General features: G+C 60.5%; 4 protein-coding genes across 7 annotated transcripts; 2 read left to right on the forward strand and 2 right to left on the reverse strand.

The window, feature by feature from the left end:
- Positions 1-22,433: 22,433 nt before the first annotated feature.
- Positions 22,434-59,384, reverse strand: EFTUD2 (elongation factor Tu GTP binding domain containing 2). 2 transcript variants are annotated; one of them, XM_075911718.1, is made up of 28 exons: positions 59,226-59,384; positions 58,239-58,347; positions 55,658-55,823; positions 55,126-55,204; positions 44,794-44,869; positions 43,932-43,997; positions 43,635-43,670; positions 42,069-42,159; positions 40,592-40,674; positions 39,958-40,124; positions 39,054-39,178; positions 37,704-37,767; positions 37,098-37,188; positions 36,043-36,178; positions 35,383-35,510; positions 33,681-33,874; positions 32,130-32,241; positions 31,752-31,892; positions 31,154-31,255; positions 29,817-29,899; positions 29,176-29,262; positions 28,108-28,234; positions 27,069-27,156; positions 25,310-25,428; positions 24,950-25,044; positions 24,595-24,748; positions 23,371-23,478; positions 22,434-22,923 (listed from the first exon to the last, which is right to left on the reverse strand). In XM_075911718.1, exons 2-28 carry the CDS (start codon positions 58,341-58,343, stop codon positions 22,828-22,830), a joined length of 2,919 nt encoding a protein of 972 aa, XP_075767833.1. In that variant the 5' UTR covers positions 58,344-58,347; positions 59,226-59,384; the 3' UTR covers positions 22,434-22,827. The 2 variants fall into 2 exon arrangements, with proteins under 2 accessions (XP_075767833.1, XP_075767834.1); XM_075911719.1 differs by having other exon boundaries at positions 59,259-59,294.
- Positions 59,385-59,628: 244 nt separating this feature from the next.
- On the forward strand, positions 59,629-84,024 carry DNAAF19 (dynein axonemal assembly factor 19). Of its 3 annotated transcripts, XM_075911721.1 has the most exons (6): positions 60,792-61,032; positions 62,462-62,615; positions 75,485-75,617; positions 77,265-77,367; positions 82,007-82,030; positions 82,264-84,024. In XM_075911721.1, exons 1-6 carry the CDS (start codon positions 60,864-60,866, stop codon positions 83,559-83,561), a joined length of 1,881 nt encoding a protein of 626 aa, XP_075767836.1. In that variant the 5' UTR covers positions 60,792-60,863; the 3' UTR covers positions 83,562-84,024. The 3 variants fall into 3 exon arrangements, with proteins under 3 accessions (XP_075767835.1, XP_075767836.1, XP_006110607.2); XM_075911720.1 differs by lacking the exons at positions 60,792-61,032; positions 82,007-82,030; positions 82,264-84,024 and adding an exon at positions 59,629-59,647 and having other exon boundaries at positions 62,464-62,615; positions 77,265-77,863; XM_006110545.4 differs by lacking the exons at positions 82,007-82,030; positions 82,264-84,024 and having other exon boundaries at positions 60,830-61,029; positions 62,464-62,615; positions 77,265-77,863.
- A 1,351-nt stretch (positions 84,025-85,375) lies between these two features.
- Positions 85,376-87,046, forward strand: LOC142820984 (uncharacterized). The gene is made up of 2 exons (XM_075911366.1): positions 85,376-86,184; positions 86,380-87,046. Exons 1-2 carry the CDS (start codon positions 85,635-85,637, stop codon positions 86,850-86,852), a joined length of 1,023 nt encoding a protein of 340 aa, XP_075767481.1. The 5' UTR covers positions 85,376-85,634; the 3' UTR covers positions 86,853-87,046.
- A 4,684-nt stretch (positions 87,047-91,730) lies between these two features.
- Positions 91,731-111,926, reverse strand: GFAP (glial fibrillary acidic protein). The gene is made up of 9 exons (XM_075911319.1): positions 111,360-111,926; positions 107,246-107,306; positions 102,548-102,643; positions 101,776-101,937; positions 101,167-101,292; positions 99,648-99,868; positions 99,248-99,291; positions 98,146-98,231; positions 91,731-94,527 (listed from the first exon to the last, which is right to left on the reverse strand). The coding sequence occupies exons 1-9, from the start codon at positions 111,872-111,874 to the stop codon at positions 94,492-94,494; spliced, it is 1,347 nt and encodes a 448-aa protein (XP_075767434.1). The 5' UTR covers positions 111,875-111,926; the 3' UTR covers positions 91,731-94,491.
- Between the last annotated feature and the right edge of the window lie 18,617 nt (positions 111,927-130,543).

Genomic DNA, 130,543 nt, shown 5'->3' on the forward strand with positions numbered 1-130,543 from the left:
CACCCACCCCAGACCTGAGAACAGGTCCGGAGGAAAGTGAAGGAGCCCGCCAGGGCTATGCGAGAGCCAGAGAGCGCACCAGATCCTGGGGGTGGGGAAGCCCTTTCCCCAGCCGTGGTGGTTGTCGCCTGGCCAGAGGTCGCGGGGGAGGAGAAGGACGAGGGACAGCGGGGCAGGAGGAGGAGGACGACACAGTGACAAGTCACGCTGTCCCTGCAGCCGCCAGCCTGGGCGTGTCTCAGGCATCGCCGGACGCCGGGGAGGGATCCTCAGGGGCGTGCGCTCGGTTTTCCAACCCACAGGGCAGGACAGGCGGGCGCAGAGGAGGAGGGGTGCGATCGTCGTACGGGCTGGACATCGTGCTGCAGTCTGTGCACGTGGCACCACATGCAGCGTCGTGCGCCACGTGGCCTCAGCAGGCAGCCCCTGAGCACGCCCAGGATCCAGCTCACAGGCTCAGGGGAGGCCACACACTCTGGCCCCGGGGGTGAGAGGACGGCCCCCCACCACCCGCCACGGCTGGCTGCAGGCTGGCTGCAAGGGTGCAGGCGCGACCCCAGACACACCGAGGCGTGCCGCACACAGCACACGGGCACGCCTGCCCGCGCGAGGCCCCACCCACTCTGCAGGTGTGTGTGCGGGCCCCAGGGAGGGCTAGGCATCTCCGGGCCCCAGGGAGGGCTAGGCGTCTCCGGGCCCCAGGGAGGGCAAGGTGGCTCCGGGCCCCAGGGAGGGCTAGGCATCTCCGGGCTCCAGGGAGGGCTAGGCGTCTCCGGGCTCCAGGGAGGGCTAGGCGTCTCCGGGCTCCAGGGAGGGCTAGGCATCTCCGGGCCCCAGGGAGGGCAAGGTGGCTCCGGGCCCCAGGGAGGGCTAGGCGTCTCCGGGCTCCAGGGAGGGCTAGGCGTCTCCGGGCCCCAGGGAGGGCAAGGTGGCTCCGGGCCCCAGGGAGGGCTAGGCGTCTCCGGGCTCCAGGGAGGGCTAGGCGTCTCCGGGCTCCAGGGAGGGCAAGGTGGCTCCGGGCCCCAGGGAGGGCTAGGCGTCTCCGGGCCCCAGGGAGGGCTAGGCGTCTCCGGGCCCCAGGGAGGGCTAGGCGTCTCCGGGCCCCAGGGAGGGCTAGGTGGCTCCGGGCCCCAGGGAGGGCTAGGTGTCTCTGGGCCCCAGGGAGGGCTAGGCGTCTCCGGGCCCCAGGGAGGGCTAGGCGTCTCCGGGCCCCAGGGAGGGCTAGGCGTCTCTGGGCCCCAGGGAGGGCTAGGCGTCTCCGGGCCCCAGTGAGGGCTAGACGGCTCCGGGCCCCAGGGAGGGCTAGGCGTCTCCGGGCCCCAGGGAGGGCAAGGTGGCTCCGGGCCCCAGGGAGGGCTAGGCGTCTCCGGGCCCCAGGGAGGGCTAGGCGTCTCCGGGCCCCAGTGAGGGCTAGACGGCTCCGGGCCCCAGGGAGGGCTAGGCGTCTCCGGGCCCCAGGGAGGGCTAGGCGTCTCCGGGCCCCAGTGAGGGCTAGGTGGCTCCGGGCCCCAGGGAGGGCTAGGCGTCTCCGGGCCCCAGGGAGGGCTCTCGCTGTGACCAGACACATCCCTTGCCTGCTTGTCCATGGGGGGGGGAGGGGGAGTGGGCAGCATGGCCCCCAGGGCCGCTGTTAGGCAGGGCCTGCTGTGCGGGCCACACATGCTCCCGGGACATCCCTCCTCTGGCCCAGGGACTGTTGCTCGCTGCTCACAGAGGGGGGCACGGCCTCAGGGACAGCGTCTGCATGGGTGACTGACTATTCTCCACAGCCGGACCAGCCGTGAGAGGGGCGAGCCACGCCACCCGCCCGACCCTGGGGGGCCGGAAAGCGCCCCAGGGTCCAGGAGGACCCGATGAGGCAGCATGTGGGCACCCTGCAGCACATGCAGAAGACCCTGGCGCAGAAGGTCCGAGAGGACACTGAGTGATGGACCCACACGTGGGACCAACTTGTGCAGCAGGTGACACCGTGGGCACCCAGCTACCGTCTCTGCTCCTGCCTCCCACCCTCCCCCATTCCCCTCCCCTGCTCCCCAAGCAATGCTTCTGCTCCCTCCCTAAGTGATGCTCATGCCCCTGCCCCATCTCCCACCAACTGTGACCCCTCTCCAGCTCCTCCTCCACCCACCCGCCTGTGGTCCCAGGACCCACCCAACCCCAAGTTCGCTGAGGTCCCTGCACCCAAGGTGGCACTTCCAGCCGCCCCCCACGCCACTCCCAGCCCTGAGTCCCCTTCCCCCTCCCCCTCCCCCTCCAGGTTATGAGCCCCCCTCCTCCCCAGCTTTTGTTATTGAATGATAAATACAAAGTTCGTTCAAATGAAATCAAACAGATGTGTTTATTGGCTAGACAGGGAAGGGGGAAGGGAGGGCCTGTGGTGGGAAAGGGTATTGGAGCAAGCCAGAGGCCCCTGTATCCCTGGGGAGAGTTACTGGGGTCCCTGTGAGAAACTCTCTCTCAGGACCTCCCAGATGTGCACCCACAACTGGTGCGTCTGGCGGATGGCAGCTGTCCGCGGCTGCTTGAAGGGTCTCCCTTCGTGGCCGGCCTCTCCCCCTCCCCCCCCCCCCAGGAAGGAAGGTCTCCCCCTTCCTCTCCACAATGTTGTGGAGGACACAACACACCGAGACGACCTCGGGGATGTTGTGCTCCCCCATGTCGAGGCAGATCAGGAGGCACCTGAACCGCGCCTTGAGGCGGTTGAAGGCTCCCTCCACCTGCATCCCACCCGGCTGAGGTGGGAATGACATTGGTCCCTGCTGGGGTCCAGGTGGCCGGTATATGGTTTCATCAGCCACGGCACCTGCACATCCCCAACCGCAAAGTCACAGCAGGGGAAGCACGTGCCCACTTCCTGCTTTCTGTAGAGGCTGGAGTTGCGACATACACAGGCCCGACCACCCGACACAAGTGTCTGTAAACTGTCCACAGTGGGCAGCCAGGGCCGGCGGCACCACTGAGAAGTAGCCCTTCCTGTGAATATTCTGAGCCGCTCCATGCTGTGGTGCACGGATTGGAATATCGGTTCCATCGATCATTGCTCCGCAGTTCGGGAACCCCAGGGCGGCAAATCCTGCGACAATCGGGTCCAGGTCTCCCAGGCGGATGACCCTGCGCTGCAGGATGGAGCTGATGGCCCTCACCACCTGCAGAAGGAGACAAACGAACACACAAAGCGGAGACGGAGAGGGAGTGCCTGAGCCCTTGGGAGGTCCCCGAGCCCCCCCCCAAACACCCCAGAAGCCCTCCCCCCTTCAAACACCCCTATGAGGCTGCCCCCCAGCAGCAGGGCTGTGTGAGGGTGGGATGGCACAACCCCTCGGGGATGGGGCTTCACCTAACCCCCAAACCCCTTTCCCTAGGATCCCCCTTTTCCAGGACTCCCCCGCAGGGACTGCAGCTTGAGAGTGGCTTACCTCCATGAGGAGGGCCCCAACGGTAGATTTCCCCACGCCGAACTGGTTGCCCACCAACCGGTAGCTGTCTGGGGTGTCCGGCAATTGCGACTCGCCTCTCCAGGGGAATGGCGGCCACAGGTGGGTGTCGCATCATTGGAGGACAGGAGCGAGCCAGGCACACAGCTCCATGAAGGTGGCCTTCTGCATGCGGGAGTTTTGGAGCCACTGCTGGTCGTCCCACTGCTCCATGACCAGCCGGTCCCACCAGCCGGAACTGGTGTCCAGCCTCCAAGAGCGTCTCTCCAGCATGGGGTGGGGTTGCCAGGGTCTTGCTCCCATACGCAGGGAGAGGGTCTCAGGAATGAACCCTGTGTCCAGCAGCCTGCACGAACTGCAGCATGGTCGTGTGAAGCCATCGCATGCCCAGGGACAGCTCTGGCTCCATGGCAAGGAATATGCTGGACAACCAGAGCGCGCACTGAGAGCTGTGCTGTCCCTCAGAGAGGTAGGCAAGCACGCAGCGGAAGTAGCAAATCGGCTGTCTGGGTTCCTTTCAGCCGGTGTCTCAGATAGCCGTAGGCAACAGCACTCGAAGCAACTGGTGATCTAATGCCCTGCCTGCACTGGTTCCAGGTGGCCTTACATGCGAGATAGCGTCCATTCTGCATGGACACTTCCTTTCGAAATAGCAGATCGCTTGTTCGATGCGCTTTTGCTGTGGAGACGCTCTCTTCCGAAAGAAGTTTTTCCGGAAAAGCTTCTTTTGAAACAAGCTTGCCCTCTAGACGTAGCCATAATGGCCAAAGACGCTGCAATGACATTTGCCAACTCCCGCAGGACCCTCGGATGCATTCAGTCCGGACCCATGGATTTGTGTACGTCCAGCTTTTCTGAATAGTTCCTAACCCGTTCTTTCTCCACCGAGGGCTGCCCACCTCCTTCCCATACTGTGTCACTTAGCGCATTAGTCTGGGAGCTGACCTTGTCTGTGAAGACAGAGGCAAAAAAAGCCTTGAGTATTTCAGCTTTTCCCACATCACCTGTCACTAGGTTACCTCCCCCATCCAGTAAGGGCCCCACCCCCTCCTAATCACCTTCTTATTGCTAACATGCCTGTAGAAACCTTTCTTGTTACCCCGCACATCCCTTGCTAGCTGCAATTCCAATTGTACATTGGCTTTCCTGATTACACTCCTGCATTCTGGAGCAATGTATTTATACTCCTCCCTAGTCATCTGTCCAAGTTTTCCAGGTGCCTAGAACTTGTCTCTCTCACCAACAGACGTTGGCCTGATACAGATATTATCTCACTCTCCTTGGCTTTCCAATATCCTGGGGCTACACTGCATCTCTCTGTTTATGAGATTTTGAAAACTAAATATAAAACATCAAGGACTAGGACCTTATTTATAGATCCTTACATCTGGAAGTTGATGTCAACTCAGAACTACAGCCCTTTCTGCCAGAGATGAGAACAGCTGCTTAGCAGAGATTACACTTTCAGGCAGGAAATGCAGACTGCTGGAATAACGCTGCTACTTTTTTCCAAATGCTTATTACATCTGTCTGAGATACCCATCTCAATTGTAAATCAGACTCATTCATTGCAAATTAATGCCAAGGCAATTTTTAAAATAAACGCCCTTACTTCAATTGGTGCTATGAAACATTCTGCATCTAGAAAACCCCCATCTTAGTGAAGAGCCTTCCATCACTTTACAAAGTTAAGGAAGTGGTATTAATCCCCTTTCACAGAGTCATCTCACAAGGAGTCGGAATCTGAGGCTCTCTCTAGACTATGGAGTTTTTCCGGAATACCTCCGCTGCATCCAGGGAATGCGTCTGCTCTTCCGACATTTTTTGTGGATGGGGGAAAGTGGGAGATGTGATACGCACTGACTTTAGTAAGGCTATTGATACTATCTTGCATGACCTTCTCATAAACTAACTAGGGAAATACAACCTAGATGGAGCTACTATATGAGGGGTGCATGACTGATGGGAAAACTGTTCCCAGAGAGGAGCTGTCAGTGGATCCTGGGTCAGATGGAAGGGAGTATTGACTGGGGTCACACAGGAATGGGTCTTGCATCCCACTCTGTTCCGTATCTTTGTAAATGATATAGCTAATGGCCTTGGGAGCACTCTTAAGGTGCATCTAGACAGCACCTTTCTGTCGGAATAAGCTACACAATTTGCACTACAGAAATTGCGTAGTTTATTCCAAGTCGAAGTTGAAAGAGCTTATTTTGGAATTTGGCGCTGTCTACACAATGCCAAGTTTCAAAATAAGGCACTATTCTGACAAATCCCTTAACCCTCATGGCACGAGGGTTACAGGGACTCCTGAATGGCACACTGGCTATTTTGGAAAATAGCGGGCACTTTTAAAGATGCAACGTTGCTATTTCGGAATACTTACAGTATCCCAAAAGAGCAACACAGTCTAGACGTGTCCTTACAAAGTCTGCAGATGATACCAGCTGGGAGGGGTTGCAGGTGCTTTGGACGGTAGGGTCGTCATTCAAAATGGTCTGGACAAACTGGAGAAATGGTCTGAGGTCAATAGGATGTAGATTAATAAGGACAAATGCAAAGTGCTCCACTTCGGAAGGAAGGATCAGTTTCACACACACAGAATGGGAAGCGACTGTCTAGGAAGGAAAAACTTAGAATCATAGAACCATAGAGCTGGAAAAGACCTCAGGAGCCATCAAGTCCAGCCCCCTGCTCTAGGCAGGACCAATCCCAACTAAATCAACCCAGCCAGGGCTTTGTCAAGCCAAGACTTAAACACCTCTAGGGATGGAGACTCCACTACTTCCCTAGGGAACCCAGCCCAGTGCTTCACCACCCTCCTAGTGAAATAGTTTTTACTAATGTCCGACCTGGACCTCTCCCACCACAACTTGAGCCCATTGCTCCTTGTTCCACCATCTGTCACTACTGAGAACAGCCTCTCTCCATCCTCTTTGGAACCTCCCTTCAGGAAGTTGAAGGCTGCTCTCAAATCCCCCCTCGCTCTTCGCTTCTGCAGACTAAACAGACCCAAGTCCCTCAGCCTCTCCTCATAAGTCATATGCTCCAGCCCCCGAATCATTTTGGTTGCCCTCCGCTGGACCCTCTCCAAAACTTAAAAAACAATGAATAGTCTTGCAGTGCCTTAGGGACTAACAAAACATTTTGGCTGTGTCTAGACCGGCCAGTTTTTCTGGAAAGTCAGCCACTTTTCCGGAAAAACTTGCCAGCTGTCTACACTGGCCGCTTGAATTTCCGGAAAAGCACTGACGATCTCATGTAAGATTGTCAGTGCTTTTGTGGAAATACTCTGCTGCTCCCGTTCGGGCAAAAGTCCCTTTTGCGCAATCTTTTGTGCAAAAGGGCCAGTGTAGACAGCTGAGATTTGTTTTCTGCAAAAAAGCCCTGATCGCGAAAATTAAAAGCATTTCTGGAAAATTATGCCAGTCTAGACGTAGCCATAGATGGTATCATGACTTTTCGTGAGCACAACCGGCTTCTTCAGACGAATGGAGTTATTAAAGTCCAGTTTCTAAATAAATAGGTGATGGGGGGGGGGGGAAGACAGAAGAAAAAAGTAGGAAAAGAAATTAAAAAAGGGGATAGAAATAGTCAATAAGAGTGTTCCTGCTACATGAAGCTGACAGAGAAGGTACTAACTGTTCTTAAGTACCCATCCTTTGGGTTTTTTCTGTCATTAAGATGTGGAATGTAGCAGGCCATCTAGTCAATGTCTTTATTCATATGCTGCAGGGGGTAGCCGAGTTAGTCTGTACAGGATAAACTTAAAAAACAACCAATGGTCTGGTAGCACTTTATAGACTAACATCCCTCTGTGACAGGAATCAGACTTGTAAATGAAGTTAAATTCTAAGGCTTCCCTGTGGAGTTGGCTTGTGAAATTGGCCTGAAACAATGCAGTGACTATGAGATCCATTAATGTCTAGGAAGGAGGACTGCAGAAAGGGATCCAGGAGTCAGAGTGGACCACAAGCTAAAAGTGAGTCAACAGTGTGACACTGCTGCAAAAAAAAGCAAACCTCATTCAGATGTATTAGCAGGAGTGCTATAAGCAAGATACAAGAAGTCATTCTTCGGCTCTACTCCATGCTGATTAGGTCTCAGCTGGGTTACGTCTACACTGGTATGATTTTCCGGAAATGCTTTTCACGGAAAAGTTTTCCGTTAAAAGCATTTTCGGAAAAGCACGTCTAGATTGGCAGGATGCTTTTCCGCAAAAAAGCCCCGATCGCCATTTTCGCAATTGGGGCTTTTATGCAGAAAACAAATCTCTGCTGTCTACACTGGCCCTTTTGCCCGAACGGGAGCAGCATCGTATTTCCGGAAAAGCACTGACCATCTTACCTGAGCGGGTGTTCCAGTGGTCAGTTACCTCCCTGCTGCATTGTGCCTGGGTCTGTCTAGCTCCAGGTCTCAGCCCCCGGCATAGGTACAGTCTGACCCAGTCTCCCCGTAACCCTCTGCTTGTGCAGCCAGGCAGCTGCGCTCCGTGTCCAGGGTCTGGCTTGATCCTTCCCAGTTCAACACCCTTGAAGAACTGACTCCAGAGCCAGACGCCGGCTCGGCCACGCCAGCCCCAGTGCTGAGTGCAGAGGGAGAACAAGCTCGCTAGGCCGGCGCGATTCCCCTCTGGGCACCCGGCACCGCGTCTGCACGTCCAGCCGCCGCGCCACGCGGGACCTGCGAATCCTCGGTACTCGGGGCCCACGTGGACACTGTCCTGGGCAAGGTTTTCTCTCCTTTCCCCGGCTCTTTCCCTCCCCCTGTCTCTGCGTTGTCGGGCGCTGGACCCCTGAGCCCCAGGCACCGGGGCTGTGCCGCCGGACCCCGCTCCCGAGATGCTCTTGGCACGTCTAAGGCGCTGCAGGCCGGGTCGCTGGTTTTAAGTGTGTCCAGGTCCAGACTCCCCCGGCTGGTCTGAGCGCGGGGAGCTCATTAGCCAGCAGGACTCCCACCTCTTGTCCAGCGTCACTGGGCACCAGAGAGCACTGCAGCCAGGCAGGGAGACAGCCCAGACGGGCACCTTTCCAGCGGGCTTCTCCGAGCACCTGCGCAGCAGCGACCTGTCCTCTTCCTCACCGGCCGTCCCCCGTTCGCATCACCGGCCGTCCCCCGTTCCCGTCACCGACACGTCTCCCGTTCGCGTCACCGGCGCATCCCCCATTCACGTCACCGGCGCGTCCCCCGTTCGCATCACCGGTGCGTCCCCTGTTCGCGTCACCGGCCGTCCCCCGTTCGCGTCACCGGCGCGTCCCCTGTTCGCGTCACCGGCCGTCCCCCGTTCGCGTCACTGGCACATCCCCCGTTCGCGTCACCGGCCATCCCCCGTTCGCGTCACCGGCGCGTCCCCCGTTCGTGTCACCAGCGCGTCCCCCTGTTCGCGTCACCGGCCGTCCCCCGTTCGTGTCACCGACGTGTCCCCCGTTCGCGTCACCGACGTGTCCCCCGTTCGCGTCACCGGCGCGTCCCCTGTTCGCGTCACCGGCCGTCCCCCGTTTGCGTCACCAGCGCGTCCCCCATTCGCGTCACCGGCACATCCCCCGTTCACATCACTGGCTCGTCCCCCGTTCGCATCACTGGCTTGTCCCCCGTTCGTGTCACCGGCCGTCCCCCGTTCGTGTCACCGGCACATCCCCCGTTCGCATCACTGGCTCGTCCCCCGTTCACGTCACCGGCCGTCCCCCGTTCGCATCACCGGCACATCCCCCGTTCGCATCACTGGCTCGTCCCCCGTTCGTGTCACCGGCACGTCCCCCGTTCACATCACTGGCTCGTCCCCCGTTCGCGTCACCGGCGCGTCCCCCGTTCGTGTCACCGACACGTCCCCTGTTCGCGTCACCGGCCATCCCCCGTTCGCGTCACCGGCGCGTCCCCCATTCGTGTCACCGGCGCATCCCCCAGCCAATGACAAAAACGCGAAATAGCCTTCCCGAGATCCCCGCCCACGGCTGCAGGGTTTCTGCACATAAAAGCCAGGGCTAGATAGGGGAGCAGGCAGGGCATTGCCTGGGGCCCCCACCATAGGGGCCCCCACAAGGCTTTGGCAAACAGGCCCAAGGTTGCAGGCCCGACCCCACATGGTGGGGCTTCGCCTTTCTGCCCTGAGCCCCAGCATGTCTAACGTGGCCCTACTTGGAGGCCCCTGAAACCTGCCCCCAGACATCTGGCTAGAGCCAAGAGCTGATCGTGTGGGACCCCATTAGAAATACACCTGCTCAGGGATAACACCCTATGCACAGTTACCGCTTGAGACCTGTCAGCCAGTGTCGACTCCATGAGCCATGTTGTTCTAGCTTCTCTGGGCAGTGCCTGGTCCAATGCTGCCCCTGCGCCCGAGTGTGTGACGCCGGCCGTCACCTTCGTCAGCCCAACTGTAATGTCACCACGAGAAGAGCCAGGTTGTCAGACAGGAGCCTGGTTGGCATTAATTATATTCCTTGGCCGAGACCTGTAATTATCTGGGTCGTCCCCTCTTATTTTGTGTCCCGCGTTGGCACATTCACCTTCCGGTCTTCCCGAGCATCTCTTGGGGTATGTCTACACTACCACCCTAGTTCGAACTAGGAGGGTAATGTATGCATACCGCACTTGCAAATGAAGCCCGGGATTTGAATTTCCCGGGTTTCATTTGCATAAGCCGGCCGGCGCCATTTTTAAATGCCGGCTTGTTCGAACCCCGTGCCGTGCGGCTACACGCGGCATGGGCTAGATAGTTCGAACTAGCAAGCCATTCCGCACTATCTCTACACCTCATTCCACAAGGCATACAGTGCAGAATGGCTTGCTAGTTTGAACTATCTAGCCCGTGCCGCGTGTAGCCGCGCGGCACGGGGTTCGAACAAGCCGGCATTTAAAAATGGCGGCTCCCCGCTTATGCAAATGAAGCCCGGGAAATTCAAATCCCGGGCTTCATTTGCAAGTGCGGTATGCATACATTACCCCGCTAGTTGGAACTAGGGTGGTAGTGTAGACATACCCTTGGGTTCTAAGAGCGACAGGAATGGTCGAGAGCTCCCCGGCCAGCTCTTTACGACGTCCTGGTGCCAAGGCAGCCAAACCTGCTGATTTTCAAATGTTGAACGTAGTAGCTGCTGTGTAACGACGTCCTCAGTTACCGCTGGGGCGGGAAGATTCCCTCATCGCCCTGCGACGTGTCTGTCTCCGCGCAGACCAGGAAATGGACGCTTGCGTGCTCCCTGGCGAAGGCCTGTCCAGTGTCTCCTCGCGGGGCCGCCGGGCAGCAGGCTGCGCGGCGGGGGCGGCTCATCACACCGCGTGGGTGCGAGAACGCGACTGCCGAGCGCGCTCCCAGCGACGCCGCTGCAGCCCCACAACGAGACGAGGATGCGGCGTCGATGGGAGACGTCAGCCATCGACTCACCACCGCGCGGATCCCGCCGCAAGCAGAGCTCAGCGCGTGGATTTCAGCCCTGCTAGCCGTGACGTGGGCCGACAGCCTCGGAATACACCGTGTGTCTTCCACACTTCCCAGAACCAGCAACAGAGCCCAGGGGCCCTGCGACCAGTGAGCGCCAGCCTAGACCAGACCCTGTGCCCCAGCAATAGAACCCGGGAACCCGGGGCCCTGGCCCGGCTGTAACCAGTAGATTACACAGCCTCCCGTTCGCCACCCTGGGACCTAACAGAGCCCTGACGTCCCTGCCTCTGCAGAATGTGACCAGCACCCCACGGGCAGGCCCAGCCTAGCGGGTGAGTCTCCGCAGGGAGTGCGGCTGACGAGGGGCGTGAGGAGCGGGGCTGCGGGGCACGGGAAAGCGCCACGCGGCCGCCATGACAGACTGAGCAGGCACTTGCCTTTCATGCTGCCTCCGCCGTGCGCCCAAGCCGTCTATATATAGCTCGCCCCCAGGCTGCCATCAGATCTGCTTCCATGGCTGCAGCCAGGCGGGGACGCAGGGTCAGCCATGAACACGCCGGCTGCCAGCAGGCCGGGGAGACAATTGCTAAAGACAAAAGCACAAGGAATCAATCCAGTCGCGGAACGGGGAGGGAGACGGGGAAGCTGGCAGGCAGGTTTGGGGAGGGGATACGGGCCGTGCTCCTCACCGGAGCGTCTGCACCCGGGTGCGGCTGTGACACGGGCCGTGTGTCTGTGCCCGGGTGCGGCTGCGACACGGGCCGTGTGTCTGTACCCGGGTGCGGCTGTCACACGGGCCGTGTGTCTGTACCCGGGTGCAGCTGCGACACGGGCCGTGTGTCTGTGCCCGGGTGCGGCTGCGACACGGGCCGTGTGTCTGTACCCGGGTGCGGCTGTCACACGGGCCGTGTGTCTGTGCCCGGGTGCGGCTGCGACACGGGCCGTGTGTCTGTGCCCGGGTGCGGCTGTCACACGGGCCGTGTGTCTGTGCCCGGGTGCGGCTGCGACACGGGCCGTGTGTCTGTGCCCGGGTGCGGCTGCGACACGGGCAGTGTGTCTGTGCCCGGGTGCGGCTGTGACACGGGCCGTGTGTCTGTACCCGGGTGCGGCTGCGACACTGGCCGTGTGTCTGTGCCCGGGTGCGGCTGTGACACGGGCCGTGTGTCTGTACCCGGGTGCGGCTGTGACACTGGCCGTGTGTCTGTGCCCGGGTGCGGCTGTGACACGGGCCGTGTGTCTGTACCCGGGTGCGGCTGTGACACTGGCCGTGTGTCTGTGCCCGGGTGCGGCTGCGACACGGGCCGTGTGTCTGTACCCGGGTGCGGCTGTGACACGGGCCGTGTGTCTGTGCCCGGGTGCGGCTGCGACACGGGCCGTGTGTCTGTACCCGGGTGCGGCTGTGACACTGGCCGTGTGTCTGTGCCCGGGTGCGGCTGCGACACGGGCCGTGTGTCTGTACCCGGGTGCGGCTGTGACACGGGCCGTGTGTCTGTGCCCGGGTGCGGCTGCGACACGGGCCGTGTGTCTGTACCCGGGTGCGGCTGTGACACTGGCCGTGTGTCTGTGCCCGGGTGCGGCTGCGACACGGGCCGTGTGTCTGTGCCCGGGTGCGGCTGTGACACGGGCCGTGTGTCTGTACCCGGGTGCGGCTGTGACACGGGCCGTGCTCCTCACCGGAGCGTCTGTGCCCGGGTGGGTTCTCAGCAGCAATGAAGGCAGCCTGCGGGCCGCGGGACACAACGCTCGTTGGCCCTCGTTAGTGACACGCCACCAGCCTGGGCTCCTCTGAGCCTAACACTGGCTCCACGTCCTCGGCCGTGCCCTTCGCCCCCCCCCCCCCCCCCGCCGCTGGACTCGCGCCCCCTTTGCATTTCCCAGCAGGCTCAGCACAGGGGGGCTGGGAAGGGGCAGAGAGTCCAGGGCCAGGTGTAAAATCCCAGCAGTGGGGGGGGTGGGGGGGGGAGCACCGCAGGCAGCTGCATTGTCAGAGGGGCCCTGGGTTTGCCACTGACCCTCTGGCAGATCTGCCAAGGCGCCTTCACGCCCTGCGCCTACACAAGCCCGCTGGGCCTCAGAGTCAGAGGCAGATCCCAGGAGGGCTGGGGCAGGCCGGGGGTGGCGGATCCTGGGGGGGGGGGGGGGAGTCAGGGCAGGCCATGGGCTGGCAGAGACCAGTGCAGGTCAGGTGACCATGGGCGAGGCAGACTGAGCCTCAGTTTCCCCTGTGAGGAGAAAGAGGGTCCTGTTCTCCCAGCCGGTGGGAGCTGGGTGTGGGTGGGGCTAGGGCCAGTTCTCACCCAGTGTCCGGGCAGTGCCCGGCTCTGCCACGCCCTGCCCTGGGCCCCGGAAGGCTCATGCGCGGGAAGCCAGCTGGGAGCTGCCCACCGCGTGTACTGAGGGCGCAGGTCAGAGCCACCCACCAGCCAGAGACCCAGCGGCGCCTGCAGACCGAGGAGCCGGCCCCCCCGGCACTGCCAGCTGCCACGGGGCTGCGCCAGCGCTCGCCAGACGGCTTGGCCACGCTCCCCAGGGAGCGCCACGGCCCCCCGGCCAAACTGCCTGGTCCCAAGAGCACGAGAAGCCAATTAGCCTAACGAAGTGAAACCTGACGAGCTCGCGCAGCCGCGCCCCACGCTGGCCCTGTCCCCTGCCCAGGCCGATCCGCGGGGCCCCCCTTGCAGGGCTCAGCCTCGGCCGGCCAAGGACTCCCCCCGCAATGACCCCCAACTGGCAGGCACAAGGGGGTCCCAGAGCCGGCTCCCAAGGGGGTCCCATTTCCTGCCTGGAAAAGCCCCAGCCCGCCCCGGCCGGGTCCTGCTGGGGAGCCCCGGGCTGCCCTGCCACAGGGCCCTGGGTCCCACTGCCTGGGGAGAGCCAGGCCCTGGCCTGCCTGCGACCCCGCCACGGGGCAGGGTGAGATCAGCCCGTTTGCCCCGGCTCCTCTGTGCTCCGGGCTGTGGGCCCGTGGGGGCGCCCCGGGGCTCGTGAAGGGGACAGCGAGCGTGGCCAGCCTGGCACAGCACCCCCCCCCCCCCCCCCCGGCTTCCAGCCAGGCGAGGCAGAGGAAACGTGGGCCCGGCTGCCCTGCCTGGGGCGCAGCACAAGGGAGGAAGCAGCTGGGTGACAGCGGACGTGTGGCCAGGGAGGGGTCGGCTGCAGGGTTGGCCTGGCGGGTCCCGGCTCAGGCAGAGCCCCCGGGGGCGGATAGGAAGCGGCAGGGCTGTGCCGCCCTCGCTCCTGACCCCGAGCACGTGGGATCTGGCTGGGAACGGGCTGTTTGTCTCGCTCCCGGGCGCCCTGGGAGCCTCTGTTCTAGGCCGGGGTCAGCGTTTTCCACTCGCGCTCCCGCAGCCGGGGGAACAGGGCGTCAGCGGCTGCAGCTGGGCCCCCGTCCCTCCACAAACATCCCTCGTGAGAAACAGCCCAGCCCCGCCTGGCGGGACCAGCAGCAACGGGCGGGGGGGGGGGGCTGTGTCTCTCCCAGCCGCCCCGGCCCATGCGCTTCGCTTTCCCCCCCCGCGAGGCTGGCGGGCACCGTGGCTTGCTGGCCGAGCTCAAGGGCCACCCCCCGCCAAGAGGTGCTCAGGTATTCCAGCAACAGGGGCCAGCGCACGACTCGAGAGGCAGCGTGGCCCAGTGGGTGGCGCACAGACCTGGGAGGCAGGAGACAGGGGCGGGTATTCCTAGCTCTAGCCTCCGGAGTGACCCTGAACAGGCCATTCCCTGCCTCAGTTTCCCCCAGTTAAAATGGGGACACTGGCCTTCGCTGGGCTCTTGGAGACCCTCAGGGCAGTGCGAAGGGACCTGCCCGATCTCGCTCAGGCTGCCAGCTCCTAAGGACCCGCGGACTCAGCAGCACAGACCAGAGCTGCTGCCCGGGCAAGGGGAGTATTGCACACGTCTCCGGGCACAGCGCCCCAGCACGCCACCGGCAGGTCCGCACCCCCGTCAGCACTGCGTCCCCTCTGCCAGCCAGGTGCCCAGGCGGGCCCAGCCAACATGGGGGCTCGCCCCGGGACATCCCCTCACGTTTCCTCCCCCCCACGCCGCTGCCTGGCTCTCGCAGGGCCGCCGGGCGGCACATGGAGCCTTGGCCCTGGGCGAGCGGCGGTTCCGCGAGAAACTCGGCTGCTCCTGGGCGCAGACGGAGCGGGAGGCAGAGAGGAAAATGGGGCAGCGGAGCAGGGGAAGCCGCCCGGCTCCAAGCGCCCCCAGGACAGACTCTCTCCCCCGGCAGGCGGGGCCCTCGAACGCCCTCCAGGCCCCGGCGCGTCCGGCAGGACAGGGCCTGGCAGCTTTGCCCACTGGTCAGGGTGCGCCCAGGACCCCCCGCGGGGCTGGTGACGGCCGAGCACCCCTGTAACCGCTGCGGGCGTTCGCTCAGGAAGAATCGCTCAAACTCGGGCTCCGTACAGCCCCGGACGGGAGACCCTGTTCACAGCCTGTCCGTGGGTTGAGCATCCTCGCCTGTAGCTCAGCCACAAACAGACGTGTCCAGTGTTGACAGAGGACGTATTTATAACCCCCCAGGTATTGCACAAGCACATGGACAGCACACACAGAACCAGTGGAAGGGCCCCTCACATGGCCCCTTCGTACTGCTGCACCCAGGGGGCAAACACCCCTCCACGGGGGCAGCAGCAATTTGGCTGCTTCCCTCAAAATCCAGCAACACGACAACCTGCTCTCGGGGCTCAGAGCAGTCCCTGCCACCGTCCTGGCCGAGGCGGGAGCTCCCCGTGGCCCTGGCGGGTGGGCAGCGAGGGGCCAGGCTCAGCCCTGGGGCGTCCTCTGAGCCCCCGTGTCCCACCAGAGCTTGGCTGCCGCATGCAAAGGGCAGGCCGGTGTCACGTTACTGGATTTTAAGGGGAGCAGCCAAGGTCACTGCTGCACCCACGGGGGGGGGGGGTTGCCCCAAAAGTGTGTACAAAGGGGGCCATGTGGGGTGTCAAACCAAAGCTCACCCTCCCCTGACTCTGCATGTGCTGTTCATGTGATTGTGCCATGTCTGTGTGTGGAGTTAGAAACACGGACTCTGTGCGGAGGCTGGAACCTTCTCTGTCTGTGGCGGAGCAATGGGCCAGGAATGCTCAGCCAATGGATCTGTAATGAGCGAGGCTCCAGGGACAATGGATCTCCCAATGCCAGAGACTCGCCTGCCTGGCACCATGTGACCTTCTCTGGCCAAGAAGCTAGCTGGACGGATAGAAAATGCCCCTTTCGTCATCAGCTCAGCTCTTGATCCCAGAGGCACCTTGCAGGGAACACGAGCCGGAAAGAACTGTGGCCCCGTCCTGACGTAGGGTGTTCACCAGAGACTGTTAACCCAGCAGTTCTAACATCTCTGCTGGAGCCTGCGCCGAGAGCCGGGAGATTCGGTGCATGTAACGTACGATACTGGAACAACCTCACGCTCCTGCTTTTCTCTCCTTTAGTAAGAAACCTTTAGCTGGTAGATTCTAAGGGATCGGCTCAGCCTGGGTGGTGGGTGAGACCCAGAGTGTACGCTGGTCGGGACCAGTGGCTGGTTTCTTGGGACCGGAAGAACCCGTTCGGGGTAGGTGAGGTTGGGTTCTAGACCCCTCACCTGTGTGAGGCCCGGGGCTGTTTGGGGCCCGGATATTGCTGGGGTGTCGGGGGAGGGTTTGCACGTGAGGCTTCTGGCTGGCCAGGCAGGCAGCTGTAGCGCTCGGTGGGACTGGTTTGTGGCCTATTTGGGAAGGTCTCCAGTCCAGGGCTGTACGGAGCCCCGAGTTTGAGCATTTTGCCCTGAGCAGACGCCCTCGGCGGTGCCCAGACCCGGCCCGGTCCGTCCCCATGAGCTTGGCTGCCGCGTGCGCAGGGAAGGCCGGTCCTTGGTCCACAGAGGCCCACGAGCGGCTCCCTTCACGGCAGCGCCCGCTTTGCCCAGTGAGCGAGGGAGTCCCCCGGCCGCCTCCTCGCTGGTCGAGTGACTGAGCCCCACTTGGGACCATGTGAGGCTAAGTCCGGTCGCTGCAGGGCCCCGGGGGCCTGCTCATTCCCTGCTCCCAGCTCAGCCAGGCTGGGACCAGGCCCCTTGTGATCCAGTCAACCCTTCCCTGCAGGGACCCCAACGGCGCGCAGACGGCGAATTCGGTTTCACCTTCGTCAGCCGCTCGCGGCAGCTCGTTAGCGAGATCCCAGGTCGGCTGGCTGACCCATGAGTGACGCTACAGCCCTTGAATTCATTCACGAGGGGCTCAGTTCCATTATTTTGCCGAGACCGATTTCAGGCTGACAAGCCGGTACCAGCGGCCCTGTAAGGTGCTGGGCAGCCCAGCCCCGTCCAGTCAGAGGCTGAGGGCTCCATGCACGGAGCTGATGGACTGGGCAGGGCTGAGTACTCACCTGTGAAGCTGGGCTGCCCTACAGCTTAGAGGGACACTGGCCGGTACCTACCTGCATGGTCCCATCTCCCTTCTTAAATATTGGTGCATCCTCCAGGCCTCTCAAACTTCTCTGGTGCGCCAGGAGTTCAGGAGCAGTCACCGTTCCCAGGCCGGAGCCCCTCGGCCAGCTCTTTTCAAACTCTCCCTGCGAGTTCTCCCAGCCTGCTGATTGAAAAATCTTTCCACTTTCATAGCTGCAGTTTAACGCCCCGCGCGCCCCTGGCCATGGAGAGACGCACACCGGCAGCCACAGCACAGGAATTTACTGCACTCCGCTTTGTCGCGGGGTCTCTGATTGTTCTGCCCTTTCCGGCCCCGTTCCCAGGGCCTGTGCTGATGTTACGGGACTAGGCCAGTGGGCAGCGTCTGCGGCTCATCCCACGCCACGGGCACGGCTGGGCACCTCCGCACTAGGCGCTCCAAGCCCTCTCCCCGAGTCTCTTCACTTGGCCGCACAGCCCCGAGGTCGGCAAAGCCCCGGATCCTTCCTCCGCACTCGTGCAAACTGAGGCCCTGGGAGGGGAACTGACTTGCCCAATGAGTCTGGGCCAGACCTGGGCTCAGAATCCCGAAATCCTGACTCCCAGCCCCTAAGCGGGGGAGGGGGGAGACTGTGTGTGTGCGTGTGCGCTGGGTGCTTTCCTCTGTCTGACACTGGCCAAGGGGCTAATTCCCCACCAGCCACCGCCCAGCACCGCCAGAGATTCTTCTAGCCCCATCAGCTCCCACAGCGCCCTGCTCTGAGGGGCCGGCCTGGCCGGGTGTCACTGCCTACCTGGAGGGGGGCAGGGCCCAGGGGATGGGAGCCCCACAGTTAAAGGGGGCAGGAAGCTCAAGGCTTGGGAGTGGAGGAAGGCTGGGGCCGTCGGGGGCTGGGGGGAGTCCTAGGGAGCTGTGTGCTAGGAGCAGGGGCTGGCAGGAGCCAGGGAAGGACGGGAGATGGGGGACACCCCGAGGTCCCAGCTGGAACTTCCGGCATCTCCTTGTGCCTTGGGGAATCCCGGGCAAAGCCGGGGCCTGGCTGCTCTGCCAGCAGGCGGGAGCCGATCAGAGGAAGGATCACGGCCCCCAGAACTGGAGCCAAGTTACCAGCCCCCGTCCCGCCGGCGACTGAGCGTGCAGGGCTGGGAAACGCCCTGGGGCAGATGGGGAGAGCTCGGCCCGGGCAGCCTCCGGCCCCAGCGCCGAGAGCAGGTAAAAGCCGCCCCGGGCTCCGGGTGCTTTGGGTGGGGCCCGGTGGGTGCTGGAGCCGCCTGCCGGGCAGATGCTCTGGGCACCCCGGCCGCCTGCGCAAGGAGGGAGGTCCAGGTCTCAGGCCACGGTGCCGCACTTGGCTCCTGGGCTGGGCCAGCAGCCTCCTGGGCAGAGCTGCTGGCCCTGGGGAAGCAGCGCAGGGGCCGGGGGTCTGGTGAGATGCCCCCGGCAGCCTGGCGGGGGCTGTGCGGGCTGCCAGGGCCTGCGGCATGTTAGCAGCCTGGAGCCTGCTCCTGGCCCCGTCCCCTGCACAGCTGGGCAGAGCAGGGACAGCAGCAGGTTCTCCGGCGGGAGGGAAGGCAGGACCCCCCAGGACACTCCAGCTGGGGGATTTGAACGCCCGCGCCCCACCCGAGCCCCCCGCCTGCCCTGCTTTGGGCTCCCCACCAGACAGGCCTGTGGCCGTGGTGCTACCCAGAGCGACGGCGAATGAGCCTCGGGAGCCAGGCCTTGTGCCGCGGGCTCGGGGCTGACGAGGGCTCAGGCCGGGGCTGGCTGGGGCGTGGGACAGAGCCCAGCGGGCGGCAGGCGACTGGGGCCCTCTGGCTATAGGGACAAGGCCAGCACTTGCCCAGCCCCTCCTGTGCTTAAGCAGGGCAGCCCCTTGCTGGGCCCAGGGGTCGTGGGCTCTGCCACCGAATCTCTCTGTGGCCATGGGCGACACCCCCAGCCCCCGGCAGTGCCGTGGGGGAGGGAAGGGGCTGGGCAGGGCCCACAGGGGCGCTGCGGGGAGCTGGCTCATGGGGCGTGTGGCAGCAGGGGCAGGACAAAGGCCAGCGGGGCCCGAGCGTGACAGCACCGTGTCCACCCAACTCCTGCAGGAGGCGCAGGCGGCCCCATTTCTGCCTGCCGGTGAGTGGGGCGGGGGGGCAGGCCCGGTTGGGCCGTGGGAGCTGTCCCAGCAGCTGCCCCGTGCGTGCCCCACGAGGGCCAGGTGCAGCCGCCGGCCTCACCCCGGAGCCCAGCGCAGGGCAGCGAGGCCCGTCGGGTGGGGGGCCGAGGGGAACATGGCAGGGCAGGAGCCAGGAGAGAATCCCAGGCCAGCAGGGAGGCCTTTGGGCAGCTCATCCCCCCCCCTCCCGGGTACAAAACGTAGCCGCAACGTGAGCCGTAGCCACTGCACCCCGTGTGCAGAGCCCCTGGCTTGGCCGGGCTCCCCCTGGACCCCAGCGCCCCCTCTCCTGCCAGCTGCGCCCTGGGGGCTGCTACGGCCTCTTCCGCCTCCTGGCCGGGGGAAGGTGAAGATGTCGCTGCCCCAGATCCACACGTCACTGGGTCCGCGAGGCTGCTCGGGGCGGGATGCGGGCAGGGCAGGCGCCTCGGCGAGCTGGGAGCAGCTCAGGGCCCCACTGCTGGTGCACGGTCGCTGGCCCCTCTTCCCGGGGTTGCAGCACAAGCCAAGGGGGCTGCTCGCTCCCTCAGCTGGGCTAGCCTGAAACTGGCGAAGCGACTCCTGTCACCCCAGAACTGGCTGGAAGTCCCAGGGCCCTGCCACGGCTACAAGATGTCACGTTACTGGATTTTAGGAGCAGCCAGATCACTCTGCCCCCCGGGGGGTGTTTGCCCCAGAAGGTGGTACAAAGGGGGCCATGTGAGGTGTCAAATGAAAGCTTATTGTCGTCTGATTCTGTGTCTGCTCTTCACATGCCTGTATAGTGTCTGGGTGTGGAGTTCGGAACCTGTACTGTGTGGAGACGGGAAGTTTGGCTCTACGTGCGTGAGCCATGGGCGAGAAAAGCTCAGCCTATGGCCATGCAAATTAGCAAGGCACCAGGAACGCTAGGTCTCTTAAGTACCAGAGAAGGAATCTAGGTGCCTGGCCACTGACCACGTGACTGTCTCCAGCCTGGAAGAGACCAGCAAGGGATAGAAATATGCCAAGTGGCCGACTCCATCTTGGTGCTCAGCTCAGCTCTAAAGGGAAGAGTGCAGGGAACACGAGCGGGAAAGAACCGTGCACCCGTCCCCACACGGAATGGTCACCAAGCACTGTTAACCCAGCAGTTCTAACATCTCTGCTGGAGCCTGCGCCGAGAGCCGGGAGATTCGGTGCATGTAACGTACGATACTGGAACAACCTCTCTCCTGCTTTTCTCTCCTTTAGTGATAAACCTGTAGCTGGTGGATTCTAAGGGATCGGCTCAGCGTGGGTTGTGGGTGAGGTCCAGAGTGTAAATTGACCAGGGACCTGTGGCTGGTTTCTTGGGACCAGAAGCCGCTCGGGGTGGTGAGGTTGGGCTCTATAACCCCCCCCCGTGTGAGGCCCGGGGCTGTTTGGGGCACGGTATTACTGGGGTGTCGGAGGGTTTTCTCGTGAGGCTCTGGCTGGCCAGGTGGCGGCTGAAGCGCTCGGTGCGACTGGTTTGCGGCCTGTTCGGGATGGGCTCCAGTCTGGGGCTGCAGGGAGCCCTGAATCGGAGCAATTCGCCCTGAGCAGACGCCCTCGGCTGTGCCCAGCCCAGCCCGTCACACAAGGGGATTTGTTCTGTCCCCGCCCAAGGCTGCTGCCCCCAGTGCCCCTGCGGCAACGGGGCCTGGAGCTACGAGCGGGCTCCCGTTTCCTCCACCCTGCTGGCGAGCCCGGCTTCAGGCCCGGTCCCGCTCAGAGCTGAGCCCCCTTGACACAAGCCCTCGTGGCCAAAGGCGGGGGGGGGGGGGGAGGGAGGAGCCGCTGCTGGCAGCTTCCAGCCGGCCCAGCACCAGAACCAGCTCTCCCGGCGCAGTCAAGCCCGTTTAGCCCCCAGGCCGGGCGGCGAGACGGGCACTTGCATTTGGGGCTGGCAAGGGGGCCCCCAGCCTGCGGGCCCCAGGCAGAGCCAGGCCAGGGGGCAGCAGAGGCCTGGCCCAAGCTCCTGGCTAGGGGCTCGCGCTGCCCACCCGGGGCAGGCTCCTGTGCAGCTGCCCCCCCTCGCGGCTGGAGTCAGGGATTGGGTGCAGCCGTGGACCCTCGGCCTGGGGCCTGGGCCCTGTCCCGTCTGGGCAGGGTGGGAACTTGTTTGGGGGAGGAGCTGCTGCCCCCGAGAAAAATCAGTGGGGAGCCGCACCCATGTGCAAGGCAACTCCCCCCCCCCAACACAGCCCTGCCGGAGAAGCAGAAAGGCGCTCCCCACATCCCCTCCCACAGCACAGCCTGGGGCCTGCACTAGTATCTGGTGGCCCCCCAGGCTCTGGTGGGGGAGGGGATGTGGGGCTGAAATTGAGAGGTTCGGTGTGTGGGAGGGGAGTGCCAGGCAGCGGGCTTGGGGGGTGGGGCCTGGGTGGTAGGGTACAGCAGGCTGGGGATGGGGATATGGGCAGCAGATAGGAGCAGGCTGGGAGGGAGGCAGGGTGCAGGGCAGGAGCAGGCTGGGGGACCTAGGCAGGAGGCAGGCGACCTGCCCGCCCCATGCCGCAGGGCATGAGGGGGAGGAACGTACCCCACAGCCCAGCCCCGTCCTGGGCCCTGGCCTCCGTGCAGATGGGGACAGGCCCCGCAAAGCCCAGCCCAGGCCGCCATGAGACAGGGGCCTGCCCCTGCGGCTGGACCGGGGCCACGTGCTGCTGCCGGCGGCGTCCCCCCTCGGCCAGCTCAGGCCAGCCAGCCCCACCAGCGAGAGGCCTGGAGACGCAGGCAGCGCTGGGGATGGGACCCGGAAGGGCCAGCCGGGCAGGAGGGGCTGGACAGAGCCTGAGACCAGCCCAGCAGCGGGAGGTTAACAGGGACAGCGCCAGCTCCCACCAGCGGCCTAGAGGGGCAGCCCGGGGGGAGCAGCGCCCAGCACGGGCCATTCGGTTGCTGGGCCCTGCGGACTGACAGGCGCTGGGCCCATCGCGGACGGGGCGGGTGGCAGCAGCCGGCGAGCCAGCCTGGTTGGGGGAGGCCCGTGAGGGAAGGGGGCCGGAGCGGGGTTATGGGGCAGGCTACGGGGCTGTGAGCAGGCCGCGCCCCCCGGAAGGAAAGCCCAGGCCACAGGCTGCGGGAGGGGGGTTTATTCCAGCCCAACAAGGCTCAAACACAAACCTTCCCACAGAGAAATAAAAACCCGGACGGGCAGCAGGGCTGGGCTCTGCCCCCCCCGGCTCTACCCTGCCCGTGTCGCTGGCGCGGGAGCCCCCAGCTCCACGGAGGCACACGCAGGCGGATGAGGCCACAGGGCCTGGCCCGCAGCGCCCGGCAGGGGAAGCGCCAGGCCCACAGCGACGCCGTCGACCCGGAGCGGCGCCGCGCACGGGAGCCTAAGCGCTGGAGGCCCGCGGCCCAGGCGGCCGGTGTGCGCGGGGGAGCCGGTGTGCGCGGGGGAGCCGGTGTGCGCGGGGGAGCCGCCGGGCCGGCAGCCAGGAGCAGTCTCTGGGCGGCCTGGCGCAGCGCTCACATGGGGTAGTTCAGAACCACGTCCTGCTTGGCCAGCTCCAGCAACATGGGGTCGTCGAAGAACTTGCTGATGCTCACGTCCTCGCTCAGGCCCTGGGAAGGAGAGGGGGGGTGAGCGGAGCGGGAAGAGCCCGCAGAGCTGGAGTCGAGCAGCCCACCTGGGCGCACACAGCCTGGGAACCGGGTCCCGCAGCAGCCGGGCAGGGGGCGTCACCGTGCGAGGTGCCAGGCAGTGCACCCAGCGCACGGCACAGCAGGGGAGGGGAGTCACCGTGCGAGGCGCCAGGCAGCGCACGGCACGGCAGGGGAGGGGAGTCACCGTGCGAGGCGCCAGGCAGCGCACGGCACGGCAGGGGAGGGGAGTCACCGTGCGAGGCGCCAGGCAGCGCACGGCACGGCAGGGGAGGGGAGTCACCGTGCGAGGCGCCAGGCAGCGCACCCAGCCCACGGCACAGCGGGCACCAGGGTACACAGGCCGAGTGACCCGTGCACGGGGGGGGGGGGGAGGCTGCACTGTGGCGCGGCGGCTGCTGGCCTTACCTTCCTGCGCCTGGTCTTGATCATGAACTCCCTGGCCAGGTGCGGTGCCGGCTGGGGCTCCAAGGGCCGGATGACGATGCTCTTGTCCAAGGGGTCTCCAGGCACGATCTGAAACGGGCATGGAGTCAGCAGGGGAGAGTGGAGCCGCTGGGAGCCTCAACTGGAGCAACTTGGGCTGAGCCCTCAAAGTGCCCCAGGCAGCCAGTCTGCCCGGTCCCGTGTGGGGCAGGCACCCGGCCCCTGCTGGCCTGCCCCACTCCTGCCCCTGGCTGTCCCCCGCCAGGGTAGCCTGGCTGCACGGGCCAGGCCCGGCTTGGGCGCTACAGCAGAGGGGCTGGGAGACGCACTGGGCCGAGCTCGGGCGCCCACGCAGCGTGGAAGGGCCCCACAGGCCAGTGCACAGTGCCCATCAGACCCGGGAGGGTTTTGTTTTCTGACACACGGTGCCGCCCGTCGCCAAGCCCAGGGCCCAGCCCCCAGCCCCTTCCGGAGCGCGCATGGACCCGTCGGTGCAGACACGGCTGCCTCAGGAATGGCAGTCGAGCCTCGCAGGGCAGCGTCCGAGGTGCCCGGAGCCAGCAGGGTCCGACGCCCCAGCTCAGCCGGCCCTGTCAGCGAGCACCGACATGGACTCTGCAGCAGTTAGCGGCGGAGCTGGACCGGCGCCCGCCCTGCTGAACCCCGGATCCCAGCTCCTGCTTTTCTTGCTCCCTGAGTAGAAGGGCTGGAGGTGCCACTGAGGCAGCTTCCTGTCAGGGCGGCAGGCCCCCGAGGCTAGGTCCTCACTGCAGAGTTTTTGGGGGAAAACCTGCAGAACGTCCACACCTCAAGTGCGTTTTTGCGCAAGTGAAGCGGCGGAAGAGGGGTTCCCGGCGTAGGATCCCCCGCCGAGGAGGAAAAACTCCTCTTGGCGCAAGAGCTCTTGTGCCGAAAGCTGTGCGGGGACGGGCAACGGGGGAAGGAGACAGAGCGCAGGTGCCCGGTGGCCATTCTACAGACGGCTCTCAGCTTCCTTTCCAGCGCGCCCGCCGCCCACGCAGTCTGGACACTCTCCTGCGCGCAAACGGAGCCCGTGGCCAGCAGCAGTCATGTGCCACTAGCACACAGGAAGGAAGCAGAGGCCCCTCCCCAACCCCAGTCCTGTGGCTCCGGGGACACAGCACGGCCACCGGGACAAGGGCCTTAAAGACAACCCCCCCCACCTCCCGTGGCTGCAGAACTCACCTGCCAGTGGTGGAAGACAGACAGGGAGAACGCCTGGCCCTGCGTGTGAGTCCTCAGGTCGGTCTCGAACCCAAACGAGTCGATGGCCGGGATAAAGGCTTTGATGGTGTAAAGGGGGGAGCCTGGGATTGGCGCATCCTGAGTCACATGACCCCTGTGGAAGCGGCACAAAGAATTAGTGCTCCCCCGTGCGCCGGAGGCACAATCCGTGGAGCGTCCCCTCTGCGGCCGTGCACGAGCGCCACGGGGACAGGGCTGAGTTCGATCAGCAGCGCCCCCAGGGCTGGAGCGGGGGCTCCCCGGGACACCCTGCCCCAGACCCGCCAGAGGTTCCAGGCAATCCCGCTGCGCTCACCTCCGCCGGGCCAGCACGGTGTACACGGCAGACACGCAATCCGCAGGCGCCTGCACCTCCACAAAGTAGTACGGCTCCATCAGCCGCGGCGTGGCCTGCAGGAGGAAGGGAAATAAGAGCCCAGGCCCCGGGTGCTCCCGCAGGCCTGGAGGCAGCACACAGGACCCTGCGGGCGCGCAAGGGAAGGCCCAGACTCGGCAGCGGGTCAACGGAGCCTTGTGGGGCTGCGGGGCTGTTCTGCCGCAGAGGGAGCCCCCTCCCCGAGCGATGGGCCCGGAGACGCAGCTCCCGCCACTTCCCACGCACACTGGGCGCAGCCCGGACCCCGGGGCTCAGGACAGGAATTCACAGGCCACGTACCATGAGGAAGGCGGAGTACACGACCCTGCGGGCGGTGGGGATAATCTGCCCCCCGCCCCGGTGCAGCGGCTCCTGCGCAATCACAGCATCCAGGATCTTGAACTTCACGTTGCGGATCACTGCGGGGGAGAGCCGGCGAGAACAGGAAGCCCCGTGAAATCCTTTCAGAGACCAGCCCCAGCCGCGCCCGGCAGAGCTCGCCCAGCCACCCAGCCCGGGGGGGGGACACCCCTCAGCATCGCGGGAGAGTCCCACAGACTGAAGGCCAGAAGGGACCTCTGCGATCCCCGAGTTCCTGCGACACGGCCACAGGGTGGCTCTGCAGTGAGTCCTGTTGGCACGTCTCAGGCAAACAGCCCGTCTACACGGACAAGCAGCCAGTGAGGAAGAACCCACTTTCTAGTGTACCCTGGTCTCGCTTCAACTTCAGTCGGACCCTGTTCTGTCTGCTAGACCAGGGCTACTCAACACCCCGCCCGTCTGTGTGCGGCCCGCGGCGCCGTTTGGGGTTACAGGGGGCTCAACACCCCGCCCGTCTGTGTGCGGCCCGCGGCGCCGTTTGGGGTTACAGGGGGCTCAACACCCCGCCCGTCTGTGTGCGGCCCGCGGCGCCGTTTGGGGTTACAGGGGGCTCAACACCCCGCCCGTCTGTGTGCGGCCCGCGGCGCCGTTTGGGGTTACAGGGGGCTCAACACCCCGCCCGTCTGTGTGCGGCCCGCGGCGCCGTTTGGGGTTACAGGGGGCTCAACACCCCGCCCGTCTGTGTGCGGCCCGCGGCGCCGTTTGGGGTTACACGGGGCTCAACACCCCGCCCGTCTGTGTGCGGCCCGCGGCGCCGTTTGGGTTACAGGGGGCTCAACACCCCGCCCGTCTGTGTGCGGCCCGCGGCGCCGTTTGGGTTACAGGGGGCTCAACACCCCGCCCGTCTGTGTGCGGCCCGCGGCGCCGTTTGGGTTACAGGGGGCTCAACACCCCGCCCGTCTGTGTGTGGCCCGCGGCGCCGTTTGGGGTTACAGGGGGCTCAACACCCCGCCCGTCTGTGCGCGGCCCGCGGCGCCGTTTGGAGTTACAGGGGGCTCAACACCCCGCTCGCAGGTGGGAGCCAAAACAAAAAAGCAGTCGATTAGAATTCCTGGCCTGTCACTGCTCATTACAAGTGCAGCCATACGGGTGGAAATCGGGGTAATGGTGCATTTTACTAATCTCAGCAGAACGGACGTAGATGGGGCCTGCGTGTTGTGGGTCTTGCCTTAATCTTTGTATTCATGCCCGTCAGTGTGAAAGAAGCTATTTGCAACCACACTTAAGTTGCAGCCCTCGGCATGTGCTGTGGCCCTGCTCTAGACTGCTACTGGGCTGGTCAAAGCTGCCTGTACTTACAGACTGTGACCAAGTCACGCTTAACGTTCCCCTTGGCCAGCTCTTTTCAAACTCTTGGAGGCAAGTTCTCCGGTTCTGCTGGTTTAACAATGACTAGCCCCAGTAGCTGCTCTTTCCCAGGTACTTTTGGAATGGAATGTATTTCAGCAGCATGAATGACATCTGACCAGAAATATGTATTGACTGCTTCTGCCTTTTCTGCACTGCCTGATACCTAGTCCAACATGTTTGAACAGCAACACTCCTGGTGGTTAAAGCAGAGCTGGCCTTTTGCCTGGGGCATAACCATGGACTTGGCCTTTCATAACTCTCCTGACATTTGGCAGCCAGGTTAACTGGTTCTTGTTTTATTCACAGCTGCCCACGGTCTTGTACTTACATTCGTCACAGAGGGGCCCTTCCCGGGTGCCCCACTGGAAGCCCTGCACGATGCTGTCCTTCACGGAGCCCAGCAGGGCTTTATCCACCTGCCGGGAAGAGATGCGGCCAGTCAGCCCTGCGGCAGGGGCAGAGCGCGTTCCCAGAGCAGCAGCACCGCTCTGCATGCACAGGGCCCTCCCAGCACCAGGCAGCTTCTCCTCCTTCGACCCCGGCACAATCGACCCAAGGACCCTCGATCCATAAATCAAAGTCGCAGGACTTGGGCCCCAGGCACTGAGTCAGTGTCTTAACTATGGCGCAGGCAGTCACTCTAGATGGAGGCTGCTCCAACATTTGGTAAGTGGTCAAGGGCTGCACTTTTGTATGGAGGGGTGGGGGGCCTGGGACAGAGGCTGGGTGCAGAAAGGAGCTCGGGGTAGGAGGCTGGGTGCAGGAGAGAGGGTGGAGGGGTTGTGACCTGGAGCAGGGATTGAGATGCAGGGTCCAGGAGGGGGTATCGATGCAGGAGAGGATTCTGGCCTGGGGGAGGGGTGCGAGAGGGGGTTTAGGGTCTGGGAGGGAGTTGCGGTGTGGGAGGGGGTGCGGTGCCAGAGGCAGGCTCTGGTGGGGGGACACTTACTTAAGCAGCTCCCAGCCAGCAGCCCCCGACTGCTCTGTGCCATGTGGCTCTCTGTGCTGTGTGAGTGTGTGTGGGGGGGAGGGGGGGAGAGGGGGAGTGTCTTTGCACATAGATTTTGCGGGGGGCAGGGACTATCAGCTCCCATAGGCCCTTTTCTGGCTGAATCGGGCCAATGGGCCATATCTAACCCACCCCTGTACAAACGGCTGGACCCGAAGCCAAGGCAAAGCAGGGACTAGCCCAGAGAAGCCCTGTCAGCCCGTTCTAGCCAGTAAACCCTCTCTCTGGCCCAGGTACAGCTCCACACCCCTCCTGCCACAGCCTGGGAAAGGTGCCGCCTCCCACCGCAGGGGGAAACGCTGCCCCAGGTCGTCCCAGCCTCCCAGCCGGCTTCCTTCCCCGGCGCGGCCGCTCTCACCTCTGAGGGCAGTGTGTCGTCCACCAGAATGTTTGGGCCGGTGGCATCTGGCCCAAAGGCCCAGATGGAGCGGGCAGCCAGCAAATCCCAGTCATACTTGGTCTGGAAGAACTCGCCCAGCTTCTTCCTGATGGGAAGGGAACAGAGCAGAACATGAGCCCGTTCCTGGCTCCCGGGCAGAGCCGCACAGGCAGGAAGCAGCCTCCCAGCTCCCCCGGCTCTGGGGCTCACTGCGCTACAGCCAGGTCCACGTAAGGCAGCTTATGGCAACCTGATTATGTCAGTGTCTACACAGCAGCCTCCCTCCCCCTGTCAGCTGCAGCCACATCGCAGCGCCACCTCCGTGAGTGGCATAAGGCTGGGGGGAGGTTAGGGCCCCACAGTGTCTGCAGACACCCTGTCTTGTCAGTTTCAAGGTAGGAGCTGTGAAACTGACAAGAGAGACAGAGATGGGAGGCTGGACCCTGCTTCTCGCTGGGAGCTGGGGCAAGAAGTTGGGGGCAGCCTCCATTCCTTTTGGTGAGCCGTGAAGCTGCCAAGGCGGTCCCACTCCTGGGAAGGGACAGGGCCAAGCTGGGGCAGCTGGATCCCGCTCCAGTGGCAGAAGCTGGGAAGAAACACTCGGGGTGGGGGTGGGTGAGGGGGCTGAGGAAGCCTCGGACGTAGGGGAGAGCCAGGGGATTTCCCTCACTTCTGGGAGAGCTTCCCCTGCTCCTGATGGCTAAGGGCGGGGGGGAGGGGGCAGTCCTAGGTGGCTTCCCCCGCTCCCTGAGGGAATGGAGGGATGGGGCTGGGGGGCCCTGTGGGGCAGCCAGGTGCCTTCTAGGCTCTCCCCACACGGCCTCCTGGTGAGGCCACGTACCCCTGGCCAAGGGGGGCCATGGGGCACCCCAGGAATCACTGCAGTGGCCACGACATTTACAGACCCCATCCCTGTCAGAGGCCTCTTCCTCGGGGACCAGGCTGATGCTGAGAGTCCCAGAGGCTCCTTCCTGGCCACCGCCCGCCCTCACTCCTGCGTGCAAAGGGCAGCACTGGGCGTAGTCGGCCCCCCCCAACCAGCCACACCTGTTCCAGCTGATCTGCACCACCTCGTTCTCAATGTCCTCCGCAAGCCCCTTCTCCAGGGGCTCCGCAATCATCGTGATCTTGTTCCTGCGCGGGGAGGATTGACGCCATCAGCGGGCAGCAGCCGGGCAAGGGGCCGAGGAGCCCAGAGACAGGGCGGGGGGGAGGAAGCCCAGTTCTCAACAGCTGCGCGGGCAGGGTGCCCTGGAGCGCGGCCTCGCCCGCGTGTCCCTTTGCTGCCTGTTTCTGAGGCGCTCTGGCAAGCAGGAGACTCGGGCCGGCCGGGGGAAAGGCAGGGCCTGGAGTCCAGCAGGCAGGTTAGTGGATGACATGAGAGCGAGCCCTGGACGCTGGGAACCAGCCTCTGAACCAGCTCGAGTCCAGCTGGGTCCCTTTCTGCTCAGCCTCTGGGGAGGGCAGGGCTGCCCCTCCTGCGCTGCAGAGGGCTGGAAACACGGGGCTGCCAGGCCAGATCACAGGCCCGGCCGTCTGGCGCTGCACGCCACCTCCCACACCGGCCAGCTGGGCGTGCAAAGGAAGGGCAAGGAGCCGGGCTGGTGTGGGATGTGCCCTACCCACGCCGGAGAGGGGCTGGGGAAGGGACACCAGTCCAGAGCTGGACGACCGTCACCCAGACGTACTTCTTATTGGGCGTCTCAGCAAAACACTTCAGGGAGGAGGTTTCCACAACAGTCTCACAGAACGTCACAACCGGATCAGCAACCTTTAAGAGCAACAAGAGCAGCGCGTGACCTTTTTTCAACGTCACAACCAGCCTTGGCTTTGAGACAGGCGCTGTCTGAAGCCTTTTAAACCTCCCACGGTTACCGGAAGGCCAGAGACCACAGTGACCGAAAGCAAGGAGGGAAAACTCAGGCGCCTGTTCCCTTCCATGCTTCCTTTGTGCCCAGCCCCGGGTGTCGAGTCAGCGCCCACCCGTCAGCAAGCCTGGCCGCCTGGACAGCTGCGGGTCTCTCTCAGCAGCACGGGAGAGGAAGCATTTACACCCAGGAAATTCGACCGAGGCCACTGGGGGCTCCGAAAACAGGGCGTGAAATTGTCAATTCCAACTTGACCGTGCCCCGAGGCTCCTGCAGCCGGGGCGGGGGCCCTAGGTTGTACGCAGGCCCCATGAGCGCTGCAGCATCACGGGGCCAAATCCCGCAGCAAACGCCCCTCGTGTCGCTGTGCTGCAGCTCCATGAAATCCTCCTCCCCCAACGTGCTCAGCGAGCCGCTCTGCACCCAGCTCACGGGGACTCTGCCGAGCTCTGGGGCCGAGCTCTCCCGGGGTCACCTCGGCAGCCGGCTCAGCCTGGCCCCCAGCGACACCAGAGCAGAGGGGAGCTCGCGGTGATGCAGGGGGCCCATGGCCGTCCGCAGGCCCCGGCTGCGGGGGCAGCTGCCCAACCTACACCTCTGGCTCTGCCTGCGAGCTGCCGGCTCCCCGGATGGCAGAGCGAGCTGCACGGCAGCCTGCAGGGCACTCGAGAGCTGCTGCAGGAAGCGCGCCTGGAGCCGGCCCTTGGCCGAGCAGCAACTCCTGCAGTGGAAACGCAGGATTCCCCGGCCTCTTGGGGGAAAAACGGCAAAGCTCAGGAGCCGGGGAGATGCCCGGGGCTGGCCCGGAGCGATGCATCTGCCGGCCTCAAGGGTCACTTCTCCCCATCACACTGCAGGCCCTGGAAAGGAGCAACCGGCATGCACCCTTCGCCGCTGCCTAGCACCCGAGGGCCTCCGGCCGCCCCAGTGCCACCCTGCGCCAAGCCGGCAGTGCACACGGCGAGCGGCTCGGCCACGCTCCCAAAGCCAGGCAGGGACAGCCGCACGGAGTCGCTTTCAGCAGCCGTCCCTGCACCTCCGGAGCTGCCGTCATGACACCCGGCGGAGCAGCGAGCCTGGGCTGCAGCCGAGGGAGAGGAGGCCCCTTTAACATACCCCAGCACAGACGGCAGGAAAGGCTCGGTTCCCCTCCTCACCTTGATATCGATCTCTGAATACATCTTCCGCAAGTCGTGCATCACGCAGTCCAGGTACAGCTCCCCCGTTCCCAGGATCACGTGCTCCCCCGATTCCTCCACCTGCAACACCAGAGCAGATGCCCCAGCTGCTTGGGGGCGGGGTGGGGCAGGGCAGGGTGGGGCAGTCCCTCTGACCCAGCCTCATCCACAAGGCCAAGGGACAGCCAGAGAACCTAGGGGGAAGTTCCCAGCTCCTAGACAAGACAAGCGACTGGCTTGCTGGGCAGGGAGAGCAGCCCCCGCCCTATGCTGCCAGCAAGGGCCATGCAGGGCGTGCTTAGAGCTGCCCGGCCGGAGGGAGCAGTTACTCCGCCCCCAGGGTCTGTGGGAACCCTCAGGCCTAGCGCCGAAGGTGCTCTAGGGAACGGCCCAGGGTTCGCTCCGGAAGGATCCGGGGCGGCTAATCCCTGCAGACTCCCAGTGGCGGGTTCGGCAAAGCCAGCAGCGGGCGGGGCTGGACCGGGTAAGGTGTGGGCTACACCAGGCCGAGCGGGGAGGGGAGGAGGGAAGAGCACCGCGGCCAAGGGCACCGCCCCGGCTCCGCCCAGCCACGCACCTTGGTGGTGAGCGACGGGTAGCTCTTGTTGACCTTCCGCAGGCCGTCCAGCATTTTCGGGAGCTCCGAAGGGTTGACTGGCTCCACAGCTATTTTGATGACAGACGTGGTGTTGAACTTCAGCGGCCGGAAGATCTGAGCCTGAAGCCAAATTAGAACAATCGCTGAGATTCGGAGCCCAGGGAAATCCCCACTTTGTGGGCCGGCCCCGGCACACGCCACCCACCCCCGCGGAGCAGGCCGACGGGCCAGCTGCATTCCTGCTGGGTCTGTGGGTCGACAGACACATCCAGGCACAACGGGGCTGCCCCTCAGCCTGACCAAGCCAGCCAGCCCGGGACGTTCGTCTCCCCAGGCACCCCCTGGCACACACGGTACCTCCTCGTTGCCTCGCGGCTCTGTGACGGTTGCTGTCTTCACGATGGGCTGGTCCACCCCCTCGATCAGGACCCAATTGCCAGCAGGGACCCGGTTCACCTCGATGTGGTATCTGAAATCAGAGCGGGGCAGCCCGCCCGTTAGGCCTGCCAGGCACCACCCACAGCGCCTCGCCAGGCTCCGGCCAGCCGCCCTCCTCGGATCACAGCCTGCGGGACACGCCCTGGAGCTGAGCAGGGGCCTGGCCGTCCGCCCCTTCAAATCCCTCTCCTGTGGCAACAACTCCCACACTCAGACACCGTGGATAAGGCTCCAGATGGGCTATCATGCCTAGGGCAGGACGGACCCACCGCTGGCCCAGCCTGGGCAGGCCTGCCCTTCCCCTGGTCCCAAGGGGGGGAAGGATTTTAAATTGTGGTTCTCCGGCTAGTCGATACAATTGGTTTTCACTACACGAATAGCGGCGAAGGGCCGCTCCACAGAGCCGCAGCGGGGGCAGCCCCAGGAGCCGGCTGTCATGGCTTGTGCCAGCTCTGGGAGCCACCTGCGCTGCGGCTCTGCACAGCTCGCACCAGGTCCAGCAGCCCCTGCACGTGGCCAGCCTGGGCTGCTGCAAACGGGGGCTGCTTGGGGGCAGCAGCTCCTGTCCACAGGGGGACCCAGCTGCCTCCTCTGACCCCCCGCTGCCTGTGAGAGGTGGGGGGGAGGGGGGAGCAGTCGATGCTCCACTCGGCTACCCGCTAACATCCCTGGCGGGGAGAAGGCTGCAGAGCGAACGTGCTGGGCCTTGTCCTGGCTCCCAGCGACAGCGACCGGCTACGTGGGGGTCCCAGCCCCACGTGGGTTTGGCCTGAGCGATGCTGCGATCGATGCTGGGCCCAGCCCCGACACCCTGGCTCTCCACTCTCCCCACAGCCCCAGGTCACCCCCCTGCACGGGCCAGGATGCGGGCGGTGGTGCCGCGCTGGCAGGTGCGTATTTGGAGGATGCGTCGCCAAACAAGGTCGCATGCGGCGGAGAAGCCTGGGCCCCGCTGATCTGCCAGCGACGAGAGAACGGCAACGCACCTCCAGGTCCCGCTGCACGGCACGCACCCTCCCCTTGCAAGCTCTCACGCGGCAGGACAAGGAGCAATGGGCTCAAGTTGTGGGGGGAGAGGTCCAGGTTGGATCTTAGGAAAAACTAAGAGGGGGGGTGAAGCACTGGGATGGGTTCCCTAGGGCAGTAGTGGAGTCTCCATCCCTAGGGGTGTTTAAGTCTCGGCTTGACAAATCCCTGGCTGGGTTGATTTAGTTGGGATTGGTCCTGCCTAGAGCAGGGGGCTGGACTTGATGGCCTCCTGAGGTCTCTTCCAGCTCCATGGTGATTCTCTGGGCTCAGCGGGACTTCAGATCCACTTGGTGACCTCAACATGCCCCAATCCTGGCCAATCTGGGGCTTTTCATGCCAGTAAATGTGCCCCGCCCCCCCAGCCTGGAGCGTGACAGCAGGAGCAACGAGTGTGGGGGCTCCCAGAGGCACCTCCTGCGAGGTGTGTCTGCCCCCCGGTACCTTGCCACCGAGATCCACAGCCGACCCACAGTGCAGATCTGCGAATCCTCTTCGTCCTCCAAGGTGTAGTTTTCTCCCAGCACCTTGACAGGCTGCCCGGCGTGGATGGTCCCGCTCAGCACTCTGCCAAAGGCGTGGAACTGGACGCCGTCGTCCGTGCTGTACATTTTCGTGGTGTGGCACATCAGCGGGCCCTGCCCCCAAAGAGAATCCAAAGTCACCCCCAAGAACGCCCCTGCAGGGAAGCGACCGCACCCGCTCGCAGCACGAGGGACAAGCCGTTCTGGGCGCTCGGTTCTCTCCCTCCCCCTTGGCCAGCCCCTGGAGAGGGTCACCCGCGTCCTCCAGTGACGGAGGCCGAGTGCGGATTTCTTCCCGTGGGCCCAGGGTGGCCGCCTGTAGCTGCATGGCGAGATCCCAGACCCGGCCGAGGCGTTCGGGCCCGGCCCCTCCCCAAGGGCACCACTTCCAAAAGCGCGGGCGGGAGGGGGCCAGAAGGACGCCACCTGCTGAACTGCCCGGACCCTCGTTAGCAGAGACCCGGTGCTGGAATTTCTGTGCGGCTGGAGGCCCCACCTCTCCGAGCCAGGCCTGCCCGGGTCTCACGGCCATCGGGCCTGGCAAAACTCCACTCGTGGGACTAATTTCAGACCCTACACGGGCCGAGGCGCCCCCCTCCCCCTCCCTCAGCAGTCTAAGGGGACTCGACTCTTACAGGCCAGCTCTTCCCTTCCCGAGCTGCTGCCTGGCCCTGGCTCCAGCAGGATCCCTTCTGTGCAAAAGGCTCCTGTTCTGCTCAGGCTCCCTGTCATAACCACGAAGCCTGGGGACTGAGGGGTTAACTATGTCCCCTGTACCTAGCCAGGTAGGGGTCAGCCAATAGGAATGCAGGTAGGGGTCAGCCAATAGGAATGCAGGTAGGGATTTCAAACGGTCTCTGAGCTGGTTTGCTCTCCAGACACCGAGGGCGACAGAAGACCTGTCTCTCTCCAAGAAAAAGACTCTTCATAATGTGTGAGTAGGGTAAGTCTAGAAGCCGTCAGGTTTGATTGTTGGATCCGAGATCTGTGCTGTTAGAAAAGGGGTTTTCCCCTCTTTTGGAACTAAGTTTTGGCCCATGGCAGAAACAAAAAGTTCGTTCTTTTTTACTGAACCTGGTATTGGTTAATTTTCGGATCCCGGTTTTACTTTAGGGCTGAGGTTCCCAAGTGACCTCTTCCCTGGTTTTTCTTGTGATACTTGGGTGGAGGCAGCGGGTTTTTTATTTCCCAAAGTCCGGGTGTTAGGATTTTGGGGGCAGTTTTTGTACCAAAGCCTGCAGAGATCAGCTTTTGGGGTTGCTTGTGCGGGCCCTCACTACTGCATTCATCATGCTAGAGTGGGGAACAGCCTTGACACTCCCCCAGGCTGATTTTCATGCCGAGAAACATGGCCAAACCTTCCTCTAACATGGCCAAACCGTCGCCCACCACAGGCCCCCAGAGCCACACGTCACAGTGCAGCTGCCAGCTGTGGTGAGCTCTGTCCCCAGCTCTGCTTCCCCTGCCCTGTCCCCAAGAACCACCCCTCTCGGGCTGCCCCGGCAGGCTGCTGCACCCCTGGAGCGGAGGGATGGTGGAACGCTGCTGGCTGTCACCAGGAGGGGCCTCTCGACCGCCCTGTGCCGCGCTCGCAGACCTCGCGGAAGCGCAAGGGGCCTTACGTCAGGGTCACACTCGCTCATGGCCTCGCCCAGGTCTGAGTCGACGCCGCCGGTGTAGCTGTGCTCGATTTTGGTCTTGGCGCCCACCTTTGGGGAGGGAATGTGCTGCACACACATGTCCACGAAGCCTGGGAGAGCAGAGCCTCATGAAAACGCTGCAAGGGCAGGAATCCAGGACAGGCCGAAGGGGCTTGAACAACACCCGGCGCCCTGACCTGAGGGGCCAGTTCTGGGCGACTCCGCTCACGTGGGAGCAGGCGGCTTACAGCAGAACTGCCAAAGGACGCACCGTGCAGCCAGCAAAGGGCGCAGGGTCCGAGACCCTCACGTGGAGCCCTCCTGCTGGCCTCTCACGGCCCAGCTGGGCACTCGGGGCAGCCCTTGAGTACACGCTAACAGCAGAGACCAGGGACTTCAAGGCCAGTGCAAGTCACTGTCCCATACAGCGTGTGCCAGGAAACGACACCAGAGCTCCTGCCTCCCAAGGGAAAGTCAGCCCCTGAGCTTAGTGCAAAGGCCAAGACCTACAATGGGTCTTAAACCCAGGGGCAGGCGCCGAAACAGGCAGCCTGCCCGGCAACTAGCAGCACCGCAGGAAACGCAGCCCAGCCCCGTGCCCGCCGCACCGGCTCCCGCAGCCAGGGCAGGGGCAGGACTTACCCGTGAACTCCCCAAAGAACTTCTTGCAGACCAGCCTTAGCAGGGGCCGGATGTTCAGCTTCAGCTCCTCTTTGGTCAGGTGGATGCCGAGCTCATCCAGCGTGCGGGGGAGGGTGGTGTCCACATCGCCAACCACCTGGGGGACGGCACGCGCCATGCCACCGTTAACGAGAGACCCCCGCTCCCGCGGGCAGGCAATGGTACATCCCAGCCCGGCGCCCCCGCGGGCAGGCAATGGTACATCCCAGCCCGGCACACGGCCCTGGCCATCGATGTGAAGGGGGGCGTCCTGCAGGCCAACCCCTGGCCCTCTACCCTGGGGGCGCTGGGGCCAGAGCCGGGAAAGCGGCAGGGCAGCCTGCAGCTGAGTCGCTGGCGGTCACTGGAGCCAGGGCCCGGGCGCAGGCCCCGCTGCGGAGAGCTCCCGGCGCGCTTGGAACGAGGAGCAGCACAGGGGCGGGGCAGGGCAGGGCAGGGCAGGGCAGGTCTCTGACTGTGGCACGTTCCCAGCTGGCAGGTCTCAGGCGCAGACCCACCTGGCGTCCAGGGCGGGGAAAGCTTCTAACTCCCAACAGCACAGGCAGAGTTACCTGGGGTGATGTACGGGGAGGGGGGAGAAGAGGGAGGGGGCTGTACGCTCTTGTGGCCCTGGGTCCACGCTGGTTGCTGTTGGGCTGTGGGTGACCCCTACTGGCCGGTGTCTGTAAGCACAGCCCAGCTGGGGGAGGAGGGGGGTGTCGCTGCGGAGAGTCAATGGCCCGGGGCTGAGAGGGGGGCAGTCTTGGCTGGGCAAACATGAGAAGAGACTAAATCCGGTACTGGGGGTTCAGGGGCCTGTGGACCCTGCCCCACGGGGTCTGCGGCTGCCTGCCCCTTACTCCAATGTCCACATCAAATCCGAGCTGGGCTCTATCTCGGAGAAGCAATGAACCCTCCCTACTCTACTGGCTGGCGGATCCATCTTGCTGCGGACGGGGGCAGGCTCGGGGGTCCCCGATGCGCCGTCACACGAGGCCCGGCGCTCACGCCAGAGCAACGGGCGAGCGAGCACGTACCTGAGCCAGGATCTTGTACAGAGGTTCCAGGACAAACTCCACGAAGCTCCGCTGGGAACTGCTGGTCGGCGCCTTTTTAGTGAACTTGCGTCTGCATGAAGCCAAGAGGAAAGGTGGATGGAAAGCACCGTGATGGGTACCCTGTGATGGGAGCGCTAGCCCCACGCGCCCGGGGATCCGGCTCCCCCCTTCCCTTCTGGGCCCTGACACAGAGGGTAAGGTCTGCTGGGCCGGGGATCTCACCTGTCCCGTCCTGGGAAGCTCTGTGCACAACACACAAAGCGGCACCCTCAGGCTATTTGGCAAGGACTGGGGGTCCCCACCCCGCAATCACTCAAAGCGGGAAGTCTGGCCACGTGCCTTCCCTCCGGAATCCCTCTGCAGCATCCAGGGAGTGCGAGGGGGCACGTCTATGGCCCGGGGTTAGCCCATGGCTACCTACGCACAGGAACACAACCAGTGCGCCCCAGCCGGCAGGACGGCCAGCGACGTGGAGTCACAGCAGTAGTGGAGAGGCTCAGCTCAGCCCCCGCCAGCTCCTCTGCTGTTCTACGGGAGGGGCCGCAGCTGCTTGGCAGTAACAAAGCTGAGGAAAACGCTACGTACGTCTTGGGGTTGAAGTAGATGTCGCCCCACAGCCGCTTTGCAAACTCCTGGTAGTTGATGTCTCCTGCAGGGGACAAGGAAAGGACCTCAGCTCTCGCCTCGCCCGGCGCACGACAGCGCCCTGGGTCGGCGCAGGGCGGGGGCAGGGTCCTGGCTGACAGCTGAAATTCAGGCAGCTGCAGAGCAAGATGAGCTGACTCCAACCCTTCCCTGAACGCCTCAGCGCCAGCCTGGAGCGCCACGCAGGGGCAATGCGAGAGGGGGCACCACACCCAGTCCCAAGTCAGGGCCCAGGCAGCCTGTTCAGCTCCAAGGGGCCCCAGAACTCCCCAGCCCAGGCTCAGTGCATCCCTCAGTGGCCCCTCTACCCCCGGCCCTCGCTCTGAGATCTCGGACCAGGACCACACATCACCATCCCTCCTCAGACGTCCGGGAACAGGCTGGCCTGCTGCTCTAGATTTTGGGTCACGGTGGGGTTACGAGTGACAGACATCAGCGCCCGCCCACTACGAGCACAGCCCTTCAGCGCACCTTCCCCACGGAGCTGGGGAACCTCAGGCCGGGCACCAAGGGAGCCACGATGCAGAGGCCTTGTTCACTGCTCCTTGTGGGGCATGAGAGCGACGGCCCCCGATCGCTGAAGGCAGCTTTTCATGCCCTTCCCCAAAGCGGGGCCAGCGGCCTGGCAACCCCTCCTCTATGCCAACTGCAACCCCGGGGCTTGCCAAGTGCTGGCTGGCCAGGCCACTGCCGAAAGCACAGGGCTCGTCCTTCACCGCCTGCTCTGCCCAGGCAGACATTGCCGCAGGCGGCACCAAGGGAGCAGGGACTCAAGCCACAGCCCGGACAGGCGGTTACATAAAGATCCAGGGGCACCGAGAGGACGAGGCCCCCGCACATCTGTCAGCCCCAGGACAGCTGAGCCTCAGCTCCAGAGATCAGGCCTTTCCTCAGCCAGGCAGACAGATCCTTAACCCTTTCAGCGCTGACCCATGCAGCGTGCAACAGCCATGCAACCCTGGATCCGCAAGAGCGACGTGGGACTCTCGCTGTAGCCGTACACACCACAGCGGCTCCCAACCACTCCAATATTTACAGGGTAGAGAACTACAGGACAAAACACCGATCCACGAACAACGTTCCCCACTGGGGCTCCTGTTTCCTCCACCACCAGAGCGTGCGGGTGAGGAAAAGCCACACTCGGGGCTGCAACGATTCAACGCCAACGTGCTGGCAGAGACGTGCCCACGGGCGCAGCGGAGGCCCGAGCTGCCGCGAGCACTTGAACGGGCTCCGCCGAATGAACAGGCCTGGAGCGGCTGGTGTGAGCGGCTGCTGGCGGAGTCGTACCGAACGTGTCCGCATAAATCTTGGCAAAGGAGCCCAGGGTGAAGCAGATGCTGTACTGGGAGCTGGAGAAGCAGACGTTCCCCAGCAGAGGAGACAGGATCAGGTTCTCGTCGGTGGAATACATGCTGCAACAGAGACAGCTGTTAGTACAGAGCGCTGGGGCGAGACGGGAGCGATCATCACGGAGACACCGGCAGCGAACCCGACCCAGGACCCGGAGGAACGCTGCCCTGCCCCAGAGGCCTGTCAGAGACTCCAGCAGGTTTAAGACGCCAGGGAGAAAGGCTGCAGCTGGCCTCTGTGCTCAGGTACTTCAGCCACAGGTCTTCCACAGTTTATTAACTAGGGATTTCTTTTTAAAACACGAGAAATAAACTGAGAGGGAAGAGAAATCCTGGCCAACTGGGGGGAGAGCCAGCAGAGGACACACGCAGCAGGGATGGAACCAACTGAAAACATGGATTTGCCAGGGCCCGTGCTGTTCCCAAGGGAGGAGGCTCGGGGTGCCTGCTAAGGAGCCACACATGGAGAGCATGGTAGCAGCGAGCTGGGGCCTTCCTCCCCACACCCTGGCAGGAGGCCCCCAGCCTCGGGATGCTCCAGGGAGAGCGTTCTCCCCAGAGGACTCAGCCGCCACTCGCCTCCCCTGGCCAGCTTCCACACATCTCAGCCCAGGCTCTCAGGAAGTCCCGAGGGCCTTGTGCCATCAAACCACAAGAGCCAGAGCCGCCCTGGCCCCCCATCCCCGGCGCCTGCCCTCACTGCAGAACAGGGACGTCCTCTCTCCGTCCCGCGGGACACTTGCAATGACTGGCACTTGGCATTTTAGCACAAGCCCAGGCTCCAAGATGAGCTAAGCAGGTCACGGACACCGTGCTCAGGGAGCGCCCTCACAACTCGGTACCTGATCAAGCCATTGACCTCGTCCACTATGTGCCGGAGCTTGTAATAGGCGTCCGTGGGGGGGAGCTTCAGCTCCAGGATCAGCCGGTCTATCTTGTTAATGCACACGGTCACGGCCAGCCTCTCCTGCACCGCGTGCTTGATCAGCCTCTCTGTGTTCAGCATAACCTGCGGCAACCAGAGCGCATCACCAGACAAGCTACAGCTCTGCACGGCATGCTCGATGGGGCATGGCAGACAAAGCAGTGACCCTTCTCGACTGGGCCAGCCGCCCGCAGAGCCATCTAAGCTCAGCCCCCAGCGACTGAACGTTAGATGGCTGCGTTTAACCAACAGCATTCCCGTAAGCCACCCGGCCGACACCTCGGAGATAAAGAACCCTCTTGGTTTCAGACGGGGGAAGTGGAGCTACAAAGCAGTTAAGCGAGTAGTCCACAGTCACAGTGCATCAGCGTCAGACCTGAAAACAGGACCCAGGGGCCATGGCTGGCAACGCTCCCTTTCTAAGCCAGCCGCCAAAGAGCCCATCGCCAGCTCCACACCGACTGCTTCAGATACAGCCAAGCCAGGGTCAAGGAGGCCAAGAGATTCGGAAACGCCCCCGGCCCCAGGCAGCCAAAGAGGCCGACACTTACCCCCTCGGCCGCGTCGATGAAGAGCACCACTCCGTCCGAAATGCGAAGGCCGGCAGTGACCTCGTCCGAAAAGTTCACGTGGCCTTCAAAGCAAAAGCAAAGCTCCCTGTGAGCCCCGGCTGTGGACTAGCGGGGGGAGCCCCCCAAACTCTAGTGACCTCTCACTGACCACAGGCCCCCGCACTAGAGGGAAGGGGGAGGAGAAAGCACCTCACTGGAGCTAACCAGGGCGCTGTTGCCATCACTGTGGATAAGGACCTGCCAGCTGACTCTTAGGACTGCAGCATGCTGCGCCAGCCAGCTGTTTGCAACTGCAACTCCCGCCCCGAAGCTCTGGGTAGACGCCTGAGGAACAGTGGTGATTAGAGCAGTCCGTTCAAAGAGGTGACGGAAGCAGGTTATGAAGCGGAGCAGGGAAGCAACCAAACATAATCCCGGCAAATGCTCCTCCCTCTTCTGGCGTCCTGGGTTTGTCTCTCCTTGGCGCGGACGGAGCGCTCTTCGGACACGAGAGCGGGTCCTGCGCAGGGCCGGTGCCCCGTGCCAGGCTGGTCTGTAACTCCATGCAGCAAGAGGTGGGGCTCGGATTCCCAGCAGGAACGAATGCGTTTCACTTTCTTGCCCAAATGGGCCAGGCGTTCAAAAGAGCTCAGACCAGCAGGCACCACATTCTTCTGAAGTCCTGAGCATGAGTCTCACAAAAAGCTGGCCCAAACCTGGATGCCGAGACCGTGAGAATCTGGCCACGCCTCTGCGTCCCAGCCACGTAAGGCACCTCTGCTGATTCAGCCCCCACACAAACAAGTTTCACGGATTCCAAGGCCGGTAAGAGACCTTCGTGATCATGTCTGCCCTCGAAAAAGGCAGTGACCAACATGTGCAGTCCCACAAGCCCTGAAGGGCCCAGTCCAGCTAAGGAAGCACAAGCCGAAGCCTACGCTGCCTTAAGCGTCACACAAAAACTACCAGCTGACTTCCAGCTGCAAATCTCTCTAGAGCTGGCGGCGGTTTCCGAAGCAGAAACCAGCCAGCTGGAAGGGCAGATGTGAAGCTCAGTTGCTGGGCTGGAATGGAATCACTGAGAACCCAAGGTCATCTCTGAAGAGGAACTTTGGAGAGTGGCGTTGCGCTTTCTAAAGTCTGAGCGGGAGCAGCTGGCTGACAGGCAGACACGGGATCTGAGAAAACGTGAACTGGTTTGGTGCAAAACCCCATCATGCCCTAGCTCCGAAGCCCCCCCACACCCTCTCTTTGGTAGACAATGGCTAATGTTTGTAACTGGCTATTCGTGTCGATGCACCTTCCTTCAGGAGCCCTGGAGGTTTTATGAACTGGGGCCCATCTGCGAAAGCCTCTGCTCAAAGGTGCATGTCCTACGCACACCGACACCATCACCGGCTTCCCTGAGACGCGCTCACAAGCAGGATTGCCAGGACTAAGCCTGCAAATTGCTAGTGTCTGGATCAGCTCAACACACCTGGTGTATCCATGACGTTGAAGAGAAAGGATTTCCCCTTCGTGTCTGGCAGAACAACAGTCACCGGGGTGCTCTTGATTCCAACCCCTCTCTGAAAAGAAGGAGGCCAGGATTAGCCAGTAAATCCCAGTGCAACGTGACGGGGGAGGCGGCAGGCAGCCACGGAAGAATTCACCAGCCAAGCCAAAGCCCAGTGTCTCATCTCCTACCATACTGGATTCGGCTGTTTCTCTAGACACCCAGTAAATGTGTTCGGGCAGTTACAAACACCCAGTACATCTCAGGAAGGAGAAATCTCCTGAATACTGGACTCAACTACCAGTGCAATGCTGTACATGGGAGAATAGCTTCCTTCTGTCCCCCATCCCACTGCTGCCACCAGGTCATGCCCCGACACAGGAGCTCATCCCATACACAGCATAAAGAAACGCAAGATGGAAATACAAAGCAGTCAGAAGAGACCCAGACACGACTTGCAACAACATGCAATCACATAACCACGGGCTTTGAAAAAAAAAAAAAAAAAAAGTCAAAAGGTGCCAGTCTCAAGGCTCAGATCCCATAGCCCCCTGGATTTCCGTTTGTTCTGACCTGAGGAGTTCAGCCTCCACTGCCACAGCAGCAAATAACCCCGGCCCTGTGCTGTCTCTTCACAGACTGAACCTGCTTATGCCACTGGGACAGCCTTGAAAAGTAAAGATTTTAACTTTATAACCAGGGCTCGCCAGCCGCGATGTCCGGCGATCTGTGCATTCTGCGCATGCGCAGATCGTCCGAACCCGGCTCTTCTGGGTTGTAATCTTTTTGTCAAGCCCTGTTTATAACCATCATCATCAGGGCAAATCCCACAGGGACAAACCTCCTTGCAGATCAAGTGCCACCCAGACTGGCTGGAGGTTCATTTTGCCACTGAAGCTTTTGGTTACCATGTGACTGCATGATGCAGTCTGGCCTTGCTTGGTACACACGCGTCAGACTTCACTGGCCTCTCACCCTCATGATACCCTCAGCACCAACTTTACATTTACCACCTACACACCGGATCCCAATGGCCCACATTGGTCATGTTTCCCTCAGCGTCATGGAAACATCTGGTTGTTTTAACTAAAAGAACAACTGACCAGGCTGCGGAAGGGCAGGTTCAGTCTGAGAATGTACCAACTTAGACCTTTAATAATCAAGTATAATTAAATAAAAGTGTTGTACATGGACACAAGAGTAATGGAAGGAAGAGAAGATTTGGTCGGCTCGTCATTACTAGGAGCAGTAAGAGCCCTACTTTACAGATTGACTGGTGAGGTGAATCAAAATGAATTCTCCTCCCAATACGGCAGACACAATAGGTCCGTGCATCTGACAAAGTGTTTTTTACCCATGAAAGCTCATGTCCATATAAATCAGTTAGTTTCTAAGGTGCCACAGGACTCCTTGTTTTTGCAGCTATGGACTAACATGGCTCCTCTCTGAGACACAGACGTATTGCGAGTGAAGAACTGATTCTTTCATGACTTTCTGCAGCTCACGTGCAGTTTGCCAGAGCTAGTGTCTCTCTCAAGACGCACTTACCTCTTGCTCTGTGAACAGTATATCGGTGTAGCAAAGCTGCAGAAAACAGACAGACAGTTCTCAGGGTCACATCATGAAACAAGCCGGTTTTATATCAAACATTTTGAGATCTTAAATAGGAAGTGGGGACTGTTTCCACGTAAATAACACAGTAAATACATGGCAGAGCGAGGACTAGCCGCCAGACACCTGGCTTACAGGTCCCTGCTCCCACTGCACAGAATCTCACTATGTCGGTAAGGGCCCCCGTTGACCCCGTCTTTCCAAATAAGCAGAACAGACTGAAACTCCACTTACATCCTGGTCGTAGCGCTTCCTGATCTCCGGGTGCGTCTGCTCGATCAGGCAATCCACAAAGCATGTCTGAAAGTATCAAAAGGCAAGAAAAAGCCAAGTGACCTTATGGCTCATACAGACATAGACAGGCCATCACATCTTTGCGACGTTACCAGAGCCGCGGGAGGGAGCCGAGCAGTGGCTAACTGTGTTAAGCGAAGCGCAGTCTCTGCGGTAGCAATCTCTCAAAGGACTAAAACGATCAGAGTGGTGATTAAATAACTGACTGATCCTTCCTCTTACTAACAGTTTTACTATGGGCCCATTCAGGATGGGGCCCCACTATTTGGGCACCAACATAAACAGATCTAACCTCACACACAGAGGAAGGATCAGAGACAGAGCGTGCAAGTACATGCAGAATGGACACAGCTTGGCTAGTTACATTTGGGGTTTCTTTTCCTTCTCTTTATTCATTGGGAGTATGGGGGAGTTAGGAAGAGCAAAGGATGGGGGCGGGGAGTGGACTGCCCTTGAGGGGCAGGCCTGGTTTTGCAGGCAGTACAGCAGAGGGAAGCCGTGACAAGGCCATGGTAAGGGTATTGCTCCCCTCTCCCCAGTCGGTTAGACGACTCTATATACTGTACTCTCCCCAGAGCTGGAGCGTACGGGGTTACACGGCCACACGCGCAGTAGCGAGAGCATGCAGAACTTGGGGCACAAACTGGCTTCTGCCTCATTGCCTTCACCTCGGAGCGACTACCAACAAGCCACTTGCCTCCTAGTAAAACAGTCAGCACCGAGAGCTCTGCACAGGCACAACCCTGCCACAGCACCAGCCCATTAACACAGACAGCTCGGCATCGCCCTGACCTCACTGTACCTTGCCATGGTGGAGATGCCCGCACAGGGTCACGTTCCGAATCAGCTCAGAGTTGTCCATCAGATCTGCCAGGAAACTAGAGAAAGGGAAGAAACAAATGACTGTTCGCAGCTTCTATTCTGCCCACAGTCCGATCCCCAGTAAGACCCAGGGGCTGACACCACTCATTCGCCTAGCTCCCAGCTCAAGAGGGACCCATTTTCCTCCAGAAACAGGCTGGGAAAGCTGCCCCGCAGAGAGTAAGTGTCTGGCCAGTGGAATTGGTCCAACACTCGATGAGACAGAAGAACAGTCGCCAGCAACGCTGAAATGGTGGAGGTGGTCAATAAGTATTTCTGTTCTGTACTCTGGGCAAAACAAATGATGAATTTGTGTTATGTGATAATGCACTTTCCATTCCAAGGAGGATACTGAACAATAGCTATTAAAGCTAGAAATTTTATAAATCTGCAGGTCCAAACAACTTGGATACAAGAGTTTTAAAACAGCTGGCCAGAAAGGTCACTGGACCATTACTGTTGATTTTCAGTAACTCTTGTAGCACTGGGGAAGTTCTAAAAAGACCACAAGAAAGCTACTGTGGTGTCAATATTTTAAAAGGATACAATCTAGCTAATTATAGAGCTCTGTCTCCTTGCCAAGACAATGGAATGGCTGATACAGGGCTTTAGGAGAATTAAAGGAAAATAATATAATTAATGCCAATCAATATGCATGTATCATAAATATTTTAGAAAGTTAGTTTGTTTGTCCCAAAAGATCTCTGAAATAGTAAGAGCTAGAAACACAAAATTGTGAATGGATACTACTGATTTCCTAACTTAAATAACTGGATAGATTATACAGGCAGTCCCCGGGTTACGTACAAGATAGGGACTGTAGGTTTGTTCTTAAGTTGAATCTGTATGTAAGTCGGAACTGGCGTCCAGATTCAGCCGCTGAATCTTGACACCAGTTCTGACTTACATACAGATTCAACTTAAGAAACCCAGGCGTCCCCAAGTCAGCTGCTGCTGAAACTGATCAGCAGCTGATTCCAGGAAGCCCGGGGCAGAGCAACTCTGCCTCGGGCTTCCTGTAGTCAGCCGCTGGTCAGTTTCAGCAGCGGCTGACTTGGGGACGCCTGGGGTAGAGCAGCTCGGGTGCTGCTGGGTTGGTCCAGTAGCGCCAAGGAGCGGTGCTGCGGGACCAACTGGCAGCGCCCCACCTGCTCTACCACAGGCCCCGGGCTTTGCTCCACATCTCCCTGGTCTGCTGGGGGGGGGAGGGGGGGCACTAGCTGCAGCTGATCTGGAAGCGGCCGCGGGTCCGGCCCCGGGTCCTGCGCCGCTTTGCTCCCCGTCTCCCTGGTCTGCTGGCTCCCGCAGCAGACCAGGGAGACGGGGAGCAGCTTTTCTCGCCCCGGAGGAGGCGGGCGGCAGGACCAGGCGTCCCGCCGCTCGAGTCCTCCGGGGCGAGAAAATCCCCATTCGTAACTGCGGATCCGACGTAAGTCGGATCTGCGTAACTCGGGGACTACCTGTATCTCAAAATCAGTTCCCCCAAAGCTCCAATTGGGCCCACTCATAATTAGCTTTTAGTAGCGCCTGATCATAGGCATTTGCTGGACTCTTCTGTTAAACATGTCACACAAACTGCAACTACAAGATCCTTTCCCTATGATAAAAGAAAAAGTATTCCCAATAAAATATGCTATGTTAATGTAACTGACGTAGTTCATTCATCGCACCTTTTACTATATTTTCCCGGGGCAACGCCGGGTATTTCTGCTAGTGTAAAATAAACATTGTCAAATTAATTTTATAATCCCTTCAAATAAGTATCAAGTTTGGTTGGTAATGGTAACAAATGTTGATCCCTTATGTAACACATTTGGCTTGGTACTTGCATGACGTTTTCTTAAACTAGGATGATACAAGATCAACGTTGGGCACATATTAAAAGGATTAAACACTAAGGCTATGTCTAGACTACACCTCTCTGTCGACAGAGATATGTAGATTAGGCATGTCGAAATTGCTAATGAAGCGGGGTTTTAAATATACTGCTCTTCATTAGCATAAACGTGTGACGGCGCGTTGGGGGTTCCCCGTCTCCTGCACCCCGAAATGGCACAAACAGACTTCACCAGCCGGTGGAATAGAGGAAGTTTATTGCCTCTCCAGGATACAGCACAGCACAGATGTAGTCTGGTCACAGAGCTGGGCTAGGATGCCTCAGGCCCCCTTGAGATGGGGGAGACTGGGCCCCTAAACTCCAGCCCCTTCTCCTAGGCTCTCCTCCATGCTCTCCCACAGTAACTAACTAAATTCCCTTCCAGCCCTGCCCCCCAGTCAGGGCAGCATTCCACCTTCCTTTGTTCCTCTCCATGGGGGGTGTCTGGCCACTGGTTCAACAAGTTTGGCATTACCTCTGCCTAGAGAGGTTTTCCCTGCTGGGTCTTGCTCCAGACAGCAGGGGTCACCACAGCCCAGCAAGTACCCCCACTACGTCACAGTTCTCCCCCCTCCGAGAGCGAACTGAGCAGGGTCACTCCACTCGTGACCTAGGGAAGTTCGGGTCCTCTGCGTGGGAACCCGCCCCGGGGACATGGGTGCTCCCCTTGACTCAGGCCGGCTGTGGCAAGGCCCCACATGAGCTGGCTTCCCTCTGTCCACTCGCCGCCCCGCTCCAGGGCGACTGGCGCAGGCCTGTCCTCGGGGGTCACACCCACCCTTCCGCTGGCCTTGATCTCTGGCCAGGGTCTCTCGGGCCGGGGCCATGAGCCCAGTGAGCCTTCTCTGGACAGCCAGGGCGGCTTCCACCCCCGAAGCTCCATCCAGGGAGGTCTTCCCCTCCCATAACTCTCTCAGCAAGCCCAGAGGGTCCTCTATCTGGGGTAGAGACCCCCAAGCCGCTTTCCTCCTGTCTTGGGCCTTCCCGCCCCTCTGGCAGGAGTCACAGGACCGGCAGTACCGCTGCACGGCTGTAAAGATTCCTGGCCAATAGAAGTGCTGGAGCAGCCTCAGCCGGGTGCTCCGGATCCCCCGGTGGCCCCCAACGGGGACATCGTGGGCCAAATACAGCAGCTTGAGGCGATACTTTCGGGGGACGACCAGCTGCCGCTGGACCCCCCATGCCCTCGCCTTCCTGGGGGGGAGCCACTCACGGAACAGGAGCCCACGCTCCCGCAGGAATCTCTCCTGGCCACCTCTCCCCCGGGGCTGAGCTGCATGGAGGCCAGCCTGGTCCCTCAGCCTCTGCAAGGAGGGGTCTGCCTGCACCTCAGTCTGGAATTCAGCTGCTGAGGCAGGGATCGGGACCTGTTCCCCACCTCTGCCTAGGTCCGGAGTCCCAGCCTGGCTGGACCCCGTGTCCACTGGGATGGGACCCTGAGGACGCTGCCCGGAGTCCTTCCCTGGACCCACGTTGTCAGCCCCCCGCTGGCTCTGGCTCCAGGTAGTGACTAGAGCCCGCTGGGATTCATGGGGCCACTCCTCTAGGTCATTCCCCATCAGCACCTCGGTGGGCAAGTGCGGGTGCACCCCCACTTCCTTGAGGCCTTCCTTCGCCCCCCATTTCAGATGCACCCTGGCTACAGGCACCTTAAACGGGGACCCGTCTATGCCCTTCAGGGTCAGCTGCGTGTGGGGTAGTATCCGCTCTGGGGCCACTATATCGGATCGGGCCAGCGTCACCTCTGCCCCCGTGTCCCAGAAGCCCGTCACCTTCCTACCATCCACCTCCAGGGGTATGAGGCACTCGCTCCGCAGGGGCCGTCCTGCCCCCACCCGGTACACGGAGAAATCCGCCTCCTGAGAATCAGACCTCCCAGGGGAGGTGCACTGAGCATCCTTCCCCTCTCTCTGAGCTGAGGTTTGCCTGCCAGCCCCTGCCTCTGGGGCAGCCTGCCCTTCCTCCGGCCCCAGCCAGTTAACCCTGGAAAGTCCCCGGTCCTGGGACCTGGTGCACTGAGCCCTCTTGTGGCCTTTTTGCCCACAGCGCTGGCAAGTTAGGCTTTGGGCTGTCTCTGTCCAGGGCCTGGCTGGTTCTCTGGGGCACAGACGACCTGTTCCTTGGTCTCGCCCCGTAGTTGACTCCCTCCGTCGCTCAGCCAAGATCCGGTCTCTGCGCGGTTCCCTTTCTCTCCGGACTCCCGTTCACACCCGGACCGGCTCTCCGTGAACTCATCCGCCAGTCTCCCGGACTCTTGGGGGTTCTCTGGTCTCCGGTCCTTGAGCCACAGCCTCAGTTTGGGTGGGCATGCTTCATAGAACTGCTCCATCATGACCAGCTTGAGCAGCTCCTCTGCGGTCTGGGCTCCGACTCCAGACACCCACTTGCGGCAGTATTGCGCCATGCGGGAGGCTAGGTCCATATAGGTCTCCCGTGGCCCTTTCTGTACCCCCCGGAACTTCTTCCTGTACATCTCAGGGGTCAGCCCGAACTTGTGCAGCAGGGCCTCCTTGACTCGGTTGTAATCCCCTGGCTGCAGGTCCTCCAGCTGACTGAGCACTCCGGCCGCCTCCTGGTTCAGTGCGGGGATGAGCTCCTGCAGCCAGTCAGCTGGGGGAACCCGTTGCAGTCCACAGGCCCTCTCAAAGGCACTGAGGAACCCGTCTATGTCACCCATGTCCTTCAGTTGGGCCACCACGAGCCTCTCCAAGCGTCTGGCAGTCCTGGGACCCATCCGCACTTGGCGCAGCCGGTGCCCCGCCGGTTCTCCGCTCTGCCATGGCCAGCTCATGCTGTCGCTGCCTCTCTCGATCTTGGCGCTCCTTCTCTCGATCTTGGCGCTCCCTCTCTCGGTCCTGGCGCTCCCTCTCTCGGTCCTCTACTTCCAATTCCCTGATCCGCAGCTGGATCTCCAGCCGCCGCAGCTCCGCTGGGCTGGCCCCTGCCCTAGATGGGCTACGGCTTGCAGGCTTCCCGGGAGACGCTGTCTCATCTCTCCGTTGGGTTCCAGCGCTCCTCCCCCTCTCTGAGCCTGACACACTCTCAGGGGGGGTCTGGCTGCTTCCCCTGGGGACAAGATCCTGGCCCTGTGGCTGGTCATTATCTTCCAGCTGGGTAATCAGCTGGGCCTTGGTTGCTTTCCGCACAGGCAAGCCCCTCTCTCTGCACAGCCCCACCAGCTCTGCCTTCAAGAGTCGGGCGTAGGCCATCTGCCCGCTGGGCCCCTCGGTGCAGACTCACCAGTCTAGTGCTGCAGCGCCCCACGATCCCCAGGAACCGCTTCGCTCTGTCTCCAGCACGCCTGGCTCCAGGGCTCTTGCTTCTACTGCGCCTTGTCACTTGCCGCTGGAAGCTCCATCCACGGGGTGCAGTGCATCCCGCTCCTGACACCAGTGTGACGGCGCGTTGGGGGTTCCCCGTCTCCTGCACCCCGAAATGGCACAAACAGACTTCACCAGCCGGTGGAATAGAGGAAGTTTATTGCCTCTCCAGGATACAGCACAGCACAGATGTAGTCTGGTCACAGAGCTGGGCTAGGATGCCTCAGGCCCCCTTGAGATGGGGGAGACTGGGCCCCTAAACTCCAGCCCCTTCTCCTAGGCTCTCCTCCATGCTCTCCCACAGTAACTAACTAAATTCCCTTCCAGCCCTGCCCCCCAGTCAGGGCAGCATTCCACCTTCCTTTGTTCCTCTCCATGGGGGGTGTCTGGCCACTGGTTCAACAAGTTTGGCATTACCTCTGCCTAGCGAGGTTTTCCCTGCTGGGTCTTGCTCCAGACAGCAGGGGTCACCACAGCCCAGCAAGTACCCCCACTACGTCACAACATGGCCACCGCTTTTTCTTCAAAACGGAGCTTCAAAAGGGTAGCCTAGACGCAGATCTGTGGAAAACTAAACCCTTTTTCAAAAGACCCTGTAAACCTCAGGCTCTTTCGAAAAAGAGTTTAGTTTTTGACAGATCCGTGTCTAGACTGCCGCTTTTTTCAAAAAAGCTCCATTTCGAAAAAAAAGCAGTGGCCATGTTTATGCTAATGAAGCGTGGGATATTTAAATCCCTGCTTCATCAGCAATTTCGACGTGCCTAATCTACATCTCTCTGTCGACAGAGAGGTGTAGTCTAGACACACATTCTGAGACCTGTCTCTTAGGGCAACGAAGTGAAGACTCATAACTGAGCATGTGCTCTTCTAAAGGCATCCTGCAGGGATCACAGAATGGAGGTCACACGTTTAGGAGGAGAGACACTATCCCAAGGGTGTCAAGAGGCAGGTAATGGGCTAATCATGTAGTCAATAAAAATTCTATCGACTACACAATCAGTCAATAAGGGAAGGTGCACAGTCTTGGCTCATGGTGGGTCCAGATGCTACCCCCACTCTGCAGTTTAAGTGTAGTAGGAAGTAGGTGCCAGTATAAAATGGGGAATCTTGACAAGGAGTAGATGATTTAGATGATGGCATAGAGAAGACACTTATTAAGTTTGCAGATGATACTAAGGTGGGAGAGGTTGCAAGTGCTTTGGAGGATCGGGTCATCATTCAAAATGATCTGGACAAACTGGAGAAATGGTCTGAAGCAAATCAGGTGAAGTTTAATAAGGACAAATGCAAAGTGCTCCACTTAGGAAGGAACAATCCGTGTCACATATATAGAATGGGAAACAACTGTCTAGGAAAGAGTCCTGCAGGAAGGGACCTAGGGGGTCAGAGTGGACCACAAGCTAAATAGGAGTCAACAGTGTGACACTGCTGCAAAAAAAGCAAACATGATTCTGGGCTGCATTAACAGGAGTGTTGTGAGCAAGACACGAGGAGTCGTTCTTCCGCTCTACTCTGCGCTGATTAGGCCTCAGCTGGAGTCTTGTGTCCTGGTCTGGGTATCACATTTCAAGAAAGATGTGGAGAAATTGGAGAAGGTCCAGAGAAGAGCAACAAAAATGAGTAAAGGTCTAGAAAACATGACCTAGGAGGGAAGACTGAAAGAACTGGGCTTGTTAAGTTTAGAAAAGAGAAGACTGAGAGGGGACATGATAGCAGTTTTCAAGTATCTAAAAGGGTGTCAACAAGGAGGGAGAAAAATTGTTCTCCTTGGCTGCTGATGATAGAACAAGAAGCAATCGGCTTAAACTGCAGCAAGTGAGGTTCAGGTTGGACAATGGAAAAACTTCCTGTCGGGGTGGTGAAATGCTGGAATAAATTGCTTAGGGAGGTTGTGGAATCTCCATCACCAGAGATATTGAAGAACAGGTTGGATAGACATCTATCAGGGATGGTCTAGATGGTGCTTGGTCCTGCCATGAGGACAGGAGACTGGACTCAATGACATTTCTAGGTCCCTTCCAGTTCTAGTGTTCTAGGAGTAGAGAGATTTTATTTCCTTTGTAACTGGCACTGATGCAACCACTGCTGGAGAATTCAAGGAGGCTGTTGATCATTTGGAGAGGATTCAGAAAGGAGCCATAACAATGGTTACAGGATTGGAAAAAAAAATGCAGCGCAATATTCAGGCACTAACTCTATTCAGTTTATCCAACAGAAGGTTATGGGAAGATTTGATCATAGGATCCTCGCAAATACCTATGGGAGGAACAGAAACATACGAAAAGACTCTTCAATTGGACAGACAGATATAAGAGGATCCAATGGCTGGAAAATTAAACTGCTTCAGACTAGAAGTATGGCATGGACTGTTAACAGTGGGAGCAATTAACCACTGTAACAACTTAAACATAAGACGATAAAAATGGACAATGGCCCTTCCAGCCCAGTGTCTTGGTCTGACAGTGGCCAGAGCTAGATGCTTCCAACGGAGGACAGAACAGGGCGATTTACTGAGTGATCCGTTCCTTGTTATCCAGCCCGAGGCTCTAATAGTGAGAAGTGTAGGGACACGCAGAGCGAGGGATTACATCACTGTCCATCCTGGCCAATAACCTCCGAGGGACCCAACAGCCAGGAACTTACCCAATTCTTTTTTAAACCGAATTATACTTCTGACCTTCAAAATCCCCTGGCAGCGAGTTCCTCAGGTGACTGTGTGTCGTGCAAGATATTTCTAGTGTTTGTTTTAAATCCCTTGCACACTAATTTCATAGGCTGACCCCTGATCTGAGTGTCACGGGAAGGAGTAAATAACAGTTCCCTATTTATTTTTCCCAACTGGTCAGGATTTTGTAGATCTCTGTCATCTCTGCCCTTTGTTGTCTCTTTTCCAAACTGAACAGTCTCAGTCTTTCAATTTTTCATCACAGAGACCCTGGTCCATCCCCATCTTGTTTGCTGCCCTTCTCAGTACTTTTTCAACACTAATGTATAGTTCTTGAGATGGAAGAAGCAGGACTGCATGGCACCAGTCACTTATATAGTAGCATGATGATACTTTCTATCTTAATGGTTCCTAACATTCTGCTAGCTTATCTAAGTACTGCCACACTGAGCAGAGGTTTTCAGAGAAATACCCACAATGATTCCAAGATCTCTTTCTGGAGTAGTAATAGTTCCTTTAGCTCTCATCAGTTCATACATCTAGTGGGGATTGTTTTCGAATGGGCATTACTTTGCATTTATTTCATCTGCCATTTTGTTCCCCAGTGACCCAGTTGTGTGTGAAGAGTTACAAAAGGATCGCACTCTGCTTTAGACTGAACTCTCTTGAACAAGTTAGTCTTGTCTGCATTCTTTGCCATCTCACCGTTTATCTAGTTTTCCAGGTCATTTATGACTAAGGCTGCAAGTCTGTTATGGTGCTCCGGGTGCAGGGGCTAGCAGACAGCCCCCAGAGCAGCCACACCCCAGAAACAACTAAGATTTAGTCATTGGCATTTATACTACAAATCAGGGACAGGGCAGGGGCCGTGGATTTTTGTTACGTCCAATTCATGACTTTTGCTAAAAATGCCAGTGACTAAATCTTAACCTTATTTATGAATATGTTAAACAGCACAGTTCCCACTACAGATCCTTTTTTTGGGGGGGAGCTATCTATCTACTCCTCTTGGCTGCAAAAACTGATTGCTGACTTCTAGCCAGTCAGGATTTTACAGACTGTTCAGTTTGGAAAAGAGACAAGGGGGAGATGGCAGTCTTTCCATTTACCCTCACAGGGACCCTGGCCCATTCCCATCTTGTGAAAAGTACTGAAAAGTGAAGCAAACATCTATAAAACCAGCGGGGGCTCTTGTACATTTCAAAGGAAGAATGCGGAAGTGCCTATCGACTAGTAAAATAACTGTTACTTAACATCCTTAGATGGTACCAGTCAATATGGGGAATAGATGAAATTATTGCATTTTTTGTTACTATAAACTCTAATCTCCCTGAGGATTTCACAATCATCATCTCCATGCTGGTCATGTGGTCAGTACTGTATTCCTACTGTTAGATTCATATTATTCAAGAGTGGAATTTCCATCCACAGAGATTATATGGTCGAGTTCGATCTAGTTAAGATTTTTATCAAATTTGACTCTATGCTTCCTTTCACATAGAGTTCCACCCCCCCCCCACCAGCAGGGCCTATTCCATTATTTCAGTATGTTTTTCATCCTGGTATTACTAGTATCACTATGCCCCATTGGTTATCATTCCACTCAACTTCTGTGATGCCTATTAAAGCAATATTCTCATTTAATACCAGGCACGCAAGTTCACCCATCTTAATATTGTTAGACTTTTAGAAGGTCTACTCATTTCTTATAAAATTTGTCAATATTTGCCTACCTTTGTGTGATGTTACTGAATGGGAGTCTTTCCTCTGATTCTCTTCAGTTATTTACCAGGATTTTATCTGGTGGATTCTCCATCCAAGGAAAGTTTTTAATTAATTAGAAGATCTGTGTAATACTTCACACTGCATTGTATAGATCATAACAATCCTTTCTGGCCTTACAATCTACCAAGTGCCTCATACAGTCAGTAGGACAGCTGTAAATACAACCCAGCATTCTGGACTCTCTCTACATGTTTTGCGTCAATCAAGAAAAGAGCTGTTTTAAGTGAATCCAAGGCGTGGGCTTTTCACTGACAAATTCCACACTGTGGTGAAAACTAGGGTTCTGAAGTTAGTGAAGTAAGACCACCGCACATGCTGTGCAATGCACTGAGTGGATGAATTTTTAAGCTTCAATTCCTCTTGCACCGTGTCTTCTGTCTCCCCTCTAGCAAGAAAACTGGGAACCAGCTGCTCTTGCTGTTATGGCAATGGCAGCCCTATAACTGGAAGATAAGATGTTTTCACCTCCACTCTTGAGCAGTTTTTTTCCTCTGAGTGGAATCTAAAAATCCCTTTTGCTCACTGCAGGCTCAGAACACGGGAAAGCGAAGGACACACTGTACAGATGACTTATACTTATACCAAATATGAGCTTCAGAAAGAAAAAGAAAGCCACACGGTACTCACTCCATTTCATACACAGTGACAGGCAACGTCTGCTCCATCAAGGAGAATTTCTTGGTTTTCACAGGTTTAATAATAGGCTCTAAAAACAAAACAAAGAAAAATAAAAAGGTATTCCCTAGTACCCCTCAGCCTCAACACGCTATACTTAGGAGTTAACAGTAATAAATAGTAGGCAAATCTCTAAGCTAGCAATACAATTTTCAAGTTCATGGCATAGAATCATAGGGTTGGAAGAGACCTCAGAAGGCATCCCTTTAACTCTTGTATGTGCAGAGGATTAAAAACTGAAATAAGTTTTATTTTGCCTTCTTTATAGTAACTCATTTTTGAATCTATGAACAAAATTCTTTAACTATCTCAGCAGAACTCCTGTTAAAATGACAGAAACAAAACGCTATCCAGAATGAAGTCTGAAGAGAGGAAAGTAAGGACACTGCCAGCAGCAAGACCTTATTTTCCCTATTCCTTACAAGTTTGCTTTAAGAAACTTGCCCTGATCACACTCACGATTTACTAATGGATCGTTACTCACCAGTGAGAGGCTGTGTATCTTCCTCCTGTACTATGGTCTCTACCTCAGGCCCATAAACCTCTTCGGCTGTTGGATAGTATTTCTTATCCTCATGCAGTACCACCTCCATTCCAGGATGATCTTCATCATGATCTCCTACGTCGTCATCATCATCATCGTCATCAAGCTGAAACCCACAAGAGTACTTTCCTATTCTTTAATGCCTTCACCCAAGGATCCAAACATTAAACGCCACAGTATCATCAGCCCTATTTTACAGTTCAGAAACTGGAGGTAATGAGTGGGTAGGCGAGTTGCTAATGGTCACACTTCAAGTCACTGGCCCAGCTGGAAAAGAATCCAGCCATCATGACTACACTAAAATCTAGATCAGGGCTCTTCAACAAGTGGCCCGCGGGCTGCCCACACTGCAGTTTGAGTTACACGGGGCTCAACATGCTGCCTGCAGGTGGGACCCAAAATAAAAAGGAGTCAACAGAATGGTCTTCTGTTGAGATGCATTTTAGTAGTTAAATTCCTGGACTGTCATTGCTCATTAAAATTGCAGTCATATGGGTGGAAACTGGGTAACTATTGCATTTCATTAATATCAGCAGAACTGACTTAGATGGGGCCTGCGTGTTGTGTAGTCCTGCCTTAATCTTTGTATTCATGCCTGTCAGTGTGAAAGAAGCTATTTGCATAAATATGCAACCACACGTAAGTTGCGGCGCTCGGCATGTGCTGGGAGTATCACTGCGGTCCCCGGGGCTTCCAAAGTTGAGTAGCCCTGATCTAGATCATATCCAACTGCAGTGCAGGCCCCAGTCTTTCTGTATCAGGCACCTTTCAAAGTCAGGTCCAGAAAAAGGTTGTGAGGGGCTTCCCATTTTTCAGTTTGGAGGCCATTTTCCCACCTGGAATCCATTTCAGATAGCCACAATGAGCAGCAGGTCATCTTTAAAACAGATCCCAACGCCATATGCAAGTGATGCTTACACGGCAGGCAATCGATAGTAATACCCAGTACACAACATACCCATGGACACACCACATCAAAGTGAAGCTACCAAACCCTGTGCATGAAACCCCCAAATCCCAGTTGTGTGGGAGCTGTGATTTCACCAGTACAATAATGACTATTTTACATGTACATATAAATACTCACACCATAAGGAATTCTATTTCTTTAAAGCAGAGGTGAGGAACCTTTTTTGGATAGGGGCCCCTGACAAACAAACCAAACCAAACCAATCCTCACTGATGTGGCTCAACTGAGAATGAGAAAGACATTCCCCTTGCACGCCAGAACTTTGGGGGCCCAGGCTAGTAGATGTAGTAGTTCAGTTTTGTGCACTCCAGCCCCATGGAGGAATAGTGAAGGGGCTGGAGCACTAGCGTGGGGACCCCAACCCTGAGGGGGACCCCAAGCCTCGGAGGCTGGATCTAGGAAAGCCAGGGGCCACATCCGGCCCCCAGGCCTCAGGTTCCACACCCCTGCTTTAAAAGAATAGCAGTGATTAGTTCCAATTTCTTAGATCATTGAAGATCTACCAAAAATTCAGTGAAAAAGAAATTTTCAACACCACTGCTAAACATACCACTGTTTCTTTTTTCATAAATACCATTCACATTCCTCGCTTCTCTAAATGTTCTTACACCAAGCTCACCACCAGACTCTGAATGCCTCCCAGACGTGCTTTAAACCATATGATGAACATGTCATGTCTTGGGGCTAACTTCTCTTACTTGGAGACACCAGAAAGTATCAGTAAAAATGAGCGATAGTCTACAGCTCTTGCTTAAAACATGAAAATCCTATTTGAATGTGCCCAGTAAAGGGGAAACTCACTTAAAACAGAGTAAGTTTCTTATTTTGTCCCACGTTCAAGACAAAATTCCTTGTCTTTTTCTGGCTATCAACAGGGCAGCCTAGTAGATTTTTTATTTTTATTATATTTTTATATACTTTGTTTTTGTAAATCTATTAAATCAGAATATTTAATAGTACATAAACATTTTCCTTCAAAACTCTAAGTAAGCTTGGTGTTGGGTTCTTTCTCTCTCACTTACTTACATTTTCTGGGGCCAGGAGACACTGACTCAGAAGAAATACAGGCTGAACCTCTCTAAATCGGGACTTTGGTCTGGCAACATCACACCACAGATGTTCCAAGACCAGAGTTCCAATGAAGAGCTGGCAGCCTAAAGCCCTGTGGGCTGACAGTCGGGCTGCCCAATTGGGCCTGGAAGCACAGTGGGGCTGACAGGGTAACGATGCCAACGGCAAGGGGTGAGCAGGCTGGGAGGTCATCAGCCAGGTCAGGGCTGGGGGGCCAGAAATGACCTCCCCTGGTCCGGCACAATCCCTCATTGTCAGGGATGAGGGACGGGTCAGGTCACAAGGGTGCCGGACCAGAGAGGTCCAACTTGTAATTACTTTTCAGCTTGCATCAGATGTCTGTGGATAACTACAGTCTTGATTAAACTTCAGGAGAACGGGAGGAGGACAACTAAGACCAGAATAACTTTCATTTCAGTTTTACATTATTTTGGTGCCATTTATGATAAACGAAGGCTTTTTGCACAAGTTTCACTGCACCTCATCAAGATCCTTGGACTCTCTACCCAGTTCATCGTCGTCGTCATCCGAGTCGAGCTCTGGCCCGATATAATTCCCGAACTCGTCATACAAGTCTGTGTCCATGATGCTACCGTGAGAGAGAAAGTCACGTGTAACGAGACTCCTTGGGGCAACGGTTTCCCGGCACCAGGGACGAAGCGGAGTCCTGCCCCCGACCCCCACCCTTGCCAGTTGAATTATTTATGAAACATCTGACAACTGCCCAGTGCGCCCCTACTCCCCCCCAGCCCGCCCAACACCCCGCCCACGTCACCTCCCTCCGAGCCCCCTCCTGAGCAATCAGTGCCCATCCCACAATGCACCGCGGCCACCCCATCCCCACGAGACCCCCTCTCCCAGCCCGTCACCCGCCCCAGGGCCCCCAGCGCCCCGCCCCCTCCAGAGCGCCCCCACCCCCCAGCGCCCCCCCGGCCCGCCCGTCACCCGCCCCAGGGCCCCCAGCGCCCCGCCCCCTCCAGAGCGCCCCCACCCCCCAGCGCCCCCCGGCCCGCCCGTCACCCGCCCCAGGGCCCCCAGCGCCCCGCCCCCTCCAGAGCGCCCCCACCCCCCAGCGCCCCCCGGCCCGCCCGTCACCCGCCCCAGGGCCCCCAGCGCCCCGCCCCCTCCAGAGCGCCCCCACCCCCCAGCGCCCCCCGGCCCGCCCGTCACCCGCCCCAGGGCCCCCAGCGCCCCGCCCCCTCCAGAGCGCCCCCACCCCCCAGCGCCCCCCGGCCCGCCCGTCACCCGCCCCAGGGCCCCCAGCGCCCCGCCCCCTCCAGAGCGCCCCCACCCCCCAGCGCCCCCCGGCCCGCCCGTCACCCGCCCCAGGGCCCCCCAGCGCCCCGCCCCCTCCAGAGCGCCCCCACCCCCCAGCGCCCCCCCGGCCCGCCCGTCACCCGCCCCAGGGCCCCCCAGCGCCCCGCCCCCTCCAGAGCCCCCTAGTCCCCCCCGGCCGGCCCCACTCACCCGCCGCCGCCTCCGGCCGCCCCTGCTCCTCGCCTCGCGCTCCGCGCCTTCCGCTCCCTCCCGGCAGCCGCTGCGACACCAGCGCGGAAGGACCCGGGGCTGGCCCCTCGCCTGCCCAACGGGCCGCTGGGATTCCCGCTGCAGCCCGCGCCGAGGCCGAGGTCGGGGTGGGGCGGGGCGGGGGGGTCGCAGGCCTGGGTCCGGCTGGCTCCGCGGGGCCGGGGCCGTTTCGGCGGAGCCGGATCTGATCAGGCGCGTGGCACGGACAGCCCTAGCCGGGGGCCTCGGCGCCGCGCCGCTCGTTGCTATGGAGACCGCCAGGAAGCCGGGCTGCGGCGTGGGCCGTGGCGAGGCGCGGGAAGGGGGATCGATCCCAACCCCCCCCCCCCCCTCCCCAGCGAGCGGCTAACGGGCCCCCCGCGGCAAGCGGCGCTGGGCGCCTCTGCAGGGCGATGGGGGGAGGCGGGGGGGCCTGGAGGGGGCGATGGGGGGAGGCTGGGGTGATGTGGGGGGAGGCTGGGGGGCCTGGAGGGGGCGGTGGGGGGAGGCTGGGGTGATGTGGGGGCAGGCTGGGGGGCCTGGAGGGGGCGGTGGGGGGAGGCTGGGGTGATGTGGGGGGAGGCTGGGGGGCCTGGAGGGGGCGGTGGGGGGAAGGCTGGGGTGATGTGGGGGGAGGCTGGGGGGCCTGGAGGGGGCGGTGGGGGGAAGGCTGGGGTGATGTGGGGGGAGGCTGGGGGGCCTGGAGGGGGCGGTGGGGGGAGGCTGGGGTGATGTGGGAGGAGGCTGGGGGGCCTGGAGGGGGCGATGGGGGGAGGCTGGGGTGATGTGGGAGGAGGCTGGGGGGCCTGGAGGGGGCGATGGGGGGAGGCTGGGGTGATGTGGGGGGAGGCTGGGGGGCCTGGAGGAGGCGGTGGGGGGAGGCTGGGGGGCCTGGAGGGGGCGATGGGGGGAAGGCTGGGGTGATGTGGGGGGAGGCTGGGGGGCCTGGAGGGGGCAGTGGGGGGAGGCTGGGGTGATGTGGGAGGAGGCTGGGGGGCCTGGAGGGGGCGATGGGGGGAGGCTGGGGTGATGTGGGGGGAGGGTGGGGGGCCTGGAGGGGGCGATGGGGGAAGGCTGGGGTGATGTGGGGGGAGGCTGGGGGGCCTGGAGGGGGCGGTGGGGGGAGGCTGGGGTGATGTGGGGGGAGGCTGGGGGGCCTGGAGGGGGCGATGGGGGGAGGCTGGGGGGCCTGGAGGGGGTGATGGGGGAAGGCTGGGGTGATGTGGGGGGAGGCTGGGGGGCCTGGAGGGGGCGATGGGGGGAGGCTGGGGTGATGTGGGGGGAGGCTGGGGGGCCTGGAGGGGGTGATGGGGGAAGGCTGGGGTGATGTGGGGGGAGGCTGGGGGGCCTGGAGGGGGCGATGGGGGGAGGCTGGGGTGATGTGGGGGGAGGCTGGGGTGATGTGGGGGGAGGCTGGGGGGCCTGGAGGGGGCGATGGGGGGAGGCTGGGGTGATGTGGGGGGAGGCTGGGGGGCCTGGAGGGGGCGATGGGGGGAGGCTGGGGTGATGTGGGGGGAGGCTGGGGGGCCTGGAGGGGGCGATGGGGGGAGGCTGGGGGGCCTGGAGGGGATCGTGAGGGATGCCAGACACAGGGAGCAGATGCTCAGCTTGCCACCCCCTGCCCCCTCCTCCCAGTGCTCCATGTGGCTTGAAAGTTTGTCTATTGGACCCCCCATTGCTGCTGCAGGAGACAAGCTTTCCAGCTACACCAGCTCTTCCTTCAGCACCCTGAACTTAAACCCTGGGTGCCACGCTGCACCCCCTTGTGAGGATGTTAAGGACTAGTCAACTATTCGATAAACAAAACGTGGCGCTGCCGCTTTGAAATGCCACGCGGAGCCCAGGATCAGCTGGGGAGTCCAGAGCTGACCCAGGCGCCGCGCAGCATTTCCTTGGCACCCGGGATCAGCTGGGGACTTTCCAGCTGATCCTGGGCTCCGCATGCAGCATTTCAAAGCACGCGGAGCCTGGGGTCCACTGGGGAGTCCCCAGCTGATCCTGGATTACTTGGAAATGCCACGCAGAGCTCGGGATCAGCTGGAAAGTCCTCAGCTGACCCCATCTCCGTGCAGCATTTCAAAGTAACCCTGAGTCCCCTGCTGACCCCAGGCTCTGTGCAGGCATTTCTGCTTTGACATGCACAAGAGCCACTGCTGAGGATTCTTGTACAGTTCAAAGCTGCCCTCCCCTCCCCCTTTTGCTCTTGTGCATTTCGATGCAGAAGCGCCTGCACGCAATCCGGAGTCAGCAGGACTTCCCGCTGGCCCTGGGCTGCACGCAGAGTTCCGAATTCCCCCTTTGAAATGTACAAGAGCCTCCACTGGGGAATGCGGAAGTGCAGGGGCTCTTCTACATTTCAAAGGAGGAATGCGGAAGTGCCGATCGACTACTCGACTAGTAAATTAACCAGTATTTAACATCCTTACCCTCTTGTGTACTTTGGGAAGGGCCTCACTCCAGGAGTATTGCCATGAAACAGGAGATTTGCAGAGTATTGTGCTACTCAGCAAGAGGAAAGGTTCCTGCCTGGCACATAGGGCTTTCTATTTACTGGCATCTGAATCTGACCTTGAATATTTTACACTCTCCCCACATGCCTATTGCCGATTTGTAAACTTTTAGGCTTTATTAACTGAAAAACAATTAGGAGTCCTCTGGCGCCTTAAAGACTAACAGATTTCTTTGGGCTGCTTATGCCCACATAAATCTGTTGGTCTTCAAGGTGCTCACAGGAGGAGTTCTAGTTTTCACAGATACAGATGAACACAGTTGCCCCCTGAGACTTTATTAACCACCACATTCTTAGTGGGGGATTTTAGCAAAGTTTGTGTGACAGCAGCCTTCAGTTAATGTTCAGGGAGTGTGATGATCAAGCAATACACAATAACACCTGTTTTATGTGACAAACTGTGACTCCAGAACAAAACCACTTTGTGTAGTAGAGGTTGGTCTTTAACAACAGATTAAAAATTGCACTGGAGACTTGGGCATCCTTTCAAGTGGTTATTTAAGACAGGAGTTTGCTTGACTGAGGTGGGATCATTAGCACATGACACACTCTAGTAGTTACTTACAGTAAGTCTAGCAAGAATTCTGGGGATGAAATGGGTGGCTGTGAAAGAGAAAGGAGTACTGTATTCTCTTTGTGTGATGCTTATGCACTAAAGTCACTCTTGTGGTTTTTATGTTTTGCTCTTAGATCTTTGGAATGGAGGAGGCTGAAGCAATAGATTTTTGTGCATTAGAGAGAGAGCTGCAGGCTGCTGTTGCTGCTGATGAAAAGTACCAAAGAGAAAATGATGCCAAGTTCCGAGCCGTTCACCAGAAGGTGGCATCCTATGAAGAGTTCAGGTTTGCAGGATTTTGGTTTCTTTGCGAGTCACAGTCTTGGGAATGTAACAATCGAACATTCTTTCGTTAGGATAAAAGTTTCATATTGATCACAGAATCATGGAAATGTAGGACTGGAGGGTGCCTTGATGTGTCATCTAGTACAATAAGCCCTTTTAAAAAATGTGTTTTTTTAGTGGTTAGGGAGAACAATTTATCCTCTTAAAACAACCTACTCTTTAAACCCTTGTCTTTTAAACAACCTTTTACGTACTTTAGGGCTATTATGTCCCCCTTCTGTCTTCTCCAGACTAACAATCCCATTATTTTCTGTCTTTCCTTGTAAGCCGTGTTTTCTAGACTTTCAATAATTTTGTTCCTCTCCTCTAGAGTTTCTCCACATCTTTCCTGAAGGGAAGTGCTCAATACTGAACAAAAAACTCCAGTTGCGGCCTTATCAGGCTGACTAGAGTGGAAGAATTATTTTTTGTGTCTTGCTTTCAGCATTCTGGTAATTTATCCAAGAATTATGCTTCCTTCTTTGCAGAAGAATTACATTGTTGATTTAATAACGAGTGGTCCAGTGGCACCTTAGAGACTAACCTGTCGTGGCGGGCCTGGGCGTCCTTCAGGCAGGGGCTGCTCTGGCTGGGCTGAAGCAACCCCTTCCTGAAATGGGGGGGCCACTCCAGCTCGGTCAGGCTTGACTGCTCCCCCACATACTCCCCCCATTAATTGGTTAACTGGGCAAACAATGTGTTTAACCAATTGAATGGGGTTTTGACATCCCTATTATCCAAATGATTTCTGAAGAAATTGAACAGAACCAGCCCCAGGACAGATCCCTGAGACCCCACTCAATCTGCCCTTCCAGCTTGGCTGTGACTACTCTCAGTTGCTTTTATAATGCCTTGTGCATCCCTCTTACAGCAGGTGCGTTTAGGCTGCGTTCCTCTAGTTTGTTGAGGAGAAGGCAGGTGAGACCGTATCAGGAGACTTGTCACATCTAATGCTTCTCCCTGTCCTCAAAGGCTTGTTGCTTTGTCAAAGAAGGAACATAAGGTTGGTTTGTTCTTGACAAATCCATGTTGACCACTACCTACCTGCTTATTATCTTCCCCTAGCAGACTCACCCTGTGCTGCCCGGGTCCCTCAGGGCAGGGCCTTGGGCATGTGGGAGGGGGGACAGGAGACTCAGGGGTGGAGAGTATGAGAATGGGGGCTGAGGAGGGGCTCAAGATGGGGGTATCGCACCTGCCCACCAGGGGCCTGTTCTCCCCCTCCCACAGGCCTGCTCAGCCTGCCAGGGGCCTGTTCCCTCCCCCCTCGTACCCTTCACCTGCCAGGGGCCTGTTCCCTCCCCCCTCGTACCCTTCACCTGCCAGGGCCTGTTCCCTCCCCCCTCGTACCCTTCACCTGCCAGGGGCCTGTTCCCTCCCCCCTCGTACCCTCCTCCTGCCAGGGGCCTGTTCCCTCCCCCCTCGTACCCTCCACCTGCCAGGGCCTGTTCCCTCCCCCCTCGTACCCTCCACCTGCCAGGGCCTGTTCCCTCCCCCCTCGTACCCTCCACCTGCCAGGGGCCTGTTCCCTCCCCCCTCGTACCCTCCTCCTGCCAGGGGCCTGTTCCCTTCCCCCTCGTACCCTTCACCTGCCAGGGGCCTGTTCCCTCCCCCCTCGTACCCTTCACCTGCCAGGGCCTGTTCCCTCCCCCCTCGTACCCTCCACCTGCCAGGGCCTGTTCCCTCCCCCCTCGTACCCTCCACCTGCCAGGGGCCTGTTCCCTTCCCCCTCGTACCCTTCACCTGCCAGGGCCTGTTCCCTCCCCCCTCGTACCCTCCACCTGCCAGGGGCCTGTTCCCTCCCCCCTCGTACCCTCCACCTGCCAGGGGCCTGTTCCCTTCCCCCTCGTACCCTTCACCTGCCAGGGGCCTGTTCCCTCCCCCCTCGTACCCTTCACCTGCCAGGGGCCTGTTCCCTTCCCCCTCGTACCCTCCACCTGCCAGGGGCCTGTTCCCTCCCCCCTCGTACCCTCCACCTGCCAGGGGCCTGTTCCCTTCCCCCTCGTACCCTTCACCTGCCAGGGGCCTGTTCCCTCCCCCCTCGTACCCTCCACCTGCCAGGGGCCTGTTCCCTCCCCCCTCGTACCCTTCACCTGCCAGGGGCCTGTTCCCTCCCCCCTCGTACCCTTCACCTGCCAGGGCCTGTTCCCTCCCCCCTCGTACCCTCCACCTGCCAGGGGCCTGTTCCCTCCCCCCTCGTACCCTCCACCTGCCAGGGGCCTGTTCCCTCCCCCCTCGTACCCTCCACCTGCCAGGGCCTGTTCCCTCCCCCCTCGTACCCTCCACCTGCCAGGGCCTGTTCCCTCCCCCCTCGTACCCTCCACCTGCCAGGGGCCTGTTCCCTCCCCCCTCGTACCCTTCACCTGCCAGGGGCCTGTTCCCTCCCCCCTCGTACCCTTCACCTGCCAGGGCCTGTTCCCTCCCCCCTCGTACCCTCCACCTGCCAGGGGCCTGTTCCCTCCCCCCTCGTACCCTCCACCTGCCAGGGGCCTGTTCCCTCCCCCCTCGTACCCTCCACCTGCCAGGGCCTGTTCCCTCCCCCCTCGTACCCTCCACCTGCCAGGGGCCTGTTCCCTCCCCCCTCGTACCCTTCACCTGCCAGGGCCTGTTCCCTCCCCCCTCGTACCCTCCACCTGCCAGGGGCCTGTTCCCTCCCCCCTCGTACCCTCCACCTGCCAGGGCCTGTTCCCTCCCCCCTCGTACCCTCCACCTGCCAGGGCCTGTTCCCTTCCCCCTCGTACCCTCCACCAGCCAGGGCCTGTTCCCTCCCCCCTCGTACCCTCCTCCTGCCAGAGGCCTGTTCCCTCCCCCCTCGTACCCTCCACCTGCCAGGGCCTGTTCCCTCCCCCCTCGTACCCTCCTCCTTCCAGGGGCCTGTTCCCTCCCCCCTCGTACCCTCCACCTGCCAGGGGCCTGTTCCCTCCCCCCTCGTACCCTCCACCTGCCAGGGGCCTGTTCCCTCCCCCCTCGTACCCTCCACCTGCCAGGGCCTGTTCCCTCCCCCCTCGTACCTTCACCTGCCAGGGGCCTGTTCCCTCCTCCCTCGTACCCTTCACCTGCCAGGGGCCTGTTCCCTCCCCCCTCGTACCCTTCACCTGCCAGGGCCTGTTCCCTCCCCCCTCGTACCCTCCACCTGCCAGGGGCCTGTTCCCTTCCCCCTCGTACCCTCCACCTGCCAGGGGCCTGTTCCCTCCCCCCTCGTACCCTTCACCTGCCAGGGGCCTGTTCCCTCCCCCCTCGTACCCTTCACCTGCCAGGGCCTGTTCCCTCCCCCCTCGTACCCTTCACCTGCCAGGGGCCTGTTCCCTCCCCCCTCGTACCCTCCACCTGCCAGGGCCTGTTCCCTCCCCCCTCGTACCCTCCACCTGCCAGGGGCCTGTTCCCTCCCCCCTCGTACCCTCCACCTGCCAGGGGCCTGTTCCCTCCCCCCTCGTACCCTCCACCTGCCAGGGGCCTGTTCCCTCCCCCTCGTACCCTCCACCTGCCAGGGGCCTGTTCCCTCCCCCCTCGTACCCTCCACCTGCCAGGGGCCTGTTCCCTCCCCCCTCGTACCCTCCACCTGCCAGGGGCCTGTTCCCTCCCCCCTCGTACCCTCCACCTGCCAGGGCCTGTTCCCTCCCCCCTCGTACCCTCCACCTGCCAGGGGCCTGTTCCCTCCCCCCTCGTACCCTCCACCTGCCAGGGCCTGTTCCCTCCCCCCTCGTACCCTCCACCTGCCAGGGCCTGTTCCCTCCCCCCTCGTACCCTCCACCTGCCAGGGCCTGTTCCCTCCCCCCTCGTACCCTTCACCTGCCAGGGCCTGTTCCCTCCCCCCTCGTACCCTTCACCTGCCAGGGCCTGTTCCCTCCCCCCTCGTACCCTCCACCTGCCAGGAGCCTGTTCCCTCCCCCCTCGTACCCTCCACCTGCCAGGGGCCTGTTCCCTCCCCCCTCGTACCCTTCACCTGCCAGGGGCCTGTTCCCTCCCCCCTCGTACCCTCCACCTGCCAGGGGCCTGTTCCCTCCCCCCTCGTACCCTCCACCTGCCAGGACCTGTTCCCTCCCCCCTCGTACCCTTCACCTGCCAGGGCCTGTTCCCTCCCCCCTCGTACCCTTCACCTGCCAGGGCCTGTTCCCTCCCCCCTCGTACCCTTCACCTGCCAGGGGCCTGTTCCCTCCCCCCTCGTACCCTCCACCTGCCAGGGGCCTGTTCCCTCCCCCCTCGTACCCTCCACCTGCCAGGGCCTGTTCCCTCCCCCTCGTACCCTCCACCTGCCAGGACCTGTTCCCTCCCCCCTCGTACCCTTCACCTGCCAGGGGCCTGTTCCCTCCCCCCTCGTACCCTTCACCTGCCAGGGGCCTGTTCCCTCCTCCCTCGTACCCTCCACCTGCCAGGGGCCTGTTCCCTCCCCCCTCGTACCCTTCACCTGCCAGGGGCCTGTTCCCTCCCCCCTCGTACCCTTCACCTGCCAGGGGCCTGTTCCCTCCCCCCTCGTACCCTTCACCTGCCAGGGCCTGTTCCCTTCCCCCTCGTACCCTCCACCTGCCAGGGCCTGTTCCCTCCCCCCTCGTACCCTCCACCTGCCAGGGGCCTGTTCCCTCCCCCCTCGTACCCTCCTCCTGCCAGGGGCCTGTTCCCTCCCCCCTCGTACCCTCCACCTGCCAGGGCCTGTTCCCTCCCCCCTCGTACCCTTCACCTGCCAGGGGCCTGTTCCCTCCCCCCTCGTACCCTCCACCTGCCAGGGGCCTGTTCCCTCCCCCCTCGTACCCTCCTCCTGCCAGGGGCCTGTTCCCTTCCCCCTCGTACCCTCCACCTGCCAGGGCCTGTTCCCTCCCCCCTCGTACCCTCCACCTGCCAGGGGCCTGTTCCCTCCCCCCTCGTACCCTTCACCTGCCAGGGGCCTGTTCCCTCCCCCCTCGTACCCTTCACCTGCCAGGGCCTGTTCCCTTCCCCCTCGTACCCTCCACCTGCCAGGGGCCTGTTCCCTCCCCCCTCGTACCCTTCACCTGCCAGGGCCTGTTCCCTTCCCCCTCGTACCCTCCACCTGCCAGGGCCTGTTCCCTCCCCCCTCGTACCCTTCACCTGCCAGGGCCTGTTCCCTTCCCCCTCGTACCCTTCACCTGCCAGGGCCTGTTCCCTCCCCCCTCGTACCCTTCACCTGCCAGGGGCCTGTTCCCTCCCCCCTCGTACCCTCCACCTGCCAGGGCCTGTTCCCTCCCCCCTCGTACCCTCCACCTGCCAGGGCCTGTTCCCACCCCCCTCGTACCCTCCACCTGCCAGGGGCCTGTTCCCTTCCCCCTCGTACCCTCCACCTGCCAGGGGCCTGTTCCCTCCCCCCTCGTACCCTCCACCTGCCAGGGGCCTGTTCCCTCCCCCCTCGTACCCTCCACCTGCCAGGGCCTGTTCCCTCCCCCCTCGTACCCTCCACCTGCCAGAGGTCTGTTCCCTCCCCCCCCCCCGGGGGAAAGGGTTTGGGGCAGGGGCTACTACCAGTGTGCTGGCAGGGAAGATGGTGGAGCCCTGGTGGCCACTGCCTTGGTGGTGCGCTGCCCCCAGTGAACACCCTGCAGCAGGGGTCGGCAACCTATGGCACATGAGCCAATTTTGAGTGGCACACGCAGCGGAAGCTCAGGCCCCCCCACGCAATGGGGAGCCCGCGCTGCCGCTGGAGCTTCATGGCCAGTGTGCAGGGGGCAGGCGGGGAGGCTGTGGATGCGGCTGTGTGTGGATGCCTGGGGCTCTCCCCTGTCTCCACCCACCCAGCTCCTGCAGAGCCGCGCAGCAGTGAGCCGGTGGAAGCAGGTGGGTGTGAGGGGGCTCAGCTGGGCAGGCTCCTCCAGTGGCCGGGGCTGGAAGCTGAGCCACGTAGCTGCGGCAGCTGCTCCTCCAGCAGCTGGGGCCAGGGCCACGTGGCAGAGCAGGGCTGTTCCGGGAGCTGCAGCTGGAGCCGGGCTGCGGTGAGGGTGTCCCTGCTGGGGCAGCCTCACCGCAGCCCCGGTTCCTGCTCTGCAGCAGCCACGCGGCCCGGCTGGCAGGGCTGTGAAGTGGGCAGCTGCTTTGGGGCTGGGGCTGCTCTGGGGGCGACCAGCCTGCATGGAGGAGCAAGGCTGCTCCGGGGGCAGCCGGGCCATGTGGCAGAGTGAGGCTGCCCCAGGGCAGATAGGCCGCGTGTGGGGGTGGGGTGCCCGAGCCGGCTGGAGCTGAGCTGGGGTGCAGTGGCCGCGGGGAGGTGGGGGCTCACTCTGGGGGGCTGTTTTCCTGCTTCGGAGGAGGGCGGGCGGGTGGAGCCACCTTCCAAGCCCTCTGCCACCTTCAGCTGGGAGTCCCATCGCTGCCTTCTCCAGCCGCCGCTCTCCGCCCTGCAGTCTCGGTGCTTCCTGCTTCGCTCACCTCCCTTTCTGCCTCGCGGTGCCCCCGGCAGGCAGGCTAAAGATGGCGCTAAAGTCATGCCCAGCCACCAGCACTGCCACTGCCGGGCCCCCGCTGGAGGGTGAGTGCTGCCTGGGCTGCAGCTGCAGGGCTGGGCGATGGTGCGGGGGGGGGCTGAAGGGAAAGGAAAACACGTGGGGGTCTCCCTATCCCAAAGCTCCTGGGCACCTGGGTCTCTGGCAGGAAGGTGAGGGAGCGTGGGCCAGACCCCCATGGGACCCCACCCCCAGCAGGGCTGGACAGCCCCAGGGCCACCCACCCACCACCACCTCGCCCATTTCCTTGACACCCCCCCCCAAGCCATCTGACCCCGGCCCATGCCGGTGATCCAGTATCACATCCTCTGCTTAGGGTTGCCAGATGGTTTCCCCAAAAATACCGAACGCACATGCTAAAAATTTGTCGAGCAAAACAAACAAAACAAACAGAACAGAACAGAACAGAACACCACAGCTATGCTTAACGCTGAGTGGGGACTCTGTTATACACAATCAACAGTCTACATCCTAGATTTTGACATGAACCTCCCAGCACGCAACCAGCCGAGGGCTCCCACCTGGCAACCCGATTGCCAGGCTGAGCTAGCCTCTCGGAGGGGAATAAAGGGGGATTCAACCCTGGCCCGTATTCTGGCCATGACGAGAAGTGGATTATATGCCTGAAAATCTGTGAACAGAAAGTGGAAGGAGCCGGACTCGGCCCCCACTCCCGGGCCAGCGTGTCTGGCTGGGCTCTGAGCAGAGGGGTGAAGTCATGAATTACCTGCTCCCACTGGGAGCTCACAGCTGGTTGCGTGCGGAAGCCTGGCAGGGGCGGCGGGGGGGAGGTGGGGCAGCAGTCGGTGCTGGGAGGCTCCCAGCGCTGATCACGGCTCCACCTCCCTAGTCACTCCCCCCTTCCTGCCAGGCTTCCGTCGGGCACCCAGCCAGAAGAGCAGAAAATACCAGACATTGCACGTGTCCGGTATTTCCTGAATGTTTTTACTGGACAGAGGGCGCAAAAAGCAGACTGTCCGGTTGAATACCGGACACCTGGCAACCCTACCCCCGCTAGATTGGAGCCAGCGCTAGCTTCCCGCGGGGGAGAAGCCCCAAGGAGACGTGCTGCATCCGGCTTGCAGGGAAGCGTGCGCACACTGCTCCTCCCGGAGAGAGCCCCTCCCCCACCTCTGGTTGCCGCACAGCCCGGGGCAGGAAGGTTAAATCTTGGCACACTTCGGAAAGGTGACCCCTGCTCTGCTCTTCCCTGCGGGCTCGCTGCCCCCAGTGGCCACTCGTATCGCACCCTGCTGAACAGCAGTGCCTCCCTTGGCATGTTCTGGAAAACTCCTTGTCCCAGGGCTTGCAGGTGTCCTGCACAACCAAACCCCGAGCTTGCTTTAAGGTGGGGGAAGAGGAAGCTGCAACCCGAATGTGGTGGCCCTGACTGTGGCTCTTACCACTAGGAGGAGTTCTTGGACAAACGGGTTCGCAGACAGACAGACAGATGTGCCCCAAAATCCCTGTACAGATGTGCTTACAGATTGCTTGATTATTTTTTCTCCATTAACTTTCTGGGTACGGAAGTTAAGGTGACTTGTCTGTAATTCCCTGGGCTCTTCTTATTCCCCTTTTTATAGCTAGGATCTATATTTGCCCTTTTCCAGTCCTCTGGGATCTCTCCTGTCTTCCATGAATTTTCAAAGATAATTGCTAATGACTCAGGTATCTCCTCAGTTAGCTCCTGGAGTATTCTAGGGTGTATTTCACCAGGCCCTGCTGACTTAACACCATCTGACTTGTCTAAGTCATTCTTAAATTATTCTTTCCCTATTTTAGCCTCCGATCCTACCTCATTTACAGTGATGTTCACTGTCAGTTGCATGATCACTGCTAACCTTTTTGGTGGAAACGTTGCTTGTTGGTGCCTTTTCTGTTATTTTCTCTTCATTGAGTATTGACCATACCCCGTCCTTGGTTTTTCTCTTTTTCTAATGTGCTTTTTCTTGATACTCTTTATGTCCCTAGCCTGTTTAATCTGGTTTTGTGCCTCAGACTTTCTAATTTTGTCCCTACATTTTTCTTCATAAATTGACTTGGTTTCCACTTTTTTCTGAGATTCTTTTTTGGCGTTTCTAGTTATTAAGAGGTCTCTGGCTAAGGGTGGTGTCTTACCATACTCCCTGTCTTTTTTATGCATTGGGATAGTTTGTCTTGTGCCTTTACTACAGGTTGAACCTCTACAATCTGGGACTCTCTGGTCCGGCAACATCTGTTATCCAGCAGGACCATGGATGTTGCTGGACAGGAGAGCCCGGCTGGCCAGGTTCAGAAGCACTGCCTGGGATGAGCTAGCGGTGGGGAGTGCAGCCCTAGCAGGGTGGCGCAGTGGGGAACACAGCCCTGGCCAGGGTTGACAGCCCGGAGCACAGTTCCAGCTGGTGCTGGCAAGGTGGGGAGTGCCGAAGTGCGGGGGGTGCAGCCCTGGTCGGGGCTGGAGGCAGCAGGCTGGCAGCCAGGATCGCAGTCCTGGCTGGTGCTGGTGGCAGGGCGGGCAGACCCAGTCAAGGCAGGAGTCAATGGGGCCAGCCACCTGAGCCAGCACTGTGGGGGGGCACAGTCCCGGGTGGAGCTGGAGGCAGCAAGGGGCTCGCTGTCGGGGGCTGGTGCAGTTTGGGAGGGGGCTGGATGCAGTTTGGGAGGCGGTACAGAGCGCAGCCTCAGCCGGGAGCAGAACCCCACACCCAGGTAGGGAACCTTGACCTCCCCTTGTCCGGCAAATTCTGTGGTTCAGGACCACTCAGGTCCCGAGGGTGCCGGACATCGGAGGTTCGACCTGTAACGCCTTTAAAACCACCATCTCTCCCAAACTCTTTCTGTCCCTTTAGACTTGCTTCACACCAGATCCGTGTCTTATTGTCTGCATGATTCCTTCCTCTCATTAGAATCACAAACTCTTATTATTCCAAGATGGCCTTTGTCCGAGCTGTCGTCCACCGTCACATTCTCGCCCAGCGCCTCCCTGTTTGTCAGAATCAAATCTGGAGCTGCCTCTCCCACCTGCTTTCTCCTCCTCCTGCAATCCAAACTTGCCTCCAGTGCATTCCAAGAGCTAGCTGGATAGTCTTTGCCCTGCTGTAGTATTTTCCCAACAGATGTCCCTTGTCACCACTAACTCCTGTGTTTTTTGGATTATTTTGTTAGTAGTTTTAAAAAAGCCTCATCTTCCTTTTCTTCCTGGAGAGGTGATCTGTGGTAGACCCCTACCATGACCTCACTCTTGTTTTTTATCCCTTTACTCGTTATCCAACAGGCCTGCCTTCCTCTTGTATTGTACGTACCTGCAGTGAGGTTACAAAGTAACACCACCTCCTCTTTTTTTCCCTGCCTGCCTTTCCTGAACAAGCTGTACCCTTCTATGCCCATACTGCAGTCATGTGAATTATCCCTTCAAGGCTCAGTTATGTCGTAAATGTGACTGTTCATTACTATTTCTAGATCTTCCTGTTTATTCCCATACATCTTGCATTAGTATACAGACATGTCGCTTCTCGGTGATTTCTCCTCTGATTGCCCTTGTTCCCCTAAGATTCTGACACTTCCCCCAGGTCTCTGGATCGGACTTACCTGTGGACTTTTGTCTCCTGCCCCCATTGAACCTAACTGAAAGCCCATCTCACTAGGTTAGCTAGTTGGTAGCCAAAGGCATACTTCCCCTTGCCAGGTGGAGTCTGTCTGCTCCACAGCCCTCACAGCAGCTTCCAGGATGTCCGTCTCTACCTGGGCCCGTAGCCTGGATCAGAAGAAATGATGAGAACCTCACCTGTGCCCCCAGCTCCTTCCCCCTCACTCTTAGAGCCCTCGTCTGATCTGCCCAGGTTCAGATCTTGCATTAGTGCTCACATGGATGAGCAGCCTGGGGTAGTAATCAGAGGGCTGGCTGATCTTTGGCAGGTCTTCCATAATAAGAACGGCTGTACTGGGTCAGACCAAAGGTCCATCCAGCCCAGTGTTCTGCCTTCTGACAGAGGCCAATGCCAGGAGCTCCAGTGGGAGTGAACAAAATAAGTAATCATTAAGTGAGCCATCCCCTGCTGCCCTTTCCCAGCTTCTAGCAGAGAGAGGCACATAGCCATTGATGGACCTATCTACCATGAACTTATCTAGCCATTTTTAAAATCCTGTTATGAGCCTGGCCTTCGTGACATCCTCCGGCGAGGAGTTCCACAGGTTAATTGCATTGGTGATGAAAACCTTCTTTTTGTTTGTTTTACACCTGCTACCTATTAATTTCATTTGGTGACCCCCTAGCTCTTCTGTTATGAGGAGTAAATAGCAGTTTTGTATTTACTTTCTCCACACCAGCCATGATTTTATTGCTCTCTATCATATCCCCCTTAGTTGTCTCTTTTCCAAGATGAAAAGTCCCAGTCCTATTCATCTCTCTTCACATGGAAGCTGTTATATGTTTCTAAAACACTTGAACCTCTGGACTCTAGCTATCCTTAATCTGGGGACACCCGTGGTATAGAGGAGCAGGCAGCTCTGTGCACTACTGCTCCTTCGCCCAGGGGCCAGAACAGCCTATGGCTTTTCCCTGCCACTCCCATAGCGGCAGGGGCGGCGCATGGGAGCGGCATGGAGTGTGCGCCCCCAAGAGCGGGGCGCCAGGTCAGTGCCTTGCTCCCGTCCCTCTCCACCCAGACCCCCAGCACCCTTCCTGGCCCAGCACAATCTGGCATGCTGTGTTTCCCAGGATTATCAGAAAAAGAGGTTCAAGTGTAGGTGGTTTTTTCCCACTTTCTGAACCTTTTCCAATTCCAATTCTTTTCTGAGATGGGGTGACCACATCTATACACAGTATTCAAGACGTGGGCGTTCCATGGATTCATCCAGACTAACACGGCTAGATGTCTATCACTATGCTAACATCCAGTTTGCTTTGCTGGCTGCTGCTGCCCATGGAGTGCATAGGAAGTTGAATAGGGTGAGCTCTTGCTTCATATCCTTTAGGGCTGGGGAAGTTTTGTTGGCTAAACTGGAGTGCAGACAATGCCCCATTCACACATGTGGGGCTCAAGTTTGCTGCTTTCTCTAAGGTCATGTGGGCACTACAAAATTAAGTGGACATGTCTTATGTCAGCATCCAGCTGCTACAGTAATTACATTGCTTGTGCATGTCAACACTTTGTTTCTTGTGTGGGCAGTGTGCATCCTTCCCAGGGGTGCTGGTGTCATAGTACTGTCTGTGCGGGGCTTTGTGGGACGGTGCTTCATAGCCAGTAACTTCGACATAAGCAATGCAGCACCTACACTAAGGATGTTAAGGACTAGTCGAGTCAATTCCACCCCCCACCCCGCTGCCTCGATCAGATAGAGGCAGCAAAGGGGTGCGAAGAGGGGATACTTCAAAGCAGCCACGCCGGACGGAGCTGACCATGGGCTCCATGCAGCACTGCCCCTTTGAAACACCACCATGGCATTTGCGTGGAGCCCTGGGTCAGCTGGGGAGTCTCATCCCGGGTTCTGCGGAAATGCCACGCGGAGCCCGGGATCAGCTGGGGAGTCCCCAAATGACCCTGGGCTCCACATGGCATTTCAAAGCAGCAGCACATGAGGGCGCTCCTTGAGGCTGCTTCCACTTTGAAATACACAAGAGCCCCCACTGGGGTCCCTTGTACATTTCAAAGCTGGTATCCCCGGGAGTTCCGCATTCCTCCTTTGAAATGTACAAGCGCCCCAGTGGGAAATTCCATGGACTGCTCAACTAGTAAGTTACTCAATATTTAAATCCTTAGCCTACACTGATAATGCATCGACCTACTACATTGACCTTGACTCTGCCGCGTGTAAAGTTGCAGTTATCAAGGTAGCAGAGCTAGGCAGTTACGTCAGCAGCAGGGAAATAAATATAGACATTTCCATAGACACTTCCATAGTAAGCTGCCTTGCGTGAACCTAACTCGGTAGTGGAGACCAGATCTTAGATACGGCCCAGTGAGGATGCAAAGATCTTTGAGGATGAGTAATAGCTTCAGTTCCAAAGGCTTAACTACTCCTTGGAGAAATGTCTGCAGGTCTCTGACACCCCCTCCCACGCACACACACACACACTTTCTCTCCCTCATTAGGAACTATCAGGGATAGAGATCCAGACTCTCAGTCCCAGTGCCCTTCGCTCCTTTTTGCTCTGGAATGAGAGGTCAGACTTGAGAAGTGGAATCAGATTGCTTGTACGTTAGCCAATGGGAACTGACAACCTGGGTGCTGGCCACAACAGATTTTGTGATCTTGATTAATCCAGATTGTTTACATGGTAAGACTTTGCACCACAAATTCAGTGACTGTGTCAGTCTCTCAGATAGGACTCAAACTGGAAATGGTACTAATTTCAAGAGAGCATTTGCTCTTGCTGGGTTTACTGCTTCCTTTTTATTTCCTGCAGGGATATTGTGCTAGCATCACACCTGAAACCTCTAGAGAAAAAGGACAAAATGGGAAAAAAGAAAAACCTGCTGTGGAATTCCTATGCTACCCAAGCTAAGTGCAAGCAGGATGGAGAGATGGAGCTAGCCCAGGTGAGGAGGAAACAAGGGTTTGTCTGCACATGGAAGTTAATACAAATTAAGGTGGGGTATGAATTTAAAATGCAGCAGCTATTTCCGAATAATTCCATGTGTGGGCACACGTTTCAGAATAAGAGTGCTTTGGTCCACTTTCGTTTCATCTGCTTCCAAAGTGAACTGAGCTGAGGGCTTGTCTACATATTAAAGTTAATTTGGATTAAAGTAGAAAGTGACTTTTAAAGCACAATAGCTACTCTGGAATAACACAATGTAAAAGAAATCTCCAGAATCACCGGAGTAGATCGCCACAGTCCATCTAGTTTCTAGTCCCTTATCTTGTCTCTGACAAAGATTCCAGGTGTCACGCTGAAGCACAGAATGTTTTCTGAGTCCGTGTGAAATGATGGAAACAGCTGCAGGCATGGCTGAGAGCTCTTTGGCTACGTCTACACTGGCCCCTTTTCCGAAAGGGGCATGCTAATTTCACAGGTCGTAATAGGGAAATCCGCGGGGGATTTAAATATCCCCCGCGGCATTTAAATATAAATGTCCGCCGCTTTTTTCCGGCTTTTAGAAAAGCTGGAAACGAACGTCTACACTGGCCCCGATCCTCCGGAAAAAAGCCCTTTTCCGGAGGATCTCTTATTCCTACTTCGAATAAGAGATCCTCCGGAAAAGGGCTTTTTTCCGGAGGATCGGGGCCAGTGTAGACGTTCTTTTCCGGCTTTTCTAAAAGCCGGAAAAAAGCGGCGGACATTTTTATTTAAATGCCGCGGCGGATATTTAAATCCCCCATGGATTTCCCTATTACGACCTGTGAAATTAGCATGCCCCTTTTGGAAAAGGGGCCAGTGTCGACGTAGCCCTTTTTGTTTAGAATATCAGCTTGTTCAGTCATCACTGGTGTTCCTGGTCTGCGACTGCCCTCAGCCATTCCGCTGTTAGGCATTACACCCATGTGACAGCAAGGCACAATCTGTCTATGCCATGCCAAGAGTTCTAGACTATTGTGATATCAGAGCTAACTCAGCCAATCAGTACCCTTACTCACTGGCTACGTCTAGACTTCATCCCTTTTTCGTAAAGGGATGTAAGTTAGATGTATCGCAATTGCTAATGAAGCGGGGATTTAAATCTCCCCCACTTCATTAGCATAAAAATGGCTGCTGCTTTTTTCAGCACGGAGCTTTGCCGGAGAAAAGCGCTAGTCTAGACGCTGATCTTGCAGAAAATTAAGCCTTTTCCGAAAGATCCCTTATCCCTCTTGAAACATGACATCTCCCAGCATTCCCTTTGATACAATTCAACACAAATCTCCCTGCACTGCCACTCTCAAATACAAAACAGTACAAATTACCAGCGCAGGTACTCCAGACACAACCAGCACGCACGATAACCCTGAGCATCCATTGCCCCCCCCACAGCCCATGTTTCTCATTCACCTACTGCACAAATTTTAAAAATCTGCCTTCGCTCATGCTTACCAGAAAACCGTACACTTGAGTGGCAAAGCCATTTCGACTTAACGAACAAAATTCAGTGATTGCACAGCCATTCAGGTACCACTTACAAAACGACCTGTCCAGAGGGGAATTCTCCCAACGCCCCAGCTGGTGATGTCTGTATTCTGCACCTGTTGCTGACTGTCTCTCCATCCAGGGATGGGACGGACTGCCCGAAACGTCAGCTGACTTTTACAGATATTGGCGCAGATGCTTGAAAAGTGGGCAGGAAAGATACCGGTTCCTGTGTCAGCTTGGCGGCGAGCCCCTGGGCAGAATCTTTCAAGCTGAGGTTGGCTTTGGCCTCCTGGGTGAATTTCTGGTGGTGCTGGCCGAGCACATCTGCGGGGCAGACAGAGCCGCTGTCCTTCAGATACTACAGGGCCTTTGTGGGACAAAGCGCTTTGGACTAAACGTGGCTCTCCTGAGCCAGGGGGAGAAGGATAGCTGCAGGGACCTGTTTGGGAAACTGCAGCACATGGGCAGGATCCGGGGTGCTGAAGACCTTCCCGAGGGCCCAGCTGAAGCAGGTGCAGCTGCTTTGCAGGAAGAGAGGAACAAGGCTGAGAGAGAAACCCATCTGAACGGGTCTGGCCAGCGCCAGAAGGCGGCCGACAGACTAATTCAAGAGCTGGTAAAATGTTATTGTGTTAGCTGAAGGAGCACAGGCTCACCCTCCACCAGTGTTACCAGGAGGGACCCTTCCTGCACTGCTCTGTCATTAAAGGTGGAGGGACCGAGAGCCCCCTTTCCACAGCAAGTTGTTGATTGAGTTTTATTTTGTACCTGCTTCACCCACCCAGAAGAATGGCTTGGTCACCAAAAGGATGATATTGTGTTCTCTGGGGGAGGAGCCATCACGTAGAAGGCAACGCTTGTCGTTAATCAGTACGGGTGACTGTGTTGTTTGGGGAATGGGAAAATATTCCCCTAGTTTTAGTGGGGGAAGGTTAATCCCCCTGGGTATGTCTACACTACAAAGTTAATTCGAACTAACAGACGTTAGTTCGAATTAACTTTAATAGGCGCTACACTAGCGCTCCGCTAGTTCGAATTTAAATCGAACTAGCGGAGCGCTTAGTTCGAACTAGGAAAACCTCATTTTACGAGGATTAAGCCTAGTTCGAACTAGCTAGTTCGAATTAAGGGGTGTGTAGACCCTTAATTCGAACTAGTGGGAGGCTAGCCCTCCCCAGGTTTCCCTCGTGGCCACTCTGGCCAACACCAGGGAAACTCGTCTGCCCCCCTCCCAGCCCCGGACCCCTTAAAGGGGCACAGGCTGGCTACTGTGCCCGTGCCAGGTGCAAGCCTGCCAGCACCTAGCCAGCAGACCCTGCACCTGGCACGGATCGAGCCACCCACCCGATGCCCCCCAGCCCTCCCCCTCTTCCCGGGACCAGGCTGGCGGCTCCCGGGAGCTTGCCCGGGACCGCAAGAGGCAGGCATCCGCCTGGTCTAGTGTGGACATCATGGACCTCGTCCACGACCTCCACACTAGGCACAGGAAAGTGGCCGTCTAGGGCAGGAGAGCTGCCAGCCTGGCCACCCAGGAGCAGGTGTGCAAGATAATCAAGGGGGTCCACTGAGACCCCCGACCCTGAGCCCTGAGCTTACAATGGCCGTACTGGGTCAGACCAAAGGTCCATCTAGCCCAGTAGCCTGTCTGCCGACAGCGGCCAACCCTAGGGACCCTGGAGGGGATGGACCGAAGACAGTGACCAAGCCATTTGTCTCGTGCCATCCCTCTCCAGCCTTCCACAAACCTTGGGCAGGGACACCACTCCTACCCCCTGGCTAATAGCACTCCATGGACCCAACCTCCATGACTTGATCTCACTTCCCTTTAAACTCTGTTCTAGTTGTAGCCTTCACAGCCTCCTGCAGCAAGGAGTTCCACAGGTTGACTCTTTGCTTTATGAAGAACAACTTTCTGTTACTAGTTTGAAGCCTGCTACCCATTCCTTTCCTTTGGTGTCCTCTAGTCCTTCTTTATGGGAACTAATGAAGAACTTTTCTGTATGCACCCTCTCCACCCCACTCATGCTTTTAGAAACCTCTATCCTGTCCCCCCTCCGTCTCCTCTTTTCTAAGCTGAAAAGTCCCAGTCTCTTTAGCCTCTCTTCATATGGGACCTGTTCCCAACCCCTGATCATTTTAGTTGCCCTCCCCTCTCCCAGCCTCTCTCTTCCCCTCTCCCACCTCCTTTTCCCAGTCTCCCCCAGTTTTGTTCAATAAAGACAGATTCCATTTTGGAAGACACGTTATCTTTATTTTGTACATCAAGAAGAGGGGCTAGGGAAGGGTAAGTGGAAGAAGGTGAGGGAGGAATGGGGCACGAGCCCCCGATGGGGAGGACTGGGCTGGCTCTGCGGGCTTCTGGGGATGGAAGCTCTCCTGCAGCCCCCCAATTGCCCCCTCTCCCCAGATGGCAGCCTGCGGCAAGTACAGCCGGGCTGATGGCCGAGTGGTGTGATATGCCCTGTGGTGGGTAGTCCGGGCAATCCAAGCCAGGACTGCTTTGCAAGCGGGGCACCCCTGAGAACTGTCTGTCCGGGGTGGGGGTCGGGACCCTTTAAGCGCAGCCCTCGGCTAGCCTGAGGCAGCATCTCCATGCTCTAAGTCCTCCTCTGATGCCCTGCCAGCACTGCTTCCGGCCATCCTTAAGCCTGGTTCAGGGTCCACTTAATGTGGACATGCTAGTTCGAATTAGCAAAACGCTAATTCGAACTAGTTCTTTAGTCTGGATCCGTTAGTTCGAATTAGCTTAGTTCGAATTAACGTTGTAGTGTAGACGTACCCCCTCTTTCCTTTTCCCTGGCCTCAAGTTCTTGGTCAGCAAGAGACATGAGCAGCTGGACTGTAACGATTAAACAGGTAAGAGAGCCAAGTGTGGAAGGTTCGTGTGTACAGCCAGAGACGGCCTGTGACTAGAGGCCGACTAGGGCGCCGCCTTCAACAGGGCGCCCAGGGCACCCCATGATAACGTCACTCCATTGGTGGCCGTGCAGGCGGGGGCGCCGATCGCACGTTCTTCCTGGGGTGCCAGCTGCCACAGCCCGCCTCAGGCCGCTCCTGTGTGCAGCCTTATCTGCAGCCTATCTAACCCGCTACTTAGACAAAACCTGCGGCAGATACGTGGAATGTACATCGGTGATTTCCACAGACGGGAGACGTACAAATGGTATACAATGGGCCATTTTGGTGAATTCATCCACTATAGTTATTATGGAATCGTGGGCTTCAGATTCTGATAGTTCAGTTACAAACTCAAGGGTTTTAGGTTTTATAAGAGCAGGGCTGGGAAGGGACGGCAGGTGGCATCAGGAAGCCAGAGGGGTTGCTTTGGGAAGTCAGTCCAGGCACAGATATCACAGGACCTGATGTAGCATTAAACATCATCACATATCTGAGGCCGTCAGAAGGAGTGAGCTGCTGCATGGTAGGTCTTGGATTGTCCAGATGACTCACCTGAGGTGTCATGTTTCATGGGCTGCCCCTCAAGTCTTGAGAGACTGTCAGGTCGTACAGATAGTAACACAGAAGAGGTTGTCGACCGAGGAGTAATTGGCTATGGAGTGCCAGGGGGGCCCTGTTTAGGGGGCGCTATGAACTTTACAGAAGTCTCATTGGGGGGATTGCTCGCAGCGAGACGAGAGTCCAGCAAGAGCGATCCGCAAAGGAGATGACGTGGTTTCCGCATGCCAGGTGGTGGTTCCTCGGGTCACAGGCTCCGTGCAGTATTCCCCCCTTTGCAAAAGTGGGCCGCCTTGCATTTGTGTAGCCTGGTGCTCTGTGATTGTAAAGTCTGTAATTGTGCTGGGTCAGCTCCTCGGCAGACCTTACTGACTGCAGGGTTTTATGGTGTGTTAAGGCTGGTCTGGGTGCTGAGCCCCTGCAGCAATGTCGCTGTCTCAGCCCTGCCTGGGCATTGTCCATCGGCTAGTTTGGACTTGCATTCAGCTGGAATACACCCCTGAGACTCAGAAATGCACTCCTCGTGGAATGAGGAGTACCGGTCGTTCGAATTAGGGTCTTTAATTCGAACTACCTACTCCATGCCGCGTGTAGCTGCGGGCATGGAGTCAGGACTAAGGGGGATTTAAAAACGGTGGCGCCCGGGAACATGCAAATGAAGCCTGGGATATTTAAATCCCGGGATCATTTGCAACTCCGCTTGCCCTAATTACCCTATCTAGCTCGAACTAACGAGCTAGTGTAGACGTACCCCATCAGTGTTCACAGCCAGCTGATCTGTCCGCCCTAGAATGACGAAGCTCCTGCTCCCTACAAGCTGAAGGAGGGTGACCTCAAGTTAAGCAGAGACCCGTGAGCACATTGACTGCCAGCGACCTGGTGAGAGAGGGGAGGGGAGTAATGAGAGGCAGGGGCAGGCAGAGGGAGGAAGGAAAAGCTCCTGGCTGGAGGGCAGTTCCCTCCCTAAAGGGAAGGAAACTGATAACACTGCTTGAGGAGACATTGACAACTAGGAGCCAGTGTAGCAGGGTAACCCCTAGAAGACGAGGCAGGGAAAGCATTTATGTTTGCACTGGGGTTCTGTTATTTTGCTGAAGGGGCTTCTTGGGCCTACCCTGGGACCCACCATATAAGAAGGGAAAATAAAACCGGAGTGAAGAGAAAATCTCTCCAGAATCAAATGGGTTTACTCCTGGCCCCCTGCTGCCCACAGGGTAACGCTGGGGCCCACGAGGCCCTACCACAGCTGGGCGGTGTACAAGTGATCTGCCTGCCTGGCTGTGGCCTTGCACTCAGAGGCGGCTGCTTTTGTGTCCACGTCATTTTCGGAACTCCCGTTCTCAGGGCTGGGCTCACATTCTAGAAAAAGCAAAGGTTCTAGAGCTCATGTCTCTGAGCGCCCAGTCGGCAACCTGGAACCCTCAGTGCAGGAAGGAATCAAAGTTCTCAGTAATGCTCATGTTTTACAGGCGCCTCCCCAGCAAGCATTAGGCATGAGAAGACGTTCCCGGCTGCTGTCCTCCTTTCCCACTAATCAAAGCAGCTCTAGAGGGGAGAGTCTGCTGCTGAGCTGAGCTACAACACCCGCCCTTTCATAGCGAGCCGTTTGAAATCGTCATTGCCCCAGCTCTGTTCACCTTGGCGACCAAAGGCTCTTGCAATCCTTGCTACTGAGTGTGCAGGGTGGTTTGATGCCATTGCATTCTGCTGCTTGACCAAGGAGCTAGACTGGCTAGCCGAGATGAGGCTGCTTGGAATTGCCTTTCTCCTTGGGGGGGCAGGTGTTCTCCATGCCTTTGCAGTCATGGAGAAGGAAGACGTCTTCAAGAAAACACCCTGCCCGGCCTTCCTGATGTTTGACAATGCCGCCTACTTGGCTGACATGAGTTTCGAGCTGCCTTGTAACTGCAAGCCTGAAAAAGTCAGCTCAGTCGTCTGGTACTTCCAGAAGAGCATGGGCAGCCGGCAGACCAAGGTCTTAACAGACTTCGATGGAACCATATTCTTGGATTCAGGCCACATCCGTGTGGGCAGCGACATGCTGAAGCGCTTCAGCATTAGGATGTTCAGTCTCATTGTCTTCCGGGCCCAGGTGGAGGATTCGGGCCACTATCTCTGTGGTACCAAGCAAGGGGACTTCTTCTATGGCTATGATGTGGACGTGCAACCAACCAAGGGCATCACTGTGGCCTTTGAGGACAGGAGCCAGCACCCACAGAAGGATCAGAAAGAAGAGCATTTCAGCATGTTCACCACCTTCTGGGACTGGACCAAGTGTGACCGTTGTGGGGTGAGAGGTGAGCAACGGAGAATTGGCCTCTGCTACGTGAAGAGCGCCTACCTCTACCCCAGGTACCGCACAGTCACCACCGACATGGTGTCTTGTGGTTCAAAATCTGTCCCCAGGCGCTTCCAGGGCACCATCCGGCTCAGGAAGCCCGAGGTTGTCATCCGAAGCTGCCTGACGCCTTGTGTGCAGAGAAAGGGCCCCGAGGAAGGAGTGGTGTCCATCTCCAACCTCATTGCAGAGGTTGGCCAGAAGCCCTGGCTGCCCCAAGTCCCCATTCAGTTCCACAAGCAACAGCTTGGGAGCGGTTTGATAATTGCCTGCCCCGGAGCCAGGCCAGAGCATGCAGTGGCATGGGACAAAGATTCCACTCGACTGTACCGCACCAGATTCCTCACCGGGGTCAACAAAAGCATGCGGGTCTTCATCGACCATGGCAACCACCTGCACATTCGATTTACTCAGCTGGACGACAGGGGCATTTACTACTGCTGGCGTGAAGGGCAAATGGTTGCAGGCTTCCGGCTCTCTGTGGGGTTCCGGGGCGAACGCAAGCGAACCCTCGCTGACCCTGAGACGAGATACGCCATCAAGGCCATCCTCACCAGCTATGTCCTCATCACCCTGGTTTTCATCAGCATCCACGTCGGCCGCTGCTGCTTTCACGTGTTCAGATGCACTCCCATGAGGTAGCCTGGCCAGCGAGTCTTGGCTGCAAGCCAGGGAAATGATTTCTCCTATTCATTTGTGATTATGTCTTGGAACATTTTCACTGGCGCTGTGGGACTTTTCCTCATGCGCATTAGCAAGACATGCCAGCAAAATGCTACTACTGCATGCTCACTAATTTCCTTTCACTGTGGAGCAAGAGAGAACTGAACCATGGTGAGACCAGCATTCAACGACTCGCAGCTTCGGCTTGTTAGGGACGGTCTTGGAACGAGGACGTCTGGGGGCTGTTCCTTCCTGTGCCACTGACCTGCCGAGCAACATTGGGCCAGCCGCTCTGTACAATAAAGCAAATATTTTGCACGGACTTAGATCTAGTCCACCCCAGAAGTGCCACATTGGCACAGCTGCATCGCTGCAGCATGTCTGGTGAAGGCTGTCTATGCCGACAGGGAGAGCTCTCTGGTCTCCCTAATAACTCCACCTCCGCTGAAGGATTTGTTGGGGATGGGGGACTTCAACTATCCAGATATATGCTGGGAAATTAACACAGCAGGGCACAGACTATCCAATAAGTTCTTGGACTGCATTGGAGACAATTTTTTATTTCAGAAGGTTGAAAAAGCTACTGGGGGGAAGCTGTTCTAGATTTGATTTTAACAAATAGGGAGGAACTGGCTGAAAATTTGAAAATGAAAGGCAGCTTGGGTGAAAGTGAACATGAAATCAGAGTTTGTGATTCTAAGGAAGGGCAGAAGGGAGAACAGCAAAGTAGAGACAATGGATTTCAGGAAGGCAGATTTCAGTAAACTCAGAGAGCTGGTAGTTAAGCTCCCATGGGAAGCAAGACTAGGAGGGACAACAACTGAATTCAGTTGGCAGTTTTTCAAAGGGACATTAGTAAGGGCCTAAAAACAAACTATTCCACTGCATAGGAAAGATAGAAAATATGGCAGGATACCCCCTTGGCTTAGCCCGGAGATCTTACATGATCTAAACATTAAAAAGGAGCCATATTAAAAGTGGAAACTAGGTCAAATTACAAAGGATGAATATAAGCAAATAACACAAGTATGCAGGGGCAAGATTAGAAAAGCAAAGGCACAAAACAAGCTCAGTCTAGCTAGAGACATAAAGGGGAACAAGAAGGCATTCTACAAACGTATTAGAAGCAAGAGGAAGACCAAGGACAGGGTAAGCCCATTGCTTAGTGAAGAGGGAGAAACAATAACAGGAAACTTGGGGTACGTCTAGCTACATGCCTCTGTCGCCAGAGGCATGTAGATTAGGCTACCAGACATAGGAAAATGAAGCGGCAATTTAAATAATCGCCACTTCATTTAAATTTACATGGCTGCCGCGCTGAGCCGACAAACAGCTGATCAGCGCGATAGTCTGGACGCACGGGTGTCAACATCAAAGGCATTTGTCGACCACCCAGGTATGCCTCCTGGGATAACTTCTGTCCCAGGGAAGATAATGGAGCAAGTAATTAAGGAATTCATCTGCAAACATCTGGAAGATAATAAGGTGACAGGTAACAGCCGGCATGGATTTGTAAAGAACAAATCATGTCAAACCAATCTGATAGCTTTCTTTAATAGGATATCAAGCCTTGTGGACAAGGGGGAAGCAGTGGACGTGATATACATAGACTTTAGTAAGGCATTTGATACGGTGTCTCATAACCTTTTTATCAATAAACCAGGGTATGTCTACACTAGAAAGTTAGTTCGAACTAACGGACGTTAGTTCGAACTAACTTTCCTATGCGCTACACTAGCGCTCCGTTAGTTCGAACTTAATTCGAACTAACGGAGCGCTTAGTTCGAACTAGGTAAACCTCATTTTACGAGGACTAACGCCTAGTTCGAACTAGCTAGTTCGAACTAAGGGCTGTGTAGCCCTTTAGTTCGAACTAGTGGGAGGCTAAGGCTTCCCAGGTTTCCCTGGTGGCCACTCTGGCCAACACCAGGGAAACTCTATTGCCCCCCTCCCGGCCCCGGAGCCCTTAAAGGGCCACGGGCTGGCTACTCACTTTGTGCCAGTTGCAAGGCTGCAAGCACCCGTGCCTGCACAGCCTGCACCTGCCACACTATGAGCCAGCCATCCGAGGGCTCCCAGCCCTCCACTGCTCCCCACGACCAGCCTGGCGGCTCCCGGGAGCCTGCCCGGGGGCGCAAAAGGCGGGCGCCCGCCTGGTCAAGTGCGGAGATCGTGGACCTCATCGAGGTTTGGGGGGAAGCCTCCAATGTCCACGATCTCCGCACTAGCCACCGGAACGCGGCCGTCTACGGACGCATGGCTGCCAGCCTGGCCGCCAGGGGCCACCAGCGCAGCCGGGAGCAGGTGCGCTGCAAGATTAAAGACTTGCGGCAGTCCTACTCCCGGGCCTGCCTGCCAGGGGCTGACCCGGAGGCCTGCCCCCACTTCCATGCCCTGGACCGCATCCTGGGGCCTCATGCCGTCCCTGCCCCCCGGGACGTGATTGACCCCGGGGCAGAGGGACCGCTCCTGGACACCGAGGAGGAGGAAGAGGGCTCTGAGAGCCAGGAGCCTGCTGCCAGCCTTCCCAGGACCCGGGACCCCCGAGGCACCCCACAGAGCCGCTCGCCTGCATCATCAGAGGCCGGGGAGGCATCCACCTGTGAGTACCCTCGTGTTCCCCTTATGTGTACGGGGGGCTGGGGCGAGAGGGAGCCCCGGGACCGTGCGCCTGGGCCTTGCCCACTACGGAGCAGCAGCTGGGGATCCTGCAGGGGCCCTGGCCTTGCAGAGGGGAGCTGGGTTTCACACACCTGGGCCCCTGGGGTAATTGACCGCTGGTCTTCTTGCACCACAGCTGCAGCACCGGGGACTGCAGGGCGCACCACCCCGCCTGCAGCAGCCGCCCGCGCCCGGGCAAGCAGGACAGCCAGGAACCAGGAGGACTACCAGAGGCGGCATCTCCGGTTCCTGGACCGACAGCTCCGTCTCCAGGACCACTGGGTCCAGGAGGACCTCAGGCTGCGCCAGAGGAGTCTGGAGGCCCTGGAGGAGCAGGGCCGTGCCCTGCGAGGCCACCTCCAGAGCCTGCTAGACCGCTTTCCATTTCCTCCTCCCCCTGCTCCCCCTCTTGCTCCCCCTCTTGCTCCCCCTGCTCCCCCTCTTGCTCCCCCTCTTGCTCCCCCTGCTCCTCCTGCTCCTCCTGCTTCCGCTCCTGCTTCCTCCACACCCCCTGTCCTCTCTGCCCCCCCCTCCACAACCATTCCCCACCGACGCCCCCGGACCCGCAGTGTGGCGAGACGGGAGAGGCACCCAGACTCCCACCCCTGAGCTTTCCTTTCCCTTCCTCCCTTCCCTCCCCTCCCCTTCCAGCTCCCTCGTCCCAGGTTTCCCCCTCCCTTCTCCCACCTTCATTCCTCCCTCCCCCACCCCAGTTCTCTGAAATAAACAGACGTTTTTGTTGGAAAAACAGGTGTCTTTATTTGACAGTAGGTAGGGAGGGGAAAGGGGAAGGGGGGGGTAGGGTGGAAGAAGGCCCCGGTGGGGCATGCAGGGAGAGGTCAGTCCTCCTCCTCCTCCACCTGGAAGCTCTCCCGCAGGGCTTCCCGGATCCGGATGGCCCCCCGCTGGGCTTCCCGGACGGCGGCGGTGCGGGGCTGACCGTAGTGTCCAGCCATGCGGTCAGCCTCAGCCATCCAGGCTGGCAAGAAAGCCTCCCCCTTCCGCTCACACAAATTGTGGAGCACACAACATGCCGCCACCACGGGAGGGATGTTGTGCTCGGCCAGGTCCAGACGGGTGAGGAGGCATCGAAAGCGGGCTTTCAGTCGCCCGAAGGCCCCCTCCACCACGATGCGGGCCCTGCTCAGCCTGTTATTGAAGGCCTGGCGGGAGGGATTGAGGTGTCCCGTGTAGGGCTTCATGAGCCAGGGCTGCAGTGGGTAGGCGGCATCCCCCACCAGGCAGACGGGCATGTCCACGTCCCCGACCCTGATGTGGCGGTCGGGGAAGAAGGTCCCGTCCTGCAGCCGCTGGCACACGGAGGAGTTCCGGTACACCCGGGCGTCGTGTGCTTTGCCGGACCAGCCCACATTTATGTCCGTCAACTGTCCCCGGTGGTCACATACGGCCTGCAGGATGACGGAGAAGTACCCCTTGCGGTTCACGTACCGGGACGCCTGGTGTTCCGGGGCACGGATGGGGATGTGCGTCCCGTCGATGGCCCCCCCGCAGTTGGGGAAGCCGAGGGCGCCGAATCCCCGGATGACGGCATCCGGGTTGGCGAGGCGGACCACCCTGCGGAGCAGCACCCGGTTGATGGCCTTGACCACCTGCGGAGAGAGACACAGCAAAGCGTCAATCAGTGGGGCGCCCGGGTGGCTGGGAGCGTGCGTGCCCTGGCAGTGCCCCGCGCCCCACTCCCGGAAGCAACCCCCCTGGCGGCGTGTAGTACGGCCGGGACAGCCCGACCCCTCCGGTGCGGGGCGCTTTCGCCTCCTCCCGCCCCCCCCTTTGTCCCTGGGGCGGCCCATCCCCTCCTCGCAGCCCCCCTCCCCCCCGGCTCGGTGGCCGACGAGCGCCGTACCTGCATGAGCACTGCTCCGACAGTGGATCTCCCCACGCCGAACTGGTTCCCGACGGATCGGTAGCTATCCGGCGTGGAGAGCTTCCAGAGGGCGATGGCCACCCGCTTCTGGAGGGGGATGGCGGGCCTCATGCGAGTGTCCCTTCTTTGCAGGGCAGGGGCGAGCCACTCGCAGAGCTCCAGGAAGGTGTCCCTCCTCATCCTAAAGTTCTGGGTCCACTGTCGGTCGTCCCAGCGCTCCAGGACGATGCGGTCCCACCAGTCGCTGCTGGTGTCCAGACGCCAGATGCGGCGGGGCACGCCGGTGCCGGGGCGCCGCCGCGGCTCCTCCACGGCCCCCAGGGCGGCCAGGCGGAGAGGCAGGGGGCTGACGTTCCCCAGGTGGTGCCAGGCAGCCTCGAGCCATTGCTGGCAGGCTTGCAGCAGCAAGTCCAGAACGTGCACCAGAAGGTGCAGGGCGAGCCGTGGCTCCATGTTGCCACCTGCGGCGGCCCCCCCGAAGGGAAGCACCGACACAGACGGGCACAGAGACCGACGCTTTGCTGTCCCTCGGCGAGGTTGGCAAGCAAGCAGGAAAAGCTGAGAACCGGCTGTCCAGGGGGGGTCCCTTTAAGCACGAGCCTCAGATAGCCTCAGACAGCAGCCACACAAAGCAACTGCTGACCTGATGCCCTGCCAGAACCGGTTTCAGCTGCCCTTAAATGCCCCCCTGCGTCCAATCAGTGTGGACGCGCTAGTTCGAACTAGCAAAACGCTAGTTCGAACTAGTTTTTAGTTCTAGATGCGCTAGTTCGAACTAGCTTAGTTCGAATTAACTAATTCGAACTAAGTTAGTTCGAACTAGCGCTGTAGTGTAGACGTACCCCCAGGGAACTACAACTTAGATGGGGCTACTATAAGGTGGGTACATAACTGGCTGGATATCCATTCTCAGAGAGTAGTTATTAATGGTTTAGAGTCAAGCATAACAAGTGGGATTCCACAGGGGTCTGTTTTGGGATCGGTTCTGTTCAATATCGTCAATGATTTAGAGATTGGCATAGAGAGTACACTTATTAAGTTTGCAGATGATACTAAGGTGGGAGGGGTGGCAAGTGCTTTGGAGGATCGGGTCATCATTCAAAATGATCTGGTCAAACTGGAGAAATGGTCTGAAGTAAATCAGATGAAGTTTAATAAGGACAAATGCAAAGTGCTCCACTTAGGAAGGAACAATCCGTGTCACACACACAGAATGGGAAATGACGGTCTAGGCAGGAGTCCTGCGGAAAGGGATCTAGGGGTCAGAGTGGACTGCAAGCTAAATATGAGTCAACAGTGTGACACTTGCAAAAAAAAGCAAACATGATTCTGGGCTGCATTAACAGGCGTGTTGTGAGCAAGACACGAGGGCTGTGTCTACACTGGGCCACTTATTCTGGAAAGCAGCCGGGGCCCCCCACTATAGAAAGGATGTGGACGCATTGGAGAGGGTCCAGCGGAGGCCAACCAAAATGATTAGGGGGCTGGAGCATATGTCCTATAAGGAGAGGCTGAGGGAGTTGGGTCTGTTTAGTCTGCAGAAGCGAAGAGTGAGGGGGGATTTGAGAGCAGCCTTCAACTTCCTGAAGGGAGATTCCAAAGAGGATGGAGAGAGGCTGTTCTCAGTAGTGACAGATGCAGAACAAGGAGCAATGGGCTCAAGTTGTGGTGGGAGAGGTCCAGGATGAATATTGGGAAAAACTATTTCCCTAGGCGGGTAGTGAAGCAGTGGGATGGGTTCCCTAGGGAAGTAGTGGAGTCTCCATCCCTAGAGGTGTTTAAGTCTCGGCTTGACAAAGCCCTGGCCGGGTTGATTTAGTTGGGATTGGTCCTGCCTAGAGCAGGGGGCTGGACTTGACCTTCTGAGGTCTCTTCCAGCTCTATGATTCTATGATTCGCCTGTTGGGTGTGTCAATTCACACCAGTCCCACCGGCAGAGCGAGTCGGTTCACACCAGTCCCAGAGATGGGGTGTGGGGGTTCACACGATTTGGTTGTCACTTCCCACTGGTAGGGTGTGTCAGTTCACACCAGTGGGGTGTGTTGGTTCACACTGGTGGGGTGCGTCAATTCACAAAAGCCCCACAGATGGGGCATGTGTCCCACAGACAGGGTGTGTCAGTTTACACTGGTGGGGTGTATCAGTTCATACCTGGCGGGGTGTCGGTTCACACCAGTTCCACTCCCTTTCACTGCTGCCATTCTGGGTTCACGCCTTCCCCTCCCTGTAGTTGCCAGCTAATGCTGCCTGACGGTGCGCACACACAGTCCTTGTGAGCCCGGCCTCGGCAGGCTAGGAGTGTCACCCTCTTCCCTGCCTGTTTCCCAGCCCAGCCTCCAGGCCAGGGCGCTCACAACGGAACATGGGGCAAGAGGCAGGGGCAGGGCTGCTCTGGCTGCATGCGCCCACAGTGCCGAGCTTGCTAGAGACTCACCAGCAACGGGGCTGGGAGACGCCCTGGCACAGGTCGGGACTGGGCTGCACTGACAAAGGCTGGGCAGGACCCCCACTTGGATTAGCAGGTGGCTGCCAGGCAGGGCACAAGGGGCACTGGCACAGCTGGGGGTGCTCGAGCACGGGACAGCCCACAGATACGACCAGCTCGGGCGCGGGGCAGCCCACAGATACGACCAGGTCGGGTGCGGGGCAGCCCACAGATACGACCAGCTCGGGCGCGGAGCAGCCCGCAGATACGACCAGCTCGGGCGCGGAGCAGCCCACAGATACGACCAGCTCGGGCGCGGGGCAGCCCGCAGATACGACCAGCTCGGGCGCGGGGCAGCCCGCAGATACGACCAGCTCGGGCGCGGGGCAGCCCGCAGATACGACCAGCTCGGGCGCGGGGCAGCCCGCAGATACGACCAGCTCGGGCGCGGGGCAGCCCGCAGATACGACCAGCTCGGGCGCGGGGCAGCCCGCAGATACGACCAGCTCGGGCGCGGGGCAGCCCGCAGATACGACCAGCTCGGGCGCGGGGCAGCCCGCAGATACGACCAGCTCGGGCGCGGGGCAGCCCACAGATACGACCAGCTCGGGCGCGGAGCAGCCCACAGATACGACCAGCTCGGGCGCGGGGCAGCCCGCAGATACGACCAGCTCGGGCGCGGGGCAGCCCGCAGATACGACCAGCTCGGGCGCGGGGCAGCCCGCAGATACGACCAGCTCGGGCGCGGGGCAGCCCGCAGATACGACCAGCTCGGGCGCGGGGCAGCCCGCAGATACGACCAGCTCGGGCGCGGGGCAGCCCGCAGATACGACCAGCTCGGGCGCGGGGCAGCCCGCAGATACGACCAGCTCGGGCGCGGGGCAGCCCGCAGATACGACCAGCTCGGGCGCGGGGCAGCCCGCAGATACGACCAGCTCGGGCGCGGGGCAGCCCGCAGATACGACCAGCTCGGGCGCGGGGCAGCCCGCAGATACGACCAGCTCGGGCGCGGGGCAGCCCGCAGATACGACCAGCTCGGGCGCGGGGCAGCCCGCAGATACGACCAGCTCGGGCGCGGAGCAGCCCACAGATACGACCAGCTCGGGCGCGGGGCAGCCCACAGATACGACCAGCTCGGGCGCGGGGCAGCCCACAGATACGACCATCCACCCGCGAGCAGGCAGTACTTGCATTAGCTTTATTTCTGTGCTCGCGCTGCGGCTATTAGCGTTGGGATTGGGTAGCAGGGCGTTCACTAACGAGAGTGCTGAGTGGGGGGCAGGGCACACAACCCTCAACACCCCCCTCCCTGGCATGCCCCTTGCGTACCACCCCTGCCTGGCCCCTGCTAAGACAGTGCTGGGCCCCCGCTGAGATCCTGAGCCGCGCAGGATCTCTCCTCCCTGCTGAGCAGCCTGGCACCCAGCTGTGAGTCACACAGGGCCCTGCGCGGCTGCGGGGGCCCAGCACGGCCTCCTCAACGCTTCGGGAAGCTCTCGTGAGGACTCTGCAGGGAGAGTAGGGTCTAGTGGTTAGGGCACAGGGTCTGGGTGGGCCCTTGCTGGGTGACACAGCTGCACCGCAGAGGACAACGTGCCCTTGGCTGCAGGGAGCAGCGGGACTCAGGCCCCTGGGAAGCGCAGCTGGAGGAGGGCAGGTGAGTGGCACTCGATTCGCCTGGCACGAAACGCTCGAGGGACCAGCAGATCTTTGCTTCTAAACCAGCGGTTCCCAGACTTTCCGGCATCACGCCCCCTTTTTGATTTTTGGGAAACCCTCACGCCCCCCCTGGGGCAGGATTGACGGGGCTGTACGTGGCTGGGTCGCCTCGCACCCCCCCTGGAATTTCTTCATACACCCCCGGGGCCACGCTCCCCAGTTTGGGAACCCATATTCTAAACTAGCCGCGCCCCAGGGAAACATGGCTCGGGGCTCCTTGGACTGGGATGCAGCAGGATACAGCAGCCCCGGGGTGGGACTGGGACCCCGTCCAGCAGGCTGAGACCGGGGGAGGGGGGGGGAGTGTTATTCTGATCTGCTCATGATGAGTTTCAGCTGCCCTGACCCGTCCTGCCCTGTCCTGCTCTGCCCCATCTTGCCCTGCCCAGCCCCACCCCATCCTTCCCTGCTCTGCCCTTCCGTGCCCCACCCCTCTTTGCCCCGCCCTGCGGGATGCCTGGCTCACCGGGGCCTGGCTGGAAATGCAGTGTAGCCCTCGCAGGATGCGCTGCCCAGGTGTGATGCCTGGCAGGGTCTTTGCCCGCAGGCCCAGCCGACGGCTCGCTGGGTCGCAGACCGTGTCAGCTCTGGGCCTGCTGCTGCCTCCCTCCCCCGCTGCTGAAGCTGCAGGGTGGCACCTATAGAGCCCTGGCACGTGTCACGGCCCAAGGGGGGCTGCAGCGCCAGCAGGGCCCAGCCCCCCAAGCGCTCACCCTGAGAGCGGAGCCTCCTTCCTCCCCAGCGCAGCGGCGGTCGCTGAACGTCTCCTGCCCCAGACCGTGCCAGTGGGCGCCCAGACAGGCCCCCCCGCTCCTCGCCCTGCCCGCCCCTCCCCTCACCATTTCCACTTGCATTAGCACCGTCCAAGCGGGGAGAAGCCCTGGCTGGCTGTGATCAGCCGCTTGCTGGCTCTCCCCTGACAGTAACAGCCCTGCTCTGCCTCCCCCCGCCTGCCCCGCCTGCGTCCCCCTCGCCGCCGTGGCACAACCCCGCCCTGCTCCAGAGCCCGACTGCCACTCTCCCAAGCCCAGGCAGGGCCAGCCTGAGCCAGGCTCCCCCGGGGCACGGTGCTGCCCCCCTGCCAGAGACGGGGCCGGTACGGCTCCCTCACCCTGGGCTCCTGCCGACACAGCCAGGTCTCCTCAGGCTGCCAGCCTCTCCTCCACCCCTCCCAGGCTGGCGACTGGTGCCTGTGGGGGAAGGGGGCAGGAGAGGGTCACGGGGGGGGGGGGGGCATTTAGCCATTCAGGTGCTGCTGAGGCGGGCGGTGCCCCTCCTGAGAACTGCCCCGAGGCTCGGGGAGCCAGCAGAGGCGCCTGCCCGGGCCAGGGCCACGCCTGTGCCGCACCCCCTCCTTAGGCGGGTTCCTGGGTGCAGTGTGAGGCTGCAGGACGGCTCTGTCCCGCCGGCCCCCAGCTCCTCCGGCTGAATCTGCCTGGCGCTCAGGCCAGACGACTGTTCGTCCCAAGCCCGCAGCCCCAAGGGGGCACCGGCCCAGGCAGCCCAGCCCTGCCCCCCGCCCACTAGCCACCGCAGGCCAGGTGGTGCTGTACCGGCCAGGGCAGGGCCCGAGAGCAGGACACGGCTCCTTCGGGCCCAGCCCATCTTGGGGGCACTGGGATGGGGGGCAGGGCTGATGGACGGCAGGTCTCTGCAGCATCCCCCCTCCTGCCCCCGTCAATGCCATGGGGGCTCCCTGGGCACAGTCAGCATGAGCCCTGGGCGCACTCGCCCTCTGGCCTGGCCTGGGTGCTGGGCCACAGGCGGGGGGCTGAGGCCTGGGGCTGGAGGCAGGGGAAGTCCCCGGGCCGTGGGTTTGGCTCTGTGTGGGCACGAGCTGGGCCTCGGGGAGCTTTGCCTCCCCCTCCCGTCCGGCAGGGCCCGTGTCTGGGTGGCACCGTGGGGCCTAGCCCAGCCCTGGCTCGGGGTGAGCGCTGACCTGGGACCCCAGCAGGCGATGGAGCAGCGGGAGGCAGGTCGGGGGCTGCCGCAGCAGGGGGGAGGGGGAGGAGTAGCGTGGGGGGGGAGGAGTAGTGGGGAGGGCAGGGGGGCAGCAGTGCTAAGGGCGCTGGTTACACTAGCTCCTCGGTTAGTCTCGTTAACCCCGGCACGCGCCACACGCTGCTCCGGGCGGGGCCCTCCTGGCTCCGTGTCACACGGGATCTACGAGCGCGACATCTACAGCTACATGCGCCTCAGCCGTCCCTTGGGCGCCCGCCTCAGCCCTGGTGCTCCTGGGGCGATTCCTGGATCACCTGTGGGCGAGGAGGCGACCGTCACTGTCACTGGCCGGAGCACTGGCCCAACGGCCGGTCGGTGGCACAGAGCGGCTAAGGCTGGCTCTGAGCCCCCCCCAGGCCCCCGAACTCTCCCGGCTCAACCCAGAGCCCCCACCCAGCTCCGAACCCCTCGGCCCCACCCCCAGCGCAGAGCCTGCACCCCCCCCCACACCCCAACCCCCGCCCCAGCCCGATGAATGTGAGGGTGGGGGACAGCGAGTGGGGGGGGGGTGAATGAGGGGCGGGCAGGGGGCGGGGCAAGCGGGTCTGGCTGTGTGTGATTGGACGGTTGATGTCTGTCTAGTTGGGCAGGGGGCCGGACGTGCTGGCTCCCGAGGGCTCTGCCCGCCCCGGGGTTCTACGACCCCAGGAGCGAATCCCTAGCACAGGGGTGGGCAAAGCCCTGCCGCTCCCCCAACCCCAGGCCAATCAGCATCTGTGGGCGGGACATCTCCTGGCCCCGCCTCTTCTGCCTGAGGCCCCGCCCCCTCAAGGGAGGCCTGGGGCCACTCCAGAAATGAATGACGTGGCCCCCTTTTAAAAATGATTGCTCGCCCCTGCCCTAGCAAACCCCACTCCCTGCGGGATTTGTCCCTGTGTGGACGTGGGGGTCGGGGGCGCCCCAGCCGCCTCGTCTCTGTCGCTACGGGGGTGCCTGGCGCGCGTCGCCTGCGGGGCCCCTCCCTCCTCGCGGCCAGAGCAAGCGCGCGGGCCGCCCCCGGCAGCTCTGCCCCGGCACCTCCACACGTCTGCTCAGCGTGCCCTGCTCGCCCCCCAGGGCCCTGGCCCCGCCCCCCAGGGCCCTGACCCCGCCCCCCAGGGCCCTGCTCGCCCCACCCCCCAGGGCCCTGACCCCGCCCCCCAGGGCCCTGACCCCTCCCCACCCCCCAGAGCCCTGGCCCCGGCCCCCATTGCCCTGGCCCCGCCCCCAGGGCCCTGACCCCGCCCCCCCAGGGCCCTGACCCCGCCCCACCCCCCAGAGCCCTGGCCCCGGCCCCCAGGGCCCTGGCCCCGCCCCCCAGGGCCTGGCATCCCACGAGCCGTGTCTGCCCCGCAGAGGCTGTGCCGAGCTGTGCACCGTCCCGCCCCCTCCCTTGCTGCCCCGGGCTGGGTGAAATGCCAGGAGAGACAGGGCAGAGGCAACGTGTTCGAGCGGCACGGAGCCCTTCGCGGGGCGGGGCGGGGCCAGCGGCCTGCGGGTGTCCCTGATGCGGTGGGCGAGGGTGGGCGAGGGTGCTCTGCAGAAAGGGTTTGAAGTGGCTGGGACGCTGGCAGACCAAGGCCCGGGGCTCACTGGCACCAGGGGTCACATGGGGTCAGTGCTGGGAGGGTGGGTTCCTGTTTGGACGTCAGGGGCAGCTTGTGGGTCACTGCGGGCGTGAACCCCGCGGATCCCGCTGGGCCCAGGCTCCAGCGCTGCAGGGCGGGTTTGCAGGGTCGCAGGAGAGGGCATTGAGGCGCGGCGCTCGACCTGGGGTTTGTGGGGTTCCCCGCCCGCCGGGAAGGGGAGGCCTGCGCGTGAACTCACGCAGCAGCTTGGCACCGGGGGAAGGATGAAAAATCCCCCCAAGGAGACACCGAGTCTCGTTCTGTTGGCCGGACGCGGAGGGGCAGAGTCTCAGCAGACGCACAAGACCCCCAGCTGGCCTGCTCTTCGGCAGCCTGCCCGCCCCAGGCAGCGTGACACGGGCAGGCCGTGGGGGGTGCCAGGGATTGTCACGAGGCAGAGAGTGCCTGGTGAGACTGTGGGTTTCGGGGTGTCAGGAATTTACGTTTCCAGCCTCATCCGTTGGTAACACGCCACGGTGCCTGCTGCTCACGGGTGCCCACTGCAACCCTTATGCACAGTAATCCACCTGGAATTGCCGGCTTCGGTTCAGCCGCCCCCCACACGCCGGACGCCTGCTTAGCAGTGGCCCCGGCTGCTCCGAGGGCCGCGCCCAGGCTGGACGAGCTCTGCGTGGCTCAGCAGCTTGGCTCGCCAACAGCTGGACCAGTACAATATACTCCCTCCCCCAGCTCCTAGCCTGGGGCTGGCCTGGCCGCACCAGCACTACCGCAGCCTACAGACAGGACAAAGGGTGGGCGAGGGGAGGGCTCGGCCTTGCCCAGCGCGCCACGGCCTGGGGCACGGGGGGCCGGGAGCCGAGATCTCCATGCGATGCCGTAACCGCACCGTGGAACTGGCTGGAAACTGGCATTTCTGTTCAGCTGGAAATTCTGAGTTTCGGAAAATAATTAGCCCCGAGTGAGAACAAGGGGCCAGAACTTCCCACGACACAAACTGAAAAACAGCCCGTGGAATTCTGGGACCATCAGATCTGCTAGAGGTGAAAACACGTCGCTCCGGCTCACTTTGGTCAGACTGAGATTAGACTATCGTGCGTGGCACCAGGGACAGACCAGTCAGCCAGTGTTCTAACACCGCGGGTTCCAGCCTGGGGTCCCCGGGGCTCCGCGAGGGCATGGCAGGGGGGGAGAGTTTCTAGAAGTAAGGATCTGGCCCACCTTACTTTTCTTTTCCTTTTCTTCCCCCCTCCCACCGCGGGCGTGGGGGAGGAGGCAGCAGCTATGCATGCTGGGATGTGGCTTGCTTTTGATCCCATTCCCCAGCACTAAGGGAGCGAGGGGAAAGTGCTTGCATCCCGCTCATGCCTGGCTGGTGTGTGAGAGGCATGCATGGGATGCAAGCACTTTCCCCTCGCTCCCTTAGCGTCCAGGGAACAGGATCCAAAGCAAGCCAAGTCTGGCCCTCAGCTGCTGCCCCCGCCCCACTCCCGAAGTTCTGCCCTTGAGCAGCTGGCAGCTCCAGAGCTGCTGTTGGCTACGAGAGCCCCCTCGCTCCGTGGCTGGGCAGGGGACGGAGGGCACAGGGGCTGAGGAAGCAGCGCGGGCGAACAGCAGCCAATGGGAGCTGAGCAGCTCCGAGCCCAGTCGGCTCATGAACGGGTCGGTCTCTTTCACCGGTTTCTCTCTTTTGGAAGCGTCGCCCCGCGCCAGCCGTTCCAAGCCCTCCGAGCGGCGGGAAGGGTTTCGCTGGGCGCTCGCAAAAGGGATCGTTTGGCGGGGCCATGCAGCGATAGTAGATCGCAAAGTCTCCGTGTGCTCGAAAAGGCTGGGAACCGCCGCGCGACGGCCACGCAGCAGCCCACGGACCCGCGGCCAAGGGAAATGCCTTTCCCGTGCCAGAGCGTTTCAACCCGATCGAGACGGGACCGCGTCGACCTGGTCAAACGAGGGCGTCACGACACCCCTGGCAGCGCGCGGCTGGGACACCCCACCCTGATTTCAAAGGAGCTGCCGTGCCGGGCTGTGGCTTGTGTTGCTCGGCTCTCCCGCACAGCACCAGGGCCTGGCTTGCCTCCACCCCGGCCCCGTGGGACACCCCGCCAGACACATGGGGGTCTCTGACTCTGCAGGCAGAACAGCCCCCTCCCCTCCCCGCCCCCTAGCACTGTCCAGCCAGCGCACCTGCCCATCACCCCAGGCCTGGTACTTGGAAGCAGGGAATGCAGCATGGCAAGGCCAGGGGGTCCCCGGTAGGGAGGGGGGGAAGGCTGATGGGCGGGGGCGGGGGAGGAGGGCATCACTTACCTCTGCATCTCTGGTCTCCACAGTTTTGACCACGATGCTCCTCTTTAGGTGAGCCTCAGACACGGACTTGGTGTCCAGGCTGGTCTCTGCGGGGAAGAGCCAACGCGTCACTGTCTCGGCGCCGAGAAAGCCCAGCCAAGCGGGACAAGGCAGCACGAAGCAGACGGGGCCAGAGCTGCACAGGGTACGGGAGCCACGAAACCAGCCTCCCTCGCACCAACAGCCCAGCCAACCACGGGGCTCCGAGATCTGCTAGCAAAGGGCTCTGCGCCCTGCTGGACTCACACAGCCCATGGGCTACCGGGGCCTGTCCCCTGCCTGCTCCCACTGGGCTGCCCCGACGGGGACGTCCGTTCGATGGGCTGCGGAGGCCATGGGCTGGGAACTGCGAGGGCGCTGGCGCTTTGCGCTGGGAGCGTCGCTGCCGGTCCGGGTGCCTGGATTCCGGCTTGGAAAGGCACACCGTCCTGGCCAAGGCCCCGCTGTTCCGAATCTCCTCCTGCCCCCCAGCTCCCCTGGGGCTCCCCCATCCCCCATGGCAGGGTCCCCTGCCCCACGGAGCAGGCTGCTGACTGAGCAGTGGTGTCGGGGACGTGGCCAGGGCTCCGGTTCCCGTTACCGGGTCCCCATGTCACCTAGCTGGGCCCAGGGAGCCCATGTGCAGGCTTCCCCCCCCGCATCTTCCGGGCTGACCAGGCCAGAGCCGTGGGGCCCCAGGCCCCGCCTCCCCATGGCACCGGTGACTACAGAGCACAGGAGATCCCCAGGCGCTGGCAGAAGGGAGGGCCACCCGAGGCCACGTGTCAGGTTGGGGCAGTAGAGCCTGGTGGCCTGGCTCCCTGTCCACCCAGCTGTGCTCCCCCAGCTGCCTCAGGAAGATGGGGAAAATCCCACAATGCATCTGGCCAACTGCACGGTGATGGGCGTCGGCTCCGAAGCACGAGCTGGGCTGGCCTCTAGCTGCAAGTGGCCGTCCCGGACCCCAGCCCCGCATGCCCCCTCTGCCCCACGAGAGCAGAGCTGGGCGCGGGGGCAGCGCCGTGGCAAGGGGACCCCGCGCCCGCCCTTCCCACCCCTCCCCCGTGGGGCGCAGCGTCCTGACCTCGGATCTGCAGGTTGGAGAAGGTCTGCACGGGGATGGTGATCCTGCGGGAGCAAGGCAAAGGGAGGCGCAGTGTGAGACCGGCCAGCCGAGGCACCTCCCAGGCAAGGCCGCCTCCGTCTCACGGGGGGAGGGAGGTCTCTGTCGGGAGGCCCACGGGGCCGGGCCAGGGCTTCCGAGAGCTCTGGGGCAGCGGGGGACGAGGAAAGCCATTCGCTGGCAGCACCCACGGAGAGAAGGGCCCAGCTGCCAGGCTGGGATCCCGCCCGCGCTTCCCTGCAAGGCCCGGGCCGTTCAGTTCAGGCCCTTCCCTGGGGCCGAGCACGAGACCTGGCCACCCCTGCAGCCGTGCCTGGCGGGGCGGTGAGCTCAGATGTGCTCAGCCTCCCCCGGACCTCACCGGCTCTCCTCGCCCTCCAGCAGCTTGCGGTAGGTGGCGATCTCAATGTCCAAGGCCAGCTTGACGTTCAGCAGGTCCTGGTACTCCCGGAGGTGCCGGGCCATCTCCTCCTTGAGGCTGCGGGTGTCCTCCTCCAGCCGGACGATGGTGTCCTGGGAACTGGCCGTCTCCGAGACGTAACGGTCCTCCAGCTCCCGCAGCTGCCTCTCCAGGGATTCGTTCTGCGCGGGGCAGAGGGGAGGGGCTGGGACCCGCCTGCGTTCGACCTGCCCTCAGGGATCGGGTCACAGCGGGTGAGGTGGCCCCTGCAGCCCCGGCTCACGTGGTCCTCGCAGGGGCCACCGAGCTCCGGAACGGCTACAGCATGGACTGCCCCACGGGCCCGCGTGGCCCGTCCCCCCGCACCAACCACAGCACTCAGCCGCGGCAGCTGCTACTCTTCCTGCTTTCCCCAGGGGAGCAGATCCAGCCAGCCCAGGGTGCCCCACGGGAGCAGACCCCATCCCCTTCCCCAGGGTGCCCCACGGGAGCAGACCCGGCCAGCCCAGGGTGCCCCACGGGAGCAGACCCCATCCCCTTCCCCAGGGTGCCCCATGGGAGCAGACCCGGCCAGCCCAGGGTGCCCCACGGGAGCAGACCCCATCCCCTTCCCCAGGGTGCCCCACGGGAGCAGACCCGGCCAGCCCAGGGTGCCCCACGGGAGCAGACCCCATCCCCTTCCCCAGGGTGCCCCATGGGAGCAGACCCGGCCAGCCCAGGGTGCCCCACGGGAGCAGACCCCATCCCCTTCCCCAGGGTGCCCCACGGGAGCAGACCCGGCCAGCCCAGGGTGCCCCACGGGAGCAGACCCCATCCCCTTCCCCAGGGTGCCCCATGGGAGCAGACCCGGCCAGCCCAGGGTGCCCCACGGGAGCAGACCCCATCCCCTTCCCCAGGGTGCCCCATGGGAGCAGATCCAGCCAGCCCAGGGTGCCCCACGGGAGCAGACCCCATCCCCTTCCCCAGGGTGCCCCACGGGAGCAGACCCGGCCAGCCCAGGGTGCCCCACGGGAGCAGACCCGGCCAGCCCAGGGTGCCCCACGGGAGCAGACCCCATCCCCTTCCCCAGGGTGCCCCATGGGAGCAGACCCGGCCAGCCCAGGGTGCCCCACGGGAGCAGACCCCATCCCCTTCCCCAGGGTGCCCCATGGGAGCAGATCCAGCCAGCCCAGGGTGCCCCACGGGAGCAGACCCCATCCCCTTCCCCAGGGTGCCCCACGGGAGCAGACCCGGCCAGCCCAGGGTGCCCCACGGGAGCAGACCCCATCCCCTTCCCCAGGGTGCCCCACAGGTATGTCGGCTGAGCCCTATTTCCGTTTGGACGCTCGGTCCATTGGAGCCGGGGGAGCGTGGAGCCAGGGCAGGGCTCGGTGAGGGAGTGACCGTCTCTGGGAGGCCTGTGCTAATGGAGGGCACCCAAGGGCCCGGTGCCCCATCTCACTACTGTCTGCCCCCGCCCCCGCCCCAGCGCCAGGCCTACCAGTCCCCGCAAGGACTCCAGGTCGCAGGTGAGGGCCTGCAGCTGCCGCCGGTACTCGTTGGCCTCCTGCTTGGCCAGGCGCAGGGCGTCCACGTTCCGAGCTGCAGCCTCCGTCAGGTCTGCAAACTGAGGGGGGAGCCGTCAGCGCGTGGCCCGGGGGCGAGGGACGCCCCGCCTGGCGGGCCGGCTGATTGACCGATGCGCTCATGGCTGGGCAGGGCCTCGGCTCTGGGCCAGTGACCTTCGGAGCCTTAACTTCTGCTTCTCCCCTCCCCCGTGGGCCGAAGGGGGAGAGCAACCCCAGGCCCCAGGGTGGGGCACAATCCGTGAGGAGCCTTGGGACCCTCGTGCGAAAGGTGCTGGCCAAGGACACACACTAGTGTGAGTGTTCCCACGGGGGACTCACCACAGGGTTCACTTCAGAACCAGCCCTTCCAGTCGGCCTGCGAGCTCCCCTGGCCGGCCCAGGGGGCAGCACCTCGGCACAGCCCAGTCCAGACCCGCCGTGGCTGGGGTGAGAGCCAGGCGTGTGCGGCCCCCAGCCTGCTTCCCTGGCAGCCCCGGTCTGAGGGCTATGGAGGGCGCCCAGTGCTGCCAGTGCCCCAGTACCTTGGACCTGTACCACTCCTCGGTCTCGTGCATGTTGTTGGAGGCCATGGACTCATACTGAATGCGGATCTCCCGCAGCGCAGCCGTCAGGTCCGGCTTCGACACATCCATCTCCACGTGGACCTGCTGCGTGGCCAGCTGCTCCTGCAGCTCTCGCAGCTCCTGCAAAGACACGAGCGAGGTGGGGCGGAGGTGAGGAGACAGCCTGTGCCACGCCAGGAGAGAGGGGCTGTGCCACACCACGGGAGAGGGGCTGTGCCACGCCAGAGGAGAGAGCCTGTGCCACGCCACGGGAGAGGGGCTGTGCCACGCCACGGGAGACGAGCTGTGCCACGTCACGGGAGACGAGCTGTGCCACACCACGGGAGATGGGCTGTGCCACACCACAGGACAGGGGCTGTGCCACACGCGGGAGACGGGCTGTACCACGCCGTGGAAGATGGGCCCCTGCCAGCCAACAAAAGGGGTGGGACTGACCTATGGGGGGTAGATTATACCGACGCAGACCCTCTGACACCCCTCACAGAATCGACACATCACCTGGCCAAAGATTTCTCCTGCCAGCTAGTGGGAATAGCAGGCCAGGTGGCAGGCGCCCACCCACGGTGCACAAGGCGGGCGGGGGGAGAGATGACCCCCCAAGGGTGAATGAGGCACCTTTCCCACCACAAGGCTCTACCTGTCCAGGTAGCTAGGCCGGGCTCAGAGCACGGCCCAGCAAGGACAGAGCCCCACCCCGCACCCTCGGGGCAGGAGCACAGTCACATGGTACCTCCTCGTGCACTTTCTGCAGGAAGTTGATCTCGTCCTGCAGCGACTCGACTTTCCGCTCCAGGTCCAAGCGCACTAATGCAGCATTGTCAACATCCTGCCATTGGGCGAGAACCGGGGAGGCGAGGTCACGGCTCCCGCCAGGACTCTGCACGTGCAGCTCCGTGCACACTGGCCTGGGGAGCTCGGGTGCACAATAGCTTAGGGGCTGAGCAACTCTCATGGGACAACCGTGGGCTGAGCCGCCCCCTGGGGCCTGATCGCCGGCTCAGTCAGCTCTTGGCCCCCGTTCGCATCTTCCCTGCCAGCAACATGGCAAAGCCACCCTGGCAGCCAGGGCCTCTGGCCTGCGACTGTGTCGCCCCAGGGCCACCTGCTGTGCTCTGCAGCGCTCCCCTGGGGCCAGGACCACGCAGCCCCCAGCCAGCACGCACGGAGCCCAGGGCCTGAGAGGGGACTGTAGCGGGGTGGGACTGAGGGGTTGAAAGTGTGGGAGGGGGCTCGGGGTTGGGGTGCCGGGGGGGGGCTCTGGGGTGGGGCTGGGGATGAGGGGTTTGAGGTGTGGGAGGGGACTCGGGGTTGGGGTGCTGGGGGGGCTCTGGGATGAGGCTGGTGATGAGGGGTTCGAGGTGTGGGACGGGGCTCGGGGTTGGGGTGCCGGGAGGGGCTCTGGGGTGGGGCTGGGGATGAGGGGTTTGAGGTGTGGGAGGGGACTCGGGGTTGGGGTGCTGGGGGGGCTCTGGGGTGAGACTGGGGATGAGGGGTTCGAGGTGGGGGAGGGGGCTCGGGATTGGGGTGCCTGGGGGGGTTCTGGGGTGGGGCTGGGGATGAGGGGTTCGAGGTGTGGGACGGGGCTCGGGGTTGGGGTGCCGGGAGGGGCTCTGGGGTGAGGCTCAGGATGAGGGGTTCGAGGTGGGGGAGGGGGCTCGGGGTTGGGGTGCCTGGGGGGGTTCTGGGGTGGGGCTGGGGATGAGGGGTTCGAGGTGTGGGAGGGGGCTCGGGGTTGGGGTGCCGGGAGGGGCTCTGGGGTGAGGCTCGGGATGAGGGGTTCGAGGTGGGGGAGGGGGCTCGGGGTTGGGGTGCCTGGGGGGGTTCTGGGGTGGGGCTGGGGATGAGGGGTTCGAGGTGTGGGAGGGGGCTCAGGGTTGGGGTGCAGAGAGGGGAGGCTCTGGCCAGGGATGAGGGGTTTCAGGGGCAGGTTCCTCCAGGCGAGGGGGCCCCTCCAGCCCTTTCTCACTGCAGCAGCAGCAGCCCCGTCACCCGCCCACGCCCCCCTGTGCCCAGCTCTTGCAGAGCTCACTGAACGGTGCCCCAGCCGGTTACTGGGCGGCTGTTTCAGACTCTGTGTCTTGGCCCGGCCTGACAGTTCCTGGCCATGTTATCTCACCTGGGAGGGGTCTAGGAGTGGGGGGCTGTGTCTGTGTGTGGGGCGTCGGGGCGAGTGTGACACGCTGTGTCTCTGGGAGAGGAGTGTGGGGGGCTTGTGGGGGACTTGGGATGTGTGGGGTGAGTTGGTGGGGGGGGATTTCGGGTGTGTGCAGTTGTATTGGTATGAGGGCGATTTGTGGGGGGGGTTATGTGTGTGTGAGGGGAATGGGGATTTATGAGGTTGTGTGTGAGAGAGAGGATTAGGGGTTTGTGAGGTTGTGTGTGTGAGAGGTTTAGGGATTTGCGGGGTTGTGTATATGAGGGGATTAGAGGTTTATGAGGTTGTATGTGTGTGAGGGGAGTTGAGGTTTGTGAGGTTGTGTGCGTGTGAGGATTAGGAGTTTGTGTGATTATGTGAGGGGGGCTAAGAGTTTGTGAAGTTTGTATATGTGTGTGAGGGGAGTAGGGGTTTGTAAAGTTGTGTGTATGTGAGTGGAGTAAGGGTTTGTGAGGTTCTGTGTGTGTGCGAGGGGAGTAGGGGTTTGTGAGGATTTCTGTGTGTGAGGGAGTTGGGGTTTGTGAAGTTTTGTGTGTGGGATTAGGGATTTGTGAGGTTGTGTGTGTGTGTGTGTGTGTAAGGGGAGTAGGGGTTTGTAAGGTTGTGTGTGTGAGAGGGGATTAGAGGTTTGTGAGGTTGTATGTATGTGAGGGGACTAGGGGTTTGTGAAGTTGTGTGTGTATGAGGGGAGTAGAAGTTTGTGAGGTTTTGTGTGTGTGTGTGTGTGTGTGTGTGTGTGTGTGTGTGTGTGTGTATGTGGAGTAGGGGTTTGTGAGGCTGTATGTGTGTGAGGGGACTAAGGATTTGTGAAGTTGTATGTGTGTTTGATAGCAGTAGGGCTACATCTACACTGGTCCCTTCTTCGGAAGGGGCATGCTAATTTTGAAAGTGGGAATAGGGAAATCCGCGGGGGATTTAAATATCCCCCGCGGGATTTAAATAAACATGGCCGCCGCTTTTTTTCCGGCTTGGGGAAAAGCCGGAAAAAAGCGTCTAGACTGGCCCGATCCTCCGGAATAAAGCCCTATTCTGGAGGATCTCTTATTCCTACTTCAAAGTAAGAATAAGAGATCCTCCGGAATAGGGCTTTATTCCGGAGGATCGGGCCAGTCTAGACGCTTTTTTCCGGCTTTTCCCCAAGCCGGAAAAAAAGCGGCGGCCATGTTTATTTAAATCCCGCGGGGGATATTTAAATCCCCCGCGGATTTCCCTATTCCCACTTTCAAAATTAGCATGCCCCTTCCGAAGAAGGGGCCAGTGTAGACGTAGCCTAGGGGTTTGTGAGATTTTGTGTATGTGTGAGGGGAGTAGGAGTTTGTGAGACTTTGTGTGTTTGTGTGAGGTGAGTACGGGTTTGTGAGGTTGTGTGTGTAGGAAGATTAGGGGTTTGTGACATTGCGTGTGTGAGTGCATTAGGAGTTTGTGGGGTTGTGCATGTGTGAGAGGATTAGGGATTTGTGTAGTGTGTGTGAGGGGATTAGGGGTTTGTGAGGTTGGATGTATGTGAGAGGATTAGGGGTTTGTGTGATTGTATGTGTGTGTGAGGGGAGTAAGGGTTTGTGAGGTTTTGAGTGTGAGAGGGAATTAGGAGTTTGTGAGGTTGTGTGTGTGTATGAGGGGGAGTAGGAGTTTGTGAGGTTTTGTGCATGTGTGAGGGGATTAGGGATTTGTGAGGTTGTATGTGTGTGTGAGGAGACAGGGAATTGTGAGGCTTTGTGTGTGTGTGAGGGGAGTAGGGGCTTGTGGGGTTGTGTGTGTGAGGGGATTAGGGGTATGTACGATTGTGTGTGTGTGAAGAGTTCAGATGTTTATGAACTTGTGTGTGTGTGTATGAGGGGATTAAGGATTTGTGAGGTTGTGTGTGTGAGGGGAGTAGGGGTTTGTGGGGTTGTGTGAGAGGAGTAGGGGTTTGTGGGGTTGTGTGTGTGAGGGGAGTAGGGGTTTGTGGGGTTGTGTGAGGGGAGTAGGGGTTTGTGGGGTTGTGTGTATGTGTGTGAGGGGAGTAGGGGTTTGTGGGGTTGTGTGTGTGAGGGGATTAGTGGTTTGTGGGGTTGTGTGTGTGAGGGGAGTAGGGGTTTGTGAGGTTGTGTGTGTGAGGGGAGTAGGGGTTTGTGGGGTTGTGTCTGTGGGATTTGGACTGTGTGAGGCTGCGCCCTGTCGGCCCATTGTGCAAGGCCACGTCCAGGACCACAGGAGCCCCCCACCCCAGATTGGAAAGACCATGAAGTTGTGGTTTCCAATCTCTTTTGCACCTGGTACCCTGCCCCCCCCCGCCGTGCCTGTGGGCTCACTGCAGACTGACACCCCGAACACGCCACCTGCCCTCCCCGCCCCTCACGCCCACAGGCGCCAGCCGCCCTGGGCAGTGGCTGACTGGACCGCCCCCTGCTGGATCCCGTGTGGACAGACTGCGGGAGGTAGGTGGGGTTGTACCACAACAGCACCAAGCACCCTTCACCCAGCCTGGAACAACCTTCCGCTGGGTGTTGGGGGCCAACAATCGACTTAGGCTGTAGGGAGCTGGGCACACTCATGACATTGTGTGACAAGATGGGGGGGGCAGGGCTCAGCAAGTCCTCCCTCCCCCTGGTTTGTTGCATGTTCCTAGAGTCCCATGCTCCAGAGCTTGAGCTCCTGCTGTGGTCAGGAAGGGTTCCCACTGCCCCCTGGCCCCCCCGCATGTCAGGAGAGGCCACAGCCGGAGCCGGGACAGGCCATGGCTCCGAGGTGGCACTGGCTGGTCCTTGGTCCAACTGGCGCTGGCCCTGTGCCTGGCCCTCCAGTCTCCTCCCAGCCCAGTGCCCCAGGACTTGGGAAGGGGGGACAGCAGTGCCCCACTATGGCCAGTGCAGCTGGCACCCGCTTCCCGTGAGGGGCAGGGGCACGCCCCCCGCTAGCCGGACATCGGCTCTCAGCCTGCGCACTGAGGCAGCGGGCAGGGCACGGCCTCCTCCCCGACTCGGACAGGGAAATGTCGGGTGCCAACGGGGCCTCCCCGGGCAGGAATTTCCTCCCAGGTCAGACTGGCGGGGCCTTGGGGGTTCGCCTCCCCCCGTCGCTGGCCAGGGCTCGCTGGTGTCTCACACACCCTTTCTGGAGCCCTGGCACTCAGCCCCCCATTTCTCTCCCCTGACAAGCCGGGCGCCTCAGGAGTGGGGATCTCAGCAGGAGTCCCCCACACCGGGCCTCCCGTCTACCCGAGTCCCACCCTGTCCCGCGCCATCTGCCAGCTCCCCAGGCCGGGCCTGGCTGGGCGCAGGCAGCCTCGCTCACCTGTCTGTAGGCAGACAAGTTGTTCTCGGCTTCCAGCCGCAGGTTAATCTCGTCCTGTAGCCTGGAACAGGAGCAAACAGGCCGTTGGCGGAGTTCTGTCCCCTGGCGGCTGCGCCGGGCAACCCCAAAAACCAACCCTCAAGAGCAAAACAACCAGGGAGCGTCCGGAGCCCCTATGGCCCCTTTCACTGATGGAAACCCGCCCCGAACCGCCTGTCGCACACACACCCTGACTTGCCTGTTGCACACACCCATGGACCTGCCTGTCACACACCCGCCCAACCTTCTCTGTCTCACACACACTTGACCCTCCTCTGTCACACACCCAACCTTCCTCTGCCACACACCCCAACCTTCTCTGTCTCACACACACCTGACCCTCCTCTGTCACACACCCAACCTTCCTCGGTCACACACACACCTAACCCTGCTGTTGCACACACATCCCAACCCTCCTCTGTCGCACGCCCAGCCTTCCTCTGTCACACACCCCAACCTTCCTGTCGCACACACTCCTAACCCTGCTGTTGCACACACATCCCAACCCTCCTCTGTCGCACGCCCAATGCAACCCTCCTGTCTCACACACACACACACACACACACACACACACACACCGTCCCCTTCGCACAGACCCCGACCCCGACCTCCTCTGTGACACGGCATTCTGCAGGGGCTGAACCCCGGGCCCTTGATTCGCTGTGTAAGTGGGGGCCAGTGGTCTCTCTTGCCCGTCTCGCCCTCCCTAGCTCAGGCAGGCCAGGGGTTGTGGTTGGTGCTGCCCACCACGGGGCGTGCGCGACGCGGGATGTGCTGGGGTTTGTGGGGATCCTGCAGACAGGCAAAGGGGGCAGGTGCCTGAGGGAACCGCCAGCTGTTCTCTCTGGGGGACTGGGGGCAAAGACTTTTCATGCTCCCCCACCCACGGACCAATCAGAAAGTATCATGGCCCCACCCCTTCCACCTGAGGCTCCGCCCCTTCTGGGGTGGCCTGGAGCCACTTCAAAAATTTCTGAAGTTGCCCCCAGTCAAAAATGATCGCCCCCCCCCCCCCCCCGTGTCGTGCTCCGCTGGATGTGAGCTGTCTCTGGGGCACCCCCGCGGCTCCGTGCTCCTTTTCTGGACGTGTCTCAGCCGGCTGGGCAGGAAATCTGACCAGCCGCGGGACAAAAATCTTGCTGTCTGTGCGGGGCTGTTGGGTGAGAGCTGGGCGTGTGTGTGTGTCTGGTGTGCGTGCGAGGGGGGCTGACTCGCCAGGGATGTCGCCCTTCACACCTCGGCTTGTGACCTGCTGGCTTTGTCCGCAGCGCAGGGTGTCACTAGTGCGTGCTGTCACACGTAGGCCCAGCGAGCCCCAGGCTGCCGGGACAGAGAGGGAGAGACGGCCCAGCCCAGACAGCTCACGGGCGCAAGAGACCAGAGGTAGCCTGAGGAAGGACGGACCCTCCACCTCACCGGAGCTCCAGAGACACCAGGGCCAGGGTTTTCAACGGGCCCTGAGCCAGGTTTTCAAGGGCTCAGCAAACACAGCGGAGGCCTGATTGGCTCAAGGGCTGAACTCACCATAAGCCGAACAGGAATCTGGCCCCCGTTGCGGGTGTTTGCCAGAGTCCCACCAAGGCTCGTGCGCCCCTGACGGTGAGCGCCGGGTGGGGGTGCTGGGTGCCCCGCCTGGGAGAGGTCGGAACAGACCCACCTTGTTTCTCATCCTGGATCGGGGCAAGAAAGGGCAAAAATGTCTCTCGCCCCAGTAACGTGACACGTGCCGAGGGCGCTTGGTCCGGTTTGTTTCAGTTCTGTCCTTTTTATGTCTTAACCTGTTACAGAAGCTGTTGTGGAACCTGGAGAGCACCAGGCGCTCCCCGCCAAAGTGGAAATGCAGCAATGGGCTGTTTCGGCCATTCCCAAACTACTGCGCCCGAACCCAGCGATGCGTCCCCACCGTCCCTCCCCGGACAGCTCCGCTTCGACCAATCAGAGCTCTCTGACGAACAGAACTGCACGGGGCACCTCCCACCGAGGTCTCGCCAGCAGCAACAATCGTGAGCCCTTCCCCAGTGCAACGAAAACGAGCGTGTCTGTAGCTCCCTGCAGCGCTAGGACTCTGCAATTACCCCTCCAGCGCAGCAAATAGCCTCTTGCCCGAGGGTGGGCAAGATAAAGCCCATGGCTGGATCCAGGCCGACAGCCCTTGTAATCGCCCCCCCCCCCCCCCCGGGCAGGTAGCAGCGCTGCTCAAAGTGACTGGCTGCTCCCTGTGGCTTCTGTGCTGTGGTGGGGGAGGCTTCGTGCGATCCCTGCCCGCAGCAAATCGCTCACCCTCCATCGGCCAGTGGAGCTGAGAGATTTTGCTGGGGGCAGAGGCACTGTGTGAAGCCCCCCCCGCACAGAGAGCCACTTGGCACAGAGCGGTCAGGGGCTGCTTAAGTAAGTGTCCCCCCACCAGAGCCTGCCTCTGGCACCGCACCCCCTCCCACACCCCAACTCCCTCCCAGACCCTGAACCCCCTCTCGCACCCCTCCCCCAGGCCAGAATCCTCTCCTGTGGCCAGAGCTCCTCCCAGACCCTGCACCCCAATCCCCTGTCCCAGGCTGAACCCTAAGCTCCCTTCTGCACCCAGCCTCCACCCCGATCCCGCACCCCATCCGTAGACAAGCGCGGCTCTTGATCCCTCACCAAAATCTTGGCGTGGCCCCGTCGAGAGTTACTGCCCAGCCCAGCTCTTGCCCACAGTGAGTGGTGAGGACCCAGCAGTTACGACTCCAAGCCCCTGCTGCCTGCACCTAGACCCCGTCCTCTCTCCAAGCAGAACTCAGGAGTCATGATTTTCCATGTGCTGTCAGAGCACTCTCCCCTCCCAGCACGGCAACTGGGATCCTGAAAGTCAAACTCCCCTCCATTGCACTAACCATTAGACAACACTGCCTCTAGAAAGAGCCAGCAACCCCCACAAGCAAACCTCTGTCTGAGGCTGGCGAACCGTCACCTCTTCGGCCACCCTCCCACATTCTGCCATCTGGCTCCCAGGTTAAGGTCGTTTCTGGTGTCTCGACCCGTGTGGGTTGTGCCAGGAACGGTGCACGTCTCTCACCACCGGCGCACGAGAGGTCGGAGTGTGAGCCAGGCTACGCAGGCCCGGGGCTGCCACGCTCGTGCCCCCCTGAGGCCTGGGCCAGCTGCCGCCCTGCAATCCAGCTGCTAGTGCAGGCACAGACGTGTGCCAGGCAACGTGTACAGGCCCATCTGGTGCGGGCACACGGGGCCGTGCGGGTGTGGGCAGCGTAATCTCTCACCAGTGGGCCGGTCGGTTACCGGGGCGGAGTTGGCTCCACTGAGCTCTCCCCACCCGCAGAGCCCGTCCAAAGCCACCCGCCGGGGCAGCTGGGCGCAGAGCGGGGACGTGACTGGCCAGCAGGTGAATGGCAGAGGTGGGCTCCAGCTGGCATAATAACCACCGGTCCCTGCACCCTGTCTCCCCGCTAAAACAGCCCTGCACCCCCCCTTCCTCTTAACGCCCGGCCCCTGCACCCCCGCCTCCCCACTAACTGGGCCCCTGCACCCCCCTTCCTCTTAACGCCCGGCCCCTGCACCCCCCTTCCTCTTAACGCCCGGCCCCTGCACCCCCGCCTCCCCGCTAACTGGGCCCCTGCACCCCCCTTCCTCTTAACGCCCGGCCCCTGCACCCCCCTTCCTCTTAACGCCTGGCCCCTGCACCCCCGCCTCCCCGCTAACTGGGCCCCTGCACCCCCCTTCCTCTTAACGCCCGGCCCCTGCACCCCCCTTCCTCTTAACGCCCGGCCCCTGCACCCCCCTTCCTCTTAACGCCTGGCCCCTGCACCCCCGCCTCCCCGCTAACTGGGCCCCTGCACCCCCCTTCCTCTTAACGCCCGGCCCCTGCACCCCCCTTCCTCTTAACGCCTGGCCCCTGCACCCCCGCCTTCCCGCTAATCCAGTCCCTGCTCCCCCTGCCTTCATGCCCACACCCAGGGTCCCCCCAGAACTGCAGCTACTCCGCGTTAGTCGCTGCCCTCGCGGCGAAGCCTGGTTACCACCGGGCCGTTCCCCGCGCCCGCTCCGGCTGCAGAGCCGTCGGCCCGTCCAGGCGGCTCCTTACTTCTGCCGGAGGCCGTTGGTGTCCTCCAGCAGGTTGTCCCGCTCAATCTCCAGCCGGGTCTTGGCATTGGACAGCTGGTCCACCTGCCGGCGCAGCTCCCTCAGCTCCTCCTGGTAGATGTCGGCCAGCTTGGTGGGCTCCTTGTCCCGGATCTGGTTGAGCTCCGCCGCCAGCACCTTGTTCTGCTGCTCCAGGAAGCGCACCTTCTCGATGTAGCTGGCGAAGCGATCGTTCAGCTCCATCATCTCCACCTTCTCGTTGGTGCGCGTCTCCTTGAACTCGGAGTTGAGCGCCTCGGCCAGGGAGAAGTCTGCCTTGCCCGGGGGGACCCTGGAGCTGGCCTGGATGCTCAGGCTCGAGCTCCTCCTCTTGGTCATGGAGACTCGGGGGCTGGGGCTGGGGGAGAGGAGCCACATGAGGGGCGAGGCCCGGAGGGGCTGGTGGCCGGCAGCAGCCTGCGGGCCGAAGCGGCGCCGGTAGGAGGACAGGCGCTGGCTCTCCATCCTCAGGCTCATCCTCCCGGCTGTGCCTGAGCCGGGGCCAGCCTGGGAACTCTCCCTGTGCAGCCGGGTTTATAGAGGACCAGCCCGGGGGCGGGCGGAGGTGGCGTTGTGAGCCAGGTCCTAGAGCCCGCCGTGTACCAGGCCAACTGCCCAGGCCCCTGGCAGGGGAACAAAGGACGGCAGAGCAGGCAGAACGCCTCGGCTATTGCTTTGGGCCAGGAGAACAAACGCGGAAGGACCTGCCCCTGCCCCTGCTCCCGGAGCCCCGGCCCCTCTGGTGGGCGGGCACCAGCTTCCCATGAACTCATTTCGTGGCTGCGTGTTCCTGGCAGGCGGCTGCGGCAGGGGACAGCCTGGCCTGCCCGTGCCCCTTCCCAGCATCCCAGAGACTGGCAGGAGTGACCGCAGCCTTTCCTGTAAGCACAGGGCGTGCCAGGCACCGCAGCCAGGCCCCGGGACACAGCAGCGCTCCCCGGGCAAAGGAACGTACAAGGGATGTGTGTGCAAGGGCACGTCAGCAGGGCTCCCCGGGCAAAGGAGGGTGCAAGGGACGGGTGTACAAAGGGCATGTCAGTAGGGCTCCCCTGTGAAAGGAGTGTGCATGGGACGGGTGTTTAAAGGGCACGTCAGCAGGGCTCCCCGGGCAAAGGAGGGTGCAAGGGATGTGTGTGCAAAGGGCACGTCAGCAGGGCTCCGCGGAGAAAGGAGTGTGCAAGGGACAGGTGTACAAAGGGCACGTCAGCAGGGCTCCCCGGGAAAAGAAGTGTGCAAGGGACGGGTGTACAAAGGGCATGTCAGCAGGGCTCCCCGGGCAAAGGAGTGTGCAAGGGACGGGTGTACAAAGGGCACGTCAGCAGGGCTCCGTGGGGAAAGGAGTGTGCAAGGAACGGGTGTACAAAGGGCACGTCAGCAGGGCTCCCCGGGCAAAGGAGTGTGCAAGGGACGGGTGTACAAAGGGCACGTCAGCAGGGCTCCCCGGGCAAAGGAGTGTGCAAGGGACGGGTGTACAAAGGGCACGTCAGCAGGGCTCCGTGGGGAAAGGAGTGTGCAAGGAACGGGTGTACAAAGGGCACGTCAGCAGGGCTCCCCGGGCAAAGGAGTGTGCAAGGGACGGGTGTACAAAGGGCACGTCAGCAGGGCTCCGTGGGGAAAGGAGTGTGCAAGGAACGGGTGTACAAAGGGCACGTCAGCAGGGCTCCCCGGGCAAAGGAGTGTGCAAGGGACGGGTGTACAAAGGGCACGTCAGCAGGGCTCCCCGGGCAAAGGAGTGTGCAAGGGACGGATGTACAAAGGGCACGTCAGCAGGGCTCCCCGGGCAAAGGAGTGTGCAAGGGACGGGTGTACAAAGGGCACGTCAGCAGGGCTCCCCGGGGAAAGGAGTGTGCGAGGGACGGGTGTACAAAGGGCACGTCAGCAGGGCTCCCCGGGGAAAGGAGTGTGCAAGGGACGGATGTACAAAGGGCACGTCAGCAGGGCTCCCCGGGGTAAGAAGTGTGCGAGGGACGTGTGTGCAGGGGGTACACGTGGCTGTGCGAGGGGTGGATGTGGTTTTGTAGGGGGATGGGAAGGGTGAGCATATGTCCGGGATGTGAGGGCTGTGTGTGGGTGTGTGAGTGTGTACAAAGGGTGTGCACGCTGTGCACGTGTGTGCAAACTGAGTGTGTGTGGATTGTCCTCGGGATGTGTTTGCTTCCAGGGGGCGACGCCAGCGCCAGTGAGATGGGCCCTGCTCCTGCCTGCCCCCCGCCCTGCCCAGTGCCAGCTCTGCGCGGCCGTCCCGGCGGCTCCCCGCCAAAGCGACCGGAGCACAGAACTTGGCTTTGTCTTGACTAGAAAGAGTCTTTGAAGTGTCCAAGCCGCGCCAGAAGCTAATTACGAGACTCCCGCTCCGTGTCGCTGGGAGCTCTGGGCTTGGCTGCCAGCCCAGCGGCTCTGGGAACGCTGCGGAGACGTGCGGCTGCTCCCGGTTCTCCCCGGGATGCTGCCGGGCCCAGCAGGGCGAGCCGGGCGGCGCTCAGGGCTCCGGGGCCCTGTTCCCAGGCCGGGAGGAGCGCTGGCGGGCGGAGCAGGGCTGGGGGCAGGCCCTGCGGTGCCCGGGCCTGAGAGCAGGTAATTGTGGTGGCCGCACGCTGGGCGCCCTCGGTGCCAGCTCAGCACAAGGACCAAAGCTGCATGGGAGGCGGCAGGCCACCAGCCAAGGACGCCGAGTGCCCGAGGCGCCGGAAGGAGGGTCCTTGGCGGGGCTCCCGCCACCAGGCCCTTCCAGCTCACACTGGGGCTGGGCTTAGTCAGGACGAATTTGGGAGGGGGCCAGAGACGTTCTGGCCACTTGTCCCCTTCCCGTCTCTTGTGGGCTCTTCCTGGCCCCGGGGGTGGGAGTTGGGGGCTCTCCGGGCGGCCCAGGGCCTGGGCTCCCCCACTGCCAGCCGGCGGCGCCCTGTGCCTGGCCGACAGGGACATGGTGCGCCGGGAGCTGAGCTGAGCTGGCCTCCCGTGAGCTCTGCGAGGACCCAGCGGCGGCAATGCACACGCTCCTGCCCCGCCCCTTCCCTGAGGCCCCGCCCCTTCCCAGAGACCCTGCCCCGCCCCCTTCCAGAGGCCCCACCCCCTCCCTCACTTTCACCAGGCTGGGACCGGGGGTGCAGGGAGCAGGCTCTGGCCGGGCGGCAATTACCTCAGGCAGCCCCTGGGTGTTGGAGCCGCAGGGTCCCTGCCTGCCCTGGCCCTGCGCCGCGCCCGGAAGCTTCCAGCATGTCCCTGTGTCCCCGGGGGGGGTCGCGCTGCACGCTGCCCACACCCGCAAGCGCCGCTCCCAGTGGCTGCACTCCCGGCCAATGGGAGCTGCGGGGCTGGGGCTGGAGGCGGGGCCAGCGTGCAGAGTCACCTCCCTCCGCCAATCTGACCGGGGTTCAATTCCTTCCCAGCCCCAAACATGGCAGCCAGACCCTGAGCAGTGGGACAGACCCACCAGGCAGGCCTGGGCGAGAGCCCCGTGCAGAGCCGCAGAGCCCTCCCCGGCCGGCCTGGCTCCCGCCGGTCGCTGATCCCCGTGGCTGGGGCCACGTGCCTGGTCAGCAGCCTCCTCTTCCCGGCCCCCAGGCACGCGGCCAGCTCCGGCTTGGGCCAGAGACCGGCTTCGCGCCACGGACGGGCACAAACCGCCCTCCCGTTTCACGCCTGGACATCTACCACCGGGGCGACTGGTGAGAGGGGGATGGGACACTGGCCCCACCCCCCTCAACACCACGCCTGGCCCCTGCTCCCCCCTCTCCCCACCTCCTCCCACCCCTGCTTCCCCCTCTTCCCGCCCCTACTCCCGCCTCCCCCCACTCCTGCTCCTCCCCTGCTCCCCCCTCTTCCCGCCTCCTCCCACCCGTGCTTCCCCCTCTTCCCGCCCCTACTCCCGCCTCCCCCCACTCCTGCTCCCCCCTGCTCCCCCCTCTTCCCGCCCCTACTCCTGCCTCTTCCCGCCCCTGCTCCCGCCTCCCCCCACTCCTGCTCCCCCCTGCTCCCCCCTCTTCCCGCCCCTACTCCTGCCTCTTCCCGCCCCTGCTCCCGCCTCCCCCCACTCCTGCTCCCCCCTGCTCCCCCCTCTTCCCGCCTCCTCCCACCCCTGCTCCCCCCTCTTCCCGCCTCCTCCCACCTCTGCTCCCCCCTCTTCCCACCCCTGCTTCCCCCTCTTCCCGCCCCTGCTCCCGCCTCCCTCCACTCCTGCTCCCCCCCTGCTCCCCCTTCTTCCCGCCTCCTCCCACCTCTGCTCTCTGCCTTGTCTCATCCCTGCTCGCCCACTCCCTACCTCTGCTCCCACCCCTTCCTGAGTGATGCAGCCTGAGTGGGTCCAGGGCCCAGGGCTGGGATCTGCCCCCACCCTCACCAGCCACAGCCACTGAGCCCCTCTGGCCCCTCCTGCGGCCACCTGGCTCTGCCCCCTGCCGGCCAGAGAGTGGGGGGGCAGACCCCTGCTGAGAATGCCAGGCCCCTCACTAGTCCCCGGGCCACCCCCCTCTGCCCCACATGGGAGAACCCTCGAGTCGCCCTGTCGGCCCCCAATGCCACGAGCCCCTCTCCCTCCCCGAGTGAGCCGAGAGCTCTGGTCCCCCCCCCCATCGCCTGGTCCAGGTCCCGGCGCCTCATCGCCCCTCGGCCCCTCGGCCCCCGGCCCAGCTCCAGTTCCTCTTCAGCCTCCTCCCCCCACCCCAGCTGGAAATAGCAGAGCCCCTGCTCTGCCCCCCCCCCCCCCGCTGCCTGGGGCCCTGCGCCCTGGGGCCTCACTATGGAGAGCCAGAGGCAGGCTCAGCTATGCCCTTCCTGGGACAGCTCATCCATCCGCTTCCCGGCCAGGAGCCGACAGCTCCACAAAGGCTCTTTGCTGGGCCCGGGCCACGGCCAGACTCGGCTCCCGCTTCTGTCCAGGGTGCGTCCCGCCAGCGCTCAGCCAGGGACCAGCCAGAGCCAGCCCAGACGGGCCCAGGGCTGTGGGAACCCAGCACACGGCTGCCTCCGAATAGGGTCCCTGCGGGCCCTCCTGCCCCCACCCCCTTTCCAGACTCCTCCAGCCTCCTCCATGCAGGCGGCAGGCAGAAACCAGGGCAGGAGCCCAGGGCTACACGGCCCCCTTCCCCCACCCAGCCAGAGAGCCAGCACCCCTCTGCCCCACATGGGGAGGTGGAGAATCACAGAACCATAGAACCCCAGGGCGGGAAGAGACCTCAGCAGGCCAACGAGTCCAGCCCCCTGCTCTGGGCAGGACCAACCCAACTAAATCAACCCAGCCAGGGCCTTGTCAAGCCGGGACTTAAACACCTCCAGGGATGGAGACTCCACTACGTCCCTAGGGAACCCAGCCCAGGGCTTCACCACCCTCCTAGTGAAATAGTTTTTCCTAATATCCAACCTGGACCTCTCCCACCACAACTTGAGCCCATTGCTCCTTGTTCTGCCAAATAAAGGGGAATAATCACGTCTCTAGATCTGCTGGCAATGCTCCTCCTAATGCCCCCTAATATGCCATTCGCCTTCTTGGCTACAAGGGCGCCCTGGTGACTCCTATCCAGCTTCTCATCCACTGTAACCCCCAGGTCCCTTTCTGCAGAACTGCTGCTTAGCCAGTCGGTCCCCAGCCTGTACCAATACTTGGGATTCTTCTGGCCCACGGGCAGGACTCTGCACTTGTCCTTGTGGAACCTCATCAGATTTCTTTTGGCCCCACCCTCTAATCTGTCCAGGTCACTCTGGACCCTATCTCTGCCCTCCAGCGTATCTACCTCTCCCCCCAGCTTAGTGTCATCTGCAACCTTGCTGAGGGTGCAATCCATCCCCTCATCCAGGTCATTAATAAGGATGTTGAACAAAACCGGTCCTAGAACTGACCCTTGGGGCACTCCGCTAGAAACCGACCCCCATCCTGACATCGAGCCGTTGATCACTACCCGCTGGGCCCGGCCTTCTAGCCATCTTTCTATCCATCTTACCGTCCATTTATCCAATCGACATTCCCTTAACTTGCTGGCAAGGATATTGTGGGAGACTGTATCAAAAGCCTTGCTCAAGTCAAGGTAAATCACATCCACTGACTTTCCCACGTCCACCGAGCCAGTTACCTCATCCCCTGTCTGCCAGTTACCCTGCACCCCTCTGCCCCACATGGGAGAACATTAGAACGGCCAGACTGGGTCTGACCAAAGGCCCATTCAGCCCAGTGTCCTGTCTGTGCACAGTGGCCAGGGCCAGCTGCCCTAGAGGGAGGGATCAGAACAGGGAATTATCAAGTGATCACTCCCGTCGCTCATGCCAGCCCCTGACAGAGGTTGGGACACCCTTCCTTCCTACACTGGCTAACAGCCATCGATGGACCTAACCTCCATGAATCTAGCTAGCTCTTTTTTGGACCCTGTTAAAGTCCTGGTCTTGACAACATCCTCTGGCAAGGAGTTCCACAGGTTGACTGTGCACTAAGTGATGAAAAACTTCCTTTTGTTTGTTTTAAACCTGCTGCCTGTTGATTTCATTTGGTGACCCCTAGAGGCTGTCTGCCCCTCCCCCCAGCATCCTTCTGCTCCTGGCAGCCTGCCCTGGGCCACTGGGCACACGTGTGCGCTTGCACACACATATGCATATGCACCCACTCACACGTATACACACACGCGCGCACAGTCTCACACGGGCATGGCTCTGGTGCAGACACAGACTCAGGGCCCGCACGGTGCAGCCATTCACAGTGGTTCTGCCCTGGTGCCCCAGAGCTGGGTACTTGTTTGGGGACCTTGGTGGAGCCGAGCGGCCGGGAGGGGCCTGGGCTGCCCCGGCCGGGGCCCAGCTCTGAAGCCAGCGCCAGCGGGGGGTCGGCGAGCGTGTCGCCGATGGGAAGGGCATGAAAGGAGCCTTGTTGGCGGCCGCCGGGGATGCTTTGTCCCTGTGACCGCGGGAACAGGCGGCGGTGCCTAGCAACGGGGCTGCCTTTGTCCCCAGCCGGCCTGAGGGGAAAGCACATGGCACTGGGCTCCGGGCTCAGCGCCACGCGGGTCTGGGAAGCCCTGGGACCCGAGAGAGCCGCCAGCAGCCAGCTCAGGGATTCCGAGCCCCCCGCGGCCGCTCTCTGACACGGGCGAGGCAGCGAGCAAGGGAGGCCGCAGCAGAGACCCACAAACCATCTGGGCCAACCCCGCCAAGTGAGCGCCAAGATGCCGGGGCCCATACTATGGCTCTGCGTTGTGTAACAGCCACCAAAACCCCCTGTGAGCTCCCCCACCGGGTGTGCAGAGCGGTGACACTGACACACAGGGTGTGAGCTCCTCCACTGGCTGTGCAGAGCGGTGACATGACACACATGGGGTATGTCTACACTACCCCGCTAGTTCGAACTAGCGGGGTAATGTATGCATACCGCACTTGCTAATGAAGCCCGGGATTTGAATTTCCCGGGCTTCATTAGCATAAGCGGGGAGCCGCCATTTTTAAATCCCCGCTGCTTCGAACCCCGTGTAGCGCGGCTACACGGGGCTCGAACTAGGTAGTTCGGACTAGGGTGCCTATTCCGAACTACCGGTACACCTCGGGTGTACCGGTAGTTCGGAATAGGCACCCTAGTCCGAACTACCTAGTTCGAGCCCCGTGTAGCCGCGCTACACGGGGTTCGAAGCAGCGGGGATTTAAAAATGGCGGCTCCCCGCTTATGCTAATGAAGCCCGGGAAATTCAAATCCCGGGCTTCATTAGCAAGTGCGGTATGCATACATTACCCCGCTAGTTCGAACTAGCGGGGTAGTGTAGACATACCCATGGTGTGAGCTCCCCCATCGGCTGTGCAGAGCGGTGACACTGACACACATGGTGTGAGCTCCCCCACCGGCTGTGCAGGGCGGGGACACTGACACACATGGTGTGAGCTCCTCCACTGGCTGTGCAGGATGGTGACACTGACACACACGGTGTGAGCTCCCCCACCGGCTGTGCAGGGCGGTGACAAAGACGCACACGGTGTGAGCTCCCCCACCGGCTGTGCAGGGCGGTGACACCGACGAACACGGTGTGAGCTCCCCCACCGGCTGTGCAGGGCGGTGATACCGACACACACGGTGTGAGCTCCCCCACCGGCTGTGCAGCGCGGTGACACTGACACACACGGTGTGAGCTCCCCCACCGGCTGTGCAGCGCAGTGACACCGACACACACGGTGTGAGCTCCCCCACCGGCTGTGCAGGACGGTGACACCGACACACACAGTGTGAGCTCGTCCACCGGCTGTGCAGGACAGTGACACCGACACACACGGTGTGAGCTCCCCCACCGGCTGTGCAGGCCGGTGACACAGACGCACACGGTGTGAGCTCCCCCACCGGCTGTGCAGGACGGTGACACTGACACACACGGTGTGAGCTCCCCCACCGGCTGTGCAGGACGGTGACACTGACGCACACGGTGTGAGCTCTCCCACCGGCTGTGCAGGACGGTGACACTGACGCACACGGTGTGAGCCCCCCCACTGGCTGTGCAGGACGGTGACACTGACGCACACGGTGTGAGCCCCCCCACTGGCTGTGCAGGACGGTGACACTGACGCACACGGTGTGAGCCCCCCCACTGGCTGCTCAGCGCCCACGCGAAGGGGGCGTCTCAGGGGAGGGCAGCGAGCGGGGCCCTAAACACCGCATAGGGTCAGAGGGCCTCAGGCCCTTTGGACAAAGCCATCCCCAGACAGAAACACCCTCCCCCCGCCCCGAGCGTTGGCCTCCCTACCCCTGCCCAGAAGTGAGGGGCAGTGAAAGCAGAAACTTCCTGGGGTGCACCACCTGCCTGCCCCCCACCCCACTCCGTACAGCTGAGGGAAGGGGGCAGGACCCCTCCAGGCCCAGGCTGTCCTTGGGAGCGATGGGGCCATGTTGACCCCGGCTGAGGGTGACCCCCCTCCGGCCAGCCCCTCTGCTGCCCCCCCAACCAGGGTAACAAGGGGATTTGTGAGTCGTGACCCGCCAGCCCGAAGGGGCGGCTTTGGAGAGGCAGCTCCAGCCTGCCGGGTGCCGAGGCGGGGTGGGTGGGCCGGGGGAGCTCGTTCGGCGCCTGCCCTGGGGCGCCCTGCTTGCTGGGGGGCCCTGAGTGCTCGGAGCCGTGTGCCCAGGCCGCCTCAGGCCGTGGGGCAGGCTCGGCCCTGGGCCCGGGGCTGGCCCTGGAGAGACAGGAGGCCGGAGTGGCAGCTGGCAGGGCCGGTACCACCCCGGGGGCACTGGGCACAGACGCCGGCAGCCTTGGGGTTTCCTGTGGGGCTCAGGCTGAGACTGGCTGACCCACGGAAGGGGAATGAGACTCCCTTTGGGTCAGGCCCAGGCCCCTGCCTCTAGCCAGACTCCCCCGCTACTGCCGGAGCCTGCAGGCGCTCGGGGTAAAGACCCTGCCCTTGCCAGCCCGGGCTTAGCCCGAGGGGGCGGCCGGGCGGGGGCAGGACTCATCGGCTCCAAGCTCCCCCCGGAGACGGCGCTGGCGGCCATCAACCAGGCCCAGTTAGCGTCGGCGCGAAGGACCCTGCGCCCAAGGGGGAGCAGAGCGGGGGCTGGGCCCGGGGGGAGCAGAGCGGGGGCTGGGCCCGGGAGGGAGCAGAGCGGGGGCTGGGCCCGGGGGGAGCAGAGCGGGGGCTGGGCCCGGGGGGGAGCAGAGCGGGGGCTGGGCCCGAGAGGGAGCAGAGCCCCAGCATCCCTGCCTCAGGCTCATATCCGCGTCTGAGGCGCATTGTGGGGCCAACGCCAGCAACATGGAAGAGCAGAGCCCGGTGGGAGCTGGCAGCTCGCCTGCCACTGAGGCTACAAAGCACCACCCAGCCCCCGAATGACCAGCTCAGCCTTACTGTACAGGGGAAACTGAGGCAGTGGCAGGACTCGAACACCCAGTGCCCTGGGCTGCAGCTCCATGGTGCCAGGCAGAGACGCCAGCTGGCAGCTAGATGGCAGCAAGCGACCGTAGCGAGGGCAGAGGCAGGGGCTGGCCTGTTTGCTGGGCCGGGCTCAGGGGAGACAGGCCGGTGCCCCACATGAGGGAAGGAGCTTGGCAGAATGTGGCGAGGTGGCACCAGGCGGGGGTGGCACAGCCCTGCAGCAAGGGCCGGGCAGCGCTGACGAGTGGTTAGGGTTAGCTCAGGGCCCTGCAGCGAGCGACCCCACCCCAGGACAGTGAGAGCCCGGCGCCCCAGATGTATCCGTGACACCGTGACTATGACTACCTGGACCAGCGCAGCGCCTGTCCTGCCCCCATGGCGCTAGCTGCTGGCCCCTGAGGGAGCACGTGTCTGGATCTGCCTGTCAAGGCCAGGCCGGGGGCAGGCGGCCAGTGCAGGAGAGCGGCGGTACCTAGTCAGTCTCCTGACAACCCCGCCGATACGTCACTTCCCCCACTCTGCAGACAGGGAAACCGAGTCAGGGAGCGGCGGGGGCTGGGCTGGGATCACTGGGTGAGTCCCAGCAGGGCACAGAAGCCCCTCGCCCGCTGTGAGAAGTGGCCCCATTGCCTCTGGCCGTGCAGCGCGCTGGGTCGCTTCCATGCCAGCGGTGGGAAATGTGCCAGCGGCGTCACCCTGGGACGGTCCAGAGCTGAGCTCTCGGCTGCCAGCTGGGCCCTGGGCGGGGCTGGGCCGGGTTCTTTCCAGGGCTACTTGAGAGGGACCCGGCCCGGCGCTGGACGCTGCTGCGCCCTCGACTCTCAAGCCGGGCACGGCGCGGCCGGATTCCTTCAACCTGGAGCAGGCGGCTGGGGCTGGGGCAGGCAGGGAGCTGCAGGCAGACGCTGGAGAGGGCAGGGTAGCGAAGGGGCAACGATCCTTGTGCGGGGGCAGCAGCCAGCGGCTCGTGGGGACGCGCGGGGGGAACGGCAGTGGAGTTGCCCCTGGGCGGTTGAAACATGCTCAACAGGAACATCCAAATTGCTCGGGTGGATCAGAGCCCAGGCCCTCGAGCCCCTGCCCCGGCTCTGACACGGGCCAGCAGGCGCTCCATAGAATCATAGAACATAGAGCTGGAAGAGACCTCAGAAGGTCATCAAGTCCAGCCCCCTGCTCTAGGCAGGACCAATCCCAACTAAATCAACCCGGCCAGGGCTTTGTCAAGCCGAGACTTAAACACCTCTAGGGATGGAGACTCCACTACTGCCCTAGGTAACCCATCCCAGTGCTTCCCCACCCTCCTAGTGAAATAGTTTTTCCTAATATCCAACCTGAACCTCTCCCACCACAACTTGAGCCCATTGCTCCTTGTTCTGCCATCTGCTACCACTGAGAACAGCCTCTCTCCAGCCTCTTTGGAACCTCCCTTCAGGGAGTTGGAGGCTGCTCTCAAATCCCCCCTCAGTCTTCTCTTCTGCAGACTAAACAGACCCAAGTCCCTCAGCCTCTCCTCATAGGTCATATGCTCCAGCCCCCTAATCATTTTGGTTGCCTCCGCTGGACCCTCTCCAGTGCGTCTGCATCCTTTTTGTAGTGGGGGGCCCAGAACTGGACACAGTACTCCAGATGTGGCCTCACCAAAGCCGAATAAAGGGGAATGATGACATCTCTGGATCTGCTGGCAATGCTCCTCTTAATGCAACCTAATATGCCATTAGCCTTCTTGGCTACAAGGGCACACTGTTGACTCATATCCAGCTTCTCATCCACTGTAACCCCCAGGTCCTTTTCTGCAGAACTACTACTTAACTGGTTGGTCCCCAGCTTGTAACAATGCTTGGGATTCTTCTGTGCCTAGTGCAGGACTCTGCACTTGTCCTTGTTGAACCTCATCAGATTTCTTGTGGCCCAATCCTCCAATTTGTCTAAGTCACTCTGCACCCTATCTCTGCCCTTAGGCGTATCTACCTCTCCCCCCAGCTTAGTGTCATCCGCAAACTTGCTGAGGGTGCAATCTATCCCCTCATCCAGGTCATTAATAAAGATATTGAACAAAACTGGTCCTAGAACCGAACCCTGGGGCACTCCGCTAGAAACCGACCGCCATCCTAACATCGAGCCGTTGATCACTACCCGCTGGGCCCGGCCTTCTAGCCATCTTTCTATCCATCTTACTGTCCATTTATCCAATCCACATTCCCTTAACTTGCTGGCAAGAATATTGTGGGAGACCGTATCAAAAGCCTTGGTAAAGTCAAGGTATATCACATCCACTGACTTCCCCATGTCCACCGAGCCAGTTACCTCATCATAGAAGCTAATCAGATTGGTCAGGCACAACTTGCCCTTTGTGAATCCATGCTGACTATTCCTAATCACTTTCCTCTCATCCAAGTGCCTCAAAATGGATTCCTTAAGGATCCCTTCCATGATTTTGCCAGGAACCGAGGTAAGACTGACCGGCCTATAGTTCCCTGGATCGTCCTTCTTCCCTTTTTTGAAGATGGGCAAGACATTTGCCTTTTTCCAATCATCCGGGATTTCTCCCGATCTCCACGACTTTTCAAAGATAATAGCCAAAGGCTCTGCAATGACATTTGCCAACTCCCTCAGTACCCTCGGGTGCATTAAGTCCGGACCCATGGATTTGTGTACGTTTAGCTTTTCTAAATAGTTCCTAACCTGTTCTTTACCCACCAAGGGCTGTCCATCTTCATCCCATCTTGGGTCACTTAGCGCAGAAGTCCAGGAGCCAACCTTGTCCGTGAATACAGAGGCAAAGGAAGCCTTGAATACTTCAGCTTTCCCCACATCATCTGTCACTAGGTTACCTCCTTCATCCATCAGAGGCCGCACACCCCCTCTGATCACCTTCTCCTTGTTAACATGCCTGTAGAAACCTTTCTTGGATCCTTCCATCCTCAGCCAGTTGCAATTCCATCTGCACTTTCGCCTTCCTGATAACCCCCCGGCATTCTCGGGCTAGACATTTAAACCCCTCCCTGGTCATTTGTCCAAGTTTCCACTTTTTGTGAGCTTCCTTTTTGTGCTTAAGTTCACCAAGGATTTCCCCTGTAAGCCCCTGCCGCTGCAGGTGACAAATAAGCTCCACCCAGTCGGTCTGGAGAACGCATTTCCTCCCCCCCTTTGGGTTTCCGCTGCTCCGTTTCATGGCAGATTCACAGGGCCCAGTCCAAGTCCAGAAGGCCCCTTTGCGCTCTCTTGTGTAACCCGGGGCAGACACACAATAATCCCCAGCGTGGAGCTCGTAGAGGAAAAGCCGCTCTGGATTGAAAAATTGCCTGAGGTGGAGAACCCACCACAGCCCTTGTAAACCGCCTCCCCCCGCCCTTTCAAACTGTGCCCCTTATTTCTGGCCTTCGGGATCACTCTCGGCTAGGCGGCGTAGACAGAGCATCGTTACCCCGGGCAGCCGCTGCCTGGCTCCCCTCCTCCGCTGCGCTAACCGGCACTGCCGGGCCAGCGGATCATCCCCGTGGCTCTTTGCTGATCCCCTCCAGCTGACCAGCACCCAGCCTGCTGTGGGTGCCCCAGGGCAGGACACCGGTTCCAGCCCTGCGCACAGCGGGGCCCGCAGGGCGGTGAAATAGCATCTCTGTGTGACGGCGCGTTGGGGGTCCCCCGTCTCCTGCACCCCGAAATGGCACAAACCGACTCCACCAGCCAGTAGAATTGAGGGTGGTTTATTGCTCCTCCAGGATACAGCACAGATGTAATCTGGTTACAGGAACTGGGGCTAAGAGGCCTCAGTGCCCCCCTGAGATGGGGGAATCCCAGCCCCCTCCCCAGTTCCTTCTTCCCTGCTTTCCAGCCAGGAACTAACTCCCCCTCTCCAAGCCCTGCCCCCAGCCAGGGCAGCATCCACCTCCCTTTGTTTCTCCCCATGGGGGGTTGGTTCAACCGGTATGGAGTCACCTTTGCATAGTGAGGTTTTCCCTGCTGGGTCTTGCTCCAGACAGAAGAGGTCACCACAGCCCAGCAAGTCCCCCCACTACGTCACACTCTGCCCCCCGGGAGTGCCCCAGCTCGCATGGCCCAGGGCTGCGGCAGCGCCTCGTCCCCGCCCAAATGGCCCGTTCTGGGGGCTCGGGGAGAACAGAGGCGTTGGCGCTGCCCTGGCCAGACCAGTCCCGGCTCTGTGGTTTCGTCACGGCCCCGCAGGCGAGGATCCCAGCGCTGCAAGCTCTCGGCGGGGGGAGGTTCCACAGAATCAGCTCGGTCGGGCTGGAAGGGGCCTCGAGAAGCCACCAGACTTGGGCGGAGGCAGGGCCAGGCAAGCCGCGCACCTCAGCAGGGCTGCTCCAGCCTGTTCCCAAACCCCACCAGGGAGGGAGGTTTCCTGGGCTCCCCGGCGCCTGTCCCATTTCTCACCCAACGCCTGGCTCAGCTTAGGCCCGTTGCTCCCTCTCCGGGCAGGGAGAGCCGCGATCCCCAGCCACGTTACAGCCCGTCCCACGCTGAGCGGCTCTCAGACCCCTCGGCCTTTGCCCGGTTCTTTAGGCCTTTTCTCAAGTGCCTAGACTCACCTGGACGCAGGGCCCCAGGCACGTCTGGGGCCCTCCTGCGGAAGGGTGGGGCTGGGGATATGAGAGTCCTGGGGGGAGCTCCAGCTGCCCCTCCTGCAGGAGTGCTGGCTGGGGGCCCTGGGTCCTTTAAGTCACCAGGCCCCAGGGCAGTTCTCCCTTTTGCTCCCCCATCAGAGGCCAGGCTGCTAGCACCCCTACCCGCTGGGCCACTGGGGGTGGAGGGCAAAGGGGTGGCTGCCAGTGTGCGGGCCAGAACCGGCAGCTGCTTCCTACTGGCCCCTTTCACCCCTGCTCCGACATCAGGGTTCTAACCTGCTGGGCATTCTCATAGCTTTCCCCTGGGGTGTCTCTGCTTTGCCCACATCTGGCTCACTGCATCCAGCTGAGGCCCCCTGGCTGGGCAGCGCGGAGCATGATCTCCTGACTACACGCACATCCAGTTAACCCCCCCACCACCAGATCCGCCTTCCTGCACCTGCATCGCTCTCTTCCCCCCACCAGAGCTACCACCTGGCCAGGCAGGGCTCAGCCAGCAACTGGGCTTTTGATCTTCCCTCCCTACATCAAGTTCTTTGCATTTCATCCAATTTCATCTGTTGAATTCTGATCAATTTGAACTTTAAACCTGCCCTCCAAAGTGCTTGCAGCCCCTCCGGCTTGGGGCCATTGCAAGTGTTACCACCAGGGCTCGACAAATCAGTGTGTCTACTCACCCGTGGCGAGTAGATTTCAGCCGGTGGCCCCGTTCAACGGTGGCGGGCACATGCTTGATGTGGGTCTGGCACATGCACAGTGCGGGGCTGGTGAGTGGATTTTGCTGCGGTTTGTCAAGCCCCGGTTATTACCCTACTCATCCCTCCCTTCTCTAAGTCATGACTGAAATTATTGTGTAGCCCAGACCCAGGGACCTTGCCAGATGCACCCTCTCATGGCATGTGGGAGTCGCCAGGCCCTGCACCCCCATCCACAGCCAGACAACTGTCAGCTGGCAGGTGGAACAGAAGGTTTATTGGTTCACAGGGACAGTGTAGCTCAGACTTCTTGGTACAGGAACCAGGAACATTCAACACAACCCATCTTGGGGAGGGGGGGCCCTGAGCTCCCCAAGTTAGCCGAAACCTAACACACTCCCAGCCACTGCTCACAGCCCCCAGGCCACCCACCTCCTGCTTTGTTCAGATTCCCGGGCAAAGTGTCACCCGACTGACTCCTCCAGCGAGCTCAGTTGTCAGGTGGGCCTGGGCCACTGTCTACCAGCCTCCCCTTAGGAGCCCTCCCCCAGCGCACCCCCCTCCCACACACACACAATGTTTAGACTGGCATGATTTTGCGCAAATACTTTTAACAGAAAAGTTTTTCCATTAAAAGTATTTGCGCGAGAGAGCGTCTACACGGGCATGTGCCTTTGCGTAAGAGCATCCATGCCAGTGTAGACGCTCTCTTCTGCAAGAAAGCTCCAATGGCCATTTTAGCCATCGGGCTTTCTTGCGCAAGAAATTAATGTTGCCTGTCTACACTGGCCTCTTGTGCAATGCAAGAGGGCTTATCCCTGAGCGGGAGTGTCAGAGTATTTGCGCAAGAAGCACTGATTTTGTACAGTACAGTCAGTGCTCTTGCGCAAATACTCACGGCCAGTGTAGACAGGTGGCAAGATTTTGCGCAAAATCATGCCAGTCTAGACGCAGCCAGAGTCACTACACACACACAGGCTTGTTTCTCAACAATTCCAGAGGGTTGTCTTTATTTAGGGAGTGTTTACTGTCTCCTGAGTTACATGTGGGCTCGAGGTCTCAGCTCTGTGACGTGTCTCTTCCCTCTTCTGCTTCTTGGTTTGGAGAAGTGTCCATCATAAGAACATCAGAACAGTCACACTGGGTGAGACCGAAGGCCCATCCAGCCCAGTGTCCTGTCAGCCGACAGTGGCCAATGCCAGGTGCCCCAGAGGGAGTGAACCGAACAGGAAACCATTAAGTGATCCCTCCTGCCACCCGTTCCCAGCTTCTGACAGAGGCTAAGGACACCCTCCCTGCCCATCCTGGCTAATAAGTATTGAACGTATCTATCTATTTTTTGAACCCTGTTGAAGTCCTGGTCTTCACAACATCCTCTGGCAAGGAGTTCCACAGATTTATAATCTCAGTGGCTACATCTACACGGGCATGATTTTCCGGAAATGCTTTTAACTGAAAACGTTTCCGTTAAAAGCATTGTCGGAAAAGCGCATCTAGATTGGCAGGATGCTTTTCCGGAAAAGCACATTTTGCAGAAAAGCGTCCGTGCCAATCTAGACGCACTTTTCCACAAAAAAGCCCCGATCGCCATTTTCGCAATTGGGGCTTTTTTGCAGAAGACAAATCTCTGCTGTCTACACTGGCCCTCTTGCGCAAAAGTCTTTCGGAAAAAGACTCTTGCCCAAACGGGAGCAGCACAGTATTTCCGCAAAAACATTGACAATCTTACACGAGATCGTCAGTGCTTTTGCGAAAATTCAAGCGGCCAGTGTAGACAGCTGGCAAGTTTTTCCGCAAAAGCAGATGATTTTGCAGAAAAACTTGCCAGTTTAGACACAGCCGGTGTGTTTGGAGTCACAGCACTCAGCAAACCCTTCAGCCCCATGTTCACTACAAACTTTGGGCACCACATAGATACCAGTTAGTATATTGCTCTTGCACTTCCACCCGTGACCATGCAAGGTGCGGTGCATCAGACAGGGAACCCAGCGTGCCGCATGCTGCTCTCTGTTGCAGTGACTTTGGGGACAGTTTTGCAATGTGTTGTGGGCTAGACAGGACTTGCCCAGGGATCTCTGGGAACTCAGAGTCAAGTGTCCAGCCTGCAGCTTTCTCCATCCCATAGCGCTACCCAGGGCCACCCTTAGGGTTTAGGGGAAGCCACTCAGGGCTTTTAAACTGGTGCCCCCTGCCTGATGGCAGCCAGGGGCGGGATGTGGCTTAGAGATGTGATTCCATGAGCTTCAGCAACACACCAATGAAATATTTGTAAAGCAAATTTCAGAGGAAGGTGCTGCCGCCTCCCAGCCCCGCTGCCTCCCCTCCCTGGCCAGACCCGGCAGTGCCCAGTGGGGAGGGAGGCCCCAGCCGGCAGGCGCGCTCCGAGGCTGCCCACCCACAATCCCAGCCAGGGGGAGGGTGACTCCTAGCCCAGTGCCTGGCAGGCTCCCCTGGGCTGTTCCCCTCTGCCTGAGCAGGGGGTGCACCCTCACCAGGGAGCTGCATATGCGGGGGGCTATGGACTAAGTGCCCCGTGGGCCAGCGTGCCAATGCTCAGGCAGACTCCTGGCTCAGAGCTGCCCCATACGAAGGGGGGTTCCGTCCCGGGGGCCCTAGCTCACCGCCTGCAGTTCATTAAACCGCCCAGCTCCTTGGCCCACGTACGAAGCCCGGGAGCATCCCATGCTGGCTGCCACCCGTCTCCCTGGGTGCCTGCTCCTGTTTCGCCCCTGCCCTCTGGCTCCCTGCAGACTGAGGCCTTCGGGGGGGGGGAGGGGGGGCTCCACTGAGCTTCCAGGGACAGGAAGCAAGTCAGAAATGAGCAACAACGGTGAGACCTTCTCAGGGAGTCAACAGCAGACAGTGCCCTGCTCTGGCCATTGGCCCACGCTGCCCTGTCCTGGCACTGGAGGCGTGGTCCAGCAGAGCTCACCGAGGGCTGGGCGCAGGAACGTGGCACTTGCACCCCCATTTGATCCCAGAAGCACCCCCCGTCCTTTCAAGCAGCAGCCGGCGACTCTGACCCCGCGACACTTTCTAATTGCCTTGCCTGCCTCACCGTGCCAGGCAGCGCAGCTGAGAGCTTGTTAGCGGAGGCAGCGGCGTTTCCGAGCCCAGGAAGGCCGGCTGGAGCGAGATGCTGCGGGAGGGAGGGGGGAGGTCTTTGGGGTGAACAGAGAGGCTCAGCTAATCTCCCCAGATATTTATTTTTTCCCAGCTCCTACGCAGATGGGATCAAAGTGTTAGCGTCTCCTGTGAAAAACGTCAGTCACTTCAGCTGCAGGGAGGCAAGGCTGGGCTCTCCCCACAGCCCCCATCTGCCTCTTAATGAGAGGAACTAACTTTAAGGGAGCTGGGAAGTTTTAATTATAACCTTGCAGCCGCACCGCTGCTAAGCCGGGTGCACACAAGCCGCTGCCGCTGCCGTCCAGCTCTCGGCACGCTAGGAAGGGGCTGGAATAATTAGGTCAGAGGGAGTCTGTACCCTCCCCCCAAGTCGGGAAGCAGCCACTTGCTAACGACCCTGGGTGGTGGGGCGGGCTGGCAGGCAGTCACACTAGGAGCGCTGGGGGCAGCTCCCTGGGGAAGGAACCTGCTTTTAGCTACTTGCACCGGAGCAGATTTCAATCCGGGGGGTCTGCTGCCCCCTCGTTGGAGTGTCACGTTTCTGCGCAACCAGCCCTGCCCCCAAGCGCACAGTTCTACGGGAGCCAAGCGGCTCCCAGGGCACTAGACGGGGGGTGGAGATTTTCTACTGGACCCTTTTCTGCACGTGCAGGCCTCCCTTCAGCTCCCCCCATGGGGGCCCAGCGCCCCGACTCCAGCTGAGCCCCAAGGTCTGCACTGCGGCTCAGGGCCTTGGGCAGTGGACTCGGGCCTGCCCTGGGCGTTTTCCTGCCATGCAGACCCAGGCTCACAGCCCCTCCGCCAGCCCAGGAGTGTGAGAAGGAAGGAAAATCCGGGCCCAGGAGGCACGGCTGGGCCAGGCTCAGGAAGGTGGTTTGAGCTGGGCAGCTAGTGAGACTCTTTCCCTCCCACTGGCA

The sequence above is a fragment of the Pelodiscus sinensis genome, chromosome 29, assembly GCF_049634645.1.
Source record: "Pelodiscus sinensis isolate JC-2024 chromosome 29, ASM4963464v1, whole genome shotgun sequence".
Classification (NCBI taxonomy): Eukaryota; Metazoa; Chordata; order Testudines; family Trionychidae; genus Pelodiscus; species Pelodiscus sinensis.

Coding starts and splice junctions, on each gene's coding strand:
- EFTUD2 (XM_075911718.1), bottom strand. CDS start 58,343: ATGGACACAGACTTGTATGACGAGTTCGGGAATTATATCGGGCCAGAG. Junction 36,179..37,097: donor TGTACAAGATCCTGGCTCAG/GTACGTGCTCGC, acceptor GCCGTCCCCCAG/GTGGTTGGCGATGTGGACAC. Junction 24,749..24,949: donor ACCGTGCTGGCCCGGCGGAG/GTGAGCGCAGCG, acceptor CCGCTTCCACAG/GGGTCATGTGACTCAGGATG.
- DNAAF19 (XM_075911721.1), top strand. CDS start 60,864: ATGCTCAGCTTGCCACCCCCTGCCCCCTCCTCCCAGTGCTCCATGTGG. Junction 61,033..62,461: donor CCACGCTGCACCCCCTTGTG/AGGATGTTAAGG, acceptor TGTTTTGCTCTT/AGATCTTTGGAATGGAGGAG. Junction 75,618..77,264: donor GAGAGATGGAGCTAGCCCAG/GTGAGGAGGAAA, acceptor CTCTCCATCCAG/GGATGGGACGGACTGCCCGA.
- LOC142820984 (XM_075911366.1), top strand. CDS start 85,635: ATGAGCCAGCCATCCGAGGGCTCCCAGCCCTCCACTGCTCCCCACGAC. Junction 86,185..86,379: donor GGCCGGGGAGGCATCCACCT/GTGAGTACCCTC, acceptor CTTGCACCACAG/CTGCAGCACCGGGGACTGCA.
- GFAP (XM_075911319.1), bottom strand. CDS start 111,874: ATGAGCCTGAGGATGGAGAGCCAGCGCCTGTCCTCCTACCGGCGCCGC. Junction 99,292..99,647: donor CTGGAGGGCGAGGAGAGCCG/GTGAGGTCCGGG, acceptor TTGCTCCCGCAG/GATCACCATCCCCGTGCAGA. Junction 98,232..99,247: donor CTCCAACCTGCAGATCCGAG/GTCAGGACGCTG, acceptor TCTTCCCCGCAG/AGACCAGCCTGGACACCAAG.